This window comes from Amborella trichopoda, chromosome 12, assembly GCF_054954075.1.
Source record: "Amborella trichopoda isolate Santa Cruz 75 chromosome 12, AtrichopodaSantaCruz75HAP2 v2.0, whole genome shotgun sequence".
Taxonomy (NCBI): domain Eukaryota; kingdom Viridiplantae; phylum Streptophyta; class Magnoliopsida; order Amborellales; family Amborellaceae; genus Amborella; species Amborella trichopoda.
In genome coordinates, this window is record NC_142347.1 from 892793 (window position 1) to 1036745 (window position 143953).

The 143953-nt window shown below is 33.5% G+C and overlaps 4 protein-coding genes, 1 long non-coding RNA gene, 1 other non-coding gene and 4 pseudogenes across 10 annotated transcripts; 3 read left to right on the plus strand and 7 right to left on the minus strand.

Moving 5' to 3' along the window:
* The first annotated feature begins 5238 nt into the window (after positions 1 to 5238).
* On the plus strand, positions 5239 to 15717 carry LOC18427461 (triacylglycerol lipase OBL1). Of its 2 annotated transcripts, none has more exons than XM_020663172.2 (5): positions 5239 to 5591; positions 7178 to 7407; positions 9545 to 9578; positions 12530 to 13158; positions 15276 to 15717. In XM_020663172.2, the coding sequence occupies exons 1-5, from the start codon at positions 5285 to 5287 to the stop codon at positions 15603 to 15605; spliced, it is 1530 nt and encodes a 509-aa protein (XP_020518831.1). In that variant the 5' UTR covers positions 5239 to 5284; the 3' UTR covers positions 15606 to 15717. The 2 variants fall into 2 exon arrangements, with proteins under 2 accessions (XP_020518831.1, XP_088710740.1); XM_088854614.1 differs by having other exon boundaries at positions 7178 to 7398.
* A 9024-nt stretch (positions 15718 to 24741) lies between these two features.
* Positions 24742 to 27995, minus strand: LOC18427462 (serine/threonine-protein kinase STY13 pseudogene; annotated as a pseudogene). The gene has a single exon (XR_016046522.1). The product of XR_016046522.1 is annotated as a serine/threonine-protein kinase STY13 pseudogene (transcript).
* Positions 24742 to 34728, minus strand: LOC148779346 (uncharacterized). Its single transcript, XR_016046524.1, has 3 exons — positions 34683 to 34728; positions 32504 to 32647; positions 24742 to 25249 (listed from the first exon to the last, which is right to left on the minus strand). It is a non-coding gene; the product is annotated as an uncharacterized LOC148779346 (long non-coding RNA).
* Positions 34729 to 35496: 768 nt separating this feature from the next.
* Positions 35497 to 51191, minus strand: LOC18427466 (serine/threonine-protein kinase STY13-like; annotated as a pseudogene). The gene is made up of 2 exons (XR_016046523.1): positions 48392 to 51191; positions 35497 to 36205 (listed from the first exon to the last, which is right to left on the minus strand). The product of XR_016046523.1 is annotated as a serine/threonine-protein kinase STY13-like (transcript).
* On the minus strand, positions 35497 to 53794 carry LOC148779347 (uncharacterized). Of its 2 annotated transcripts, XR_016046521.1 has the most exons (3): positions 53484 to 53794; positions 43119 to 48096; positions 35497 to 43027 (listed from the first exon to the last, which is right to left on the minus strand). XR_016046521.1 is itself a non-coding variant. In XM_088854615.1 (2 exons), exon 2 carries the CDS (start codon positions 44826 to 44828, stop codon positions 43890 to 43892), a length of 939 nt encoding a protein of 312 aa, XP_088710741.1. In that variant the 5' UTR covers positions 44829 to 48096; positions 53484 to 53794; the 3' UTR covers positions 35497 to 43889. The 2 variants fall into 2 exon arrangements, 1 of the variants encoding a protein (XP_088710741.1); XM_088854615.1 differs by having other exon boundaries at positions 35497 to 48096.
* Positions 53795 to 59541: 5747 nt separating this feature from the next.
* On the minus strand, positions 59542 to 64001 carry LOC110006696 (serine/threonine-protein kinase STY13 pseudogene; annotated as a pseudogene).
* LOC18427467 (uncharacterized) lies at positions 59542 to 65004 on the minus strand. Its single transcript, XR_016045171.1, has 3 exons — positions 64713 to 65004; positions 64542 to 64604; positions 59542 to 60021 (listed from the first exon to the last, which is right to left on the minus strand). It is a non-coding gene; the product is annotated as an uncharacterized LOC18427467 (transcript).
* LOC110006695 (serine/threonine-protein kinase STY13 pseudogene) lies at positions 60905 to 61668 on the plus strand (annotated as a pseudogene).
* Positions 65005 to 109914: 44910 nt separating the features above from the next.
* On the plus strand, positions 109915 to 124000 carry LOC18427469 (protein STRUBBELIG-RECEPTOR FAMILY 6). The gene is made up of 16 exons (XM_006836518.4): positions 109915 to 110205; positions 111591 to 111723; positions 111863 to 111934; positions 112090 to 112155; positions 112246 to 112317; positions 112555 to 112626; positions 113786 to 113857; positions 113944 to 114009; positions 114142 to 114207; positions 114423 to 114730; positions 119532 to 119818; positions 120391 to 120662; positions 121206 to 121341; positions 121898 to 122034; positions 122263 to 122419; positions 123383 to 124000. The coding sequence occupies exons 1-16, from the start codon at positions 110109 to 110111 to the stop codon at positions 123533 to 123535; spliced, it is 2166 nt and encodes a 721-aa protein (XP_006836581.1). The 5' UTR covers positions 109915 to 110108; the 3' UTR covers positions 123536 to 124000.
* Positions 124001 to 126177: 2177 nt separating this feature from the next.
* On the minus strand, positions 126178 to 138984 carry LOC18427470 (26S proteasome regulatory subunit 7). Its single transcript, XM_011622561.3, has 10 exons — positions 138810 to 138984; positions 137667 to 137748; positions 136079 to 136170; positions 135854 to 135931; positions 135693 to 135754; positions 132806 to 132950; positions 131609 to 131827; positions 131326 to 131507; positions 129049 to 129224; positions 126178 to 126530 (listed from the first exon to the last, which is right to left on the minus strand). The coding sequence occupies exons 1-10, from the start codon at positions 138891 to 138893 to the stop codon at positions 126373 to 126375; spliced, it is 1278 nt and encodes a 425-aa protein (XP_011620863.1). The 5' UTR covers positions 138894 to 138984; the 3' UTR covers positions 126178 to 126372.
* Between the last annotated feature and the right edge of the window lie 4969 nt (positions 138985 to 143953).

Below are 143953 nucleotides of genomic sequence, written 5' to 3' on the forward strand. Positions count from 1 at the left end.
TGATACACGTTCTCTTAAACGTTAGAAACCCAAAGCAGGAGTACTCTTTTCCTTTTGGGAGAATTTTTAAAGCTATGATATTTCATTTTCCTTGGTACCACTTATGCAGTTAATTATCTCGTGATGCTTCATTTCCCATGGTTCAGTGGCCCTGGGCCACCCCTCTAGATAACTGGTCCGGGTTTGTAGAAGGGTGGTTCGGATTAACGATACAGCTTAGTAAACTGGTGAATAATATATTTTTTTTAAAAAATAAAGAATAAAATTGACAAATATTAAAAAATAAAATGAGACTGGTTTTCTTACATAATTGGCTAGAAAACCAGCTAGAACCCACTGGTTCCTGATATTCAGCGAAATCTAAATCGGCCTGACTAGTTCCAATATGGATCATAGGTTTTTAAAACCTTGGATGAACCCAATACTTTCTCTTACTTTTATTTTTTTTTGAAAATATTTAATGGACCAAAAACCCTCAAATCATGTCTATAGCACAACCAAATCTGGGTTGTCAGATCGGCCCAGATTCAATCTAAGCCGTAGGCATTTACTGTAGCAATACGCGTATGAGCGTATAGGAATGAATGCTATCAACCCACGGGCTGACTGCTACAGTGTCAGTCAATGGCCCAGATTAAATCTTGGCGGATCTGGCGGTCAGGACCTTATTTCGTATTTTAATTTTAATTTTTTTTCTATAAATCCAAATCACTTGAAAATTTAGGTGTACATTCTACTCATCAAAGGCGCCTAATAAAAACAAATAAAAAAAATTCATACAATATAAATTGACCAAAATACTTTCAAAATGTTTCAGGGGTATTTTGGCTAATTTATATTTTTTGAATTATTATTGTTAATATTTTTATTAGATTCTACTATTTTTTAAGAATATACCCTCAAAATTTCAAATAATTTGAATTTGTATAAAAAAAAACTTAAAGTTCAAATACGAAATGAAGTCGTGACTATTGGATTAGATCCAGATTCAATCTGTGTCGTTGGCTGACAGGATATTTTATATATATATACACACACACACACACGAATGTATACTATGAGTCTATTTATCTTTATTGTAAGGAGATCACAATTACTGCTATCCATTAGATGCTTTATTGGATGGCTTGGGGTGTGATACAAAATTCAAAATTTCGTATTTGAACTTTAACTCTAATCCTTACAAACACCCGATGTGAAATCCACTTACCAGTGATTGTGGCTTCTATGTATTATCTATAAGAGAGAGAGAGGGGGAAAAGGGAGAGGGAGAGAGAGTATGTACCCACCCAACCATCTCCAAACATAGGATTAATGAGAGAGAAATATGAACCAAGGATGCAAGCATGTAACCCCCTTCACTTTTTATATCGACAACTGGAAATTTATGAAAAATATACGTAAGAGATTAATTATTGGATGAGGTTTCTATAAGGCCTAGGCTTTAAGAAAACAAAATAAAGCCTCACCTCAAATCGTCATCGGGAAAATACTTTCCACTATGAAAATCTTTATGATGGTTCTAAAATTAATTTTCAACACCGACAATAAAATTTGAAACTAAAAAAATGACACAGATCTAGCAGATATGTGAACATTTGTTTTTAAAGCAAAATGGATGGTCTAGATAACTTTTTTATAATATACACTATTTTTAGAGCTTGAAATTGTAATTTTTGAAAAAAGTTTATATAGAGCCAAGGCTCTAAAACATCAAAGTAGAGCCCACTTCAAAAATTTAACTAGAAGAGATTGTTTTGATGCCCAAATATCTCCAAATTGATCATCTTGATATCGAGATGTATAAATATGAGAGTAAAAAAAAAAGATTTCAAGTTTTGAAAATAGTAATGCATTTTTTGGACAATCAATTTTCAAGTTTTCATATAAATGCTTGATCTATACTATTTTTGAAGCTTTAAATTTTATAATTAAAGATGAAAATATATTGTAAGGCTATCACAAATATTTCCAGCATTGAAACCACATTTCTCGACACTATTTGAAGGTGCACTTTACTTTGATTGTTTAGAGTCTCGGCTCTAATGTCCAAGTCGAGATGAGCGATGTAAAGGTTTTTCAATGCTTGACTTGCAATTTTCGTGAGTTATGAGGTAAGGATTTACTTATTTTGATAGTGTTGCAACCCTATCAAACCATTTTTCATAATGATTGAACATTCAATCCATATCTTTTGCTTCGTTTTCAAAATACCCATCAAGATGCACATGACCATGTGTTGAAATGGTTGAAAATGAGTGATCTGTTGAATTGTTGAAAAGTTAGGTATATTCTTGAAATAATTTCTTCCTATTCGTATCGATAATGTCATGTCTTCCTAACTTGATAATTTTTGGAAGCATAATGCATCATTTCTGGATGTTGTGATATCATTTTTTGGAAGCATAATGCATTATTTCTCGATGTTGTCATAAGCATGTCTTCGAGCATGTAAATTCAAAACTTGAATTAAAGACTGTCATGCACAAGCCTTGAAGTGTATTTTTGGATACTCATCGTCTTTATTGATTTTATTGGTTTAAGTACTAATTATATTTTTGAGCTTTTTACGTACGGACACATTTTGTGTCTTTTTATTATCATTTGGTGTTATTTTTTTAAAAAACTACGAAGAACACACATTCCTTCGTGGCATTGTTGTTACTAAATTTCTCTATTATTCAACAATAATGATACGGATAGGTAATAAACCCCACACACTCCTTAAATGCTTCGCGGTTAAATTAAAGAGGGAGACTTACCTGATGAAATTTAGTATAAGTTTACTCCCTTGGTAGAAAAACTACTTGGGAGGGTTTTTTTTAATTTAAAATTTTAGACCCACCTAATTATCACTAGATGATTATTTTCAAATGTTAAATTTTGAGTTTTCTAACACTTAGATTTTACCTTTTAAAAATTGAACAGTCTTCGTTCAATCTTGAGATATTATTTTTTCAAGTGTATAGAGGGTTCGATTAGAAAATTTTCATTGAGACTAATCTATGGGTTAAAAAGTTTCTATCCTTAAAAAATTGGGTTCCTTAAATCAATCCTAGGTGTGGTGGTTTTGCCTGAGGGAGTAAATGAACAATATATTCCTGAAGGACTATAAATTTCTTTGGTAAATTAAAAAAAAGCACCCTGGAACTGTCACCCTCTTTGTCTTTAGCGATCTCTTCTTTTTAGATGGCCCCCTTTGATTGCCCGTTCTTTCTTTTAAAGACCCATGTGCAGCCTGATCAAAAGATATTATTCTGTTCATTTACTCCCTCAAATAAAACTACATAATTTAAAAAAACCCTTGAATAAAAAAACTTTTCTAATTACACCCTCTTCACAATTGAAAAAAATAATTTGTCTCAAGATTGAATAGAGACCATTCAATATTTAGAGGGTCAGATCCAAGTATTAGAAAACACAAATATCAAAATTTAATTTTTGAAAGTAATTATCTAAAAATTATTAAATGCTTCCCAAAATTTTAAATTAAAAAAAATCCTCCCAAATAGGATTTTTTACCAAGGGAGTAAACTTATACCATACTCCCCCAAAAGTACATCCCCATCTTTATCACCAGTGTTGTTATTGCAAGACACGAAGACAACTTTAGAGACAAAAAAAAGGTGTTAGTGGGGATACATAAAATAGTAATAAAAAGATACAAAAGGTGTCCATAAATAAATAAATAAATAAAACTTTATATTTTTTCATCTCCTTTAGTCCTTTATAACCTTGGCTCCCTGTTTAATTGTACGTATGGCAAGTAACCTCGGCGAATTATGATCTCATTCTTTCTCTTCTTCAACCGCAGCCCAATTTGGACTTCCAGTGAAACCCAATAGCCAAGATAAAGGAAAAGAAAAAAAAAAATCTAATATTTCTTCCTATTCCTAAGTAAAGTTGGGTATCTTTTTTTTCATATATTGACCTAACCCTAATTTGAAAAGAGAAGAAAAGAAAATCTTCCTATTTCCACGTATCATTGGGTATATTTCTGTATTGATTGCCATAAATGAGTGATAAGACAAGAAGAGATAGAATTCGAAATGAATCCATTCGAGAGAATTTAGATGTGATACCACTAAGCGATAAAATGAGAGAAAGTAGACTTAGGTGGGCTGGCGCCGACCAAGTACAACACCTTTTAGGAGGTACGAGTTAGTTCAAATGAAATGACTTAAAAAAGTAAGTGGTATGCCTTAAAGGACGTGGTTGAAATTAGTTCGGAAAGATATGAGACTTACAGGTTTACAGAGACTATGGCCTTTAATAGAACAGAATGGTGGACCATAATTCATGCAGATGACCTTAGTTAATTGAAAAAAACACTATGAAAATGATGATGATTTCTTTTATGTATTTTGATAATTTTTTTTTAAAATCCATTTAAATTCCATGGAGTTACTAGTGGCTTCGAAATACGCCTTTTAAAACATCACATCAAAAGCTTAAAAGGCAATGATTTCATACAACGGTTGTATCATAGTATAGTACAACCACACATCTAGAAAATCATGTTTGTGGCATTTGTATGATCCAAAGTTTTGCACACGCACTTTCTTCATCTTAATACTCAATCCCAAAAAAAAAGTTTGATTTGAATTCTAGATGTGGTCAAAATGAGTGCCTTCCAACAACGAATCTAAACCATTCATTTGGTGAATTTCAAGATCTTAGCCTTTACAAATTCAAAATCTTTTTTTTTTTTTTTTTTAACATTGTTCATCTAATAATAATAGAGTCATCTAAAAAAAATTGAAAAGAATAAATACTTATAAGGCCTTAATCTAAGCATTTATCAAAATTGACAGCTTTTGTTAATTGAGCTAAAAAATTATTTTTGAAGTTACGTTATCAAATTTTCCTTTTTTGTGATTGTTTATTAGAATGAAAAAAATGTATATTTTAAAATTTGAATCAAACAAATAGCCCTTACATGATTTTTTGAAAATTATATATTCTCATACCATCATTGCATGAAATCACTGCCCAAACTCAAAAAAAAAAGGGTGAATTAGGACAGTAAAATGCAAATAAAACGTTAATCACATGGTCCTTTTCTTTTGTTTCTTATGGAGTATATTAGGGTTAAATGGGACCCACTACATCAAAAGTAAAAGTTAATAAGTCTTTTCTTGAAGAAAAGTAAAAAGTCAATGAGTCTCTTTAAAAAAAAAAAAAATCTAAAAAAAACCAATTTTGGCTATATAAGCAGCTTCAATGGAGGAATTCAGCATCCCCATTGGCTTTCTCTCTTATCAATCAGCTTTCTTTCTCATCAATGGCAGCTGCAAAGCCCATTCCTTCTCTCATTTATCACCCAGAAAGAATAGGGTTTTTGGAGCTAGTCCTCCTCCTCTTCTCTAGATCTAATGCAAACCTAAGCTTTGTTGATCCTGAGTATGAATGGCTCTTCAAAGATGAAAGTGGTGACAATACATTCTTAGTTATTCTCGCTCTAATATTGAGAAAAATCCTTGCTTTTATCAGTCAACCCTTGAAGATCTTTGGTGGTGCCATTGAGTATGGGCTTAATCTTTTGTCCATTAATGGTGGTATCCTAGGCTTGATCACAAACATAATTGAAGGTTTCATCACCACTTCTTAACCATTTATTCTCTTGGATTGTCTTCTCCTTGTCATGAAACTTGCTTGTATGGTTGAGATTGATTATCCTTTCTCTCTCACACGCCCACAACATGCACAAACTCCCACAAGCACGTGCGCACACACACACATACACACGCACAACCGCGCACACAATCTCTCTCTCTCCCTAACACACACACACATGTACACACACACAAAAACTACCTCCCTACACAAACTACACACACTCACAAGCGCGCACACACATCTATACAGTCTCTCACATCCACATACAGTCTCTCTCTCAAGCACACACACGCGCACACACAAAAACTATCTCCCTACACAAACTGCACACACACAGAGGCACACACACTCACAAGCGCGCGTGCACACACAGTCTCTCTTTCTCTCGAGTACACACCCAGGCACACACAAAAATGATCTCCCTACAAAAACTACACACACATGCGCGCACACAGATCACACACACACTCTCTTATACAATAATTGCACACATATACTATTTCACACAGGTAGTACACATGCTTTCTCTTTCTAATAGACACTGCACTCTCTCTCTCTCTCTCTATCATATTGCAGGAAATACAGTAGACATGGATAAGCACTCTTTTTCTCACAAATTCTCTCTCTCTCTCTCTCTCTCTCTCTCTCTCTTATATAATCACGGTCACACACAAAAACACGGATACTCTCTCACACACATAATACACGCGCTTTCTCTTCTCTCTTTCTCTCTCATATTGCTGGAACCACAGTACGCACTTAACAAACACTCTGTTCTTCTCACAAATTCATTTATTCACGAGTAATTTATGTAAGGACCAAAAAATAGAAAAATATGGGTTTTGGACAAAAATTACACTGTAAGTCTTGTCAACCTTTATTTTTTTTTTCTCTTGGTTCCGTGCATGCCATCTTTGGACCTATTTTTAATTATTTGTTTTTTAGTTCTTTCATTAGTAGGGCTCATCTGGTTCTGTCTAACGAGCAGTCGAGGTCCCAATCCTCCGACCGCTCTTTTCGTCAAAAAATCGGGAACATAGAGCGGTTCGAGAATGGGGACTTTATACCGATTTAGAGCTTTAGGGCTCAGAGCTCAACTCTAGAGTAGTCGCCAGACCGCTCTTTTTTTCAGCAAAAAACAAACAAAGAATTGTCCATGATTAGGGACCTCAGACTGCTTGAGAACTAAGGGTTAGAGCTCAGATCTAAAGCAGTGAATTGATTCAGGCTCAGAGCTCATTTCTAGAGAAATCGGAGATCTCCATCCCCACACAGTTCTGGAACCGAGCCCTGTTAACAAAAAAAATTAAAAATAAAAAGTGGTCCACCTTCAAACCAAGAGACAATTTTAGAGAAAAAAAAAAACAAACAAGTTGACCTACTTTCTTTATAATTTTCGCTCAAAATTAACCCACCCATTTCATTTGTTACCCGTATGTGAATTACTCTTTATTCATTCTCTCTCTCTAAAGACAGCATACCTAAATAAACACTTTTTATCACAAAATGTCTCTCTCTCTCTCTCTGTCTCTAAACTGAACTGTGTGTGATACTGTAGGAAAGACAGTATTGCCGGTTCCTGAATCGGGTGATTATCGGTCGATCATTTCTCTTGTTGACGGAAGGGAGGAATTGTACAAAGACTCTCTCTACTCTCCCCTCCCTTCCCTTGAAGGAAACGATGCCATTTTCAGCGAGAGACGTCTCGTGGATCTTTGCATGAAGGCTTCAAAGGTCGCCTACGAAAACAAAAACTACATCCAACGAGTCGTCATCAACGTGTGGAACGTAACACTCGTTTCTCCATCTCTCTCTCTCTCTCTCTACAAAGATAGCTATTGCATCACCCCACCTCTCTCTCTCTCTCTCTCTCCCAAAAAATAGATTTTGCATTAGACAAGAATACGAACGTCATATATCCGTATATAGGATTTGGATCTGAATCCGGACTAGTGTTCGTAAAACCGATCGATCTAACTAGTAATCGCCCGGTTAGATCGGAACTGTCGGTTCCGGTTTTCGGCAGTTTTGATGACCAACCGATATTTTGAGCTTTAGATACAATACTACTTCAAATTTATAGCAGATATGTTAGAATGTTAGCGTTGACGGTTAAATTGCATGTGAACTTGAAACAAATCTTTTTGAATTCAAAATCATTTCGTAGTTGATTCAAAAAAATTTCGAATTCATTTCGTTGTTGACTCAAAAAATTTACTGCCCACAGGAGTTGAACTTGAAACAAGTATTTTGTTGTTGATTCAAAAAAATTTACTGCCCACGGGAATCCAACTTGAAACTAATCTTTTGTCATTGATTCAAAAAATTTACTGCCTACATAAATTAAACTTAAAACAAGTCTTTTTTTTTATTAGACCCACTAACCAATACACCATTTATTAATTGGTTGACAAAAAGAAGGGCCTATATTATATATAACTTAAGTTTTTCTTCATTTTTTTTTAAAAAAAAGAGTTGGTCAAATCGATTTTTTAAACACTATTTTAATATTCTTTAAACTTAAAACAAGTCTTTTTTTTTATTAGACCCACTAACCAATACACCATTTATTAATTGGTTGACAAAAAGAAGGGCCTATATTATATATAACTTAAGTTTTTCTTCATTTTTTTTTAAAAAAAAGAGTTGGTCAAATCGATTTTTTAAACACTATTTTAATATTCTTTACATTATGGTAAAGAATAAAATTTTTTTTGGTCAATGATACTTTTAGATTTTCCCATCTTTTTCATAAAATTTTAAAAATACCCCTAAGTACAAATCGATTCGTTAAAATCCATTTTTTTCATTAATTTTCAACTTCATTTGAGTGTGTTTTGTTTTAATAATATTCTTTATATGCTTTTCATATTTTAATAGATTTTTTTTTTTGTATTTTTTTTATTTTTTAACACTTTTTTTTATCTTACGGGACTTGCCCGGTTAGAGCGGTTGAATCGGCCGGTTTACCGGTTAGGCCGGTTAAATCGCTTCCCGACCCATGTCGTGTTAACCGTTCCGGTTCGATTTTGCTAACACTGATCCGAACCCAATCAAATCTAAGAAGTATTTATATTTATAAAATAATATATAATAAAAAATACTATTATATATATATATATATATATATATATATATATAATATTTTAATAACTGGGTTGGATCCTAATCAGATCTACTTGTACTCAGATTCAATCTAAATTACTATTTGGACCCAGATCCTCATTTTGGAAAGGAGTTGAGTCATGGTGGTAGTCCTAGGTCACCACATTATTGTTTTCATTCTAACTTACACCACTCTATTAGCACCTTCAAAAAGCTAAAGGGTGCGGTTTGTATAGAGCCTAAACGATCGAATTAGAGCCTACCTTCAAATAGTATCGAGAAATGTGGTTTCAATATTGGAAATCTTATTGATAGCCTTAAAATATATTTTCATATTTATTTATAAACTTTAAAGCTTTAAAAATAGTATAGATCGCCATATCTATGCAAACTTGAAAATCTTGAAAATTAACTGTCTAAAAATGCGTCACAAAATACACAATTTCCAAAACTTGCGTTCCATTTTTTTTCTCATGTCCATGCATCTTGATGATCAATTTGAAGATATTCTAGGCATCAAAACAACCTCTTCTAGTGATATTTTTGAGGTAGGCTCAAATTTGATTAGAGCCTCGGCTCTACATAAACTTTTTCTCATAAAATATTTAAAAAAAATGGGTAGATGCGTGTCCTCCCTAGTGAATTACATAGAAAAAGAAACGAAAAAAAAAGGGTGTCTCTCTCACTATCATTCCACATAAACTATTTAAAAAAAATGGGTAGATGCGTGTCCTCCCTAGTGAATTACCTAAAAAAAGAAACGCAAAAAAAAAGGGTGTCTCTCTCAGTATCAGTTAATAGTGTTTTTTGTGGAATGCAGATGCACCTGGTCGGGGCTTTTGACTTCTGGAATGGTAAGAAAGAGATAGAGATGACATTCTTTTCTCTCTTCACGACACAATAAAATATATGGTAAAGGTTTTTATAAGGATGCAATCTTATAATGTAGAACTACGGATGCACCTCAAAAATCCATCGAAAAAGATAGTTTTAATGTTGAAAAACCTTTTGATGGATCATCTCGACATCAATATGTATAACCATGAAAAATAAAAAGATTTTAAATCACAGAAATAAATTTTATACTTAGATATAAAAATAGATTTTGAAATAATTCTAAGCAAATTTTACGTCAAAATTACATACTATGATAAAATTTGAATTTGCACCTTACCTATACAGCTACGGATGCATCTATAAGCCAACTGCACCCAATATATATATATATATATATATATATGAAAAAAGTCTTTCCATAAGTTTTGTCCTCATTTATAATAGGAAAAATTACTAAAACCCCGTTTGGCTCAGCTTTTCAACATCCTTCCCCAACAACTTTAAAAAAATTAAAAAACCATCAAAAATGTTTTCGTTTGCAACTAACCCCAACGACCCCATGTGACCTATGTTACAACACCCGTTTTTCTTTCTCTCTTTTTTTTTTTTTTTTTGTTTGTGGCGGGCTAAAAAATGAATCCGTATTGGTCCGGCAAAATAAATGTGCCAGACGGAGGCAAAAAAATGTATCGTACCGGTCTGGCACATTGATTTAATAGTGCCGCTCTGGCAACCAGACCGAAAAATGAGTATGATTCGAAACAAAAAATATGTTGGACCGGTCCGATACATTGATTTCATAGTGCCGGTTCGTCAGTGTTTCATTCCGAACCGGCACTATGAAAATATGGGTATAAAGCATAGATGGGAAAAGTTTATATACTTTCCCTACAGCATAGAAGATCTATGCTTCCCCTACCATCCAGCCGTCCAATTTTGATCAAGAGATCCACTCACTGTTGGATCTTAGATCCGATGTCTCAAAGTATTTTATTTTTAGTTTTTTTTTAAAAAATTTGTATGAATGTAAAATTTGGTACGTGCCATCTTGTCATTGGGGCGCACCTATAAAAAATATTAAAAATAATTTTTTGATAACATATAATGGCCAAAATACATCTTGAAAATTTCATACGTATTTTGGTTATTTTATTTTATTGAAAATATTTTTTTAATATTTTTAGCTAGTGCGAGTTTAACAGAGGATTGGACGTTCAAAATTTGGTGTCAAAATCGTTTATAAAAAAAATTAAAAATAAAAATAGTGTAGAGACGTGACATTGTTAATTAATTGATGTTTTTTTTTTTTAATTGAAAGAGAGAAATTTTTTAAGTTATTAACTATTAGAGAATTTACGGGGAACCAAATACCGGATAAGTGGGTTTTTTATGTTTAAACGAAAAGTAGTTGGACAACATTTTAAGTTTTTTTTTTTTTTATTCCAGGAATTTCTTCCGAGATCTCCTTTCTGCCTGCAACCCTCTCTCCCACTCTCTCTTTGATATTTTCTCTCTCTAACTCAGGAACCCCTCGCTTGCATACCGGGAAATCTCTTCCTTCTCGCTCTTAAGTCCCCTTCGTTCTTTCTCTCTCTAGGGTTTAGATTTTGCTGCAAGTTATTTGTTGTGGTCAATTGGGGGTTAGATACCAACGGATAATTCAGAGGATTAGGTTTAGGGTTTCAAGGTGGTTTCATAAAGAACGTTCGGCGGGCACATTAACCATCTTTCGAAACCTTTGCTTTTCTCTCTCCTTCCTCTCTCTATAAGGTAAAACCAGAAAGCAAGAATATTATCTTCCAAATGATAAAAAAGAACTATGGAAAAATCAAAAGCCAACAAGGTTTTTCCTTCTCACTCTAGGGGCGCGTTTGTTTTTTTGAAAGATATATTATGGAAAGTTGAATGTTTTTAAATCTTTTGGAAAGTTAAATGTTAGGTTCTGGAAGGTTTAAATAAGTTATGAGTACTGTGTTTGATAACCTACTCGTATGTTAAAAAAGTCCTAGGTATTGTGTTTGATAACATATGCATATTAACAATATAAATATAAATATATAACATAATAAAATCTATAAAATATATTTTATTAATGTATATTTATATCATATATAGCATATAATATAATAATTATTAAAATATAATAGAAGATATTTATATATTATATGTAATATATAGTATAATATAAGATATTATGTATATAATATTTATATTTTTATAAATATAAATATTAATAACATATAAATATTTTAATATATTTTAGAATATTTATATCCTCTAGTATCCAACCCCCAATTGACCACAACAAATAAATTGGAGCAAAATCTAGACCCTAGAGAGAGAGAACGCAGGGGACTTAAATAATGAACAACAAGAGATTCCCCATTCTGCAAGCGAGGGGTTCCTGAGTTAGGGGGACAATATATTGAAGAGAGAGAATGTTGCAAGCATAAGGGATGTGTCGGAAAAAATTCTTTTATTTAAAAAAAAAAAAAAAAAACCCTTAAAAGAGTTGTCTCGTAATTTGAACACCGGACATCTGCTTTTCGTTTAAATGCAAAAAATTTGAACACCGGACATCTGCTTTTCGTTTAAATGCAAAAAACTTACTTAGCTCGTGTTTGATTTACCAAAGAAGAGGGGTAATTTGGAAAAAAAAAAATCGAGACCGGAATGTTTTACCCGTACGTTAAAACACAAAGAAGGTAGATAACAAATGAAAGACACAACTTGACGTGATTAAAAGCTGTCGTTCTAACTCAAGAATCAACTGAGTTGGACCCGATTGGGAGCCAAAACCCGAGAATCTCTCGATTCACCAGCTTTTTCTCTCTCATTTCCTTTGTTAAATCTCCTGCGATGTGATTCGGACTTGGTCCGAGTCACACTGGTTCCTCGAGGCTTAGGCAAGTCCTAGCTCGAGTCGAGTCGACTTTTGAAACACTTCTAACTCCATCTTATTTTGCAGCTTTTCAGAAGGAAAAGAACACCCAGGCCTTCATGTTTTGTGACAAGGCAAAAGACATAGAGGCCATTGTTGTGGCCTTTAGAGGGACTGAGGCTTTCAGTGCTAAGGATTGGGACACAGATTTGGACCTCTCCTATATACAGCTCGGTTCACTGGGCCGCGCCCATGTCGGCTTCCTGAAGGGCCTGGGTCTCACCGACGAAAACGATTACGTGAAAGGATTGCCCATAGATGATGAGAGAATAGATAAAGCACTGAACCCTTTTGCCTATTACACCATTAGAGAGAAGCTTAGGACGCTTCTTAAAGAGAACCCTAAAGCAAAGTTTGTGGTCACAGGGCACAGTTTGGGTGGTGCACTTGCAGTGCTCATGACCACAATATTGCTATTGCATAAGGAGGATGAAATCATGGAGAGATGTTTGGGTGTTTTCACTTTTGGGCAACCAAGAGTTGGGGATGAAGATTTGAGTGAGTTCATGGACAAGAAGCTGAATGAGCCAACAAAGAGGTATTATAGGGTTGTTTATAGGTATGATTTGGTCCCAAGGGTGCCATTTAGTGAACTCATCTCCAACTTCCAACACTCAGGAGAGTGCCTATATTACAGGAATTGGTACAACGGAAAAGTAGGTTTCTTTATCTTTTTCTTGTCTTTCCCTTATTTTATTTTTTATTTTATTTTTATTTTTTTTTTTCTTTTTCGAGTATGGATGGGAATGGAACCCGGAGCCGACCTGGCACCCGAGAGGTAGATCCGATCGAAGTCTGGGTATGGGTCCAGAAATTGGACCCAATGGGTCGGCTCCGGATCCAAATCTTGGAGTGAGTGAGAGAGGGCATGTTTTTTTCTATTTTTCTCTCATTTTGGAGGGAGTGAGAGAGGGAGGGTACTAAAATTTATGCAATTCACAAGATTTTGATTCTATTTCTATCTTCCTCTGTATTTATCTGCATACAGAGAGAGAAAGAGAGAGAGAGAGAGAGATCCATCTTTGTGATTATTTAAATCATCAAACAAACGCAGGAAAGACGGGGACTAATATCTTAAACTAGACAGAATCAGGTCGATTATTGATTCGATTAAGGCGAATCAGCCCTATTAACCTCTTATAGTGATCCAGATGGGCAATTTGTGAACTGGATTGGTGATTCTTAAAACCCCTATTTTAATTAATAAAACAAGTAAAATTACTGTCACTTAGAAGTAGGGGAGGGAATCGGTCTGGTCCGGCCAAACCCGGACCCGGACCCACGGCCGAAAAATTGATATGGGACCCAGATCCAGATCTTGTTGGAAATGTGGTTTATCAAACTCTTTTATTCCGGGAGTTTATTTTTCAATAATAGTACAAAAGCTATATTGTATAGTATATATGAAATCCATACGGTTGACATGAAGCAATGCCATATACTAAGATCCATTTTGGAGCCTTTATAAGATGTTGTACTGGAGTAAAAACCCAATATCATTGGACGGAAAACTCAATGATGTGTTTAGATTTTTTGTAAGAATTGTTTTTCTATATTATAAATGTACAAAATTATTTAATTTTTAAATATCTTTTATCAAACGGTAGGAATGTTTGGATGACATCCTATTATGTGAGTCATTATTGCACTAATGGCAGATTTAACACATTGTATAGAATTAATAGTTTGGTGACAACTTGTTAATCCTAAGTAGCTGCACTTAAGGGAATTAAGGTAAGAGTTATACTTGTATCTCAACTCCTATAGACCATGAATGTGAGAGTTACAAACTAAATGATTTTCTATAAAGAGAGATTAACTCTCAAGTAAAGATAAGAAAAGAGAATGATGAAAATGAGACATCCACGGTGAATGTGATTCACCAGAGAAGATTCTCAAGGTAGCCTGTCACCAGATGGCTTGGTTTATGGGTTTTGATATGAAATCTTAAGTCTTTCGTTGTGATTTAAGGATAGATTCAAGTAAGTTGTTTATCAATTTTATTTATTTGTTTGTTGATTTTTTATTGAGACTAACAGCTCTGGACCCGAAAAAATGATAATGGACTCAGATCCGGACCCAACCCAAAAATTAAAGGGAAAAGTTTATATAGAGCAGAAGCTCTAAACAATCTAATTTGAGCCTATCTCAAGAATTTCACTAGAAGAAATTGTTTTGATGTTCAAATATCTTCAAATTGATCTTCTCGACATCAAGCATGGACACGAAAAAAAAATAGGTTCAAGTTTTAAAAATAGTGTATTTTGTAATGCATTTTTTGACTGTCAATTTTCAAGGTTTTCAAGTTTTCATAGATCTGTCAATATACACTATTTTTGAAGCTTTAAATTGTATAAATAAATATAAAAATATATTTTAAGGCTATCACAAAGAGTTCCAATATTGAAACCACATTTTTCGATACTATTTGATGGTAGGCTCTAATTTGATTGTTTAGAGCCTAGGCTCTATACAAACCGCACTCAAAATTAAAATATCCATGTGTTTAATTATATTTAAATATATTTTATATATTTGAATCCAAAAAATATTATCGAATCAAGACCCAAATAGTATTCGGGTCTAAGATTTGAATCCAGATCCAATCTACCAGGTCCAATTTTTTGACAAATACCCAAACCCAGATTGGGTCTACCCCATGGGTCCCGGGTTGGGTCCTGGTCCATTGCCACCCATACTGAGTAGAACAGGAAAATAAGAATGTTTTGTCTCTATATCTCATTAACAACCCGTTTTTGTTTGTGTGGAGCAGATAATGGATAAAATGCCCAATGCAAACTACTTTTCCTTGAAATACTTGGTGTCTCACTATTTCAATGCATGGCTGGATTTCTTTTGGAGCTTTGTACTATGGCACTTTGAAGGCGAGGACTACAAAGAAGGCATTGCATCCACAGTCTTTAGAGCGTTTGGGTTCCTTATACCAGGAATTGCATCTCATAGTCCTAGGGACTATGTTAACTATGCCAGGTTGGCTAAGCGAAAGAAGTGGCAGTTATTGGACTATTTTACCCCTGCTTCTTCAATTGAGGGGACCAAGTTAAGTGAGGAGGTCAAAAGCATGGTTGATTATGTTTTTTAGAATATTTGGGTGCAAATTCAGGGTTTAGTTGAAAGCTGTCATTGTAAGGGTAAAGTTGGTATTTGAAGTTTTTAGTGTGGGGTGAAATAAAGCTTTTGAATAATTTTAGAGATATGTGAGAGCTTGGTAATTGATCTTTAAGGGAAAAGGTTTTTATATTTCCTCTAATATATATTTTCCTATTTATCCAGTTGTCCAATTTAGATCAAGTCAGCCACTGATCGTTTGATTTAAGATTCGATGTCTCAGAGTATTTTATTTTATTTTATTTTTTGCTACAACTTATATGAATATGAAATTTGGTACGTGCCATTATCTCAATGGAGCGCAACAAAAATAAATATTAAAATAATAATATCTATAAAATACGATAACCAAAATACCTCTAAAACTTTCATAGGCATTTCAGTTATTTATTTTATTAGAAATACTTGTTTTATATTTTTAACGGGTGTGACTTTAAGAGAGGAGTAGATGCCCAAAATTTGATGTCAAAATATTTTAAAAAATGATTTGGGCCATCTCAGCAGTCCATTCCGAATGGATGGTTGGATACGGGGAAGTATAAAAGTTTTATACAATAGAAGAAATATGGAAAACCTCCAAGTCAATTAATCCAATGGTTTATGTGCATGTGTATGATTCAAGTGATTGTTTGTCTAATTCATGTATCAGTGTTGGTTCTTGTATGTTGTTTTAGAGGGTTTGAGGACTTTAGGTTTTAAATTATAGAATACTCACTTCTGCCATATCTAAGGAGGGGTAGCTAAAAACTAACTCAGACATGGTGATCTTTGAAAATTTGAAATGGATGGTCCAAAAAAAGGGTCAGTTTTAAAGTTTAACTTTATGGAGAACATAACACTTTTGTATTTACTTTGGTTATGTACTCTTCGTATCGAATTTTATTATATATGGTACTCTTACTGAACAATATTTTTTGTAAAAACTAACTTCAACATGACTCGGAACTAAGAATATCGAAGTAATAGGTATTTTGGGAAAACATAGATGTGAAACTGGTGAAGAGACATGTAAACAGATTAATGTCGACAAAACAAAAAGGACTTTGATTTATAAATGGAAAAAGTTTATATACAGCCGAGGCTCTAAACAAACAAATTAGAGTCCACCTAAAAAATTTCACTAGAAGAGGTTGTTTTGATGTTCAAATATTCTCAACTTGATCTTCTCGACATCAAGATGCATGGACATGAGAAAAAGATGGATTTCAAGTTTTGAAAATATTGCACATCTTGAAATGCATTTTTTGATGGTCAATTTTCAAGTTTTTTAAGTTTTTATAGATCAGCTCGATCTACAATATTTTTTTAAGATTTAAATTTATAATTAAAGTTAATAATATATTATAAGACAATCACAAATATTTCCAATATTGAAACCATTTTTCTCCACACTAATTGAAAGTGGGCTCTAATTTGATTATTTAGAGCCTCGTCCCTATTCAAACCGCACTCTTTATAAATATATGAACTCCATATAATTTTTTACCAAGATATGTGATCTTCACGTTCCTCCCTTATTAACATATTCTCACTCTATCCAAAAGAGACCTTCCTTGATGTCTCAATATCCTCCATGACCTCACCAATCTTTGCTCCATAAACTTTTTCATTCTTTGCCCTGTGATGGAGAAATACAAAAGACAGCACCAAAAGAACTAGCTCTGCTCAACCTTCATTTACATGCTGATTGAGTGAGAGAGAGAGAGAGAGAGAGAGACTGTCTATAAGAAATCAAAACAAAATGATCAATGAAGATGCCCAATGCCATGATATCAAGCTCCTGAGAGCTTATAAATATGTGTGTGTATGTAACAGAGACAGAATCAGTCAACTGTTGATGGTTGAGTGATGCAGCTCTGATAGCGAGCTCTCCTCACGTCGGTGAGGATCTCATCCTGAGCATCCTAAACCTTCCAAAGCACATAGGAGTGGGGCAGGATGGTGTCCGGGTTCCGACAGCAGGTCCTTATCTGTGACAGACATGGCAGGCAGAATCAGGGTACTGCCGGGCGTACCCACCACAGCAAACATGGCTCACCGTATAGAGATGTTCTCAAAGTGGAGCATCCCAGTTATCTCATAGAACAATCCTAAAGCTGTAGATGCCCACCTTCTTATCGTAGGGCTTGTGTTGGACCATCTTCTTGCACCATAAACACACACACAAATAGCCTTCAGTCTATGCACACACCACAACAATATGTGTGTGTGTATTGTTGTATATTGAGAAAACTAATGATGCCCTGCACTGTGAAGGGCACAATGGAATTCAAGGCAGCAAAAAATGAATACAAAGTAAATCTAAAAGTGAAAAAAAAAAGGTGACAAGACTGAGAAGAAGATTGTTTAACTCAGAGTAAGTGAGAAGTCATTACTTATCAAAGAGCAAAAGAAGTAAATATGGACTTAAGGGCCTCTTTGGGTGGATTGTGGTTTGGATCACAACGTAGTTGCCCAACCACTATATGTGAATGTCTAAAAATTGGGATCTTTGGATGTGAAGAACATGTTCTTATAGTTAATTATCGATAAATTGCATTAGCGATCTTCATGGGAGATAAATTGTGACACATTATTGATACCCCAGTTTTTATGCATCTAGACCTAGTAAAAGAAACTAATGGCTATCCTCAGAGTCATAAAAACTAGAAATTTGGAGAATTCTTCCTTAATGATACCCTAGGGGATGCCCTAATCAACAATAGTTACCCTGCAAGAAGTGGATTATCGAACTAAGATAGGCAATGGCCTATGCCTAAGGACCTTTTGATCAACTGTATAAGACCAGTTAAATGCAGAGGAGGTAGCAATTAAGATACTAGAGAGGCTAGAAAAACACCGAGAAGTAGGAATTAGTGAAGAATCATGATTTTGCTCAAGAGCTTATAATGCTTGTCACCCTTAAGAACCCAATTGTGTTTAGATTGATTGGAGTATGTGGAAAGCCTATGATTGTTGTATCAGTGCAGAAGATGGAAATGGAAGTCGACTCAGGCAGGCCACGATGAAGAGGCACAATAAGGCACCAGTCTGACATGCCCTCGATATAGAAAGTGGGATCAATTATCTCCATAGTCTAAGGGTTGTGCACAGGGATTAGTGGTATGAAAATTCATCATTTCAAGTAATACTACGATTGAGATTGTGGATTTCGCGAATCCGGCATTGAATTTTAAAGAATCTAAATACACACAAAGAAGAAAACTATTAGATATTTTCAATAAAATAGCATCGAAAATTTTATGGAAGTGCCAAAAATGTGGTTACATAGAGAATATCAATATGATAAGCTTAAAATATCTCACATTTGCGATGAAATCAGCCATTTGTAAGCCTGATACATGGTGCAGATAAAGCATCCATTATTTTCCATCATTACTTACTTTGTAAAAGCCGAAGTGGATATAATCCCTTTCACAAACATGCAAACATTTAGGATTTAACAGTATACAAATCAAATTCTGCAAATATGTGTGTGTGTGAACAGACACATTTAAAACAGAGAAATAAAATGGGCCCACAGAAGCAAAAAGATCTAGAAAAATGTTTAGATAAAGATGCATTAAGTAAGGGAAGCAATGAAAAATCTCCTAAAGCCAATGCAGAAAACTTACTATTTAAACACAAAGAAGCATGAATACATTAATTTTACCAATATAAATATTTCCCAAGTCACACTTTTTATGCACTTGAGAAAAATGTCTCAAAGTTGAACAATATCTGTCCAATTTTTTGGACGATGAGATCTGAGAATTAGAAAACCCATAAATTAAATTTTTTTTTTTCAATAATCATATAGTAATTCTTAGATGGTACCCAAGTATTTAAAATGAAAAAACATAAAAATAAAAATAAAATAAAATAAAATAATAAATCTGCCATATATGTGTTTTGATTGAAGGAGTAGATGTACAATATGCTCCCGTGGGAGCATAATATGTACACCAGCAAATAAAAACAACTTAAAAATAATCCAGGTTAATGAATTAAAAGATCTGAAAAAATAAAACAAAATCGTCAAGAAATAAGCAAAGCTAATGAAAAGGAAGATCTCGAAATAAATAACAAAATAAGAAAATATTTCCAAACTAGTCGTACGTTGCTTTTGACAAGTTTTGCTATATTGTCAATCATGGGCAAACACCATAGCAATAATTTAATGGCGTAGAATTTTTCACAGCCCATATTTTGTAGCAGTGTTTCAAAATCCGGATCAATGGGATGGATTGTCAAATAGCTAAATCAGCGATTTTGATCAGTCTAGATCAATGATCTAGAAAATATTAAAAAACAAATAAAATAAAGTTAAAACTAAAATAGGGGGTTTAAGGGATCAAAGAAAATATTAGATAACTTTAAAAATATAAAAATAATAAAATATAAAAAAAGATGTTTTAGGGGGGGAACTACTTTGGGGGCCACAAATCCTAAAACCAGTTCGGTTCAGAATGATTCCCATCCACATCGGCGATCTAGATTGGGAATCATCGGGTTTTAAAACATTACAAAAGTAATGAACATTAAAACCTACTAAACAAAACCTTTAGAAATAAAAATAAGAATAAAGAATACAAAACAAAGTTGGTTCTTTACCCCTCTCTTCATCAAGAAATGTTGCTGCTTTCTCCGAGTGAAAGAAAGACGAAAAAATATAACTATAAGAATGAGAGTGATAACAAGAGAGCCTCTCTGTATAAGAGATAAAAAAAACAAAGAAAATAGCCTGAAAGTGTGCATGTAAATAAAAATAAAAAAAAACAAGAAATAAAAGAGGCAAGTACTATGGTCTCGCTCAATGTATTTATACATGTGTGTTCACGTATGCTACACATGCATGTACTTAATTAAATTGCTTGAAAAAAACCCAAAACCCTGATAAAATTTCATAATATGAACACTGGATATGGGCAGGGATTTCGCGGTTTTTCAAAACTCAAAATTAAATCTTATTTGGAGATAATAAATTGGGACCCTTTGAAGTTTTTTCTTAAGTCCCTATCACATGTCGAAATGGTCTCAAATGAGTGGAAATTTGTTGACAATAAGCAAACTTGATAGCCCATTGATTTTTCATACGAGTGTTGCTTGTATAAGGTCGCAATCAAATTAAGGCTTCCAAATTTTATCATAAATATAATTTTGGTGTAAAAAATTCTTAGAATGGCTTGAAAATCTATTTTCATCTCTAATTATAAAATTTTAAACTCTAAAAATGGTTCGAATCAAGTAGATCACTTGAAAATGGATGGTCCAGATAATGTGTGCAAGATACACTATTTTTAGGACTCGAAATCTTTTTTTCTTTTCATATTCATACATCTCGATGTTGTAACGATCAATTAGAGGATTTCCAACATAAAAACAACCTTTTATGATGGAATTTTGAGGTGAACCCTAATTCTACATTTTAAGGTTGCTAACTTTATATAAACTTTTTCCTATTGTTTTTATAAAATTAAAAATATGCATTAAATTTCATGAAACATTGACCTCTCACATTTAAATATATTTATGATATTTAGAATAGTCCACTTATTATGTGTTTCAAGTGACTGTGTCTGATTCATGTGTCTGCGTACTTGTATCTTATTTTCAAGGGTTTGAGGACTCCTTTAGGTTTTAAATTATAGCAAACTCAGTTCTGCCATAGGTCTAAGGACTGGTAGCTAAAAAAGTAATTCAGATATGGTGATCTTTGAAAATATGAAAATGGATGGTTCAAAAAAAGGGTCATTTTTAAAGCTTAACTTTATTTTTATTTTTATTTTTATTTTTTCTAGATATGCTATTATTGTAGTCGAAAGGATAAGCTATGAAGAATTAGATCCAAAATTTATCCCTGAAATGGATTGTTGAACCATCTCAGCACCGACCTATTGTCCTTTTTCTATGCTCGATACTAAGAGGACTAATACTTAATGTCTTTATTTTTGTTATGTACTCTTAGTGTTGACTTTTATTAAACGCATCAAGATATGTGGTACTCTCAGTACTGAACGATATTTTTTGTAAAAATTGACTTCAACGCAGATTGGAACCAAGAGTACTGAACTAATATGTATTTTGGGGAAAAATATATATGGAAAAAGGGACATAAATGTTAAACTTAAATTTTTCAAAACATTGTTAATGTCTCTCTCGAAAAAAGAGAGATTTGCATTAATTTCCTCAATTAAACACTCAAATACCACAAAAAAAAAAAAAAAAAAATGAAATCAGTGGAGAGACATTTAAACAAATTAATCTAGACAAGACAAAAAAGAACTTGATTTATTAATACATGAACTCCATACAATTTTTTATCAAGATTTGTGATCCACACCTTCCTCCCTTATTAACATAATCTCACTCTATCCAAAAGTGGGGAGACCTTCCTTGATGTCTCAATGTCCTCTATGACCTCACCAATCTCTGCTCCATAAACTTTTTCATTCTTTGTCCTGTGATGGAGAAATACAAAAGACAACACAAAAAGAACTAGCTCTATTGAACCTTCATCTGCATGCTTGATTGATTGTGTGTGAGAGAGAGAGACGACATCTATAAGAAATCACAATAGAACTATCAATGAAGTGTAGAAACAAAAAGCAATCTATGAAAACAAGAAAGAAGAAACAAACACAAAAGAAAGAGATAACCAACCACAATGTAAAGATATACGTGGTTTCACAACGTGCTTACGTCCATGAGAGCTTCTTTATTGGCAATGAACAATAGGGTTACGATAGCTCTCTTCTTCGCGCCTATTTGTTCTCTCTGATTACAAAGAAATCAGTTTTTTTTCCTTAACCCTAAATGAACCCCCCATCGCAACTATATATTGAATCGCAACAATGTATATCGAGTCGCAACAATGTATATCGAGTCCCATATACTGAAATACCTCAAGTACATATATATATATATATCAAATCTCAGATATATCAAATCCCCATATACGGATATCCAAAATTTTCCTCCCCCGAACCCTCGACAATTAGCATGAGTAACAATAATACATACCTGAAATATAGTGAACACAAAAATGTAATTGAAATGTAGAATCCAGCTTACCTTAACACTCATATTTCAAAAGTAAAAACTCTGGGTAAACTTGAAAATAAGAACATCTTCATGCTGATGGGGAAAAACACAACTCAAAAGTGAAAATCAGAAATAGTCAAATAATTTAAAGAGTAAAATCCTAAAATATATTATTATATAATGAGAAAACTAATTATGCCCACGCACTGTGAAGGGCACAATGTAATTCAAGGCAGCAAAAAAATAATACAAAGTAAAACTAAAAGTGAAAGAAAAATGTTACGAGATTGAGAAGAATATCGTTTAACTCAGAGTAAGTGACACAGTTAATACTTATCAAAGAGAAAAAGAAGTAGATTTGGAGTTAAGTGCCTGTTTGAGTGGATACAATATCAATGTAGTGGCCCAACCACTAGATGTGAATGCCCCAAAAACTGGGATCTTTGGATGTGAAGAACACATTCCTATAGTTAATTATCGAGAAATTCTGTTATGATTTTGTGGCAGAGAAATTGTGACACATTATTGTTACCATAGTTTTGATGCATCCAAACCTAGTAACAGGAACTAATGGTTATCCTCAGTGTCCTAAAAACTAGAATTCTAAGAATTCTTTTTGAATAATACCCCAGGGCATGGCCCAATCGTCGATAGTTACCCTCCGAGGGCTAAACCACTACAAGGAGAGAACTATCGATCTAAGATAGGCAATGGCCTATGCTTAAGGATAAGACCACCTGAATGCAGAGGAGGTAGCAATTAAGATGGTAAAGAAGCTAGAAAAACACCGAGAAGTAGGAATATTAGTGGAGAATCATGATTTTGCTCAGGAGCTTATAATGCTTGTCACCTTTAAGAATCCAAATGTGGTCAGGTTTATTGAAGTATGCAGAAAGCTTATGGTTGTTGTATCAGTGCAGCAGATGCAAATGGCAGCAGACTTAGGCAGGCCACGATGAAGTGGCACTATAAGGTACAGCCACTAAAGGCGGCAGTTCGACAAGCCCTTGATATTGCAAGTAGGATCAATTACCTCTATAGTCTAGGGGTTGTGCACAGGGATTAGTGGTATGAAAAATTCCTCACTTCAAGTAATACTACGATTGAGATTGTGGATTTTGGGAATCCAGCACTTAATTTTAAAGACTCTAAATACACGAAAAGAAGAAGACTATCAAATATTTTCAATAGAATAGTAACAAAAAATTTATGGCAGTACCAAAAATGTAGTTACAAAGAGAATATCAACATGATAAGCTCAAAATATCTCACATTTGCTATGAAATTAGCCATTTGTAAGCTTGATACAAGGTGCAGATGAATCATCCATTATTTTCCATGTTGACTTACTCTGTAAAAGCTGAAGTGGATATAATTCCTTCTACAAACATGCAAACATTTAGGATTTAACCGTCTACAAATCATATTTTGTAAATATGTGTGGGTGTGAACAAGCACATTTAAAACAGAGAAATAAAATGGGCCCATCAGATGCAAAAAGGACTAGAAAAATACTTCGATGAAGATGCATTAACTAAGGGAAGAAATGAAAAATCTCCTAAGATCAATGTAGAAAACTCATTATTTAAACACAAAGAAGCATGAATACACACAGTAATTTTACCAATGTAACATAGTAAGCATTGCAAATGAAATTATAAATACGACAATTTCTAAAGCAAACAACCTTCTAAACATGTAGCTAAATGAGCAAATATGCAGCCCAATACTTGACCGAAAATTTAAGAAAAAAGGTGAAGTTTGCATGAGTATGCAACCTTAAACAATCAAACTAAGGCGCAGCGCACCACCAAACTTTGTCATGACCATGAGTGGTTTGTCTGCCTTTCTAATTTGACCACAAGGGTACAAATCTCTCTCTCGCTCTCTCTCTTTCCAAACTAGATAATATCGAAAACATTAAATATTTCTTAATTCCAAGAAATAAGTTGAGTCCTCAACATATCAAACCCTAGATTCAAAAATTAACAAAAGACTTTGGTAAACCCGAATGGTCTGTAAGAAAATTTGAAGTTGCTTGACACTAGTCTAAAGGAATCCAAGGATGGAATAAGTTGTAGAAAATATTGATCACAATTTTAATTTATTTTATTTTTGTTGGCCCATGAAATTGCACATTCATCGTCTCTTTCTCTCTCTCTCTCAGAGTCTATAAAAAACAACAACAGAATCATCAACTAAGCTAACAAATACTATGATATCAAGCTCTATGGAGCTTGAGACAGACAATTTTTATCAGCCACAGGTTGAAGGTTGAATGATGCAGCATCAAAAGAGAACTCTTCTTGCATTGTTGAAGATCTCATTTTGAGCTTCCTCAAGCATCTGAACCACAACGGAGAAGTGGGGACGGGTGACAGCGTTTGTATCCCAACACTGGTTTATTATGCGCACAAGGGACGGCAGGTAATCATGGGGCATTACCAGATGTTCCCCATGGTTTACCACAGTGAACGTGGCTTGCACTGTTGACATGTTCTCGAAGGGATCTTCCCTGTTATCAGCTCCCATAGAACGATACCGATGCTGTAGACGTCCACCTTGTTGTCATAGGGCCTGTGCTGGATCATCTCCCTACACAATTATCACACGCACAAACACTCTTCAGTCCACATGCACACAATCTCTCTCCCTCTCATACACATGCACTTTAGCAAAGCATATAAGAAGATTCTGAGCTCCAAAACCCTTTGTTCTAACCATGAACATGAGTAAGAGTAATGCTAACCAGAAACAGAGTGAACGTCAGAATCTAATCCATAAGCTGCAAATTCAATATTAGCAAAAAATGCAATATATCCTCTGTTAGAGAGAAGACCTTAAGGCAGAATCTGGGTAAGAATGAGCTAGTTCCACTATACTGAAAGTGGAATCTGGTTTTACCTAAACCCATATTTTAAAAGAAAAAGATTTGGAAAATCTATAAAGGCAGCAGAATTTCTTGAGGGAAAATATTGAAAACTCAAAAGTAATACTCGTAAAACTTCAAACTATTTAAAATTTCAATTCCAATAATATAGTGTCGTATAATGATAAACTAGTGAGGCCTATGATGAAATTCAAAGCAGGAAAAATAAGTAAACTTAAGAGTAAAAGCAAAATGTGAAAAGATCAAGAATCAGTGTATGTTTGAGAAAGCAATCACTCAAAAAAAAAAGAAGTAAAAAGCAATAAATATAAAGCAGAGATTGAAGCTTTTGTTTTTTGAAGAACATACTGATCTTCATAGGGGAGAGAGATGTTGACACAGCTCCATACCCCCACTCCAATGCACCGGGATACAGTAGCAGTCACAGAGTTTTAGTAAAATAGCAATGGAATTTTCCAAAAATGCCAAGAAATCAATTTAGAGAATTTAATTGTAAGCTATTGGAGATAAAACTTCTAAAAAGTCTACATTTTAAATGTGCTACTAAAAAAACAACTATGACAGAGATGTTTACATAACAAAATAAATCATGTCATAAACTAAATTTAACAACCCGCCATTAATGCAACAAAAATTAAAAAAATTGCAATATAGTTAATGAAATTTAAAGAAAATGGACTATAAACAAACCACTCACGATGCCAGCCACCAATAGGTTCCTATCTCAGGGGTCATCCCTTCTGTTTGTACCTCGATCCTCGCTACCCCAAAATCCGCAATCTTTATCACTTTTTCAGTTGCAACGATTATCCGACTTCAAGCCCCTCTGGATGAACCCCATACTATGGAGATAAGTCATTTCCCTGGCTATATCGAGGCCTTGACATACTACTATCTTAAGTGGCGGTATGCCTCCTCCTCAAAAACTCCCTAAGTGACCCACCTTTCGCGTACTCGATCACGATGCACCAAACCAAAGGTTTCCTACATGCTCCAATAAGCTTCACAATATTGGGGTGCCTCAATGTGGCTAGCGTTGTTACCTCATAAGCGAATTGATTCTCCATCAATTACTCCTTTCTCGGTCATCATTAGGCCTTTCAATTATCTTTACGACCACTTCTTCACCATTGTAAGTAGCTCTATATAGGTGCCCAAACGCGCCTCGGGCAAAGGGAATACACATTTGGAGGTTTCTTAAATCAAGTGTCCACTCCTTGAAATGTCTTAGCCCCTCTACAGGGTGATTGTCATCCATTAGAGCACTAGCCAAGTTGTCACTTGACGAGGAATGGCCATGATCCCTAGCTTGTACAATATTATGTCCTTGAGTGTTGCTAGGGTTTCCACTTATGTGCTCATGGGCCATAAACATGGTAACTCTAAAAGTATTTGAGCCAATGATATTATCCACACCTGTCGTTACTATGGGCGCTGCCCTATCGTTCGTTTGCAAGCTCATGGCGTTGTTGGCAGACATGTGTGAGGACTGCCCAAGCTGACGGTAGAAAGCCTCAGTGAAATTAGTGGAGGAGTTCGGGTCATAGGCGGCCATTCCTCTAAAGTCTAAACTTTTCTCACTTTTCAAGTGAGAGACTAGTGAATTTGACAGTAGTAAGCTATAAGCTATAATAAGCGAAAGAAAAAGAAGGAAAGATCTTATCTCGCTTTCGCAGGTTTTAAAGATGAGAGGTTGATTAAAGACTTGTTTAAGTTATGCTCCCTTATCAAGTCCAGAAATAAGGGAAGGTTCCTAAAAGGTTTGAGCCAAAAAGATAGAAAAGTTTAGAAGGTGAAATTCAAGGATGAATGAAAGCGCATTTCTCATAAATCAATGAACATAGTAGTAAGTCGTAGCATTTTATCTTCCTAGAATTACCCACTATTTCTCTAGTCTAAATAGAGAAACCTTCCAAGATTTACAGTGCAACTGATTTTAGAGGCCCATCTCAGTGCGGAAAGAATCAAGCGCTCTTCGTAACATGAGAACTGCAGAGCTCAATCTAAGACCAAATCGAAAACTAGGAGAAGCACAAGTCTCTCTCGATCACTCCACTTCCATTCGATTTCTCTCTAATTGCTCTCCTTTTTTCACTCTAATTGTACTTTTCAATCACAAAAATCTATTTTACTCACTAAAGTCACCCTTTTCTCGCTCTAACTGAAGGTTTTTCACAGTAGTAAGTAACCACAGAAGTAACAAAGGTGGCACTCTCTACTCTTTCTTGCAGTATAATGTACCATAGCTAATTAAATCAAAATGACAACCTATAATGTATCACCAATTAATATAAATTATACTATAAACCCAAAATTTAACCATGGAAAATGAATGGGCTAAACAAAATCACTAGATTAATTTATCATTAATTAGAGAGTATCAACAAGAATAAAAAACTATATCCATTGGTTCATTCAATATGGATTAATTTCATGAATGCACTATTTCAAAAAATTTATCATTAATTAGAGAGTATCAACAAGAATAAAAAATTGTATCCATTGGTTCATTCAATGTGGATTAACTTCATGAACATAATATTTCAAAAAAAATTATCATTAATTAGAGAGTACCAACAAGAATAAAAAATTGTATATGTTGGTTCATTCAATATGGATTAACTTCATTAACACAATATTTCTAAAAAAATATCATTAATTAGCGACTATCAACAAGAATAAAAAACTGTATCCGTTGGTTCATTCAATATGGATTAACTTCATGAATGCAATATTTCAAAAAATTTATCATTAACTAGAGAGTATCAATAAGAATAAGAAATTGTATCCATTGGTTCATTCCAGTATTTTAAAAATCGGCGAGCCCGAATCGACTCGGGAACCGGCACAACCCGTGCCGGTTCCGATACAAAACCGGGAACCGCCTGGTTCTAGAGAAGAACCGCAGGTTCCAATCCGGTTATGTCCTGTTCTACCCGGTTCAGCCCGGTTCCCTGCCTACACGCGTGCGACACCCACGTGCACGAGTGTGACACGTGTGAGGTTACCCTGATATTTCTACACAAACATTTTAATATATGTTACATAGGTATTTATACACCAAAGTGGAATACCCATCTTTCGATGTGGGATAATTCCCAAACATCATTAAATGAAAAAGGAATTTAAATATATTATATTAATCATCAAGTTATAACCACATATGGTGAGGTGGCGTGGTGGTTAAGACTTTTATTTCTTCATGTGACCTCTCAAGGTCGAGTCCCCCCGTAGGTGTTATTTTTTTGAGTTGTATATATTGTATAAATATTTTTGTAAATAATATAAAAAGCATAAAAAAATAAAAAATAAAAAAGTTAATTTTTTGTATAACAGTTAATTTTTGTTGTATATAGTGGTATAATTATTTTTTTAAATAATATGGAAGGCTTAAAAAAATAAAACATAAAAAGTTTATTCTATTTGAAATTTCCATCTTTCTACTAACAATCTCTTTCACTAAATTTATTATAGAAACCTAAAAAAATAAATTTTTGAAAAAGTTAAGTGTTATTTTCAAAATTTGTACGCATTTTATTAATTTTTAAGTTGATAACCAAATATTTTATTTGATTGATTAATTTTTACATTACAAATCATGTAATGTACTATTTTTCTTACAGTCGTCAATAATACATTTTAAATTAGATAATATTATAAAATATTTTTAATTTCTTATTATTTGTCGAATAAAATAATTATAAAATGTAAACTAATAATTATAATTTCAGTATATAATATTATAATTAGTTAGGTTTTAATAATTTTGGATTATAGTTAGTTAGGTTGTAATAATTTGGATTTTTTTAGCGGATTAGGGTCTTTTTGCCAAAACGAGATTTTAATGGCCATTCTTTTATTGATTAGTCTACTCTTTATAATAGTCCATGTATAATTATATATTTTATCTATGATAATTCTATGATTTTTCTTTTATGTGATACAAATTTAATGATTAACATAAGTTTATACAGGGAAATAGAATCTCAATATTTACAAAATGATGAAAAAAATGAAAGTTAATAATGTAGTACCTTCATTTCTTATTGGATTCCTAAAAAATAATATTTAAAATGAATTTTAATATTTTTTCGGATTTATTTGAAGCTTTAATCCTACCGATTCAGCCGATTCTCAATCTGGATCGTCGATTCACCGATCCGGATTGATTTTTTAGATGCCCGATCCGGATCACCGATCCGCTTTTTAAACCATTGGTTCATTCAATATGGATTAACGTCATAAATGCAATATTTCAAAAAAATTATCATTAATTAGAGAGTATCAGCAAGAATAAAAAATTGTATCAGTCAGTTCCTTCAATATGGATTAACTTCATTAATGCAATATTTCAAAAAAAACTATCATTAATTAGAGAGTATCAACAAGAATAAAAAACTGTATCCGTTGGTTCATTTAATATGGATTAACTTCATGAAAGCAATATTTCAAAAAATTTATCATTAATTAAAGAGTATCAACAAGAATAAAAAACTATATCCATTGGTTCATTCACTATGGATTAACTTCGTGAATACAATATTCCAAAAAAAATTATCATTAATTAAAGAGTATCAACAAGAATAAAAAATTGTATTGATTAGTTCATTCAATATGGATTAACTTCATGAATGCAATATTTCAAAAATATTATCATTAACTAGAGAGTATCAACAAGAATAAAACATTGTATCCGTTGGTTCATTCAATATGGATTAACCTCATTAATGCAATATTTCAAAAAATATATCATTAATTAGAGAGTATCAACAAGAATAAAAAACTATATCCATTCGCTCATTATATATGGATTAACTCCATGAATGCAATATTTCAAAAAAAATTATCATTAACTAGAGAGTATCAACAAGAATAAAAAACTGTATCCATTCGTTCATTCACTATGGATTAACTTCATGAATGCAATATTTCAAAAAAATTATCATTAATTAGAGAGTATCAACAAGAATAAAAAACTGTATCCATTGGTTCATTCAATATGGATTAACTTCATGAATGCAATATTTCAAAAAAAATTATCATTAATTAGAGAGTATCAACAAGAATAAAAAATTATATCCATTTGTTCATTCAATATGGATTAACTCCAAGAATGCAATATTTCAAAAAAATTATCATTAATTAGAGAGAATCAACAAGAACAAAAAATTTTATCCATTGGTTCATCCAATACGGATTAAATTCATGAATGAAAGTATCCATTGGTTCATTCAATATAGATTAACTTCATGAATGCAAACTCTCTAAAAAATTTATCATTAATTAGAGAGTATCAACAAGAATAAGAAATTGTATCCATGGGTTCATTCAATATGGATTAAGTTTATGAATGTAATATTTCAAAATATTTATCATTAATTAAATAATATCAACATGAATCAACATTGTATCCATTGGTTCATTCAATATAAATAACTTCATGAATGTAATATTTCCAAAATATTATCATTAATTAAAGAGTATCAACATGAATAAAAAACGGTATCCATTGGTTCATTCAATACGGATTAAAATCATGAATGTAACCTTTCAAAAAGATTATCATTAATTAAAGAATACCAACAAGAATAAAAAACTGTATCCATTAGTTCATTCAAAAAATATAAATACATGAATGAGATTTTTCCTAAATTTTAAAAATAAGATTTCCTAATATTGGTTGATCTTCTTATAAATTTGTAACAAATTCTATCAACTAGTGTTGTAAAATTTCTGCAGTTTTTAATCTTGTTGATTATCGCTAAGTCATATTCAATGTATTAGTGTTGTATTTTATCATGAATGAATTCATAAATGTAACATGCAAAAAATCTAACTATACCTTATGTGAAAATATTGTACCCACAAATAAGTATATACTTTCCTTTCGCACATTAAACTTATTTGTGTTATCACCACTTAATACAAATTATACTATGAACCCAAAATTTAACCAAAGAAAATGAATCGGCTAAACAAAATTACTAGATTAATTTATCATTAATTAAAAAGTATCGACAAGAATAAAAATTGTATACATTGGTTCATTCAATATGGATGAACTTCATGAATGTAACATTTCAAAAAATCTAAATACATGTATGAGATTTTTTTAAACTTTAAAAGTTGGATTTCCTAATATTGGTTTATCTTGTTATAAATTTGTAATAAATTATATTTATTAGTGTTATAAAAGTTTTTTTGGTTTTTTAAAATCCTAAATTTCAGAAACCCAAATTTCAATTTCAGTTTTTGAAAAACCCCTACAAAGAGAGAAAACTTTTCGGGCTTTAGAGAACAACTTCAATGGCTTGGAGAAACATTTCTCTCTCTAAACCTCCATCACTCAACATTCTATTGCTTCCATCAACGATATTTGACCAGAAAAAAATAAAAAAATACGAGAGTGCAGAAGCTTGGAGAGAAAGAGAGAGCAATTGTGGAGATATAGAAATAGTGCAAAATCCTATTGATCGGAGAGAAGAAAGAGAATCAATGACAAAAACTAATGAATGGAAAAAGATACTAGAGAAAGTAGAATCAATGGATAAAGCCACAGAGGAAATAAGGGAAAGATGTAGATGTACAGAGCAAATGGGCCTTCGGCCCTCCGGACTTTTAACGGCCCTCCGAAGTCGTCCTTTTGACTCTACCTTTACAGATCTATTTCCTCAGAATACAAGACATCAATCCTCAACATGAAGATGCCCAATACCATGATATCACGCTCTTGGGAGGTTATCAATATGTATATGTATGTAAGAGAGAGTCTGTTGACGGTTGAGTGATGCAGTTTCGAAAACGAGCTCTCCTCACATTGGTGAGGATCTCATTTTGAGCTTCCTCAACCATCCAAACCACTTAAGAGAAGGACGGGCAAGTGTCAAGGCTTGTGTCCTAACAGAAGATCCTTATCTGTGTTAGACATGCAGACATAATCAGGGCACTGCCGGATATACCTCCCATTGTTTACCACTGTAAACATGGCTCACCCTACGGACATGGTCTCAGAGTGAAGCTTCCCCATTATCCCATAAGAGCGATTGCAAAGCTGTAGGTGCCACCTTCTTGTCGTAGCACCTATGTTGGATCATCTTCCTACACTATAAACACACATACAAACGTTCTTCAGTCTATGCACACACACAACTAAAAATTGTCTGTGGATAAAGGGGCTTGAAGGGCAAGGTATAAAAGCTCTAAAGTCTAAACAAAATGTATCCAAAAGATATTACATTTTAATAAAGCAGTTAAGAAGATTCGAAGCTCCAAAGTCAATATTCCAGCCATGAACAAGCCAACAATGAGCATGAGTAACAATAATGCATACCTTTACCTGAGACATAGTGAACATAAAAATGTAATTGAAATGTAGAATCCAGCTTACCTTAACACTCATATTTCAAAAGTAAAAACTCTAGGTAAACTTGAAAAGAAGAACATTTTCATGCGGATGGGGAAAAAAACAACTCAAAAGTGGAAATAAAAAATAGTTAAAGAGTAAAATCCTAAAATATATTGTTATATAATGAGAAAACTAATTATGCCCATGCACTGTGTAGGGCACAATGGACTTCAAGGCAGCAAAAAAATAATACAAAATAAAACTAGAAGTGAAAGAAAAATGTTACAAGATTGAGAAGAAGATGGTTTAATCAAAATAAGTGACACGGTCAATACATATCGAATAGCAAAAGAAGTAGATATGGAGTTAAGGGCCTGTTTGAGTGGATACAATATGAATGTAGTAGCCCAACCACTAGATGTGAATGGCCTAAAAAATTAGATCTTTGGATGTGAAGAACACATTCCTATAGTTAATTATCGAGAAATTCCATTATGATTTTGTGAGAAAGAAATTGTGACATATTATTGATACCATAGTTTTGATGCATCCAGACCTAGTGACAGGAACTAATGATTATCCTCAATGTCCTAAAAACTAGAATTCTGAGAATTCTTCCTGAATAATACCCCAGGGCATGCCCCAATCGACGATAGTTACCCTCCGAGGGCTAAACCACTACAAGGAGTGAACTGTCGATCTAAGATAGGCAATGGCCTATGCTTAAGAACAGTTTGATCAATTCTATAAGGCCACCTGAATGCAGAGGAGGTAGCAATTAAGATAGTAAAGAGGCCAGAAAAACACCGAGAAGTATGAATATTAGTGGAGAATCATGATTTTGTTCAGGAACTTATAATGCTTGTCACCTTTAAGAACCCAAATGTGGTTAGATTTATTGGAGTATGCGGAAAGCCTATGGTTGTTGTATCAGTGCAGAAGATGCATATGGCAGTCAACTTAGGCAGGCCAGTGGCACAACAAGGCACAGCCATTAAAGGCGGCAGTTCGACAAGCCCTTGACATTGCAAGTAGGATCGATTACCTCCATAGTCTAGGGGTTGTGCACGGGGATTAGTGGTATGAAAAATTCCTCATTTCAAGTAACACTACGATTGAGATTGTGGATTTTGGGAATCCGGCATTGAATTTTAAAGACTCTAAATACACGCAAAGAAGAAGACTATCAATGATTTTCAATAGAATAGTAACAAAAACTTTATAGAAGTACCAAAAATGTGGTTGCACAGACAATATCAAGATGATAAGCTCAAAATATCTCACATTTGCTATGAAATCAGTCATTTGTAAGCTTGATACAAAGTGCAGATGAATCATCCATTATTTTCCATGATGACTTACTCTGTAAAAGCTGAAGTGGATATAATTCCTTCCACAAACATGCAAACATTTAGGATTTAACCGTTGACAAATCATATTTTGCAAATATGTGTGTGTGTATGAACAAGCACATTTAAAATAGAGAAATAAAATGGAACCATCAGATGCAAAAATGAATAGAAAAATACTCCGATGAAGATGCATTAACTAAGGGAAGCAATGAAAAATCTCCTAAAATCAATGCAGAAAACCCATTATTTAAACACAAAGAAGCATGAATACACACAGTAATTTAACCAATGTAGCATAGTAAGCATTGCAAATGAAATTATAAATACGACAATTTCTAAAGCAAACAACCTTCTAAACATGTAGCTAAATGAGCAAATGTGACAGCCCAATACTTGACCAAAAATTTAAAAAAAAGGGTGAAGTTTGCATGAGGATGTAACCTTAAACAATCAAACTAAGGCACACCACCAAATTTGTCAACCCCCCCCCTCCCCCCCTCTTCAAAAAGAAACTATTTTTACCATGAGTGGTTTGTCTGCCTCCCTAATTTGACCACAAGTGTACAAATCTCTCTCTCTCTCTCTCTCTCTCTCTCTCTCCGAACTAGGTAATACAGAAAACATTAAATATTTCTTAATTCAAAAAAATAAGTTGAGTCCTCAACAAATCAAACCCTAGACTCAAAACATAACAAAAGACTTTGGTAAATGCGAATGGTTTGTAAAAAAATTTGAAGTTGACACAAATCTAAAGGAAGCCAAAAATGGAGTTAGTTATAGAACAAAATATTGATCAAAATTTTAATTTATTTTATTTTTGTTGGCCCATGAAATTGCACATTCATCGTCTCTTTCTCTCTCTCTCTCTTATTACTTGGTTTAGGTTGCAATTTTCTCTCTCTCCCTCTATCTCTCTATTAAAAAGGTGAAGTAAATGCAAAAGATGATTCCAAAAAAGACATTGTGGGCTGACGTATAATGTGACTATTTACTTTTAATACAATAAGGTCACAATCATCATTAACCGTTAGATTTGAAATGGAGGGATTGAAGATTTGTCATTGTTTGGGCACAAACCCAAAACAAAATTTTTTAAATATTGTGGCACACTTTCATCTATTGGATTTCATATCTAATAACAAAAAATTGATTGTGACCTCCTTATATTAAAAATAATTTGTCTCATAGTATACAGTCCCCTGAAAACATATTAAAACAAAATACGCTAGCAAGAAACCAATTAATATAATTAATATAGACAAGACAGAAAAGGAGATTTGATTTGAAAATAAATGAACCCCATACAATTTTTATCAAGGATATGGGATTTCAACCCTCCTTATTACAAAAATTCCGACGGCAAACATTGCTCATAATAATAGCATAACTATCCCAAACCTACTGCAAGTGTGGGAAATAAAAAGTGGGTATTACATTCCAAGTATTGCATATGACCTCACCATTATTTTCTCTCTATAAAGTTTTCATTCATTGGCCTGTGATTGAAAATTAAGAGAGAGAGAGAGAGAGAGAGAGAGAGAGTCTATAAAAAACAACAACAGAATCATCAACTAAGCTAACAAATACTATGATATCGAGCTCTATGGAGCTTGAGACAGACAATTTTTATCAGCCACAGGTTGAAGGTTGAATGATGCAGCATCAAAAGAGAACTCTTCTTGCATTGTTGAAGATCTCATTTTGAGCTTCCTCAAGCATCTGAACCACAACGGAGAAGTGGGGACGGGTGACAGCGTTTGTATCCCAACACTGGTTTATTATGCGCACAAGGGACGGCAGGTAATCATGGGGCATTACCAGATGTTCCCCATGGTTTACCACAGTGAACGTGGCTTGCACTGTTGACATGTTCTCGAAGGGATCTTCCCTGTTATCAGCTCCCATAGAACGATACCGATGCTGTAGACGTCCACCTTGTTGTCATAGGGCCTGTGCTGGATCATCTTTCTACACAATTATCACACGCACAAACACTCTTCAGTCAATAGACACACAATCTCTCTCTCCCACTCATACACATGCATTTTAGCAAAGCATATAAGAAGATTTTGAGCTCCAAAAACCATTGTTCTAACCAGCGTTTTAAAAAACGCCGAGTCGAACTGGACTCGCCCGGTTCGACTCGGAAATTGCAAAAAGGGGATCGTATCGGCTAAAAAATCGGAAGTTGTCCGGTTCTAGAGAAAACCGGACGATTCTGCATAGTGACCGAGTCCGTGAAGAACATGAGTTGCACAGTATTCTTCACGGGATTATTTGAAATTTATCATTTTTTGATCATTTTTCTTGTTTTTTTGGCATGTGATCTAATTTGCAGGCTGTAAACAACTTTATTCAACTTTTTCAAGGATTAAATGGTTGAAAATTTTGGTGTTTTTGGATCACGAAACTTGCTTTTTTAGGGTTTCTGCCTTTTTTGAAAGTTTCATGCCAAATAGGGCATGAATCTTTCAAAATTTGTAGGCATTTTGATCGTAAAGCTGTGAATCAAAACCTTTTATTGCTAATTTGTGATAATTGTTGAGAAAAACAGAGTTTTTGGAGATTGAAGGCTTCGGTTCACAAAATCAGGTAAGAAGTTTGGGTTTTTTTTTTTTCCGCCATTTGATTTATTTCACGGCATATTTTGAACATAATGAGTTCAATAATTAGGGTTTTTAATCTTTATTATGTCTAGTATGATTTAAAATTTTCAATTTTACGTAATCTGATCAATTACAGCATGAAATTTGAGATAAACACTGAGATGTCTGCGGAACCAAAATTCCGCTGTTTTTTTTTTTTTTTTTCCACCTTTTGATTTTGTTTTCATGATATATTAGAAATAATGTGTTAAAAATTTAGGGTTTTGATTCCTTCTATTGTTGTTTATCAGAAAATATACTCAATTGGATGTAATTTATTCACTTAGAGGTAGATTTTTTAGTTAAAATCGCTTATGTAAAATGGCTCTGTGAAAAACAGAATTTTTTTTTTTTTTCTTTTTTTTTTTTTTTTTTTTGTAATCCATGATCGAATGTTTTGTAATACTTGATCGATTTTTTTGTAATCCATGATCGAATTGCTTTTTTTTTTTTTTTTGTAATCCATGATCGAATTTTTTGTTCTTTTTTTTTCTTTGTAACCCATGATAGAATTTTTTGTAATCCATGATCGAATTTTTTGTAATCCATGATCAAAATGTTTGTTTTTTTTTCTTGTAATCCATGATCGAATTTTATTTTTTATTTTTTATTTTTGTAACCCATGATAGAATTTTTTGTAATCCATGATCGAATGTTTTGTAATCCATGATCGAAATGTTTGTTTTTTTTTTTTGTAATCCACGATCAAAATGTTTGCTTTTTTTTTTGCAATCCATGATCGAATTTTTTGTTTTTTGTTTTTTATGTAACCCATGATAGAGTTTTTTGTAATCCATGATTTAATTTTTTGTAATCCATGATCTAATTGTTTTTTTCTTCTTTAGTAATCCATGATCGAATTTTTTGGTTTTTTTTGTTTTTTTTTTTTGTAATCCATGATCGAATTTTATGTAATCCATGATCGATTTTTTTGTAATCCATGATAGAATTTTCTGTAATCCATGATCGACTTTTTTGTAATCCATGATCGAAATGTTTGTTTTTTTTTCTTGTAATCCATGATCGAATTTCTTGTTTTTTTTTTTTTTTTGTAACCCATGATTGAATTTTTTGTAATCCATGATCGAATTGTTTTTTTCTGTTCTTGTAATCCACGATCAAATTTTTTGTTTTTTTATGTTTTTTTTTTTTTGTGATCCATGATCGAATTTTATGTAATCCATGATCGAATTTTATGTAATCCATGATCGAATTTTTTGTAATTTGTATTCCATGATTGAATTTTTTGAAAATTTGTGATTTTTTTTTTTAATCCACGATCGAATTTTTTTTTGTAATCCATAATCGAATTTTTTGAAAATTTGTGATTTTTTTTTTTTAATCCATGATCGAACTTTTTGGAAATTTGTTAATTTTTTTTTTTAATCCATGATCGAATTTTTTGAAAATTTGCTGTACTTTTTTTTTTAATTTCTTTTTATCCATGATCGAATTTTTTGAAAAATGAAGATTTTTCGAAAAGATGTGAAAATCGTGATAAAGTTTTGATTATCATGATGTATTAAACCCAATTTTTAATTTTTATTGTATGAGTTTGCTGTAATTTTTTTTTGTTTTTTTTCATGATCGAATTTTTTGAAAAATGATGATTTTTCGAAAAGATGTGAAAATCGTGACAAGGTTTTAATTATCATGAGGTATTAAACCATATTTTAAATTTTTATTGTTAAAGTTTTTGTTGAAAACATTGTATGTTGATGGATTATTTATGCAAAAAAATGCATGTTATTATATTTTTAATGCAAAACTGTATTTTTTTTATCTGTTGTTCATGGATTTTTTAATTGGAATGACTGATGTTAGCTGGCTCTTTGAAGAATTGTTTTTATTATTAATTTTTTAATGCAAAAAATGTATGTTCTTGATAATTGAGTTGTAGCCATGTTGGGAGCTTGCATTTTGTATTATATTATTCTGAATGTTTGTAATTGATATGTACGAAAATATTATTGTCAAAAAAGGTATTTTGCAATAACAAATAACAACGAATATGATTACATGAACAACCGCAACATGTTATCACTAAACATGGTAATTATTTTTCTTTTTGAACTGTCAGATTAATTTTATACTTTTTACATCTTAAAACAGTTGAATCATGTCAAGATCTGCAAAAGCCCCCGCATGGCAACATGGGGTCAGACTTGATCCCAATAAGAAAGACAAAATTATTTGTAATTACTGTCAAAGAGTGATAAGTAGTGGGGTACATAGGTTCAAGCAACACTTGGCAGGGGTTAAGGGAGAAGTTTCTGCATGCACTAGTGTCCCTAGTAATGTAAAAAAACAGATGGTGGCAATTCTTAATGCTAACAAAGGTAAAAAAATTGCCAAACATAGGATGAATGAGAAGATAGCTAGTTTATATACACCATCAAGCAGGAATGATACAAAAGAGCAATATAATAATGGCCTAAAAGAGCAATATAATAATGAGCTGGACATGGCCACAAGATTGAGTTTACATGAACAATATCAGGGGGAACGTGGGTTTAAAATGCTCAGTGGGTCTAGCTCAGACATGCATGGTGGGCCTAGCTCAGTTATGCATGGTGGGCCTAGCTCAGATATGCATGGCGGGGCCTAGCTCAGATATGCATGGCGGGCTCAGCTCAAATATGTATGGAGGGGTTGGTGGCAATATGTATCAAGGCGAATCAGTTGTTGAAGAAATTGTTTCTAAGTTACCTAAGAGTACCAGTATTACAAGTCATGGTCGTAAGGACCCATTTCTCTCAAAGCCTAAGTCACAACAGATAACCCTAAAAGGCATGGTTAAAGGTACAAAAAACATGTTAGGGAGATATGTTGATAAATGGTTCTACGATAAAGGGATTCCCTTTGATGCAACCAATAGCCCATATTTTCCACCTATGGTCAATGCAATCCAGAGAGTCGGGCCCGAGGTAAAACCCCTGACGGCATATGAGCTCAGTGGGCCAATATTAGATGAAGAGGTGGAGGAAGTTAAAAAGTTGATTGAAGAATATAAACAGAGTTGGCCAAAGACAGGCATTACTCTCATGAGTGATGGTTGGTTGAATAAAGTTAGCAAAAAGGAGTTTTTAAACTTCTTGGCCTATTCCCCAAAAGGTACAGCTTTTTTGTCTAGCAAAGACGTATCAGGGACGAAGAAGGATGCAAACTTCTACGTACGACTATATGATCAGATAGTGGAGGAGGTGGGAGATAAGCATATAGTCCAGTTTATTACGGACAATGGGCGTGCATGTGTTTCTGCGGGCAGCAAGTTGATGGATAAGAGGAAGCATCTAGTATGGACCCCGTGTGCTGCACACAGCATCGATCTTATGTTAGAGGAGATCGGTGAGATCAAAATTGTAAAAGAGACTCTAGATGAAGCAAGGTTGGTGTCGAGATTTATATACAACCACTCTAAAATTTTATTTCTATTTAGAGAACACTCTAAGAAAAAAGAGATAATCAGGCCTGCCATAACCCGCTTTGCGATCGATTACTTAGCTGTGGACTCCATTCGAGAATCTGAAGGTGCATTAAAGAGATTGTTTACTTGTGAATAGTGGTTAAATGACCGCCTCTCGAAGTCAAGTACCAGTATAAAAGTGGACAACATAATCTCAAATAGGCTATTCTGGTCTCGATGTTCCACTGTTGTAGAGGCCACTGCCCCTTTGGTCACGTTGTTAAGAATAATGGATGTTGACAAGAAAGCTACCATGAGTATCCTTTATGAAGGTATTGAGAGGACGAAATCAGCTATTGGGGAGAAGTGTAATTTTGCTAGCAAAGTGATCGACATTATAGAAAAGAGGTGGAACACCAAATTTGGACGTCCAATTCATTATGCTGGTAAATATATATTTATATCATTACAATGTTTCAGTTTAAATCATTTTTTTATGAAATTGTAAATGACATTTTTCTACCTATATATTTTTTAGGTTACTACTTCAACCCAAAATTTTTCTATTTGACACCTGAACAACCCCACAAGATTATGGAAGGGGTCAGATACATTATTGCAAGGTTGGAGAGAAGCCATCGAAACCAAGTAGCAACAATACAAGAGGTATTATTTAATGTTTGGGTAAGAACTTCATTGAGTTGTTATATTTGTGAGGAATAATGCACTAAAACGTAATATATTTGTTTTAGCTTGCTATGTATAGGGATGCTATAGGATCTTTCGAAACTAGACTTGCCAGAAATTCTCGAACTATGATGGATCCAAGTTATCCCCTCGCTAATATTTTGTTCATTCATATATTTAATCTTATGAATTGTTCTTGCCCTTACAATGCTTTTTACATTTTAATCCAGCTGAATGGTGGGAGATATATGGTACTTATGTACCTCACCTAAAGAGAATAGCAATCAAGGTGCTCTCCCAGACATGTTCTGTTACTGGCTGTGAGCGCAACTGGAGTACGTTCCAATGGTTGCACACTACTAGGAGGAATCGACTCGCTTCTAAGAAGCTTCATAAACTAGTCTACGTTTCTCAGAGAGCGACAAATAAGAAGGAAGCTTGAAGACTATGGGCCGATAGACTTAGACACAATATTTGTCACAGACACAGCAGACCAATGGGTAGTAGAAGAGGAGGAGCCAGTGTTGCACAAGAGAGCGTTCCTTGAGGCCCCCGGATTGGGCTCTCAAAAAACCGATCAGGATCGGCGAATCGGCGATCCGGATCAGGAATCGCGTGAATCGATCAGAATAAAGCTTCAAAAAAATTTGAAAAAATTATTAAAATACATTATAAATATTATTTTTTAAGAATTCAATAAGAAATGAGGGTACTCCATTAAGAATTTTCATGTTTTTGAATGAATATGTGAATATTGATATGTTATTTCCCTACATGAACCGTCATTCAGCATTTAATTTACATCACACAAAAGGATAAACATAGAATTATCATAGAATAAGTATATCAACATACATGGACTACAATAAAGCATAAAATTAGTAACATACGATCTAAAAATAAAATGATAGACGACGTTGTTGTTCTTCTTGGTCACGCTGGTGCCATTGATTGAATTCGTTTGACAATTCATTGATTCGATCTAAAAACGAATCATCGATATTAACAGGCGTCTGACTATTTTCAAATCCCTGAGTGTTAGTGTTTTGTTGTGTTCCCAATCCAAAATCCCCGAAGCTTGTCCATCCTTCATGCTCACCTGCACTGTCGTGCTCATCCCTACACTGTTGCTGTTGAGACTCGATATGTGAATAATATGGCTGGGATATGGTGGCCTCAGAATCATCATCTCTCTCATTTTCTCTTAGACCCCTTTCCCACTCACCCTCATTAGGTGCAATATCACCGATATCTCCGACGAATTGTGGATACGTTGGCTGGTTGCTTCCTCTTTCATGCTGCTTATCACTTTCTTCAAGATCTTCATCACTGATAGCCTCAAGGAACGCTCTCTTGTGCAACACTGGCTCCTCCTCTTCTATTACCCATTGGTCTGCTGTGTTTGTGACAAATATTGTGTCTAAGTCTATCGGCCCATAATCTTCAAGCTTCCTTCTTATTTATCGCTCTCTGAGGTTTAAATTATAATGAACGTAGACTAGTTTATGAAGCTTCTCAGAAGAGAGTCGATTCCTCCTAGTAGTGTGCAACCATTGGAACGTACTCCAGTTGCGCTCACAGCCAGTAGCAGAACATGTCTGGGAGAGCACCTTGATTGCTATCCTCTTTAGGTGAGGTGCATCAGTACCATATATCTCCCACCATTCAGCTGGATTAAAATGTAAAAAACATTGTAAGGGCAAGAACAATTCATAAGATTAAATATATGAATGAACAAAATATTAGCGAGGAGATAACCTGGATCCATCATAGTTCGAGAATTTCTAGCAAGTCTAGTTTCGAAAGATCCTATAGCATCCCTATACATAGCAAGCTAAAACAAATATATTACGTTTTAGTGCATTATTCCTCACAAATATAACAACTCAATGAAGTTCTTACCCAAACATTAAATAATACCTCTTTTATTGTTGCTACTTGGTTTCGATGGCTTCTCTCCAACCTTGCAATAATGTATCTGACCCCTTCCATAATCTTGTGGGGTTGTTCAGGTGTCAAATAGAAAAATTTTGGGTTGAAGTAGTAACCTAAAAAATATATCGGTAGAAAAATATCATTTACAATTTCATAAAAAATGATTTAAACTGAAACATTGTAATGATATAAATATATATTTACCAGCATAATGAATTGGACGTCCAAATTTGGTGTTCCACCTCCCTTCTATAATCTCGATCACTTTGCTAGCAAAATTACACTTCTCCCCAATAGCTGATTTCGCCCTCTCAATACCTTTATAAAGGATACCCATGGTAGCTTTCTTGTCAACATCCACCATTCTTAACGCCGTGACCAAAGGGGCAGTGGCCTCTACAACACTGGAACATCGAGACCAGAACTGCCTATGTGAGACTATGTTGTCCACTTTTATACTGGTACTAGACTTCGAGAGGCGGTCATTTAACCACTCTTCATAAGTAAACAATCTCACCTTCAGATTCTCAATTGAAGTCCACAACTAAGTAATCGGTCGCAAAGCGGGTTATGGCAGGCCTGATTATCTCTTTTTTCTTAGAGTGTTCTCTAAATAGAAATAAAATTTTAGAGTGGTTGTATATAAATCTCGACACGAACCTTGCTTCCTCTAGAGTCTCCTTCACAATTTTGATCTCACCGATCTCCTCTAACATAAAATCGATTCTGTGTACAGCACATGGGGTCCATACTAGATGCTTCTTCTTATCCATCAACTAGCTGCCCGCAGAAACACATGCACGCGCATTGTTCGTAATAAACTGGACTACATGCTTATCTCCCACCGCCTCCACTATCTGATCATATAGTCGTATGTAGAAGTTTGCATCCTTCTTCGTCCCTGATACGCCTTTGCTAGACAAAAAAGCCGTACCTTTTGGGGAATAGGCCAAGAAATTTAAAAACTCATTTTTGCTAACCATCACTCATGAGAGTAATGCCTGTCTTTGGCCAACTCTGTTTATATTCTTCAATCCACTTTTTAACTTCCTCCACCTTTTCATCTAATATTGACTCACTGAGCTCATATGCCGTCAGGGGTTTTACCCCGGGCCCGACTCTCTGGATTGCACTGACCATAGGTGGAAAATATGAGCTATTGGCTGCATCAAAGGGAATCTCTTTATCGTAGAACCATTTACCAACACATCTCCCTAACATGTTTCTTGTACCTTTAATCATGCCTTTTAGGGTCATCTGTTGTGACTTAGGCTTTGAGAGAAATGGGTCTTTACGACCATGACTTGCAATACTGGTACTCCTAGGTAATTTAGAAACAATTTCTTCAACAACTGATTCTCCTTGATACATATTGCCACCAACTCCTCCATACATATTTGAGCTGGGCCCGCCATACATGCTCCAGCTGGACCCGCCATGCATATCTGAGTTAAGCCCACCATGCATAACTGAGCTAGGCCCACCATGTATGTCTGAGCTAGACCCACCGGGCATCCTAAACCCACGTTCCCTCTGATATTGTTCATGTAAATTCAATCTTGTGGCCATGTCTAGCTCATTATTATATGGCTCTTCTAGGTCATTATTATATTGCTCTTCTGTATCATTCCTGTTTGATGGTGTAAATAAACTAATTATCTCCTCCTTCATCCTATGTTTGGCAATTTTTTTACCTTTGTTAACATTAAGAATTGCCACCATCTGTTTTTTTACATTACTAGGGACACTAGTGCATGTAGAAACTTCTCCCTTAACCCCTGCCAAGTGTTGCTTGAACCTATGTACCCCACTACTTATCACTCTTTGACAGTAATTACAAATAATTTTGTCTTTCTTGTTGGGATCAAGTCTGACCCCATGTTGCCATGCAGGGTCTTCTGCAGATCTTGACATGATTCAACTGTTTTAAGATGTAAAAAGTATAAAATTAACCTGACAGTTCAAAAAGAAAAATAATCACCATGTGTAGTGATAATATGTTGCGGTAGTTCATGTAGTCATATTTGTTGTTAGTTGTTATTGCAAATACCTTTATTGACAATAATATTTCCGTACATATCAATTACAAACATTCAGCATAATATAATAAAAAATGCAAGCTCCAAACATGGCTACAACTCAATTATCAAGAACATACATTTTTTGCATTAAAAAATTAATAATAAAAACAATTCTTCACAAAGCCAGCTAACATCAGTCATTCCAACTAAAAAATCCATGAACAACAGATAAAAAAAATACAGTTTTGCATTAAAAATATAATAACATGCATTTTTTTGCATAAATAATCTATCAACATACAATTTTTTCAACAAAAACTATAACAATAAAAATTTAAAATATGGTTTAATACTTCATGATAATTAAAACCTTGTCACGATTTTCACATCTTTTTAGAAAATCAACATTTTTCAAAACATTCGATCATGGAAAAAAAAAAGTACAACAAACTCAAACAATAAAAATTAAAAATTGGGTTTAATGCATCATGATAATCAAAACCTTATCACGATTTTCACATCTTTTCGGAAAATCATCATTTTTCAAAAAATTCGATCATGGATAAAAAGAAATATAAAAAAAAAAGTACAGCAAATTTTCAAAAAATTCGATCATGGACTACAAAAAAAAATTCGATCATGGATTAAAAAAAAAAATTAACAAATTTTCAAAAAGTTCGATCATGGATTAAAAAAAAAATCACAAATTTTCTAAAAATTCGATCATGGATTACAAAAAAAAATTCGATCATGGATTAAAAAAAAAAAATCACAAATTTTCAAAAAATTCAATTATGGATTACAAAAAATTCGATCATGGATTACAAAAAATTTGATCATGGATTACATAAAATTCGATCATGGATTACATAAAATTCGATCATGGATTACAAAAAAAAAAAAAACATAAAAAAACAAAAAATTCGATCGTGGATTACAAAAACAGAAAAAAAACAATTCGATCATGGATTACAAAAATTCAATCATGGGTTACAAAAAAAACAAAAAAAAACAAAAAATTCGATCATGGATTACAAGAAAAAAAAACAAACATTTCGATTCGGGATTACAAAAAATTCGATCATGGATTACAGAAAATTCTATCATGGATTACAAAAAATTCGATCATGGATTTCGTAAAATTCGATCATGGATTACAAAAAACAAAAAAACAAAAAATTCGATCGTGGATTACAAAAAAAAGAAAAAAACAATTCGATCATGGATCACAAAAAATTCAATCATGGATTACAAAAAACTCTATCATGGTTTACAAAAAAAACAAAAAACAAAAAATTCGATCATGGATTACAAAAAAAAAACAAACATTTCGATCATGGATTACCAAAAAAAAAACAAACATTTCGATCATGGATTACAAAACATTCGATCATGGATTACAAAAAATCTATCATGGGTTACAAAAAAAAAAAAAAATTTGATCATGGATTACAAGAAAAAAAACAAACATTTCGATCATGGATTACAAAAAATTCGATCATGGATTACAAAAAATTCTATCATGGGTTACAAAAAAAAAAAAAAAGAACAAAAAATTCGATCATGGATTACAAAAGAAAAAAATTCGATCAGGGATTACAAAAAAATTGATCAAGTATTACAAAACATTCGATCATGGATTACAAAAAAAAAAAAAAACTGTTCTTTACATAGGCATTTTACATAAGCCATTTTAACTCAAAAATCCACCACTAAGCGAATAAATTACATCCAATTGAGTACATTTTCTGATAAACAACAATATAAGGAATCAAAACCCTAAATTTTTAATACATTATTTCTAATATATCATGAAAAAAAAATCAAAAGGCGGAAAAAAATAAAAAAATAAAAACAACAGAATTTTGGTTCCGCAGACATCTCTGTGTTCATCTCAAATTTCATGCTGTAATTTACCAAATTACATAAAATTGAAAATTTTAAATCATAATAAACACAATAAAGATTAAAAACCCTAATTATTGAACTCATTATCTTCAAAAAATGTCGTGAAATAAATCATATGGCGGAAAAAAAAAAAAAAACCCAAACTTTTTACCTGATTTTGTGAACCGAAGCCTTCAATCTCCAAAAAACTCTGTTTTTCTCAACAATTATCACAAATTAATAATAAAAGGTTTTGATGCACAGCTTTACGATCAAAATGCCTACAAATTTTGAAAGATTCATGCCCTATTTGGCATGAAACACAAGGAATGGCGGAAACCCTAAAAATGCAAGTTTCGTGATCCAAAAACACCAAATTTTTCAACCATTTAATCCTTGTAAAAGCTTAATAAAGCTGTTTACAGCCTGCAAATTAGATCACATGCCAAAAAAACAAGAAAAATGATCAAAAAATGACAAATTTCGAAGAATCCGTGAAGAACACTGTGCAACCCGTGTTCTTCACTGACTCGCCGATTCCATACAGTGAATCGGCGAGTCATTGTGCAGAATTGTTCGGTTCTCTCTAGAACCGGACGATTCCCATTTTTTAACCGATTCGATCCCCCCATGGCGATTTTCGAGTCGAACCGGGCGAGTCCGGCTCGACTCGGCGTTTTTTTAAACACCGGTTCTAACCATGAATTATGAATAAGAGTAATGCGTACCGGAAACAAAGTGAACGTAAGAATCTAATCCATAAGCTGCAAATTCAATATTATCAAAAAATGCAATATATCCTCTGTTAGAGAGAAGACCTTAAGGCAAAATCTGGGTAAGAATGAGCTAGTTCCACTATACTGAAAGTGGAATCTGGTTTTACCTAAACTTATATTTTATAAGAAAAAGATTTGGAAAACTTTTAAAGCAGCAGAATATCTTGAGGGAAAAAATTGAAAACTCAAAGTAATACTTGTAAAACTTCAAACTATTTAAAATTTCAACTCCAATAATATAGTGTCGTATAATGATAAAACTAGTGAGGCCTATGATGAAATTCAAAGCAGGAAAAATAAGTAAACTTGAGAGTAAAAGCAAAATGTGAAAAGATCAAGAATCAGTGTATGTTTGAGAAAGCAATCACTCAAAAAAAAAAAAGAAGTAAAAATCAATAAATATAAAGCAGAGATTGAAGCTTCTTTTTTGAATAACATAGTGATCTTCATAGGGGACAGAGATGTTGACACAGCTCCCATACCGCCATTACAATGCACCTGGATACAGTAGCAGTCACAGAGTTTTAGTAAAATAGCAGTGGAATTTTCCAAAAAATGCCAAGAAATCAATTCAGAGAATTTAATTGTAAGCTATTGGAGATAAAACTTCTAAAAAGTCTACATTTTAAATCTGCTACTAAAAAAACAAATATGACAGAGATGTTTACATAACAAAATAAATCAAGTCATAAACTAAATTTAACAACCTGCCATTAATTTTCAATGCAACAAAAATTAAAAAAATTGCAATATAGTTAATGAAATTAAAAAAAATGAAATATAGAGAAATCACTCGCGGTGCCATCCACCGATAAGTTCCTATCTCAGGGGTCATCCCTTCTGTCTGCACCTCGATCCTCGCCACCCCAAAATCTGCAATCTTTATCACTTTTTCAGCTGCAATGAGGAGATTATCCGACTTCAAATCCCTGTGGATGAACCCCATACTATGGAGATAAGCCATTCCCCTGACTATATCGAGGCCTTGACGTACCACCACCTTAAGTGGCGGTGTCCTATTATGCCTCATCCTCAAAACTCCCTAAGTGACCCACCTTTCGCATACTCGGTCACGATGCACCAAACCAAAAGTTTCCTACATGCGCCAATAAGCCTCACAATATTGGGGTGCCTCAATGTGGCTAGCGTTGTTACCTCATGAGCGAATTGATTCTCCATCAATTGCTCCTTTTCTGGGTCATCATTAGGCCTTTCAATTATCTTTACGGCCACTTCTTCACCATTGTAAGTAGCTATATATACGTGCCCGAACACGCCTCGGGCAAGGACATACCCATTTGCAGGTTTCTTAAATCGAGTGTCCATTCCTCGAAATGTCTTAGCCCCTCTGCAGGGTGACTGTCATCCATTAGAGCACCAGCCAAGTGGTCACTTGAAGAGGAATGGACACGATCCCTAGCTTGTACAACACTATGCCGGTGTTACTAGGGTTTCCACTTATGTGCTCATATGCTATAAACATGGTAACTCTAGAAGTATTTGAGCCAATGCTGCTATCCACACCTGTCGTTACTATGGGCGCTACCCTATCGCTCGTTTGCAAGCTCATCGTGCTGTTGGCAGACATGTGTGAGGACTGCCCAAGCCGACGATAGAAAGCACCAATGAAATTAGTGGCGGAGTTCGGGTCATGGGCAGCCATTCTTCTAAAAGTCTAGACTTTCCTCACTTTTCAAGTGAGAGAGTGGTGAATTTGAGAGCAGTAAGCTGTATAAAGTGAAAGCAAAAGGTGGAAAGATCTTATCTCGCTTTCGCAGGTTTTAAAGAGGATAAGTTGAGTAAAGACTTGTTTAAGTTATGCTTCCTTATCAGGTCCAGAAAGAAGAGAAGGCTCCTAAAAGGCTTGAGCCTAAAAGATAGAAAAGTTTAGAAGGTGAAATTCAAGGATGAATAACAACACATTTCTCATAAATCAATGAACATAGTAGGAAGTCCTAGCCTTTTCTCTCCCTAGAATTTCCCACTATTTCTCTAGTCTAAAGAGAGAAACCTTCCCATATTTGCAATGCAACTGATTTTAGAGGCCCATCTAGGTGCGAAAAGAATCATGCGCTCTTCGTAACGTGAGAATGCAGAGCTCAATCTAGAACCAAATTGCAAACTAGGAGAAGCACAAGTCTTCTCTATCACTCCACTTCCATTCAATTGCTCTCCTTTTTTCACTCTAATTGTGCTTTTCTATCACAAAAATCTATTTCCCTCACTAAAGTCACCCTTTTCTCACTCTAACTAAAGGTTTTTCACTGTAGTAAGTAACCACAGAAGTAACAAAGGTGGCAGGCACTCTCTACTCTTTCTTGCACTATAAATACTCTATCTCACTCTAAATCCCCTCTCTCTCTCTCTCTCTCTCTCTCTCTCTCTCTCATCAATATTAAATCACAAAGAGCACACACCATAACTAGTTAAAACAAAATTTACCAATTAATATAAATTATACTATAAACCCAAAATTTAACCAGGGAAAATGAATGGGCTAAACAAAATCACTAGAATAATTTATCAATAATTAGATCGTATCAACAAGAATAAAAAACTATATCCATTGGTTCATTCAATATGGATTAACTTCATGAATGCAATATTTCAAAAAAAATTATCATTAATTAGAGAGTATCAACAAGAATAAAAAACTGTATTCATTGGTTCATTCAATATGGATTAACTTCATAAATGTAATATTTCAAAAAAATTATCATCAATTAGAGAGTACCAACAAGAATAAAAAATTGTATATGTTCGTTCACTCAATATGGATTAACTTCATTGATGCAATATTTCCAAAAAAATATCATTAGTTAGAGAGAATCAACAAGAATCAAAATTGTATCCGTTGGTTCATTGAATATAGATTAACTTCATGAATGTAGTATTCCAAAAAATTTATCATTAAATAGAGTATCAATAAGAATAAAAAATTGTATCCATTGGTTCATTCAATATGGATTAACTTCATGAATGCAATATTTCAAAAAAATTATCATTAATTAGAGAGTATCAACAAGAATAAAAAGTTGTATCCTTGGTTCATTCAATATGGATTAACTTCATTAATGCAATATTTCAAAAAAATTATCCTTAATTAGAGAGTATCTACAAGAATCAAAAAGTGTATCCGCTAGTTCATTCAATATGGATTAACTTCATGAATGCAATATTTAAAAAAATTTATCATTAATTAGAGAGTATCAACAAGAATAAAAATTTGCATCCAAATGTTCATTCACCATGGATTAACTTCATGAATGTAATATTTAAAAAAAATTATCATTAATTAGAGAGTATCAACAAGAATAAAAAATTGTATACATTGGTTCATTCACTATGGATTAACTTCATGAATGCAATATTTCAAAAAATTTATCATTAATTAGAGAGTATCAACAAGAATAACAAATTGTATCCATTAGTTCATTCAATATGGATTAACTTCATGAATGCAATATTTCAAAAAATTATCATTAATTAGAGAGTATCAACAAGAATAAAAAATTGCATCCGTTGGTTCATTCAATATGGATTAACTTCATTAATGCAATATTTCAAAAAAAATAACATTAATTAGAGAGTATCAACAAGAATAAAACATTGTATCTGTTGGTTCATTCAATATGGATTAACTTCATGAATGCAACATTTCAAAAAATTTATCATTAATTAGAGAGTATCAACAAGAATAAAAAATTATATCTATTGGTTCATTCACTATGGATTAACTTCATGAATGCCATATTTCAAAAAAATTATCATTAATTACAGAGTATCAACAAGAATAAAAAACTGTATCAACTTCATGAATGTAATATTTCAAAAAAAATTATCATTAATTAGAGAGTATCAACAACAATCAAAAACTGTATTCATTGGTTCATTCAATATGAATTAACTTCATGAATGCAAGATTTCAAAAAATTTGTCAATAATTATAAAGCATCAACAAAAATAAAAAACAATATCCATTGGTTCATTCAATGTGGATTAACTTCATGAATGCAATATTTCAAAAAAAATATCATTAATTAGAGAGTATCAACAAGAATAAAAAATTGTATCCATTGGTTCATCCAATACGGATTAAATTCATGAAGATAAGTATCCATTGGTTCATTCAATATGGATTAACTTCATGAATGCAAACTCTCTAAAAAATTTATCATTAATTAGAGAGTATCAACAAGAATAAGAAATTGTATCCATTGGTTCATTCAATATGGATTAAGTTTATGAATGTAGTATTTCAAAAAATTTATCATTAATTAAAGAATATCAACATGAATCAAACATTGTATCCATTGGTTCATTCAATATGAATTAACTTCATGAATGTAATATTTCAAAAAATTTATCATTAATTAGAGAGTATCAACAACAATAAAAAACGGTATCCATTGGTTCATTTAATACTGATTAAATTCATGAATGTAACATTTCAAATAAATTATCATTAATTAAAGAATATCAACAAGAATAAAAAACTGTATCCATTAGTTCATTCAAAAAATATAAATACATGAATGAGATTTCTTCTAAATTTTAAAAATAAGATTTCCTAATATTGGTTGATCTTGTTTTAAATTTGTAATAAATTCTATCTATTAGTGTTCTAAAATTTCTTCATTTTTTAACCTTGTTAATTATCGCTAAGTCATATTCAACGTATTAGTGTTGTATTTTATCATGAATGAATTCATAAATGTAACATGCAAAAAATCTAACTATACATTATGTGAAAATATTGCACCCACAAATAAGTATATACTTTCCTTTCGCACATTAAACTTATTTGTGTTATCACCACTTAATACAAATTATATTATGAACCCAAAATTTAACCAAGGAAAATGAATGGGCTAAACAAAATTGCTAGATTAATTTATCATTAATTAAAAAGCATCAACAATAATAAAAATTGTATTCATTGGTTCATTCAATATGGATGAACTTCATGAATGTAACATTTCAAAAAATCTTAATACATGAATGAGATTTTTTCAAACTTTTAAAAGTTGGATTTCCTAATATTGGTTGATCTTGTTATAAATTTGTAATAAATTATATTTATTAGTGTTATAAAAGTATTTTTGGTTTTTCAAAATCCTAGATTTCAAAAACCCAAATTTCAATTTCGGTTTTGAAAAACCCACTACAGAGAGAGAACTTCTCGGGGTTTCGAGAACAACTTCAATGACTTGGAAAAACAGTTGTCTCTCTAAACCTCCATCACTCAACATTCTACTGCTTCCATGAATGATATTTGACCAAAAAAAAAAATTGCTACCATCAATGATATTTGACCAGAAAAAGAAAATAAAAAGAAAATAAAAAGAGAGTGTAGAAGATCGGAGAGAAAGAGAGAGCAATTATGGAGATATAGAAATAATGCAAAATCCTATCGATGGGAGAGAAGAAAGAGAATCAATGACAAAAACTAATGAACGAAAAAAGATAGTAGAGAAAGTAAAATCAATGGATAAAGCCACAGAGGAAACAGGGGAAAGACGTCGACGTACAGAGCAAATGCTGGAAAGTAAAACTTGATGGCTGAATCATATGAATAAAAGAGATATCAAAACATAATAGGACCAAACATAAGAAACCAAGAAGAAGGAGATCGAGTTAGAGAGAGAAAGAGAGACAAAGTCAGAGAGAGAATGGGGAAGTGATTGATAGGTCGAGAGGCAAATGGGGGAAAATCTAATTAATGCAAAAAATCAAATGAATCAAAGAGATGATTGGGCAATCAATGAAAAAACCATCACAGAGAGAACAAAATCTACAGTGGTAGAAATGGAGAGAAGGAAAACAAAATCAAGAGAGCGTGTCTGTGTGTATGTTTTAGAGAGAGAAAGTAAAGAAAAACGTACTTCTTTGGAGGGGGAGCTCGAACCGGTAAGGCAGGACGAGGTTGACAGTGAACTTGGATGGAATGGGGGAAGAAGTGGGAGGGTGAGCGGTTGAGACCTTCTGCCATGCCTGCACGAAGCTCGAGTCCTGAGCGGGAGTTGCCGAGATGGTGTGTGCCTCAACATAGTATAGTGCTTTCTCTCACTAAAATCAACTCTCTCTCTCATCCCTCACTTTCTACCAAAACAGAATACACATGAGGAGAGAGAGATCCACATATCGCTTTCTTACCATCCATCCTCACAATTGACGGTGATATAACGGCTGAAATGGAAAAAGCTCCCTCATGAATGTACACCAGATATACTCCCTTTCGGCAAAATAAAATCTAAAACTAATTTAATTACCCAAATAAAAAAAAAATCTAAGACTAATTTTACGAATCAAGCTTTCTATACCTCTCTTACAACATAAAACTTATATACTTCCCCAATCACAATACTACATCACTACACTATTTTATTTTTAATTTTTTTTTATAAAATATTTTTACACGAAATTTTGGGCGTCCATTTCTCTCATAAACCCGCACTTGTAAAAAATATAAAAGAAATATTCTCCATAAAATAAAATGGGCCAAAATACCTTTTGAAAAATTTTAAGGGTATTTTGGTCATTTTATTTTATCAAAAAATTCTTTTTAATATTTTTTTTAGGTGTACCCCAATGATAAGATGACACGTACCAAATTTTATATCCATGAAATTTGTATAAAAACAATTTAAAATAAATTACCATGAGGCATCGGATTTAGATCAAACTGTAATTGATTGATCAAAATTGGACGGCTGGATAGGAGGGGAAGCACAAATCTTCTTTACTGTAGGGGAAGTATAGAAACCTTTCCCTTAAATTTTTGGATTTAACCACTACAAATCATAGACTAACCTTAATAAAAAATATTTCCCCAATCACACTTTCTATGCACCTAGAAAAATGTCACAAGGTTGAATAATGTCCATCCAATTTTTGGAGAATAAGATTTAACTATTAGAAAACTTAAAATTCAAATATTTTCTTTTAAAATAATTATATAGTGATTCTAAGATGCTACCCAAATGTTTAGAATAAAAACAAATATCTTCCCATATATGTCTTTTGATCGAGGGAGTAGATATGTATAATAATGCTCCCACAAGAGCATAGTATACACACTAGCAAACAAAAAAGAATTAAAAATCGGCCATGTAAATGAATAGAAAGATATGGAGAAAAAAAAACATACAAAAAAACAAAATATCGAGAAATAAATAAATCTAATGAATAGGAAAATCTCAAAAAAAAACTATCAAAATAAATAAATAAATAAATAAAGTATTTCCAAATTATGGAGTATAATTTTTTATAACCCATAGTTTGTAGTAGAGTTTCAAAACCCAGATCGATGGGGTGGATTGTCAGATAGCTAGATCAGCAATTTGGATCAAATCTACATCAATATGAATTAGACTTGATCCAGAAAGTATTAATAAAACAAACAAAATAAAGTAAAAATTAAAATACAGATTTTGGAGGACCTAAAAAAATATTAGATAACTTTAAAAAAGATAAAATTAATAAAATATAAAATAGGGTTTTAATGGGGAACTGGTTCAAGAGCCACACTATCCCAAAACCAATTCGGTTCAGACTGATTCCCATCCAAATCAGCAATCTGGATTGGGAATCGTCGGGTTTTAAAACACTATATTATAATAATGAACATTAAAGCCAACTAAGCAAACTTGTTAGAAATAAAATAAAAATAAAAATACAAAGCAAAGTTGGTTCTCTCATGGCAAGTCCTTTGCTCAAAGGGCATTTTTACCCCTATCTGCATCAAGAAAAGGAAGAAATGTTGCTTTCTCCTCCGAGCAAAAGAGAGATAAATAAATATATCCATAAAAATGAGAATGATAAAAAGAGAGCCTCTCTGATTATGAGACAAAAACAAAACAAAACAAAAAAAAAGTATGAAAGTGAGTATGTAAGTGTGCATGTAAACAAAACAAAGATAAACAAAAAATTAAAGAGTCAAGTACTATGATAGGGGGAAATAAAGGATAATGCACATTTATGTATGTAAAAAAAAAAAGAAGTAACGAGTCAACAAATGTAAAATGAATGAGAAAAGAGCTTCTCTGTTGTAAGGGAATGAGCCTCAACTAAAGAGGCAAAGCTCTCTCTCTTTGTGTGTATGTGTGTGGAAGTATATAAAGAGAGGCGAAGCTAATATTAGTTTAGTATAAATACGTGGTACACGTTGTTGACTTCTCGATATTGAATTATTTTTCTATATTAGGTCGCTATAATGCCGAAAAGTCAACTTTTCGACCTCGGCCATGTATCGGCAAATTATGAATGATTCGAATCCTAGGTAATCTCGCTCAATATATTTATATGTGTGTACATGTGTGTGCACCTAAATTGCTTAAAACCAACAAAAAAATCCCGTTAAAATTTCATAACATGAATATTGGATATGGCCAGGATGGGGGGAGGGAGATTTTGAGGTTCTTCAAAAGTCCAAATTAAAACTTATTTGGAAAATAATAAATTGGGACTCTTTAAAGGTTTTTCTTGAGTCCCTTGCATGTGTCAAAATGGGCTCAATAGGTGGGGAAACACATATACTTGTGCTTTGCAGCACGGCAGCACAACATCTTTGCTTCAAATGAGTGGAAATTTGTTGAAAATAAGCAAAACTTGTTAGCACATTAGTTGTTTATACGGGTGGGTTCGTATAAGGTTGCCGCCTCTAAATTTTATTGTAAATATAATTTTGGTATAAAAATTTTTTAAGAGGGCTTGAGAATCATCTCTAATTATAAAATCTTAAACTCCAAAAATAGTTCAAATCAAGTAGATCTAAAACCACTTGAAAATATTGAAAATAGATGGTTCAGATAATGTGTTGAAAGATGTACTATTTTAAGACTCAAAATCCTTTTTCTTTTTTTTCATATTAATACATCTCGATGTCGAGATGATCAATTACATGGTTTTCTAACTTAAAAACAACCTTTTATGATGGATTTTTGCGGTGCACCTTAGTTCTACATTTTAAGGTTGCAACTTTATATAAACTTTTTCCTATTGTTTTTGTATAATTAAAAATGTGCATTTTAATTTCATGAATATTCTAAATTTGAACTTTGACCTCATACAATTAAATATATTTATAATATTTAGAAAATAGCTTGTAATTTTATTTGCCAGGCGTGTGCATCACACGAGCTACGGACTAGAATTATCATTTTATGTTAAGATTTTTTTTTATTGAGAACCAATTCTAGTACACACAAGTGAAGGCACAAACACGTGTGTGCTCATTCATACACACGTAATGCGGTGTTCACTTCTATATATTTTGAAAGTTGTTTCATTATATTATTGTACAACTTATGCATAAAATCATTTCCTGTATATAGGGGAGCGATAATGTTTCTATGTAGAAAATCTTGATGCATAAAATCATTTCCTGTATATAGGGGTGTATATAGGGGAGCGATAATGTTTCTATGTAGAAAATCATGACTAGGGCTTGGTTTCCGACATTGGACTGGGCTGAGTAACTTGTATCATGAGTAAGAAGGTACCGGCTAGCCCAAAAAGAGTTTAGAAAATTAAAAAAGAAAATCCCAAAGAATATGAAAAATATGTTTAAAATAAAATTAAACAAAATACATTTAAATGAGGTTAAAAAAGTAGTAAAAATAGGTTTCGAAATATTTTAGAACCAATCCAAAAAAGAAGGGAAAATGTAAAGTGTAAAGTTGAGTATTCATGGCCAAAACATTTTCCAATCTTTGCGGTTGTGATAGAAAACACAAAAAGATAAATTAGAAATAACTTTTTTAGTTTTTTGAATTTTTTATAACTTTTAGTTATTTACTTATTTTTAAGATCTTGAGCTTCACCACCAATATCGGGTTTAACCAGACCATCCCAATAATCATATCTGAATGACTCGGGCGGGTCTGGGTCGACCTGCCCATTTTGTGAACAATGAAATCATAACAAACGGTGAGATCCTAATGCCTTTCTACCCTATGGCTTCCCAAATCTTTTGATTAAATCCACCTAAATACGAACTTGGTAAAACCTACATGAACTGCGTCTTTGACCCAACAAGAGATAAGGATGTCCATACCTACCTTGGGTCCTTTGGGACCCTAGGATATGCCAATCATTTTTTTTTTTTTTTTTTTTTTTTTTTTTTTTTTTTTTTTTTGGCATGTACAGGTTTTGATGGCCTAAGGTCGTTTGGGTGATATTTTTAGATAGCATATTCAGGATATCCATATCCTCAAAACCTCTGATATCCAACACTTTCTCATTCCAAAACAAACTTAGAATGAGCAAATCCAAAGTTTTGAAAAAGCTAGCTTTTGAAATGTAGAATCCATCTTACCTTAATACCCATATTCAAAAGTAAAAACTCTGGGTAAACTTGAAAGGAGGAACATCTTCATGCTGATGGGGGAAACACAACTCAAAAGTAGAAAGCAGAAATAGTCAAATAACTTAAAGAGTAAAATCCCAAAATATATTGTTATATAATGAGAAAACTAATGATGCCCTGCACTGTGAAGGGCACAATGGAATTCAGTGCAGCAAAAAAAGAATACAAAGTAAATTAAAAGTGAAAGAAAAATGTGACAAGATTGATAAGAAGATTGATAAGTAACAAAGTCATGACTTATCGGAGAGAAAAAAAAAGTAAATGTGGAGTTAAGGACCTCTTTGGGTGGATACAATATTGTGGTTTGGATCACAATGTAGTAGCCCAGCCATTAGATGTAAATGCTCTAAAAATTGTGATCATTGGATGTGAAGAACACATTTTTATAGTTAATTACTAAGAAATTCCATTAGTGATCTTCATGGGAGAGAAATTGTGACACATTATTGATACCACCGTTTCGATGCCTTCCAACCTTGTAACAGGAACTAATGGCTATCCACCGTGTCTTAAAAACTAGAAATTCAGAGAATTCTTCCTGAATGATACCCCAGGGTATGCCTTAATCGACGATAGTTACCCTTCGAGGGGTTAAACCACTACAAGGAGTGGACTATCGATCTAAGATAGCAATGGCCTATGCTTAAGGACCTTTTGATCAACTGTATACGACCACCTAAATGCAGAGGAGGTAGCAATTAAGATACTAGAGACGGCGGAAAAACACTGAGAAGTAGGAATTAGAGGAGAATCATGATTTTGGTCAAGAACTTATAATGTTTGTCACCCTTATGAACCCAAATGTGATTAGATTTATTGGAGCATGTGGAAGCCTATGGTTGTTGTATCAATGTAGAAGATGCAAATGGTGGTCGACTTAGACAGCCCATGATGAAGTGGCACAATAAGGCGCAGCCACTAAAGGCTGCAGTTCGACAAGCCCTTGATATAGCAAGTGGGATCAGTTAACATCCATAGTCCACAGGGATTCGAGGTATGAAAAATTCTTCAGTTGAAGTAATATTACGATTGAGATTGTAGATTAGAGGTATGAAAAATTCCTTAGTTCAAGTAATAATACGATTAGAGGTATGAAAAATTTCTCAGTTCAAGTAATAATACAATCTCAAAGAAGAAGAGTATCAAAGATTTCCACTAGAATAGCATGAAAGTTCCAAAAATGCCGTTACAAAGAGAATATCAATATGATAAGTTCAAAATATCTCACATTTGCGATGAAATCAGCCATTTGTAAGCATGATAGATGGTGCAGATGAATCATCCATTGTTTTCCATCATGACTCACTCCGTAAAAGCTGAAGTGGATATAATCGTTTTGACAAGCATGCAAACATTTAGGATTTAACTGTCTACAAATCAAATTTTGCAAATATCTATGTGTGTGTGAACTAGCACATTTAAAATAGAGAAATAAAATGGGCCCATCTGATGCAAAAAGGTCTAGAAAAATGCTCTGATAGAGATGCATTAACTAAGGGAAGCAATGAAAAATTTCTTATAATCAATGCAGAAAACCTACTATTTAAACACAAAGAAGCATGAATACACAGTAATTTTATCAATGTAATATAGTAAGCATTGCAGATGAAAGAGAGAGAGAGAGAGAGAGAGTCTATAAGAGACAACAACAGAACCATCAATGGCGCTCTCAAATACAATGATATCAAGCTCCATGGAGCTTGAGAGAGAGTTTATATCAGTCACTGGTTTAAGGTTGAATGATACGCATCGAAAGAGAGCTCGCCTTGCATTTTGAAGATCTCATTTTGAGCTTCCTCAAGCATCTGAACTACAACAGAGAAATGGGGGCGGGCATTTGAGTTTGCATCCCAACACTGGGTTATTATGCACGCAAGGGTTGCCAGGCAGTTACGGGGCATTGTCGGACATTCCCCACGGTTTACCACAGCGAATGCTGCTTGCACTGCTGACATGTTCTCGGAGGGGATCTTCCCTGTTATCAGCTCCCATAGAACAATACCAAAGTTGTAGATGTCCACCTTATTTCCTAGGGCCTGTCCTGGATCATCTCCCTGCACCATTATCACACACACAAACACCGTTCAGTCCACAGGCACACAAAGTACTCTCTCTCTCTCTCTCTCTCTCTCTCTCTCTCTCTCTCTCTCATACACACAAACACATGCATTTTAGCAAAGCATATAAGAAGATTTTGAACTCCAAAACCATTGTTCCAACCATAAATATGAATAAGAGTAATGCGTACCTGAAACAGAGTGAACATAAGATTCCAATCTATAAACTGCAAATTCAATGTTAGCAAAAAATGCAATATATCCTCTGATAGAGAGAGGTCCTTAAGGCAGAATTTGGGTAATAATGAGCTACTCCCACTACACTAAAAATGGAATCTGGCTTCACCTAAGCCCATATTTTAAATGTAAAAGGTCTGGATAAACTTGGCAGGATAAATTCTTGAGGAGGGAAAAAATTGAAAACTATAAATGTGGTACTCATAAAATTTCAAACTATTTAAAGATTCAATTGCAAAATTATAGTGTTGTATAATGAGAAAACTAGTGAGGCCATTGATAAAATTCAAAGCAAGAAAAATAATTAAACTCAAAATTAAAAACAAAATGTGACAAGATCAGGAATCAATATATTTCTTTGAAAGCAATCATTTAAACAAAAAAACAAAAACAAAAAAAGTAAAAAGTAACAAATATAGAGCAGAGATTGAAGCTTCCATTGTGTAGAAGACATTCCTATAGTTTATTACCAAAAACTTCCATTAGTGATCTTCCTGGGAGAGAGATCTTGTCACAAGTCCCATATCGCTGTAGCAATGCACCCAGATACAGTAGCAGGAATTAATGGCTAGCCTATGAGAAATAATGTCCTACAAGCTAGAAATCCAAGGAATTTTCTCGAAAAATCCCCTACCATGCCCTTATGGACCATATGAACCGAACAGAGGGGATAAATCACTATGAGGAGTGGATATTGATCAAAGGAAGCTCAGCACAAGCAATGGCTTATGCTCGACGGCCATATTATGAGTTGTATAAGGAGGCTTCTATGATGAGTGACATAATAAGGAGGCACCACTGTAATGAGGTAGATTGTGTACATCCATAGTGTAGGCTAAGTTGTCTTGCGGAGGACCTAAGACACTTCGAGGACTGGACACTTGATTTAAAAAGCCTTCACATGGGTACGCCATTTGCCCGAGGCGCATTCGGGCGCATACATAGAGCTACTTACAATGGTGAGAAAGTGGCCGTAAAGATAATTGAAAAGCCTAATGATGACCCAAAAAAGAAACAATTGATGGAGAATCAATTCGCTCATGAGGTAACAACGCTAGCCACCTTGAGGTTCCCCAACATTGTGAGGCTTATTGGGGCATGTAGGAAACATTTGGTTTGGTGCCTCGTTACTGAGTATGCAAAAGGTGGGTCACTTAGGGGGTTTCTAAGAAGGAGGTACAATAGGGCGCTGCCACTAAAAGTGGTAGTACGTCAAACACTCGATATCACCCGGAGAATGGCTTATTTCCATAGTGTGGGATTCATTCATAGCGACTTGAAGTTGGATAATCTCCTCATTGTAACCGATAAAGTGATAAAGATTGTGGATTTTGGGTAGTGAGGATCGAGGTACAGACGAAAGGGATAACCCTTGAGATAAGAACTTATCGGTGGATAGCACTGTGAGTGGTTGCTCTGTTTGCCATTTTTTTATTTCATTAACTATACTATAATTTTTTTAGTTTTAGTTGCATTGAAAATTAATGGTGAGTTATTTAAGTTTATGACATGTTTCTACTTATTATTTTTTTGTCCTGTAAACAACTCTGTCATGTTGTTTTAGTAGCACATTTAAAGTGTGGATTTTTTAGAATGTTTTATCGTCACATTTTCATCTCCAATAGCTTACAATTAAATTCTCTAAATTGATTTCTTGGCATTTTTTGGAAAGTTCCACTGCTATGCTATTTTACTAGAACTTTGTGAATTCTTCTTTTCTGTATCTAGATTACTTTTTCATGCAAAAAGAGGATTTTATACTAACTTATCAAGTCTCTCAATGTGCTACGAAAAAAAACAAACATGACAGAGTTGTTTACCGGATAAAAGAAATATAAGTAGAAACATGTCATAAACTAAATTGAACAACCCACCATTAATTTTCAATGCAACTAAAACTAAAAAAAATTAAGTATAGTTAATGAAATAAAAAAATGTGCTATCCACTGATAAGTTCTTGTCTCAAGGGTCATTCCCTGTCTGTACGTCGTTCCTCACTACCCCAAAATCCATGATCTTTATCGTCTTATCAGTTACAATGAGGAGATTATCCGACTTCAAGTCCCTATGAATGATCCCATACTATGGAAATAAGCCATTCCCCTAGCGATATCAAGGGCTTGACGTACCACCACCTTTAGTGGCAGGACCCTATTCTGCCTCTTCCTCAGAAACCCCCTAAGTGACCCACCTTTGCATACTCAATAACGAGTCACCAAACCAAAGGTTTCCTACATGCTCCAATAAGCCTCACAATGTTGGGGTGCCTCAATGTGGCTTGCATTGTTACCTCATGAGCGAATTGATTCTCCATCGATTGGTTCGTTTTAAGTTCATCATCAAGCCCCTTAATTATCTTTACAGCCACTTTCTCACTATTGTAAGTAGCTCTTTGTATCTACCCCAATGCGCCTCGGGCAAGGGGCATAACCATTTGGAGGTTTTTAAAATCAAGTATCCAATCCTCGAACTGTCATCCATTAGAGCATCAGCCAGGTCATTACTTGACGAGGAATGGCCACATTCCCTAGCTTGTATAACACACTGTCCTTGAGTGTTGCTAGGGGTTCCACTTCTGTGCTCATGGGCCATAAACATGGTAACTTAACTCTAGAGGTATTTGAACCAATGTTGTTATCCACATATGTCGGTACTATTGGCACTACAATAAGTTATATAAGCGTAAGCAAAAGGAGGAAGCATCTTCTCTCTTTTTTTGCAGGTTTTAAAGAGGAGAAACTGAGTAAAGATTTGTTTAAGTTATGCTTCCTTATCAGGTCTAGAAAGAAGAGAAAGCTCAGGATTGAGCTTAAAAGAAAGAAAAGTTCTAAAGGTGAAATTCAGGGAGGAATGACAAGGCTTTTCTAATAAACCAATGAACAGAGTAGGAAGTAGCAATCCTTTCTCTTCCTAGAATTTTCCACTCTTTCTTAAGTCTAGAGAGAAACATTCCTAGAATTGCATAGTGCAAGTGATTTTAGAAGCCAATCTAAGTGCAAAAACAATCAAACACTTTTCGTAACGCAAGAACTGTAGAGCTCAAACTAAGACCAAATCACTAGGAGAAGCAGAAGTCTCTCTCTAAAGTCTCCATAACTTTTCACTCTAAATGTTACAATACTCTCTTTCTCTCCCTAAAGGCACCCTGTTTCTCAATCTAACCAGAGGTTTTTCAATGTAGTGAGTAATCACAGAAGTAACAAAAGTGGCACTCTCTAATCTTTCTTTTAGTATAAAATTATACTCTCTATCTCACTCCAAATCCCTCTTTCTCTCTCATCAAAACTAAATAACAAAACAACGCACACCATAACTAATTAAATCAAAGTGACAACCTAGAATGTGTCACCAATTAATACAAATTATACTATGAATTCAAAATTTAACCAAGGAAAATGAATGGGCTAAACAAAATCACTATAATAATTTAACATTAATTAGAACATATCAACAAGAATCCAAAAATGTATCCATCGGTTCATTGAATATTGATTAAATTGATGAATGAAACATTTCAAAAAGTCTAAATACATGAATGAGCTTTTTCTTGAACTTTTAAAACTCCAAATTCCTAATATTGGTCAATTCTGTTATAAATTTGTAATAAATCCTATCCAGTAGCATTATAAAAATGTTGTTTTTTTTGACCCTATTGATAAGCTCTAGTTGATATTGAAATTATTAGTGTTATATTTAACCTCGAACGAATTCATGAATGTAACCTTGCAAGAAAATCTATATATACATAAATTCATTCAAGATGAAATATAACACAAATACGTTGAATATGACTTGGAGCTAATCAATAAGGTTAAAAAAGTAGCACTTTTATAGCACTAATAAATAGGATTTATTATAAATTTATATGAAGATCAACCAATATTAGAAAATCCTATTTTTAAAAGTTTGAATGAAGTTCATTCATGTATTTCGATTTTTTAAAAGGTTACATTCATGAATTTAATCAACATTGAATGAACCAATTGATACCTTTTTAAATTCTTGTTGATACGCTTTAATTAACGTTAAACTAATCTAGTGACTTGTTTCATGTTATTTACTGATGTTATAAAAATGGTAATTTTTATCCTTGATAAACTCTAATTTATATTAAACTTATTAGTGTTATATTTAGCAAATGCATTTTTCTTAATTAAACTTTAATGAGGAATTAATTGTGAATATTTGACTGAAAAGGGATTTACTTTTTTATGACAAAGAAAATTTGCTACTGAGCCCTTGGAGCAAAGGCAATGTAGAGAGAGAAAGACAACACTTACTGTTAGAAAAAGGGGTGGAAAATCTACCTCTTATCACTGTACTCCTTCCTGTGAAATGAATTGCTGCTTAGAGTGAGCAAAAGGAGAGTTTAGAGAGAGAAAGAAAGGAAAACATTACTGCTAAGAATGAGAAAAGGGAATTGAAAAGACAATCAGTGATGCTTTGCTTACTTCTCTATGAGAAAAGGATGTCATTTTTCTCTGAATTCAACCTTCTAAAAGTCTCTCTCTCTCTCTCTCTCTCTCTCTCTCTCTCTCTCTCTCTCCAATTTGCTTACTCTTTATGTGATTTCATGCACTAAAATTAACCTTTTCTCTCTCATCAACTCACTCTCTACTAAAACAGAGGACTAGTTTTTTGGGTAATTAAACGGATGATAGTGTTTTTTGGGTGAGTAAACAGAGGACAGTTGAGGAGAGAGAGATCCACATATGGCTTTATTACCGTTCATCCTCACAATTGTTGGTGATGGTTGGAGTTGCAGGTAGTCTTAAACTAAGCGGCTGAAATGGAAAAAGCCAAAATATCGTATGCTCCATCAGGACTATACTGCAGATTTACTCCCTTTGGCAAAATAGAATCTGAGAACAAGTTTAGGACCTCAAATTTTTTGGATTTAACCACCTCAAATCATAGACTAACATTAATCAAAATATTTCCCAGATTACACTTTCCATGCGCACTTGAGAAAAATCTCTCAATGTTGACCCGTGTCTGTCCAATTTTTGGAGGATGAGATCTTAGAAAACTCAAAAGTCAAATCTTTTCTTTTAAAATAATCATATAGTGATTCTTAGATGGTACCGAAATATTGAGAATGAAAAAAAGAAAAAAATCCTCCAAATATATGTCTCTTGATTGAGGGAGTAGATGTGCAATATGCTCACATGAGAGCATAGTATACACACTAGTAAACAAAAAAACTTAAAAGATAAACAAAAAGATCTGAAAAAAGAAAACAAAATCATCAAGAAATAAGCAAAGCTAATGAATAGGAAGATCTCCCAAAAATATCAAAAAAAAAAAAAAATTTACTTCCAAACTAGTCATAGCTTTTGACGAGTTTTGCTTGATGATCACGGGCAAAACATTGTATCAAGAATTGAAAGTTTGTAGCAGTGTTTCAAAACCCAGATCGGTGGGGTGGATTGTTAGATAGCTAGATCAACGATTTGGATCAGTTTCAAGCAGTGATCTAGAAAATATTAAAAAAAAAAAAAACACAATAAAATTAAAATAGGGGATTTGGAGGACCTAAAATTATTAGATAAATTTAAAAATGTTAAAAATAATAAATATAAAAGGGGATTTTAGTGGGGAACTGGTTTGGGAGCCACACTACCCCAAAACCGGTTCGGTTTAGACTGATTCCCATCCACATCGACGATCTGAATTGGAAATAGTCAGGTTTTATAACATTAGCTTATTGCAATGAACATTAAAGCCAACTAAACAAACTTGTTAAAAATCAAAATAAAAAAAACGACACAAAGTTGGTTCTCTTATGGCAAGTCCTTTGCTCAAAGAGCATCGTTACCCGTCTGTTCATCAAGAAAAGGAAGAAATGTTGCTTTCTCCCAGCAAAAGAAAGACAAATAAATATAACTATAAAATTGAGAGTGCTAATAAGAGAGCCTATCTGTATAAGACATAAAAACAAAAGAATATAGTGTTAAAGTGGGAGTATAAGTGTACATATAAATAAAACAAAAAGGAAACAAGAAATAAAAGGGACAAGTACTATGATCAAGAGGTTATGCATGTGAAAAACAGAAAACGAAAAAAAAACTCAAACTAGCTAACAAATGTAAAATGAATGAGAAAAGAACTTCTCTGCTGTAAGAGAATGAGCCTCAACTAGAGAGGCAAAGCTATCTCACCAAACCTCACAAGAGGGGCAAAGCTCTCTATCTCTCTCTCTTTGTATGTGTGTATGTCTGTGTGGGTGGAGAGGGGATGTATATATAGAGAGAGGCAGAGCTAATATTAGTTCAGTCTAGACGCATGGCACATCATGTTGACTTTTAAATATTTAATTACTTTTGTTGTTGCTAAAAGGACAACCTTTCGACCTCAGCCATGTATCAACATACCAATAATGATTCAAATCCTAGGTAATCTACCTTAATATATTTAGATATACGTGTACACGCTTGCACGCATGCTACATGTGTGTGTAGCAGGGGGGTTGTGGGACTCTCTCTCTCTCTTTTTCTCTCTGTATGTGTATCTGTTTGTGTGTGGGGTGGGGGGGATGTATATATAGAGAGAGGCGAAGCTCATATTAGTTCAGTCTAGACCAGCGTTTTAAAAATCGCCGAGTCGAACCGGACTCGTCCGGTTCGACTCGGAATTCACGAAAAGGGTACCGGATCGGTTCAAAAATCGGGAATCGTCCGGTTCTAGAGAGAACCGGACGATTCCGCACAGTGACTCGCCGATTCACTGTGCAGAATCGGCGAGTCCGTGAAGAACACGGGTTGCACAGTGTTCTTCACTGATTTTTTCAAATTTGTCATTTTTTGATCATTTTTTTTGTTTTTTTTTGCATGTGATCTGTTTTGCAGGCTGTAAATAGCTTTATTCAGCTTTTTCAAGGATTAAATGGTGGAAAAATTGGTTGTTTTTGGATCAAGAAAAATTCGGGGTTTGGGTTTCCGCCATTTCTGAAATTTCATGCCAAATAGGGCATGAATCTTTCAAAATTTGTAGGCATATTGATCTTAAAGCTGTGAATCAAAAGCTTTTGTTACTAATTTGTGATAATCGTTGAGAAAAACAGAGTTTTTTGGAGATTGAAGGCTTCAGTTCACAAAAACAGATAAGAACTTTGGGTTTTTTTTTTTTTCCGCCATTTGATTTATTTCACGGCATATTTTGAACAAAATGAGTTCAATAATTAGGGTTTTTAATCTTTATTGTGTCTAGTATGATTCAAAATTTTCAATTTTACGTAATCTGGTCAATTACAGCAAGAAATTTGATATGAACAGTGAGATGTCTGCGGAACCAAATTCCGCTGTTTTTTTTTTTTTTTCCGCCTTTTGATTTTGTTTTCATGATATATTAGAAATAATGTGTTAAAAATTTAGGTTTTTGATTCCTTATATTGTTGTTTATCAGAAAATATAGTCAATTGGATGTAATTTATTCACTTGGAGGTGAATTTTTGAGTTAAAATCGCTTATGTAAAACGACTCTGTGAAGAACAAATTTTTTTTTTTTTTTTTTTTTTTTTTTTTTTTTTTTGTGTAGCCCATGATAGAATTTTTTGTAATCTATGATCGAATTTTTTGTAATCCATGATCAAAATGTTTGTTTTTTTTTCTTGTAATCCATGATCGAATTTTATTTTTTATTTTTTATTTTTGTAACCCATGATAGAATTTTTTGTAATCCATGATCGAATGTTTTGTAATCCATGATCGAAATGTTTGTTTTTTTTTGTAATCCATGATCGAATTTTTTATTTTTTGTTTTTTATGTAACCCATGATAGAGTTTTTTGTAATCTATGATTGAATTTTTTGTTATCCATGATGTAATTGTTTTTTTCTTTTTTTGTAATCCACGATCGAATTTTTTGTTTTTTTTTGTTTTTTTTTTTTGTAATGCATGATCGAATTTTATGTAATCCATGAACGAATTTTTTGTAATCCATGATAGAATTTTCTGTAATCCATGATCGACTTTTTTGTAATCCATGATCGAATTTTATGTAATCCATGATCGAATTTTTTGTAATCCATGATAGAATTTTCTGTAATCCATGATCGACTATTTTGTAATCTATGATCGAAATGTTTGTTTTTTTTACTTGTAATCCATGATCGAATTTTTTGTGTTTTTTTTTTTTTTGTAACCCATGATTGAATTTTTTGTAATCCATGATCGAATTGTTTTTTTCTGTTCTTGTAATCCACGATCGAATTTTTTGTTTTTTTATGTTTTTTTTTTTTTTTGTAATCCATGATCGAATTTTATGTAATCCATGATCGAATTTTATGTAATCCATGATCGAATTCTTTGTAATCCATGATCGAATTTTTAGAAAATGTATGATTTTTTTTTTTTAATCCATGATCGAACTTTTTGAAAATTTGTTAATTTTTTTTTTTAATCCATGATCGAATTTTTTGAAAATTTGCTGTACTTTTTTTTTTTTATTTCTTTTTATCCATGATCGAATTTTTTGAAAAATGATGATTTTTCGAAAAGATGTGAAAATTGTGATAAAGTTTTGATTATCATGATGTATTAAACATTTAAACCCAATTTTTAATTTTTATTGTTTGAGTTTGCTGTAATTTTTTTTTTTTTTTTTTCAAGATCGAATTTTTTGAAAATTGATGATTTTCCGAAAAGATGTGAAAATCGTGACAAGGTTTTAATTATCATGAGGTATTAAACCATATTTTAAATTTTTATTGTTAAAGTTTTTGTTGAAAAAATTGTATGTTGATGGATTATTTATGCAAAAAAATGCATGTTATTATATTTTCAATACAAAACTGTATTTTTTTTATCTGTTGTTCATGGATTTTTTAGTTGGAATGACTGATGTTAGCCGGTTCTTTGAAGAATTGTTTTTATTATTAATTTTTTAATGCAAAAAATGTATGTTCTTGATAATTGAGTTGTAGCCATGTTTGGAGCTTGCATTTTGTATTATTCTAAATGTTTGTAATTGATATGTACGAAAATATTATTGTCAAAAAAGGTATTTTGCAATAACAAATAACAACGAATATGACTACATGAACTACCGCAACATATTATCACTACATATGGTGATTATTTTTCTTTTTGAACTGTCAGGTTAATTTAAACTTTTTACATCTTAAAACAGTTGAATCATGTCAAGATCTACAGAAGACCCTGCATGGCAACATGGGGTCAGACTTGATCCCAACAAGAAATACAAAATTATTTGCAATTACTGTCAAAGAGTGATAAGTAGTGGGGTACATAGGTTCAAGCAACACTTGGCAGGGGTTAAAGGAGAAGTTTATGCATGCACTAGTGTCCCTAGTAATGTAAAAAAACAGATGGTGGCAATTCTTAATGCTAGCAAAGGCAAAAAAATTGCCAAACATAGGATGAATGAGGAGATAGCTAGTTTATATACACCATCAAGCAGGAATGATACAGAAGAGCAATATAATTATGACCTAGAAGAGCAATATAATACGGAGCTGGACATGGCCACAAGATTGAGTTTACATGAACAATATCAGAGGGAATGTGGGTTTAGAATGTCTAGTGGGTCTAGCTCAGACATGCATGGTGGGCCTAGCTCCGATATGCATGGTGGGCCTAGTTCAGATATGCATGGCGGGTCCAGCTCGAGCATGTATGGTGGGCCCAGCTCAAATATGTATGGAGGGGTTGGTGGCAATATGTATCAAGAAGAATCAGTTGTTGAAGAAATTGTTTCTAAGTTACCTAAGAGTGCCAGTATTGCAGGTCATGGTCGTAAAGACCCATTTCTCTCAAAGCCTAAGTCACAACAGATGACCCTAAAAGGCATGGTTAAGGGTACAAGAAACATGTTAGGGAGATATGTTGGTAAATGGTTCTACGATAAAGAGATTCCCTTTGATGCAGCCAATAGCCCATATTTTCCACCTATGGTTAGTGCAATCCAGAGAGCCGGGCCCGGGGTAAAACCCCCGACGGCATATGAGCTCAGTGGGCCAATATTAGAGGAAGTTAAAAAGTGGATTGAAGAATATAAACAGAGTTGGCCAAGGACAGGAATTACTCTCATGAGTGATGGTTGGTTGAATAAAGTTAGCAAAAAGGAGTTTTTAAACTTCTTGGCCTATTCCCCAAAAGGTACAGCTTTTTTGTCTAGCAAAGACGTATCAGGGACGAAGAAGGATGCAAACTTCTACGTACGACTATATGATCAGATAGTGGAGGAGGTGGAGGATAAGCATGTAGTCCAGTTTATTACGGACAATGCGCGTGCATGTGTTTCTGCGGGCAGCAAGTTGGTGGATAAGAGGAAGCATCTAGTATGGACCCCGTGTGCTGCACACAGCATCGATCTTATGTTAGAGGAAATCGATGAGATCAAAATTGTGAAGGAGACTCTAGATGAAGCAAGGTTGGTGTCGAGATTTATATACAATCACTCAAAAATATTATTTCTGTTTAGAGAACACTCTAAGAAAAAAGAGATAATCAGGCCTGCCATAACCCGCTTTGCGACCGATTACTTAGCTGTGGACTCCATTCGACAATCTGAAGGTGCATTAAAGAGATTGTTTACTTGTGAAGAGTGGTTAAATGACCGCCTCTCGAAGTCCAGTACCGGTATAAAAGTGGACAACATAATCTCAAATAGGCTGTTCTTGTCTCGATGTTCCAATGTTGTAGAGGCCACTGCCCCTTTGGTCACGGTGTTAAGAATGGTGGATGCTGATAAGAAAGCTACCATGGGTATCCTTTATGAAGGTATTGAGAGGGCGAAATCAGCTATTGGGGAGAAGTGTAATTTTGCTAGCAAAGTGATCGAGATTATAGAAAAGAGGTGGAACACCAAATTCGGACGTCCAATTCATTATGCTGGTAAATATATATTTATATCATTACAATGTTTCAGTTTAAATCATTTTTTTATGAAATTGTAAATGACATTTTTCTACCTATATATTTTTTAGGTTACTACTTCAACCCAAAATTTTTCTATTTGACACCTGAACAACCCCACAAGATTATGGAAGGGGTCAGATACATTATTGCAAGGTTGGAGAGAAGCCATCGAAACCAAGTAGCAGCAATACAAGAGGTATTATTTAATGTTTGGGTAAGAACTTCATTGAGTTGTTATATTTGTGAGGAATAATGCACTAAAACGTAATATATTTGTTTTAGTTTGCTATGTATAGGGATGCTATAGGATCCTTCGGAACTAGACTTGCCAGAAATTCTCGAACTATGATGGATCCAGGTTATCCTCTCGCTAATATTTTGTTTATTCATACATTTAATCTTATGAATTGTTCTTGCCCTTACAATACTTTTTACATTTTAATCCAGATGAATGGTGGGAGATATATGGTACTGATGCACCTCACCTAAAAAGGATAGCAATCAAGGTGCTCTCCCAGACATGTTCTGCTACTGGCTGTGAGCGCAACTGGAGTACGTTCCAATGGTTGCACACTACTAGGAGGAATCGACTCGCTTCTGAGAAGCTTCATAAACTATTATACGTTCATTATAATTTAAACCTTAGAGAGCGATAAATAAGAAGGAAGCTTGAAGACTATGGGCCGATAGACTTAGACACAATATTTATCACAGACACAGCAGACCGATGGGTAGTAGAAGAGGAGGAGTCAGTGTTGCACAAGAGAGCGTTCCTTGAGGCTATCGGTGATGAAGATATTGAAGAAAGTGATGAGCGGCATGAAAGAGGAAGCAGCCAGCCAATGTATCCACAATATGTCGGTGATATTGCACCTAATGAGGGAGAGTGGGAAGGGGGTCTAAGAGAAAATGAGAGAGATGATGATTTTGAGGCCACCCTATCCCAGCCATATTATTCACATATCGAGTCCCAACAACAACAGTGTAGGGATGAGCACGACAGTGCAGGTGAGCATGAAGGATGGACAAGCTTCGGGGATTTTGGATTGGGAACACAACAAAACATTAACACTCAAGGATTTGAAAATAGTCAGACGCCCGCTAATATCGATGATTCATTTTTAGATCGAATCAATGAATTGTCAAACGAATTCAATCAATGGCACCAGCGTGACCAAGAAGAACAACAACGTCGTCTATCATTTTATTTTTAGATCGTATGTTACTAATTTTATGCTTTATTGTAGTCCATGTATGTTGATATACTTATTCCATGATAATTCTATGTTTATCCTTTTGTGTGATGTAAATTAAATGTTGAATAGCGGTTCATGCAGGGGAAGAACATATCAATATTCGCATATTCATTCAAAAACATGAAAATTCTTAATGGAGTACCCTCATTTTTTATTGAATTCCTAAAAAAAAATATTTATAATGAATTTTAATAATTTTTTCGGATTTTTTTGAAGCTTTATTCTGACCGATTCACCCGATTCCGATCCGGATCGCCGATTCGCCGATCCGGATTGGTTTTTGGAAAGCCCGATCTGGGTCACCGATCCGATTTTTAAACCATTGGTCTAGACACATGTGTTGACTTCTTAATATTTAATTATTCTTGTTGCTGCTAAAAGGACAACTTTTCGGCCTCGAACATGTATCAACAAACCATAAATGATTCGAATCCTAAGTAATCCACCTCAACATATCTAGATATGCATGTACACGCTTGCACGCATGCTACGTGTGTGTAGGAGGGGGGTTGTGGGTTTTGTGTGTGTGGGATTTTTCTAATAGCACTATATGTATATGGGAAAGATCTTGTCAACCCATGGGCTAACAACTACAGTATCAGCCGATGGTCCAGATTGAATATGCCTCCAATCCAATGGTCACGACCTCATTTTGTATTTTTTTTTTTTTTTACACAAATCCATATCACTTGAAATTTTGAGCTTCTATTTATAATAATATATTAAAATCTAATAAATATATTTAAAAAATAATTCAAAAATATAAATTGATCAAATTACTCTTAAAATGTTTTGGAGGTATTTTAGTCAATTTATATTTTACGAATTATTTTTTTATATTTTTATTAGGTGCTCCTTAATGAGTAGAATGTACACCTAAATTTTCAAGTGATGTGAACTTTTATAAAAAAATTAAAATTCAAATACGAAATAAGGTCGTGACCATCAGATCGACCCAGAATCAATCTGGGCCATTAGCTGACACTGTAGCAGTCAGCCCGTGGGCTGACATCATCTAGTCCATATATATATATATATATATATATATATATATATAGGAAAAAAATAGGATTAGCCCACTAACTCATATGAGCCCAACGTCCCAGATTGAATCTGGGTCGATCTGACGATCACGGATGTCTGATAGCATTTGAATTTTAGTTTTTTTTTTTTCTACTAATCTAAATCACTTTAAATTTTAGGTGTGTTCATAAAATAGATGAATCTTCGAAAAATATCAAAAAAATATTTTGCATGAAATAAATTGACCAAAATACCTTTAAAATGTTTTAGGGGGTATTTTGGTCATTTATTTCTCGCTAATAATTTTTTTATATTTTTATTAGGTGCGCCTTGATGAGAAAAACACACACCTAAAATTTTAAGTGATTTAGATTTGCAAACAAATAAATAAAATTCAAGTACTATCGGACATTCGTGATCGTCAGATCGGCCCTAGATTCAATCTGGGCCGTTGGGCTCATATGTTCATATGAGCTATTGAGCTAATCCTATATTATGTAAGAAAATATGGGATTAGCCTACTAGCCCAGATGTGGGAAAAAATGGGATTAGCCCACTAGGTCATATGAACATATGAGCCCAACTTCCCATATTGAATCTGGGCCGATCTGATGATCACGGATGTCCAGTAAAACATAAAATTTATTTATTTTTATACAAATCTCAATCACTTGAAATTTTAGTTGTATGTTCATAAAAAATAGATGAATCTTCGAAAAATATCAAAAAAATATTTTGCATTAAATAAATTTATCAAAATACCTCTGAAATGTTTCAAGAGGTATTTAGTCATATGTTTTCTCTCTAATAATTTTTTTTATATTTTATTAGGTACGCCTTGATTAGAAGAACACACACCTAAAATTTTAAGTGATTTAGATTTGTAGAAAAATAAATAAAATTTTAAGTACTACCAGACATTCGTGATCGTCAGATCGGTCTAGATTCAATCTGGACCGTTGGGCTCATATGTTCATATGAGCTAGTGGGCTAATCCCATATTATATGGGAAAATATGGGATTAGCCCACTAGCCCATATGTGGGAAAAGATGGCATTAGCCAACTAGGTCATATGAACACATGAGCCCAACGTCCCAGATTGAATCTGGGCTGATCTGACGATCACGGAAGTCCAATACTACTTGAATTTTATTTATTCTTATACAAATCCAAATCACTTGAAATTTTAGTCGTATGTTCATAAAAAATAGATGAATCTTTAAAAAATATCAAAAAAATATTTTGCATAAAATAAATTGATCAAAATACCCCTGAAAAGTTTTAGAGGGTATTTTGGTCACTTTTTCTTACTAATAATGTTTTTTATATTTTTATTACGTGTGCCTTAATGATAAGAACACACACCTAAAATTTCAAGTGATTTAGATTTGTAGAAAAATAAATAAAACTCAAGCACTACTGGACATTCGTGATCGTCAAATCGGCTCAGATTCAATCAGGGACGTTGGGCTCATATGTTCATATGAGCTAATAGGTTGATCCCATCTTTTCCCATATCCAAGTGATAACTTTTCAAGAGATCTGTACCAAATTTAATGATGATCCTTTGGGATCCTACACACATGGGTGTGGGACGGTCTCATAGGATCATTACTTATATATATAAATTCTACCCAACGCCTATAGGTGAAAATGAGTAGTGATTTTGCTTACGCTCATCACCGTCAAAAGTTCATCGCACGATCACGATTATCCAGTAGTATTTTGTTTTTTATTTTTTTTCTACAAATCAGAATGATTTGAAATTTGGAACATGTGTACATCTTAGTGAGGCATATCTAATAAAAATATAAAAATAACAATTTGTGAAAAAACATTTGACCAAAATATCTCTAAAAAATTTCAGAGGTATTTTGATCAATTTATTTTATGTAAAATATTTTTTTATTTTTTTCGTAGATTAACATGTTTTTTATGAACATACACTCTAAATTTCATATCATTCCAATTTGTAGAAAAAATAATGAAAAATAAAAACTATCGGACAAGCGTGACCGTGCAATGAACTTTGGACGGTGATGAGGGTAAGCGAAATCACTGTTCATTTTCGCCTATAAGCGTTTTGTAGTATCTTTTATATATATATATATATATATATATATATAGGGAAATGTTTCTATACTTCCTTCTATCCTCCCCCCACCATCTAGCCGTCCGATTTTGATCAAGAGAGCCACTTACCATTTGATATTAAATTTGACGTCTCAAAGTATTTTATTTTTTATTTTTTTTATACAAATTGTATGAATATTAAATTTTGTATGTGCCATCTTCTCATTGGGGCGCACCTATAAAAAATATTAAAAACAATTTTTTAATAAAATATAATGATCAAAATACCCCTTGAAACTTTTAGGGGTATTTTGATCATTTTATTTTATTAAAAATATTTTTTATATATTTTTCTCTAGTGCAAGTTTAATAGAGGAATGAATATACAAAATTTGGTATCAAAATAGTTTATAAAAAAAAAAAAATTAAAAATAAAATAGTGTAGAGACGTGACATTATAATTGGGGCAATCTTAGCCTTCCATTCAGAATGGACGGTTGGATAAGGGGAAGTATATAAGTTTTATGTTGTAGATGAAGCATAGAAAGCTTGCCCATATATATATATATATATATATATATATATATATATATATATATATATATGGAGTCACTGTTGTACACCCATGCGCGAATGGCCCAGATTGAATATGGGTCATTCCGATGCTCATGGATGTCCGATAGTGTTTGAATTTTAATTTTTTTCTATAAATGCAAATCACTTGAAATTTTAAGCATGTATTTTTCTCATCAAGGTGTACCTAATAGAAATATAAAAAAAAAAAATTCGTGAAAAACAATAACCAAAATACCCCCCAAAACTTTTAGAAGATATTTTGATCAATTTATTTCATGTAATTTATATATATATATATATATATATATATATATTTTTTTTTTTTTTTTTTTTTTTTTTTTTTTTCTTAGATTCGTCTATTTTTTAAGAACGCACGTCTAAAATTTGAAGTGATTTGGATTTGTAGAAAAAACATTAAAATTTAAGCACTATCGAACATTCGTAATCGTCAGATCTGCTTAAATTCAATCTGGGCTATGGGCGCTTATTGTAGCAGTATGCACCTGGGCATACATGATCTTTTTCCATATATATATATATATATATATATATATATATATATATATATATATATATAATATGGGAAAAGTTTATATAAGGTTGCAACCTTAAACTATAGAATCACGGACGCACCTCAAAAATCTATCGGAAAGGTGATTTTGATGTTGAAAAACCCTCTAATTGATCATCTCGATATCGAGATGTATGAATATTAAACAAAAAAAAAAAAATGCAATTTGCAACACATTATCTAAACCGTCCATTTTTAAGATTTTCATATGTTTATAGATCTACTTGATTTTAACCATTTTTGGAGTTTAAAATTTTCTAATTAGATATGAAAATAGGTTTTAACATAATCATAAGAATTTTTTACAAAAAAATTATATGTTATAATAAAATTTGGAGGTGTGCCTTAATTGGATTGTTTAAGGTTGCGACCTTATAGAAACTGCACCCTATATATATATATATATATATATATATATATATATATATATATATATATATATATATATATATATATATATATATATATGTGTGTGTGTGTGTGTGTGTGTGTGTGTGTGTGTGTGTGTGTGATGACCCTAAATTTAAAAAAAAAATGAATAATAATAATAATAATAGTGTTAATAGAATAAATACAATAAAAATAAATAAATAAATAAAATAAACTAAAATCCATAATGAAATATTTAGAACAATAATTCATGGTGACGAAATGCACCATAAGGACCATCTTTTCTCTTATGTAAAATTACCCCTCAATTTAAATATGGACCCACGCTTCTTGGATATTTGATTAATAATTCTAAGCTACTGTTTTTTCAAAAATTTTGACGCTAGTCCATTTCTTTAAGGTGCACCTTTGGTCCATCAGCTCTTTTACCATAATTGAATGTAAAGCTTCTAAACATTTCTTCTTGGAAGTGTATTGGGCATGATAGGGCTGACGTGCCTCCATAAGATGTTGCATTAATTGTCAAATTGCAGAAGCATTACCATATGTTTCAATTAATCCTCTATTGATATATTTTAAATGATGTAACACGTTTTGCATCATGCGTGTTAACCCATGGATGCTTTATAGAGAAGTTTTCTTTTTATCTAAGGAGTTTCATTGAAAGTCTTTCTTTGGTACTGTATTCTCTCTCTTTCTTTAACCTCTTTTTTCCATCAGTATGTTCTCTCTCTACAATTGTTCCTTCTACCTACCCATTATCCCTTGCCATGGCTAAAATGTTCAGGTTTTCCATTAAAAACCTCGTACGTCACCGGCCACCTCTATCTGTTCAAGATTTCTTGAGACAGCCTAACTATCTCTCATATGCGATAAACAGTTGAAAACCTCATGTGCTACAACCCATGCCACTCTTTCGAATCCAAAGCTTTGCTTCCTCTCAGGATCTTATCCATGGTGCTCTCACCGCCTTCTCTCTCTAGTCGAATTTTATCAAAGTTCCTTCTCAAATATTATATGTAAGTGATCGCATTTTTCTCAAAAATAGTCAGTTTGTAATAAATAGTGATATTTCCGTCCAGTATCTTTATTTTATAAGCTTTGTATGTAAGTGACTTCATTATCTTGAAAAATAATCCGTTCTTTCTAAAAATGAAATGAAATAATTATTTCTGCTTATTATCAAGAATTTTAGGGCTAATAAATTTTATGCGCAAGTGACCTCATTATTTTGAAAAATAATATTTTTAATAAAATTATATATTAGAAATTTTAAATGCTGAAAATTCTTAGAAATAAATTTATTTATTTATTTTGTTAGAAAATTTTAGAAATAAAATTATTAGAAATAAATGTGATATTTCTGCTGTTAGTAAAATTGTGAGATTTCTTTCTATTGTTTTTGAATATTTAGACATTGTAAATTTCATGTGCAATGACTGCCTTATTATCTGAAAATTGATATTTTTGTAATTGATTATAGCATTGTTGTGAAATGTTTAATTGCGAATTGACATCTCATAAATTGTGATAATTCTGTATTCTTGAAATTATATAAGAGTTTTTCTATACATATGAAATTGGCAATTATGCTAGAATGTCTTTACGAACTGCTACCTTTCTAAATTTGAACCCAAAATATTTGATTGGTTATTTTTGAAATGTTATTGAAAGTGACTGTTATTAATGGTTTCAGTAAAATTCATATTAATGATTTCAGTGGTATGTTGAGTACATGATATTGCTGCTTTCGAATGTTTAAAGAGATTTAGAAATACTTTAAGTATGCAAGTGGACTCATCCAGTTCGCCGGTGAGGTTTAAGTGGACCTATCCGGGATGCCGATAGGGATTAAGTTGACTCATCCGATACGTCGGTGAGGTATAAGTGGACCTGCAGGGATTAAGTGGACCTATCTGGGACGTCGATAGGGATTAAGTGGACCCATCAGGACGCTGATGGGGTATATAGGTGACCTACTTGGGACGCCAGTAGAATAATTTTGTGGAATTTTTTGAATTATGCACTGCCGTTAAAATGTTATATACATTTCAATCATTTGGATTATGTTTAATTGTGCATTTCTAAAAGTGAAATTGTTATCTATAAATGCTTGTGCTCGCATTGTTTTTAATTGACCTCCATTTTGAAAGTTTGTTTATATCTTTCGTCGATGATTATTTTTAGAATTATGATGATCACTTACTGAGTAGCCAAACTCATCAAACTATGGTAAACATTTTTCAGGATAACTGCGGTTTCATTTTGAGTGCTTGTCAGGATCAACTTTGGAAGATATTGTAGTTGTGCCTAAGCTTTCTTTTGTTATTTTGTAAGAATTCACCACTGTAAATTTGTCCTATTAAGAGATGTATATATGTTTTGACTGTCACATCTCAAGAATAACAGTATTGTAAATTCTTGGGGTGTGACAATATATATATATATATATATGGAAAAAGATGGGATTAGCCCACTAGCTCATATGAACATATGAGCCCAACGTCCCAGATTGAATCTGGGCCGATTTGACGATCACGGATGTCAGATAGTTTTTGAATTTTAATTTTTTTTTTCTACTAATTCAAATTACTTGAAATTTTAGACGTGTGTTTTTCTCTTCAAGATGAACCTAATAAAAATATAAAAAAAAATATTAGCTAGAAAAACTATGACCAAAATACCCACTAAATCGTTTCAGGGGTATTTTGGCAAATTTATTTCATGCAAAATAGTTTTTTGATATTGTTGAAATATTCATGTATTTTTTATAAACACAAGCTTAAAATTTCAAGTGATTTGAATTTGTAAAAAAAAACTAAAATTCAAACACTATCGGACATTTGTGATCATCTGATCGGCATAGATTCAATCTGAGCCGTTGGGCTCATATGTTCATATGAGCTAGTAGGTTAATCTTATCTTTTCTCCATAATTTCCCATATATATATAGAAAATGCTGGGGTGATCCCACTAGCTTATGGAATAGTATAAGCCTAATGGCCCAGATTGAATCTGGGCAGATCTGACGGTCAAGATTGTATATCGGTAATATAATTTTAATATTTTTATATAAATCTAAATAGTATGAAATTTGGAGTATAAACTCTTCTCATCAAGGCTCACCTAATAAAAAAAATTTAAAAAATAATTCACATAAATAAATAGACCAAAATAACCCCAGAATATTTCAAGGGTATTTTGATCAATTCAATTTATGAATATTATTTTTTGATACTTTTATTAGATTCTACTTTTCTTGAAGAATAGACGCTCTAAATTTCAAATAATTTGAATTTGTAGAAAAAAATTAAAATTCAATTACAAAATACAATTGTGATCATTGGATCGGTCCAAATTCAATCCGGGCCGTTGGGCTTACAATGTTCCATGAGCCTATAGGCTTACAGGAGATTTTTCCTATATATATATATAGTGAATGATTTCATGCAACGGTTGTATAGTAATATAATACAACCACGTTTTTAAAAACCATGTTTGTAACATTTGTATCACTCCAAAAATTGCACATACCCTCACGTCATATATATATATATATATATATATATATATGGAAAAGTCTTTCCAACGCCTATAGGCAAAAATAAATAGTGATTTCGTGTACCTTCATCACCGTCCAAATTTCATCGTGCTGTCACAATTGTTTGATACTATTTTATTTTTCACTTGTTTTTTACAAATTGGAATGACCTGAAATTTGGAGGGTATGTACATCTTATTGAGGCGCATCTAATAAAAATATAAAAAAAACTATCCGTGAAAAATAAAGTGAGCAAAATATCTTAAAAACTTTTCAGAGGTATTTTGATCAATGGTTTCATGTAGAATATTATTTTTATAATTTTTTAAGATTCTCCTATTTTTTATGAATACACGCTTCAAATTTCAGGTCATTTTGATTTATAGAAAAAAAATGAAAAATAAAAAACTACTAGATAATCGTGATCGTACGATGAACTTTGAACGGTGATGGGGATAATTGAAATCACTGTTCATTTTCATCTATAGGCGTTGCGTAGTGTTTTCCTCTCTATATATATATATGAACGTGCTAACGTGTGTACCTAAATTGCTTATAAAAACTAAAAGGCCTACTAAAATTTCATAATATGAACATTGGATATGCCAGGGTGGGGGAAGGGGGATTTTTAGGATTTTCAAATCTCCAAATTAAATCTTATTTGGAGGATAATAAGTAAAAATTACGCATTTAATTTCATGAACATTCTAAAGGGTGCAGTTGGCATAGAGATGCATCCGTAGCTGTAGAAGTAAGGTGCACTTTCAAATTTTATCATGGTATATAATTTTGATATAAAATGTACTTAGGATTATCAAAATCTATTTTTATGTCTAATTATAAAATTTTAAATTTCAAAAATGATTAAAATCCAGTAGATCTATAAACATATGAAAATCTTGAAAATGGACAGTGTAGATAAATATGTTATAAAATGCACTATTTCTGAGACTTAAAATCTTTTTAGTTTTCATGGTCATACATCTCGATGTTGAGATGATCAATCAAAGGGTTTTTCAACATTAAAACTACTTTTTTCAATGGATTTTTGAGGTGCATCTATAGTTCTACATTATAAGGTTGCATCCTCCTAAAAACTTTTTCCCATTCTAAATTTGAACCTGGACCTCTCACATTTAAATATATTTACGATATTTAGGAAAGGAAAATCATTCCATGCATCAAGGGACGTATTTCTACATTTGCATCCCCCGAGGTATAAAGCATCCATCTTTAAGATGGATGCAAATGGATGGTCCATCTAACAACACTCGAAATTAACGCTCCAAATGTTTTCTTCATAAAATTGTCATTTTTAATTTTTCAATTTTTATTTATTTATTTATTCATATTCATGATTTCCATGTTAAAGATTATATATCCTTAAAAATTAGGTTAAAAAATCAATCTCAAAAATATTTTTTAAGAGGAGACTCATTTCTACATGGACTCATAAAAACTGTATCCTTTATAAAATAGTTTGTAAAAACTGTATCCTTTATAAAATAGTTTGTAATTTTATTCGTCATACAGGTTGCTTTCCCTGCAATGATGGCACAAACAAGCGTCAACGCTCATTATTGAATAAGCGAAACAATTCAACGACAAGAACATGCACCAGACTTTATCTCTCTCTATACATATGCGCCGATAAGAGGAATGGAAAATCACATAGATACATTAAAGCACAAATACATCATTATCATCATCATCATCATCATGATCGTCTTTTTTCAATAATGAGACTAGACCATCTATTCGTTATAAGCATGAAAAGAACTCGTAGATACTCTATTTTTTATCTCCCTCACTCAACTCTAAAAGTTTTACAGATTCATCATCTACATCATTAAGATAATAAATCAGTAAAAACAAAATAAAGCTTAAGACTAAAAATTGTTGTTTATATTATTTTTAAAAAAATATTTGTTTCATTTATTAAAGAATCATCAGATCTGAATTTATTTTGAAACTCCTAAATTTTGGATCAGATAGAAAAATAGATTGATATGAAATGTGTTGTACGGTCAATTCTTCAAAAACTGGACAAATTTATCAGGAGATCTAAATCCTTCAAAGACCAAGATGGACACATGTATCAGCTGACTTCCCAAATACTCTTGAAGCATTATGGAAAGGGTACATTTTCTAGCCACTTTTTTATGGGGTAGTTTTATATATGCCACTAGTATAGGGAATTTTTAAACCACAACATGGTTTGCATAAGGTTGCAACCTTAAACAATTAGATTAAGGTGAACCTCCATACTTTGTCATCAATTTTGGAGTCAAATTTTTTAGAATAGTGCGATAATCTATTTTTATCTTTAATTATAAAATGTTAAACTCCAAAAGTGGTTTAAATCAAGTAGATCTATAATACATGAAAAATTTGAAAATAAAAGGTCCAGATAATGTGTTGCAAGAGTATTATTTTCAGGACTTAAAATCTTTGTTTTCCTCCGTATCTACATATCTTGATGTCGAGATAATCAATTAGATATTTTTCTAAAATCAAGACAACTTTTTTCGAAAAATTTTAAAGATGCACCTTAAGTCGTAAATTAGCCTTAAACTTTCAAATAAACCATAACAAGTCAATCACTAGATTCATATAATAACAAATGCTTGGGTTTCTTTTATTCATGAGCTCTCTCTCTCTCTGGATGGGTGGCAATGGACCTGAACCCGGCTTGGGACTCGACCTAGGTCTGGGTATGAATCCAAAAATTGGATCCAGCAAGTCTAGTCTGGGTTCAAATCTGTAGACCCGACCCAATAGTGTTAATATTTAAATAATACTTAACATACACTATTTATGTAATATTTAAATGAATATAACTATATATTTTTAGTTATAATATTTAAAGGGCAAACTTTGTATGCTTTCCCTACAACATAAAACTTATATACTTCCCCTTATCCAACCGTCTATCTTGAATGGAGGGCTAAGATTACCCCAATCACAATGTCATGTCTCTATACTATTTTATTTTTAATTTTTTTCTATAAACTATTTTGACACCATATTTTGTACGTCCAATCCTCTATTAAATTCCCACTAGCGAAAAATATAAAAACATATTTCCAATAAACCCCTGAAGTTTCAAGTTGTATTTTGGTCATTATATTTTATCGAAAATTTATTTTTAATATTTTTATAGGTGCGACCCAACGAGAATATGGCATGTACCAATTTTCATATTCATACAGTTTGTATAAAAAAACTAAAAATAAACTACTTTGAGCTGTCGGATCTAAGATCAAACGATGAGTAGCTCTCTTGATCAAAATTGGACGGCTGGATGGTAAGGGAAACATAGATCTTCTATGCTATAGTAGAAGTATAAAAATCCTTCCCATATTTAAATAATACATTTATATATTTAACATAATGTTTAAATACTTCTTCTTCCTTTTTTGGTTGGGTCTGGTAGGATTTGGGTCCGGGTTGGGGTCTACGTCCCATAAATTTTTTTCAGGTCTGGGTCCAGGTTAGGCCGGACCCGGACCAGACCTATTCCCACCCCTCTCTATTGTTGGGGCTCTTGTATTGGCCCCTTCCTCTCTCTCTCCCTCTCAATTTTCCTTTACATGGTAGGTTGTAGTTCTTGTATTCATTTCTCCTCTCTCTAATTACTTGGTATAGGTTGCAGTTCTTGCTCTCTCTCTCTCTCTCTCAAAACAGCAAAGTGACATAAAGGAAGATTCCATAAATGACATTGTGGGATGAAAAAATAACTAACAAAAATACACTGGTTAAAAGTTGGTGTCTTATTCCTCACCATCTTCTGCTCTCTATAAAATCTCTCAGATTGACAAATACAAAAGATTAGCAGAAAAAGCTGGAGAGAAAGGCAGAGAATATATAACAAACCACAAAAGAGCCATCAATGCCAAACATTATGATAGCAAGCTCCAAGGAGCTTACAAATGAGGGGGATGAATTGGGTATAAAATACATATGTCTAGAAGAGAGATCAAAAGAAGCAATAAGAAACAACCAGCCATGTTCATGAGCTCCATTACAAAATGACTCCAAAAGATATTGATTCTAAGGTCTGAAAAAAACAATGTTCCAATCATAAACATGAGTGAGGGTAATATAAACATGACTGAAACAGAGTGAATGTAAGAATCTAATGCAATAAACTGTAAATTAAAAGTTAACAAAAAAATGCAACCTATCCTCTGTTAAAGAGAGAACCTCAAGATAGAATCTTAGTAACAATGAGCTACTTCCACAACACTGAAAAGTGCAATCTAGCTTACCTAAACCCATAATTTAAAAGAAAAAAAAACTCTGGATAAACTTGAAGATTGAATTCCAAAAGGATCCATAGTATCTAAAGATTCAAAAGCAATACTCATAAATCATTAAGTATTTAAAGATTCAATTCCAAAAATATAGTGCTGTATAATTAGAAACTGGTGTTGCTTACAATGATATTCAAAGTACAAAAGACGAGTAAAACTAAAAGGAAAAGCCAAAATGGTTCAAGATAGAGCGTTGAGAAAGTAATTACTCAAAAAAATAATTAAGAAGTTGCAAATATCAAGTAGAGAGAGAAGCTTCTTTTTTGAAGAACAAATTTCTATAGTCAATTACTTTTAACTTCCATTAGTGATCTTCATGGGAGAGAAAGATCTTGGCCATAATTACAAGGAACCAGAGCAAGAATGACTTCGAGATCAGGAACAAGATCGTCGGATTGACATGGGCTAAAAAAGAAGGTAGTCCAGGATTGCAATTCGTAAAACATATCGAGGCCAGAGCTGGATCGCATATAAAAAGAACCTTGGTCACAACACTCACAGGATCTAGGTCCCGTTTCTCAAGGGCTACCTTTGCCACATCTCATGGGATCTCGACCACAAATACCTTGGGACCTTGATCCCTAAATATAGAGGATCACAATCGAAATGCTCACAGAAACCGGATCCCATTGTGCAATGGATCCTCTTCCCCTTGTGCTAAATGCTTTAACTATTTGAACTCTTGATATGGTTTATACATTTTGCAGCCCTTGTATAATACTCTATAAATCCACAATCTATATATGACACTCTAATATTCTAATTTTTTGAGATCTACAAATGTGGAAATTGAGATCCATGAATTGGGGGATCGAGATTCCGACATGAAGGGGATCAAGATCCACAAATAGAGGGATCAAACTAGCTCATTAGCGGATCCAGATCCGTATGAATAAGGGATTGAGATTCCTAGAAAAAGGAGTGAGCTCCCTCTGAAAAGAAAAAAAAAAAGGAATTTCTATTGAGATCCCTAATTTGAAACACGAGAGGTGGATCCTGAAGCCGAAACTATGCCCTTTAAGGGCAATCCCAGTAACTAAGATCTTGTCACAATTCCTATACAGCCGTTCCAATGCACCAGGATACAGGAATGGAAATGTATGGCTAAAATAGTGTTCTACGAGCTAAAAGTTCAGGGAATTCTTCCCGAACAATGCCCTAAATCGCTCCCTTATGGATTATCGAAAACCAATAGAGGGGTTAAATCCCTACTGGGAGTGGACTATAGATCCAAGGAAGCTCCGAATATGCAATGCCTATGCTCCAAGGCCAAAGCTACAGTAACCCAACTAAAATAGAGAGGGTGTAGTGGTTGAGATACTAGTTAGGCCAGAAAACAACCCTAAAAATGAGGACTTGATGCAGAATTAAACTTCCTCTGGAGATTATGATGGTTGCTGCTCTTAAGAACCCAAATATGATTCGGGTTTACAAAAGCATGTAGAAAGCCTATGATTTGTTATAACTATATAGAGGACGCAAATGGTGGTTGACTTAAGTAGTTTGTGATCATGAGGCACAATGGGGAAGGGCAGCTAAAGATGGCAATTCGACAAGCCCTAGATCTAGCGATGAGGATTGTGTACCTCCATAGTGGGGTTTGTTCATAGGGATTAGAAGTCAGAAAATTTCCTCATTGCAACTTGATAGCCGATTGAGATCTGGGATTTTGAGTGTTGAGCAATGAGATGCAAACCTATGGGATCATATCGAAGTTGGAGCATACCCAAGAATGGCATAGAAGGTATAATTTCAGATTTTTTTCCTCAAAACTAAAGCTTCCAAATGTAGTTGAGTTCTAAAAAATGACAACTAAGTGTGATAAATTCAAATCTAGTAAGTCCCTGAAGTACAAATATGATAAAGAATCTTTATGCGTTGTTTTTTATTTATTTATTTGGAATTTGAAGAATCTAATCGCATGCAAAGAAGTCCAAGAGTCAGTAAGATGGAATACAATCCTAATGCTGCATGAGAAACAAATCTATAAATATGTAAAGAGGAAGTCACAGAGTTTCAGCAAAATAGCAGTGCAAGTTTTTCGAAGTGCTTAAAAAATTAATTGATAAACATAATTGTGAGCTAGTGCAAATGACAACGTATTGATAAAACATTCTTAAAAATGTAAGCTAGTAGAGATTGCAGAGAGAATGCAGACAAGAAGTGATTCTAGAGGCTACTCTAGGTGCCAAAGAATCACAGCACTCTCTCTTGGTGAGGAGAAGAATTGACGAGCTCAAACTCAAAACAAAATCACAAAATGAGAGAAACAAAATTTGTTTCCCTATCACTCCAATTCCACTATGTTTTCCCCTCTGAATGCTCCTTGATTCTTCACTCTAAATGCAATCTGTTTTTCACAAGACTCCTTCTTCTTTTTTTTGTGCCTAAATTCACTATGCTTCTCACTCAAAGCAGTGGATTTTTACAATATTCAGTAAACAACAGAAGAAACAGAGATGCCACTCTCTGCCCTGTTTTTCACTCTAAATCATTTTCTTTCTCTTTCATCAAAATCAAATTATGTGCATAGACAGCACACTCCATAACTAATTAAAGCAAATTAATAACCTAAAATGTACAACTAATTAATCATCATCATCATGATAGCTATTTTCAAATTAATTGGTCAGCTGTACCACTAATTAATATAAAATTATAAAGTATACAATGAACCCAAAAAACAATTAATGCCTCAGCAAAATTAACCAAGGAAAATGAATAGGATAAATATATCACTAGATTAATTAATATTAATTTGAGCTTATCAACAAGAGTTGGAAAAAATGTATGCATTGGTTGATTGAATCTTGATTAAATTCATTTATGCACCATGCAAAAAATCTAAATATACATGAATGAGTTTTTTTCAAATTTTTAAAAATAGTATTTCCTATTATTGCTTAACCCTATTATAAATTTGTAATAAAACCCCTTTCTTTAACTTTGTTGATAAGCTCTAGTTGATATTAAACTTATTAGTGTCATATTTAGCAAGTTTATTTTCTTTAATTAAACTTTAATGAGGGACTAATAGTGTATATTTGACTTATTTGCATTAATTGCTTATGTATTCACCCTGATTTTCACTCCAAGGGTTTTGCACCACAATGAGTGAGTACAGGAAGAAATAGAGGTGCTACTCTCTACTTTTTCTTTCGAAATACTCTCATTCTCACTCTAAATCACTCTTTTTCTCTTTCATTGAAATTGAATTATTACTTAGATAGCATATTTCATAACTAATTGAAGCAAATTAACAACCTAAAATATATCACAAATTAATATAAATTATACAATGACCCCAAATACACAATTAATACTTATCATCAAGGGTCGAAAAATGAACAGGCTAAATGAATCACTAGATTAATTTAACATATTTTTAAGCTTTTCATCCAAGGTAAAAAACATGTAGCCATTAGTTAATTTAATATTGATTAATTCTAAGAATGCAACATGTAGAAAAATCTAAATATACATGAATGAGTTTTTTTCAAACTTTTACAAATAGGATTTCCTATGATTGATTAAGCCTAAATAAATTTATAATAAATCCTATTTATTAGAGTTATAAAAATGCACATTTTTTAACTTGTTGAAAAGCCCTAATTGATATTAGATTTACTAGAGACATTTTTAATAAATTTATTTTCTACAATTTAATTTAATTTAAATTAATCTAGTGATAGATTTAGCCTGTTCATTTTCCTTACTTAAATTTTGTGAGACATTAATTGTGCATTTGGGCTCATTGTGTAATTTGTATTAATAAATTTAGGTTGTTAAGTTACGCTAATTAGATGTGGCCTTTTTGCCTGAGTAGTAATTCAATTCCAGTGAGAGAGAAAGAGATAAGGATTTAATGTAAGAAAAAGAGTGTGTGCAATGATAAAAAGAAGAAAGAGTGACACCTCTATTTTTTCACTTATTATTGTCTTTTTTTCTCACATATTCAATCTGTTTCACATCTAAGTATAGGTTTTTCACAATAGTGAAGAAGCAAATAAATTAACGTGTCACTCCTTTTTTCATTGCAAATATTCTCTTTTTCACACAAAATCATTCTCTTTTTCTCCCATTGAAATTGAGTGACTTCTCAGACAATACGCATCGTAACTAATTAAAACAACTACTTAAATATATCACAAATTAATATATATTATATAATGAACCCAAATACACAGTTAATGGCTCACAAAAATTTAACAAAGGAAAATGAATAAGCTAAATAAATCCCTACATTAATTTAGCATTAATTTAAATTAAGAAAGATAAATTTGCTAGATATAATACTAATAAGTTTAATATCAATTAGAGCTTATCAACAAGGTTAAAAAAGCAATATTTTTATAACATTCATAAATAGGACTTTATTACAAATTTATAATAGGATTAACCAAAAATACGAAATCCTATTTTTCAAACTTTGAAAACAGCTCATTGATTTGTATTTAGATTTTCTCCAATGTTACATTCATAAATTTAATCCAGATCAAATTAACCAATGGCTACATTTTCAGCCCTTGATTATAAGCTCTATTTGATATTAAATTAATCTAAGTTAACATTCAAAAAATGTTAAATTAGAGGTATTTAATTTTTGTGAGAGAAAAAATAGATGAGCCTACTAAACCATTGAGCAAAGCAACTAATACAATAAGACCATTTACTTTTAATACAAGAATGTCGTAATTGTTATTAGGAATTGGATATGAAATTCAATATATTTAAATGTATCATTATTTTTGAGAAATTTTATTTTAAACTTTGTACCCAATTAGTGACACCACCGATAACCTAATTTCACATTAAATAATCAATAGTGATTATGACTTTGTATAAAAAACTAAATAGACATACACATTTCCTTGAGCAAATGGTAATGCAGAGGGAGAAAGATATAGACAGAGCAAGAAATCACTTACGATGACAGAAAGGATAGCAAACCTACTTCTTGTATGTTTATTCTTTACTATGGGACACATGGCTACTTAGAGTGAGAAATATAGAGAGTAGAGAGAGAGAGGGGAAAATATTGTTGTTAAGAGTGAGAAATAGAGAGCATTTAGAGAGAGAAGCAAAGGGAATTGGAGAGACAGTAATTGACTCCTACTTTTCTCATTGTCTGATTTTTACCTTTGAGCTCCTTATTTCCTCTTCTCACCAACTAAGTCCTTTGGCTCCTAAATTGACCTCTTGAATACACTACTTACAACCCCTGGAAATGCTTTTCTCTCTAAAACTGAGAAAGTGAGTTCTAGAAAGAGAAACGAATTATACTTCTGTTTTCTACGAAAGACCGGTCATTTTTCCCCAATAGAAAGATCTGAAAAAATATCAAAATATAAAATAAAATATTGTCCAAATGCGTAATGATCCTATGAGACCCTCCCACATCTATGTATGTAGAACCCTAAAGAATCACCGTTAAATTTGGCACAGATCTCTAAAAAAATTATCACATGGTATAAGACTTGACTTATCTAGAGATCTGTGTAAAATTTAATGGTGATCATTTGGAGTCCTATACACATGGGTGTGGGAGGGTCACAAGGTCATTTCCCTCTCCAAATTGGTCATAGATTGGCTTTGACTGGTTTTGCTGGATTATCAATCATCGAACGTATAATTATGGCAAATATTTAATGGACATACGCCCGTTTCGACTCGAAAATACGCGCACCCGTGCCGGTTCCAACCGAAAACCAGGAACCGCCCGGTTCTAGAGTGGAACCGCCGGTTCAGCCCGGTTCTAGAGTGGAACCGCCGGTTCCCATTCGGTTCAACCCGGTTCTAGAGTGGTACCGCCGGTTCCCATCCGGTTCAACCCGTTTCCACAGTGGAACCGCCGATTCCCATACAGTTCAGCCCGGTTCACACATGACACGCTCGTGCAAGCGTGCCCCACGCACACTCACATGCGCACACAGGTATCCGAGAGCACGTGCGAGCGTGCCCCACGCACACTCACACGCACACATGTGTGTCCGAGCGCACGTGCGAGAGTGCCCCACGCACACTCACACGCGCACACGTGTGTCCACACGCACATGCGAAGTTGCCCCAATATTTTTATATACATTTTATAATTCATATTGCATAGGTATTTATATACCAAATTTGAATACCCATCTTTCGATGTGGGATAATTCCCAAACATCATTAAATGAAAACGAAATATAAATATAGTCTATTAATCAGAAGTTTATAATCACATGTAGTTAGATGGCTTGATGGTTATGAGTTTGAATTTTTTACGTCGAATCCCCTTGGGTACCCCCTTGGGCATGTGTTGCATTTTTGTTGTGTATATAGTGGTTGGTATAAATATTTTTGTTGTTTTCGAATCCCTTGGGCATGTGTTGCATTTTTGTTGCATATATAGTAGTTGGCATAAATATAAATATTTTTGTTGTGTATATAGTGGTTGATATAAATATAAATATTTTTGTAAATAATATAAAAGACATAAAAAAATGAAAAATAAAAAAATTAATTTTTTATATAACCGTTAATTTTTGTTATATATAATGGTATAATTATTTTTGTAAATAATATGAAAGGTATAAAAAAATAAAAATAAAGATTTTAATCTATTTGAATCTCCATCTTTCTGCTAACAATCTTTTTTACTAAATTTATTATAGAAACCTAAAAAAATAAATTTTTTAAAAATTGAAGTGTTATTTCCAAAATTAGTACGCATTTTATTAAGTTTTACATTGATAACCAAATCTTTTATTTTATTTATGAATTTTTACATTATAAATCATGTAATGTATTATTTTTTTTACAGTTGTCAATAATACATTTTAAATTAGATAATATTATAAAATATTTTTAATTTGTTATATTTGTCTAATAAAACAATTATAAAATGTAAACGAATAATTATAATTTCAGTATATAATATTATAATTAGTGAGGTTGTAATAATTTTGGATTATAGTTAGTTAGGCTATAACAGTTTGGGTTTTTTTAGCGGGTTAGGGTTTTTCGTCAAAACGAGATTTTAATGGCCATTCTTTCATTGATTAGTCTACTCTTTATAATAGTCCATATATAATTATATATTTTATCCATGATAATTCTATGATTTTTCTTTTATGTGATGCAAATTTAATAGTTAAAATAAGTTTATACAGGGCAAGAACATCTCAATATTCACAAATTGATAAAAAAAAATGAAAGTTAATAATGTAGTACCCTCATTTTTTATTGGATTCCTAAAAAACAATATTTATAATGAATTTTAATAATTTTTTTGGATTTTTTTTAAGCTTTAATCTGACCGATTCAGCCGATTCCCGATCCGGATCGCCGATTCATCGATCCGGATCGATTTTTGAGGTGCTCGATTCGGGTCACCGTTCTGTTTTTTAAATCATTGGACATAGGAATGGGCTTTAAGTGTAGGTGGCAAGACATCATAATGTGATATCGTGAGTCACATTCCTACAACAGATAAAGGACTTCTTCCCCAATGAAATACCCAAAAAACGGGATTTGATGACATATATTTTGCATAGTCTCTTATAGCCATGGACATTAAAGCCAACTAAGCAAACTTGTCAAAAAAATTTAAAAATAAAAAAATATAGAAGAGAGAGGGTTTTACTGTGGTATGTCCTTTGCTCACAGAGCACCATTAACCCCTCTCTTCATCAATAGAAAGAACAAAATGTAAAAAAAATGTCAAAAATTATTTCAATAATTAATAGAAAATTATATAACACCTCAAGAATTTACTGTCTCCAGAAGCAAAAGACAGTGGCTAGGTCTCTCTTTAAGAAAGAATGACAAAAATAAGTGATAGAGGATTAGCTTACTCGATGGTTCACACTCTCATTCCCTTTTCTAAGCATAAACAAAAATGAGAGTGAATGAAAGAGAGCTTCTCTGTCCACAAACACAAAAACAAAACAGAACAAAAAAAAATGTGGACAAATGTAAAGCAAAAAAGGAAAAAAAAAATTGACAAAGACAATAATATGTGCATGTAAATAAGTAAAACAAAGAAACAAGTAAAAGTGACAAATGCTATGATCAATAGATAAAGGAAGGAACTATGCTTATTGTATGTGCATAATAGAGCTGGGGTTGTGATGGCAGTATCACCTAAGCCTAATTAAAGGCCAGGGCCTCCATTCTCATTAACATTAGAAAAAAAAAAAAAACCAAGCAACGAACTAAAAAAATTAGTAGAGAAATAAAAAATGTATGAGAATAGAAATTCTTAGTTGTAAGGGAATGAACCGCCTCAACAAAATATTGCTGGACGGGCAAATCTCACTAAGATTTCATTGAGGAAATGAAAGAAGTACAAAGCACTTGGCCTAAAAAGCCAAGGAAAAAACCCCTTATCATTCAAATTCGTAGCATATTCCTCATTTTGGCTGATTGTGTGAAATTCTTTTATGCTCCAAATCATTATTTTTTAAAAATACCATATTTGGAGCAATTAAAATGGATTTTTAGGCTCATTTTCGTGCCTTGCCCACCTAAGAGTGATTTTTGCTTAAGGAGTACACAAATAGTTTTCCATTGGGGGCAATACAATGACATATTACTTGTTGAAGCTTTGGGATTGTATAATATGAGACCATTTGTAGAAGTCTCTAAAGAAGCAAGCGAAAGACCCAAAAGAACATAGATGGAAATAGTAAAAAGAGACATGATGACTTAAGGTTTGACTGAGGGTATGACTTTGATAAAGACGGAACAAGATTCATATAGCTAACTCTAAAAAGTTGGGATAATGCTCAAATGGTGATGATGTTGATACTATGAGACCATTTGCTTTTAGAACAAGGAGGTCATAATTACTCTAAGCTATTGGATGTGAAATCCTGCATATTAAAATGTGTCATAACATTCGAGAAATTTTATTTGGAGCTTTGTGCCCAATCAATAGCATATCATTATCCATTCAATTTCATATCTCAATAATGATTGTAACTTTTTTGTACCAATAATAAGTGGTATCATTATATATATTTCTTGAAGCTTTTTTATACTTTCATCTAATAGCTTCTACGATCCAACCGCAAAATCCTGATTTGTTCAAAGAGTAATGTGACAATTGGAACATTCAAATAAAAGTTTTCTTGATCTCGCTTGAAAAAAAATGGTAAGACATGAGGATTTGAGTAACAAAGACATAGGCCTGGCGTAGGTGATACAGACTTTAAGAAAATTTTTGAAGCTGTCTTTCAAGCAAGCTTGGGAAATCTTGCAATAAAAAGAGTGGAAAGGGCCAAAAAGGTAACTCCAAGCCTTGGTACCTTAATTTAAATCTACCCGCATGATTACAAAAAATGTGCTTTCAAATTAATTTTTTTTCAAACCTTGGTTATAGGAAAATAAATGGAAATAAATATATAGAAAATATAATGAACATGTAAGTGAGAAAACTTTAGTGCGTGTTTGGTTGGTGGAGGATGTGGCTGTCAAAGTCGCATCTTCTTCGAGCTTCCGAAGTGGCCCATAGAAGCTGCCACTTCGCTATTTTTGTACTATTTTTGGAGCTGCAGGAAGTGGTGGCCTCCAATATAGTGTGGCACTTCCCTTTATCAAATATGGGAAAGCTATAGTGATGAGGAAACTGTAGTTTTCCATCACCAAACAAGCCCTAATGATCCATGGCTCTACAATATCATTCTAGAAATTGAGTAATCAAAAGATTTATCTTCACCAACTATTGGTGGTCTCAGAGGCATTCGAGCCTACACTGCTATCAACACCCAACACTACTATGGGGGCACTGACATTGTTTTAATTCTACCATCGCTCTCTAAGTCATCATGCATGTCCATACGCAGGATCGAACTTCTTGATTGATCGACCAAGAGCTTGTGAACGACATATAATACGTTGCCACGATAGCAATGTCGGGTGTCAATAGCAAGTTAGGCTCAAACAACTCTAGGCCACCATGTGAATGCATAATGAACACTGATCAGAACTCATAGTTACACCATTGCCACAACATCATTCAAGCTAGTTTTGCAATTCTTTGTTGACTGCAACCCTCGTTCAAGCTCTACTAAATGGCAGCTACCCCATCCACAACCTTCAAATAGGCATGACCTTTGCCTAAGGTGTGTTCATCACTTGTATCAAGGGCTTGAAATGGTGAGCAAACAGCGGGAAAGTAGTTTTTACTGACTTATTTTTTATCTATATATTAGGTAAATAATATTTATTGATTTTATTTATTTATTCCTTTCTCTCACTAAATAGTCGGAGTAAGCTTTTTTATGTGGTGGCACCACAATATCTATAAAAGACGTTATAATTGGTGTTCAGCCATCTGATTTTGATCAGATGGTTGAGTGTAATACTGTTAAAATGTTATTAAGATATTATAATTAGATGAAGATGAAATTTTTTGGGGCATGTGCAACTTATTAAAACACATTAGAAAAATATTAAAAATTTGATAAAAATAAAATGACCTAAATACCCCTAACGTTTTATTAGTGTTTCGATCATTTTATTTAACTTTTAGGGGTTTGATCATTTTATTAGATTTAGCAGATTTTCGACAAGTGTATACTTTAAATTTCCTAATATATATGATCTAAAGTCTATAAAACCCATTTTCATATTGAAAAAATAAATTTCGAATCAAAGAAGCAGACTGCCTCTATGAGGTTTGGTCACACATACCTGAAAGACCTCGATTCCTTAGTCATTTATCGATCAATTTTTTGAGATATTTGATTTTAAATTCTTTAAAATTCAGTCCTAACATTTCGAACCAAAAGGCAAACCAGATTTAGCCTTTGTATTCCCCTGAAGATTCTTGAGAACCTACAACTTGGAGAATCTTTCCCCACAAATGTTTCCCTCAGTTCCACTGACGACTCATGGCCCATTCAAACTAGCAAATCAAGTTCGGTAGTTTCACATCGGCTTTTGGAAAATCATGCTCTCACCATGTAAGCAGGGCAAGATGATCTTTCACCATGTTACTCCATTTCCAGCAAATCTGACCTTGAGTAAGAATGTTTTGCAGAGAAGTAAGTATGTAATTTGGTGTTTTTAAGGATTTAAGGACCCTAGAGACAACATATGATCTGTCTCAACTGCCACCATAACCATGATGCTTATGGATAGATTTTTGTGGACAGCAATTTACATAGTTTGGTTGTCATCAATTTGAAGCAGTGTTCGAAAAATTGAATCGGACCCAGAAACCAGCCAAGGGCCGGGTCTGAATAACCGTTAAATGGCCCTTTCAACCGGTCTAACCAGGTAGGTCTCGGTTGGTCCAAAAAGTGTTAAAAATAAAATAAATATAAAAAATCTAAAAAAATACAAAAAGTATATTTAAAATATGATTAAACAAAGCACATCCAAATGAAGTTAAAAATTAGCGAAAAAATGGATTTTAAATAATCGATTTGTGCCCAATGGTATTTTTTAAATATTCTAAAAAAAATGGAAAAAGATAAAAATAAGCACTTTCCAATATTTTCTTAAAATGATGAAAAAATATCAAAGACTCATTACAAATAAATCTCTTATTTTTTTGGGATTTTAATAATTTTTTAAATTTTTTTTGGAAAATACTCGATCCGATCACCAAAACCGGCAATTTGACTAGTTAAGCATGTAAAGGATAAGGGTTTAAGTTCGTGCACGGAGGCCCTTGTTAGAACGATCTACCCTCTCAAAATCCTCTTGGTGATTAATATTGGCTCTATACATTTTACAGGTTTATCATCTCGACCACTATGATCATGAATTTGAAAAAAAAAAAAAAAAAAAAAATTTGAGACCTAAAAAAAAAACAAGGTTTACATAGAGTCGAGGCTCTAAACAATCAAATTAGAGCCCACCTCAAAAATTTCACTAGAAGAGGTTTTTTTAATGCCCAAATATCCTCAAATTGATCATCTCAACATTAAGATGCATGGACATGAGAAAAAAATAGATTTCAAGTTTTGAAAACAGTGCATCTTGTAACGTATTTTTGGACCGTCAATTTTCAAGATATTCAAGTTTTCATATATCTACTCGATCTACACTATTTTTTAAGCTTTAAATTTTACAATTAAGGATAAAAATATATTTTAAGGCTATCACAAATATTTCGAGTATTGAAACCACATTTCTCGACACTATTTGAAGGTGCGCTTTACTTTGATTGTTTGGAGCCTCGGCTCTATACAATTAAATTAGAGCCTACCTTCAAATAGTGGCCAGAAATATGGTTTTAATACTGGAAAGTTTTGTATAGCCTTAAATTATATTTATATCTTTAGCTATAAAATTTAAAGCTTCAAAAATAATATAGATCGAGCAGATCTATGAAAACTTGAAAATTGACAGTCCAAAAATGCATTACAAGATGCACTATTTTCAAAACTTGAAATGCATTCTTTTTCATGTCCATGCATTTTGGGGTCGAGCTGATTAATTTGATGATATTTGGGTATCAAAACAACCTTTTCTAGTGAAAGTTTTGAGGTAGGCTCTAGTTTGATTGTTTAGATCTTAGGTTCTATATAAACTTTTCCCAAAAAAGATTTATTATAGCCGTCTCATCTGAATGGGCAAAAGGCTTTTTATACTTCCCATAGTATGTAGTAGTTATATACTACCCTTTATAGAGCCGTCTGATCTGAATGAACGACTGAGATAGATTCAATTACAATGTCATGCATCTACACTATTTTATTTTCTGTTTTTTTTTACGAAATATTTTGACACCAAATTTTGGGTATCTACTTTTCTCTTAAACTTGCATCCACAAAAAAATATAAACAAATTTTCTCAATAAAATAAAAGGATAAAAATATCTTTGAAAATTTTAGGGGTATTTTGGTTATTTTATTGAAAATATTTTTTGTATTTGTTTTAGGTGGGGTGATAGCACATACCAAATTTCATATTCATATAATTTGTAGAATAATTAAATATAAAATACTTTGAAACATCAGATCTAGATCAAACGGCCAGTGACTCACTTGAAACATTTCCCTAATGTAAATATGCTATATGTTGGAAATTGCTAATACTCTCTCTCTCTCTATTTGACTATAGCTCCCATTTTGGTTTGGATGATTTTACTGGCTTTTCTCTCAGGGAAAAATGACTAAGCTAAGCTCTTCTTTTATCTCTAGTAAGATCACCTTGAGGGTTGAGAAGCTCCCAAGCACCTCAATTTTAACAGACTACAAATTTTATGTCTAAAAGAGAAGTTAAAAAACTTGGTTTGGTTATTTCCATTATGCCCTTAGTCATCTAAATATGACTTTATGGTCCTCAAGTAAGAGTGGAAATGGGTATCTCACAAGCAAGGCATCCATGGAATTGAAGCAAACCTTTCTAAAACCCTTTTTTTTTCTCTCCAAAAAGCACTCATTTCCATAATTTGTCATTGACAGATTCCTTCATCAAACCCAACTTTTTCAAATGAAGCAATCATTCTACTATTTTAGGTCACTAGGGGACTACACATTAATAATTTGTCAAAAGAATCAATGGCCACCCATTAAGGAAAAAGTTTCTTGATGCCCTAACCCTAATTTCATTGATTTGGACAACCATAAAGAAAAAGTTTCATGATGCCCTAACCCTAATTTTATATCAAGTATAGCTTAATTGATTATGGGTCCAGGCCATAAGGGAAGGGAGGTCATCCCTATCCATAGGGATTTTGTGGTTGAATGTTTCCAATTGATAAATATTGGTAGGTGAACCCTAATTTTCTAAGACAATAAGAACCTTGCTTGCACTGTTGTGGCCACCACTCAATATTTATTTATTTTATTTTTCCAACTTTGTTTCATTGTGTTCATGAGCCTCCCCAACTACTTCGACTTATACTAAGATGTAATTTTAGTTAATCATTGAAACCCAAAACCTCTAAAGGCCATTTGATCTATGTTTTTATATGACATGGCAATGAGAAATCACCAATATTGACAAATATGAAAATGGAGGTTTCAACTTAAGCATAGAAAATATTAATATCATCCGAGCCTCATCCCAACTATTTGGAGTCGGCTAAATAGAGAAAATATATCAAGTAAAATTTCTTTCCTACTTGAATTAACTTTTCTTTTTTGTTACATGTAAGCAGGTGTTTGTGCGGGTGCCCCACCGATTGTAGTTAAATGGATGAAATTTTTACAAGAGGTTTTCTCAACCTGTGTATTATCCCTGCACATGAGAAAAAATAAATTAAAAAGTGGGAATAGAATGTCCATAAAAAGAATTGTCTAATTGTACGCTCTATGCGCTTCAAAAAAATAAGGTTTCGAGATTGAATAGAAACCATCTAATTTTAATGTGATGAGATCTAAGTGTTAGAAAACTCAAATTTCAATTTTTTTTTTAAATAATCATATAGTACTTCTTAATGGTTCTTAAAATTTAGATTGAAAATATCAAACACTAAGAGTGAATTGGATTCACAAAGCAGATTTATTATGACTTGCACTAAATAAAACTGAAAGCAAAACAAATTTATTTTGTTGACGTTAAGTTAAACGGATTTAGATGCTTATTTACGGTTTTGTTTGAACAAATGGGTTAAAAAGTGGATAGGGACAAATGCGTTACAAAATAATTCCTGCATTAATGTGTTATGAAACTCGAATTAATTGCAGCTAGTGGTCCATCCAAACAGCAGCTAAGTGACTTCACTCTTTCACTCAAAACAGTCTCGAGTGGGATATTATTTTTGGAAAAAGTTTATCTAAAGATGCAACCTTATAATGCAGACCCCTCAAAAATCCATCAGAAAAGGTGGTTTTAATGTTAAAAAACCCTTTGATTGATCATCTTGATGGCCATGAAAAATAAAAAGATTTTAAGTCTTAGAAATAGTGCATTTTGAAACATATTATCTTCACTATCCATTTCAAGATTTTCATAGATCTATTTGGTTTTAACTATTTTTGAAATTTAACATTTTATAATTAGATATAAAAATAGATTTTGAGATAATCCTAATAACATTTTACATCAAAATTATGTATCATGATAAAAGTTGAAGGTGCACCAGCTACGGATGCAGCCGTATGCCAACTGCACCATCATTTTTTTACCCATACAATTGAAATAATATACCATGATAAAAGTTGAAGGTGCACCTACAGCTACAAATGCATCCGTATGCCAACTGCACCATCATTTTTTCACCCATACAATTGAAATATACCATTTGAGTACTAGCTAACAGCCATACATGAACAAGGTTTGCATGAAAAATTTTGAACCGTTAAATTTTATTCATTTAGGAGCAACCACAATTTTACGTCCATCTTAAATATGGATGTTTTATATATCGGGGGATGCAAATGTAAAAATGCGTCCCCCAACTCATACAACTACTTTTCGTATATTTAATGCCTCATCTATAAAATGTTATAGAACCTCTTAAAACTAGACATTTCTTAGGATTTCCATTCTATCTTTGACAAATAATATCCTAACAAATGTGTTAACAAATCAAATCAACCGAAGCAATCTTCTACATAAAATGACATTAGTAGTTGGTGTAATATGTAGGCTAATCTCAAATCGTAAGACACAAGTAAGCATTTGAATTATGTAATAAACTTAAATATCATTTTCTCTTAAGCCACCCAACATTAAACATGTGAAGGTGATTTAATCGTTGCACTTTTAGCTTGTTTATGCATACTTTCTATAAAGAAAACATATGAAATTGATGGCTTGTCTCCTTTCAAATCCACATGCAAAACCTGTTAATCGAATTTTATTGGACAAGGTTTTGGTGAGTCCTCAGACTCATCGATTTCCATGAGTCAAGATAGATTTTGGATCCAAATCTTTGGGAGTTAAAAATCTCCATCATGGTTGAATATGAATATATATAAAAAAGATAATAAATTTTAAAAATAGAAAATAGTATTTTTTTAGTGGGATTTTACTACTGCTTATTTTAGATTTTGGGGAAATACTTGCAATGGGTAAGTTGTTAATTAGTACATCACCCATAGGCATTTTTATAAATTTCCCATATTTCGATTCTCCTTATCATTCTCATTTCTAATTATTTCAAGGAAACTATACTTGGTCCAGTCCTATAAAAACATTAACCAAAATGTAATATTTAAGGTGAAGAAAGAGGTTGGGTTTTCAACCTTCCACATTAGACCATTCACATAAAAACATCTATTTCACAAACATGATTCGATACTATAAGACCATTTATTTTTTGATACAAGGAAATCATAATCATTTTTAGCCACAAGATGGGCAATCTAATAGATAAAAGTATGGCGCAACAGTAAAAAAAACTTTTATTTTGAACTTTATGCCCAAAGATACATTCTCAACGACCTGATTTCAAATCTAACGGTCAATAATGATTACGACCTATTTATATCAAAGGTAAATAATAATGATTACGACCTATTTATGTCAAAAGTAAATAATAATAATTACGACCTATTTATATCAAAAGTAAATAATCTATGTATTTGCTTCAAAGAAAAGAGCTAAGTTGTCCCTTGTAGTACAATTGAATTTTCCCTTCATCTCTATCAAGAAGCAAAAATTCCTTCTATTGAGTTTTGATGATAAATGCAAATGTGTGGGCATTTTCTAAAAAGTATTTATTTATTCTGAACACCATTAGTGGTGAACTTAAAAAGTGAGCTTGCATCATGCTCCCCATATGTGAGATAGGAACATCTCATTATTTATGAACTAAAAAACTATTCTCTTTTAATTCTTTTTCATTTCAATTTGCGAGACGTAATGATGGAACAATCATATGAACAATGGTGAATAATCACAGAAAAGCAAAAGTTCGATACGAAACCATTATTAAGATTATGGACAATTGTAACAATTTTAAACTTTCAAAAAAAAAAATATAAATATAAATAAATAAATAATTCTTTATAATATGATGGTCCATATAAGTATTATGGTCTTTAAGGACCATCACCACTTTTGTTAACTTTTCCTTTCATTACCACATCCATTAGTGGATGTATCAGGTGTAATATCATTGTCACACCTCATATATGAGGTGTAACTTAATAAAATAATATAATAAGGTATCTTAAGAATTTAAATAGGAGAGACGAGGACACCCACCCTAGAAAATTTTGAGATATTTCTCTCTCTAGTCGAAACGCAGTGAGATCTTTCTCTCTCTAGCCGAATTTTTATCGGAAGCTCCCTCTGAAATATTTTAGGTAAGTGACTTCATTATCTTGAAAAATAATCCGTTCTTTTTAAAATGAAATGTAATAATTACTTCTGCTTATTATCTTGAATTTTAGGCGCGATAAATTTTATGCGCAAGCGACCTCATTATTTTAAAAAATAATCTTTTTAATAAAATTGTGATATTTTATCTATGTTAGAAATATTAAATGCTGTAAATTCTTAGAAAAATAAATTTATTTATTTTTCTTGTCTATTGTTAGAAAATTTTAGATACTGTAAATTTATTAAAAATAAATGTGATATTTCTGCTTTTAGTAAAATTGTGAGATTTCTTTCTATTGTTTTTTAATATTTAGACATTGTAAATTTCATATGCAAATGACTGCTTTATTATTTGAAAACTGATATTTTTGCAATTCATTATAGCATTGTCCGTGAAACGTTTATTTGCGAATTAACATCCCATAAATTGTGATAATTCCGTATTCTTGAATTTCTATAAGAGTTTTTATATACATATTAGATTGGCAATTATGCTAGAATGTCTTTACGAACTGCTACCTTTCTAAATTTGAGCCCAAAATATTTGACTGGCTATTTTCGAAATGTTACTGAAAGTGACTGTTATTAATGGTTTCAGTGAAATTCATATTAATAATTTCAGTGATATGTTGAGTATATGATATTGCTGCTTTCGAATGTTTAAAGAGATTTAAAAATACTTTAAGTATGCAAGTGGACTCATCCGGTTCGCCGATGAGGTATAAGTGGACCTATCCGGTACACCGGTAGGGATTAAGTGGACTCATCCAGTACACCGGTGAGGTGTAAGTGGACTTGCAGGGATTAAGTGGACCTATATGGGACGCCGATAGGGTTTAAGTGGACCTATCTGGGACACCGATAGGGATTAAGTGGACTCATCAGGACGCTGATGAGATATATAAGTGACCTACTTGGGATGCCAGTAAGGTAATTTGTGAAATCCTTTGAATTATGCACTGTCGTTGAAATGTTATATGTATTTCAATTATTCGGATTATACTTAATTATGCATTTTTTGAAGTGAAACTGTTAATGCATTTCTGTTAATAGATCTCCTTTTTGAAAATATTGATATCTTTCAACCATGATTATTTTTAAAATTATGATGATCACTTACTGAGTAGCCAAACTCATCAAATTATGGTAAACATTTCTTCAGGATAACTGCGGTTTCATTTTGAGTGCTCGTTAGGATCAACCCTGAAAGATATTGTAGTTGTGCTTAAATTTTAGTTTGTTACTTTATAAGAATTCGCCACTGTAAATTTGTCCTATCAAGAGATGTATATATGTTTTGACTGTCACATCTCAGGAATATCAGTATTGTAAATTATTGGGGCTTGACAACAATGACAATAAATGTTTCATTAACTAAATTAAATTCTAAACTAATCATATTGTTTGTAGGGCATATGTATTATACTCTTATGGAGTATACTATACACTTAACTCCTTGGGTAGAAGAGGATGATTTTTCTATCTAAAAATTTTGGAATCTACTTAAGAGTATTTTTAGAAGAAAGAGATTGGGTTTTTAGTTCCTAATCACTTAGATATCATCCTAAAATTAAATTGTTCTATTTAATATGAGGACATTATTGTTGTCAAACACAAACAAAAAGCATATAATTTCGCCCAAAACTTGAGTTCCTGGTTATGGGGGTTCTACCACCACGGCCCACCCCTTTCCTGTTCATTGATAGAGTACTATGCAAAAGAGTGAAGGGACAATATGCTCCTCCAGGACCATAAATTCTTTTGGGTTATTTTTCTTCCATATCAAACTTTGTGTCTGCGAGACTTCCCCCGTAAACTAGAAAAGGAAACAAAGTATATTATAAGCGAAGGGACCATCCCTTAAAAAGATGGGGTTCTCATGGGAAGAGAGAAAGGACTCACCTAAATTGTAGCAAGAAGGGGCCCCAATAGTGTGTCCCACTATCCCCCAAAGCTACCATCCATATATTATATGCACAATTATGATCCCATAGACTTTGGATTCCCATGATCTCTTATGTGGAATATTTTTTTGTGAAATTTATCGAAATACATTTAAGAGATGAATTGCTTAACATTGTACCAATTTTTCTAATTTAATTTCAAAATACATGATTCTCTCGTAGACCCATCCACGTCTCTAATAGAACTGGGTGAGTCTGCCAAAGACAGATCGATCATGTGCATTCTTCTATTTCTTTCTCTACCTTTGCACCTTTGTTTCTTATATCAACGAAAGCAACTTTGGATATTAAAAAAAAAAAAAAAGTTAGATCGGTCCCCACTTCCAACATCGAACTAGATCATTCTTATGAATTTTCATTCCAAATTGATTAATTTTCATTCCAAATTGATGATTCTCGATCCATAACAACGAAGAGCATAACATATATACATCACCAAAAGAGGAGATGTTCTAGAATATACATAGGTGTATAAAATGATGAGGGTAGCAATAATATGGTCACCTTGGATCAAAAATGATGAGGGCAATATAGTAATTTAAGCATGATAGTCAAAAGGCCAAGAAAATGTGACCTGGGCAGGTATGGACGAAACAAAGAAGTAGGACCCACGGGCTTGTCGGTGTGAAGGCCGGCCCGGACAGTTGGCACGATGACGTGGTACGCGTTATGAGACTACAGCAAGTGCAAGGGCTCCTACCCCGTCTCCTCACCGACACGTGGCGGTTTTCCCCTTCATTGTAGCGAATCTCACCGTCATAGGTTTTTGATACCCTCGCTAAATCTCGTAATCCTACTTACGACCTTGTAACTGATTTTGAAAAGGGTGACCGCAAGTAGGGATGGCAAACGGTGGGATCGGACTAGACCTGAACCCGAATAGTATTTGAATACTTGAATTTTTATCCAGACCCGTCCGGCCCCGAGCTTATTGACTGGGTTCGTATTTGGTCAGATCCATTGCCATCCTATAATTATGAACTTTTTTTATTTTTAGCCTTATTTAGTATCATATAACCTATGATTATGAGCTCTTTTTTTTTGTTTTTTTTCCAAGAATACTGTAAATATCGTCAATATTGTGATAATATGAACACCTAGCATGCACTTAAAGATACATAATTGTCATTATATACCCTATGACTACAGGTATGAGTCGGATCTAGTTGGATCTAAACCCATATCCAAATAATATTCGGGTCCAAAATTTGGATCTATATCCAAATCTAAAGTTTGGTGGGCTCGTCAGGTCTTGGGTCTAGTTGAGTCCATTACTATTCCTAATAAAAATTAAAAAAATAAAAGGTGACATAGGGCCAACATTGGAAAAATGAACGAAAAAAAAACAAACCCGATAAAATAAGCGGGTCGGGGCGAGCCAGGCTGGCATTCAACCTTTGCAAGTCAGGAGGCTCTTGCGTCCGCTAGCTCAAATAAAACCTTCCCGTTATATTTTGTTCCCGCAGGCGTTATAGTCATTTTAAGTAATTGGTGGTTCGCCTTCTCCTTTTGCTTCCTCGTTTGCTAACAAGGGTGTCAGAAAATAAATAAATAAATAAACAAACCCTTTTTCACCATCAATCGAAAATATGGGCGGCCCAAAAGTAATATCTGTATCCTTATTGCGTGGATCCCAGTTCGGAGACATCATCTGATCCGTCAATCCATCATCAGCATACCAATCTAAGGGTTGGGAGTTCCCCATTATGCTATTTATCCATGGGCTTCCTGGCCGTTGGCTTCAGAAATCAAACGGTCAACGTATTGTAACGGTTTCACGGCTGTGATGGTACGGCTTGCCCTAGTGTCACGTGAACCGTTGGTCAGATCCATTGGAAAGGCAACACCATTTACTGTTGGGAAATGACTACTGGACCCTGAATGTTTTTGAATAATTTCAAATTTGCCATTTTCCTTCCACCATGACCGTTCTAGCTCTTTAGGAAACTAATTTGATTTTTTGGAATAATTTTTACACGGTGAAAATATTTTATAAAATTAAGGGAAATTAGCTTATATTTCCCTTTCATCTTTCGTAATTAAAAGCAATCCTCATTTCTTCAAATTTTTTCTTTTTTTGTGCTCTTTTTTTTCTTCTTTTTTTTTTATGTTTGCTTAAAATAAACTTGATGCGGTACTTAAAGAGCTGGACCAACTCGAATGATAAAAATATGTGCTCTGGTGCTAGAAGACCGACCAGACTATTTGGTATTTTTAATAAAAATATAGTCCGGTACATGAAGTACCAGACCCATTTGGGGCAAAAAGGTTGGCAAAGGTTAGTACAGTACTAGAAGTTCTAAATATCAGTAATTTAGTGGCATTTTAATACTTCAAGTACGAAATCAAGTTTTAAAATTTTCTTTGAAAAAATAAGGATGTGATTGATCCCAAATTATACATATAACATATCATAAAAATTGATAAATATGTTTAATCCCAACCCTTCAATCAATTTAGCGAAAAGCCGGAGTGTAGAAAACCTAACCATTTAAAAAAGCATGTATTCCCGACTTAATTACCAAAGTAAAAGGGTGTGGTTCGTATAGAGCCAAGGCTCTAAACAATCAGAGTAAAATGCACCTTCAAATAGTGTCAAAAAATGTGGTTTCAATACTGAAAATCTTTGTGATAGCCTTCAAATATATTTTTATCTTTAATTATAAAATTTAAAGCTTTAAAAATAGTGTAGATCGAGCAGATGTATGAAAACTTGAAAAATCTTGAAAATTGACAGTCCGAAAATGCATTATAAGATGCACCATTTCGAAAACTTAAAATCCATTTTTTTCTCATGTCCATACATCTTGATGTCGAGATGATCAATTTGAGCATCAAAATGACCTCTTCTAGTGAAATTTTTGAGGTAGACTCTAATTTTATTGTTTAGAGCCTCGGCTCCAAATAATTTTTTTCCAAAAATAAAGGGAGGTCGGCACTTGGTTTATTACTCATTCTTTGACCATATATGCAGCCATATAAGTCATTTTGCAAAAAAATAAAAAATATAACTCCTCCAACTATGTGACATACTTTAAGCTATCGGATTTAATTTATAACGACCAATACTTAGGGCCTCTTTATACCAAAAGTAAATCCCATCTATTATACACTTAATCTTTTAGTAAAAAAAACATACTACTATCATTTTTCTATATGAATTTTTGGGATTTCTCTCTCTCTTCATTGTTAAGATCATTATATGACTATTTTCAAAACATCAAAATTTACTTTTGGGCTCTTAAATACCTGCACTGTCCAAAAATTATAACATTTTATTTAATTAATCTTTGGATGTTATTCTTTTAGTTAGGTATAAAGCGTGAATGAATCCCCTTTCTTTTATAGGTTGGCTGCACAGCCGTAGACCTTGTATCTCCCAAATCTGGAGATCCAAGACATGATTTTAACCGATTAAATGTTTTTAACAATAAATACATGGAAAATCTTTCTATATTTCCATGATTGTATGAAAATAATATACATCGCCGAACCCATCTAGCCGTCTTGATCATTTGATCTGGTTTAGAGTATTTTATTTTTATTTTTTTTTATAAAATCATATGAATATGGAATTTGGTACATGGTATCATCTCAATGGAGCACACCAAAAAAATTATTAAAAAAATATTCTCGATAAAATAAAATAACCAAAATACCCCTGAAAAAATAAAATAACCAAAATATTTTTGAAACTTTCAAAGGTATTTTGGTTATTTTATTTTATCTAAAATACTTTTAGTATTTTTGCAGATGTGAGTTTAAAAGAGTAGATGACCAAAATTTGGTGTAAGAAGTTTCTATTAAAAAATAAATAAAAATAAAATAATAAGGAAGTATGACATTGTGATTGGATCCATTTCAACCGTCCATTAAAATTGGACAGTTGGCTAGGGAGAAGTATAAAGTTCTATATAGTAGAGGAAATATCAAAAACTTTATCTTAATGTATTGCATGCTTCCACAGAGTTAGATGCTTTTTTGGCAGATAATTCAAAGGACTCTTGTTTTCGCCTTGTTTCTTCTCTTCTTAAAATGAAAGGTGTTTCGGTCAAAAAGTTGAAACTTGTTTAGAAATTAGACCAGTAAACAAGAACATTTGCATGAAATCTTACAAATTCTTTTATGCTTTATTATTGGGTGTGGTTTGTATAAGGCTCAAACCCTAAACAATCAGATTAAAGTGTATCTTCAAATAATGCTGAAATATTTTGTTTCAGTATCATCAATCTTTATGATGGTCTGAAAATTCATTTTCATCTCTAATTATAAAAGGGAAAAAGTTTATATACAGCTAAGGCTCTAAACAATCACATTCGAACGTATCTCAAAAATTTTGCTAGATGATAATGTTTTGATACCTAAAAGTCCTCAAATTGATCATCTCGATCTCAAGATGTATGGACATAAGAAAACAGTTGATTTTAAGCTTTGAAAATAATGTATTTTTTGACCATCAATTTTTAAGATTTTTAAGTTTTCAAAGATCTATAGATCTACACCATTTTTAAAGCTTTAAAATTTATAAATAAAAATAAAAATATATCTTAAGGCTATTACAAAGATTTCTAGTGTTGAAACCACATTTCTCGATACTATCTAAAGGTAGGCTCTAATTTGATTGTTTAGAGCCTAGGCTCTATACAAAATGCACCCATTATCTTATCGGACAACTTTCAACCATATCTTTTTAGGTTTATCTTTTGCCATTTTCAGTCCTTCAACTTGAATTAATTCATACCTCATAATATGTGATGTACTTAGTTGGCACCACATATGGCTAGCCCACCTAAGTCTACTCTATCTCATTATAATCTTTAATTATAAAATCAAAAATTTTAAAAATAGCGTAGATCGAGCAAATCTACAAATACTTGAAAATCTTGAAATTTGATGGTCTAAATAATATGTTACAAAATGCATTATTTTTTATACTTGAAATATTTTTTTTTTATGTCCATACCTCTTGAAATTGAGATGATCGAATTCGAGGATTTTTCATCATTGAAATAACTTATTCTAGAAAACTTTTGAGGTGCACCTTAATTTGATTGTTTAGGGCTCCACCCTTATATAAATTTATTCGTTTATTATTTCACCAAAAGTATAGGGGTATTGTAATTAAGAAAAGCTTTTTATTCTTCCCCTACAACATAAAACTTATATGCTTCTTCTTATCCAACCGTTTATTCTGATTGGAGGGCTAAGATTTGCCACAATCACAATGTCACGTCTCTATACTATTTTATTTTTAATTTTTTTACATAAAACATTTTGACACCAAATTTTAGACGTCTAATCCTCTATTAAACTCGCACTTATAAATGATATAAAAAAATATTATCAATAAAATAAAGTGATCAAAATACTTTTGAAAAAATATTTTGGCCATTATATTTTATCAAAAAATTATTTTTAGTATTTTTATAGATGCACACCAACAAGAAGATAACAAGTACCAAATTTCATGTTCATAAAATTCATATTATAAAAATTAAAAATAAAATAATATGAGGGGTCGGATCGGATTAAAGTTGAAGAGACCCACGACACACCTGCTGCCGCGGTTATATCACTTCTCCCCGAAAAATAATCAGGAGTATTTCGATGATTTGCAAATAGGGGCATTTTAGTCATTTTTACTAATGACTGACTTAAGGGGATCTACCGAAAAGTTTACGTGCTCTCATCTTTTTGGTCATTCTCTCTCTAAAAAGCTCTCTCTCTCTCTCTCCTCTTTTTTTGTCTACTCCCTCTCTAAATCTATCTTTCTCTCTCCTCTTTTTTTTTTGTATTTTTTGTCCGTGCTTAAAAGGCAGAGACAGTAAAAAGCTTGAGGACACTGTTGAGACTTGCAGAGAGAGCTTTTCTCAATCTCATTCATTTACAACTTCACATTTTCCCCCTTTTCTCCATTTTATATTGCCTTTTTTTCATGCATTTTTCTGAATCGTATATATGTATATATATAATGTGGAAATAGAAGAAGAGAGGAGCTTAAATAGCCGTTAATTCATCTCTGGTTTCTTTTGAGGTGGTAAGAAGATGGGCAGGAAAGGTCAGTTTTTGATCTTCTTCTCCTTATTCTGCAACTGGGTTTTGAATCTGAGCTCTGTTAATGGCGCCACGGATGCAGCGGATGGTGAGTGGTGACCATTCCAATGGCTTTTCTTTGCATTTTTGCTCCTGCATTTTGATGGGTGATAATGTTACGTATCAACCAGCCATTTAAGACTGCATTTGTTGTATATCTTAAGCATTTGGTGGGTATTTATTCCTGTTCATTGATGCTCTGTTTTGTTGCAAACGTTTAAAACAGAAAAAAAAGAAAAAAAGAAAAAAAAAATAGCTCTCTTTGGTTATGATTTATTGGATTTTTTGCCCCTTCTCCCCCTTTTATTTACGCTAATATTGGGATTTTTTTTTTCAATGAATCGTATTGGTTTTTTCTCTGTGGATGTTATGAAATGTTGAATGGATTTCCTTCTTTTTTCCCGTCTGTGTTTTTTTCCCTTCAATTTTATTTGGTTTTCTCAGAACATTGATCATATCATGTTAAAATTATTTTTTTCATTATTTTTCTTGTTCTGCATTTTAAGCAGTGGAGTGGAAGAATGCCGGATTTGTAATTTCATTTGACTATAATTATGGGAATTTCTAATTTAGGGCTTCAGAAATTTGAGAAAATGTAGATCACGGTATTGTGTTATTAGCTGAAATTTGCCCACATGATGGGGACTGTGAGATGGATCCTTGATTGGAAGTAGATGTAATCACCAAATCCTGAGTTTGAATATAACCCCATTTACTTGACGCGGAGAAAACGCGGAGAATTTCTTTAGAATCCTACTCTAAGGATGATTTTTCTTCTTCTTCTTAGGAATTTTTGGAAATCTCTGTTTCAATTATTGCAGAACTCTATGGTGATTTAGTGCATGGTAAATGTGAATATATTAATATGTCAATTTGATATGAAAAATGTTGGGCTTTCTTTTTCTATTTTGGGTTATTTTTTATTCCCTTTGTTTTAGTTGTTGCAAATACTAAAGGGGTACACATTATATGACGAGTTTAGGTTGATCATGTGGGTTTCTGCTTTAAAACAGAGAAGTACATACTCCTTGGGTAATGTTTTTGGTATGCTTTATATAACACTTGCTTCATTTTGGTTGTTTATTGCTGTCTCTGCATCGCTGTTGTATCTGTCAGCTAAAATTAGTTGCTCCGGAATCTCAGTCAAGAACATCCTATATTGCTTATACTTCATTATGTTGTTTTTCCGAATTTTCGGTTCTAAGACCCACCATTTTCTTACTCACATGAGATTGATTGTGTGCGTAAGGCCACTGAATATTCTCCTTACCCTTGATGAAAACATTTACTTGAGCTCAATTTCTGTATTGATCTAGTTTCTCTTATATCCCTCAACATGTTATTTATGCACCCACTTAAATCTACCTCTTTTTTGAGTCTCTTTTTTCTTCTTGTGCACCTCTTTTTTTGACCATCAATTTTCTTCTTTTGCAGTTTCTGCCCTTAATGTCATGTACAACAGCCTAAACTCTCCTGGTCAGCTCTCTGGTTGGACTTCTAATGGAGGCGATCCTTGTGGGCAGAATTGGAGAGGGGTCACATGCTCTGGTTCTTCAGTTACAGAACTGTAAGATATCTCTCCAATGTTTCATGTCACATAATTTCTCTCCATTACTGTACAAGATTTTCTACCCTTTCCTCATTTGGGTGGTAAGTTGAGTATAGTCATCTCTAATATGTTTTCCTTTTATGCATTTCTTGAGCAGCAAATTATCAGGTCTTGGACTGTCTGGTTCATTGGGCTATCAGCTTACCAGTCTGACTTCTCTAACTACCTTGTGAGTCTGTGTGTGTGTGTGTGTGTGTGTGTGTGTGTGTGAGAGAGAGAGAGAGAGAGAGAGAGAGAGAGAGCATTCAAATAGAGATATGCCTGCGTAATTTTTTCATCTTAAAGAGGTTTTGATATGAAATAATGGTTTGTTGAACTTTGTAGTGATGTGAGCAATAACAATTTTGGAAACGACATACCATATCAGCTTCCTCCAAATCTTTCAAGACTGTAAGTTATGAGCACTAGAGATGAGAACTACCTTTCTGTAGCCATTTGTATTTGCCACCTATAATCTGAAGAGAAAATATGAATGTGCAGAAATTTAGCAGAAAATTCTTTTACCGGGAACATCCAATATTCTATCGCGCAAATGTCTGCTCTTCAATATCTGTAAGTGGCATCTGAATGCTTTTATTTCTTCCTCAATTGTGAGTTTCTTGGCTGTCGTCCTCCTTTTTCTTTTCTTTATTATAATAAATGCATCCTTATTTTATGTTTTCTTCCAGTAACTAAGTGTTAAATATCCTAACCATCTTGGAAGCAATTCATGGACTTTCAATTTTTTATTTTATTTTATAACTATATCTAGGAACTGTCAATGAAGTGTGGAATTCTGTGGTTATGCAGAAATATTGGTCATAATCAACTCCAGGGTCAGTTGAGTGACATCTTTGGGCAGCTTTCTAGTCTCACCACTCTGTGAGATACTATCTCTCTTTTCTTGTTTAGGATATTATGATGATTGTGCTTTATGACTGCCACTAGGTATTGTGTTCATTTCATCTTTCATCCTATTGTTCTTCCAAATGTTGCTCGAAAGCATTGCATTGACAATGACATGGTTAAAACTACCTTAATGCAAAACTGAGACCCCAAGGTATACGTTGTATTGCGACAGGTTTTGGGGGCAAAAAAACCATTAAGAAAATGACAATTTACAGAAAAAATACAGAAAGAAGAGGAAATCTATGTAATGAAACATAAAAACTGTAGTGAAATAGGAGACAAGAGTTCAAGGCCAAAACAACTCAATGAGGATATGACTCTTTTCATAAAAAAGATTTTAAAAGCTGTGTGTGTGTGTGTGTGTGTGTGTGTGTGTGAGAGAGAGAGAGAGAGAGAGAGAGAGAGAGAGAGAGAGAGAGAGAGAGAGAGAGAGAGCAATTCCCAGTCAACCAAACATTACATCTAGTTTTGGCACTTCTCTTACTGCAAATAATCGTTATATTTTTAAAGAGTCTTGGCTGTTTAAATAGCTATGGGACAGTGAGTAAACTACACTAATGATCCTCATATTGGTGTCTCTCTTGTTGGAACTTATTGTGCCACACATATGTTCATAACATGCATTATTTTGACAGAAAGACATGACAACTCATGAATACATCATGTAAATTGTTGCTTCAGATTTTATGGCTGTTGTGTGAAAGCAATTTTTTGTGCTTATCTGTCTGGACTGCTCTTTTGGCTTTCTGGCTAGGTCGTATCACAACCTGAATGTGTCATTTGTGTCGAATGTGTCATTTGTGTCCCTACTCTAGAAACAATTCTTACGCAAAATCGAAAAGCACAGATGAAAACATGGCCTTTCTTGCTTGCATGCTCATTCTCACTTCTGGGGTGCTTCTGTTTTTATTTTAATACATTTCAAGAACTATACATATATGGTCTATAGGACTGGTTACTATTCCTAGCCAGTTTACAACTTTGGTAGGTTACATCAAACATTTTATGCTTCCATGCTATGGTTTTTGGGAGAAATTTCACTTGCATTGATGATGCAGATTGTCTGTTTAATTATTATATCAATCTTTCGAACTTTCTAAGGATGTCTCTGAAGCTCTCCTCCATATGTCAGGGATCTGTCCTCTAATCGTCTGAATGGTAATCTTCCTGAAAGCTTCAGCTCTCTCACAAGTCTGACCACTCTGTAAGAAAACTGTCAGAACCTCTGATGTTATCATCTTGAGATAGTTTCCATCTTTGGTTGATTGTTTATCAATTATCATTGTGCAGGTCTTTGCAAGACAACCAGTTTACTGGTCCCATTGATGTCCTTGCCAACCTTCCCCTTCAAAATCTGTGAGTGATCCATTTAATGGTGCTTCAAATGTGGTTGCTTTTTGCTTTTTCTTCTTGGTTAACTAATCTATTTGCATCAGTTATAATCGGAAAACTTCTCAGCTTTTCTTGTTTAATGTTCGTCAATACCAGGAATGTGGCAAATAACCATTTCAGTGGATGGATCCCTGGCTCATTAAACAACATACGAAATTTCCAGTAAGCATTTGCACCTCACTCATTTCAATCTTTCAGAGTTTGTTGATGATAGGTTTGATCACATTGTGTTATTTGGGTTCACCAAGTTCTTCTGCCAAATCTCAATGTAACTCATTAGTCATTTCTTGTTTAGTAACGCATCTTGCTTTTTTCTTTTATTTTTGTTATTAGCGTAATTGCTAAGTGATTCAAGACATTTCCTTATGTTCTTGCAGGAAGGATGGTAATTCGTGGACATCTGGACCTGCCCCACCTCCTCCTCCATACTCAACTCCACCTCCTGGGCGTCGGGCCAGCCCAGGCCATAAGTCAGGGGGTGGTAACAGTCCATCAAATTCTGGTGGAGGTAGCAATAAATCAGGTTTGAGTGGTGGAGGAATAGCTGGAATAGTGATAACGATTTTGGTTATTGGTGGGATTTTAGCATTCTTTTTAGTGAGGAAGAGATCAAAGAAAGGTGGACTTGTAGAGAAGCAAAGCCATGATCAGCCATTTACACCCCTTGTCTCCAATGATATTAAAGGTGATCGCTTTTTTCTTTTCTTTGCATGTGAATTGCTTTATTTAGTAGCTTTGTTTACAATTTGTCCCTTGTTTCAATGACTACTTTTATCTGTATAATTCACAGTGCGAGTGCGGTTGGCAACATCGGGGCTTGGGTATTTGTTTTGGCCATTACTGTCTTGCTTGTATATGTATTTGCTCTATGCCATGATCTAGGTGCAAAGGTGTTCGGTGCTTTATGATAACCTTTGCTTTGCAAGATTTGTAGTTTCTTCTTTCTATGTGCCTAGAATTTATTCATTCCTGAAATATAGCATGCAAGGACAACATAGACAAGGCAAAGATCGAGATGTTTGAGGACTTGGTGTTGTGACTCCACCAAGATGAATAGTTCTCTAGTCTAGTTTGAAGGCTTGTGACCCCAATTTTCGTTCCTTACCACTCGGCTCCATTCTAATTTGTGAATGCCAAATGATTATGGATTGTAGCATTGAAAGCCATGTCTGACGCATTTAGAGTTTGAAACAGACATGCTGACAAGGCATGCAACAGTGGGTTTACTAGTTTTAGGGCTGTTTTGGTATTTTTCTTCATGACCCAACACTCCAACATTGCATCTTTGTGAGACTGCTTGTCTCAGATGTACAATATAGATGTCTAAACCATTAGACATCAGTGTCACAGTTTCACGACACATGTCTTAGTAATTAAAATCGCATGTCTAAGTTGTGAGATCGCATGTCTTAGTCATGAGCAGTGTTTGCAAAATTGAACCGGAATGGTAACTGGACATGGGCCTGGGAGCGGTTAGAACCGGAACCGGACTAATCGGTGAAGTAGATTTTTTTTTTTTTAAAAAAAAAAGGGTCAAGAACCCCCAAAAAAATTTTAAAAAAATAAAAAATTAGGAAAGCTTAGATTACGTGTATATTATTACATACATTTATCTTACAAAAATAAAATTAAAACAACTTTTTATGTAAGTTAAATATTTGAATACTACGATCATGTACATGATCCCAAGCAAGTCACATAAATCGTTTTGTTTCCTAGAATGCAGTCTGATAATAAGTTTACAACACCTTACCACCAATGTATTACCCCAGTGTAAATATGCACTCTAGATGTTCAGGTGTTGCGGAAACATTACATTCGTCTATGCTTATTACTAAAAAATATAAGCACACATATATGTTTACGCACTCTAGTTTCAAGTTTTACAACACTTCAAGATACTGCTAATCACAATTAGAAACAATGGAAAAGAAATTGATCCACCAACTTTTACATGTCCATCTAGAATTTCATTTGTAAAAGACAAGATGTCACAAGATTGTCATATTAATTAAAACAATATATTTTTATCAAAATAAATAAATTTATCAAAAAATATTATTTTATTAAGAAAATAGAAAAACACTTTCCATATTCATAAAAAATAATAATTTTATTAAGAAAAATATTTTTTTTGGAAAAATTGATTTTGCAAGAACTTCTAAAATTGAGCAACATTTCAAGCAAGAAACGACAGTAAATGTTTGGATAATTGAACAAATCAACGCACAAGCCTTTAATTGAAAAATATTCAGTATTTTTTATTTAATTGAAAAATCGTGGAAAATTCATATCTGTGAAATCGAGCAAGAAAAAAATTCATATAAAAATATTTACTCAATAATAAATAAGCTTACCTATCTTATGTGATAGATGAAGCCTTGATGATCAAAATACACAAATCAATTTGATAAAAAAGGGCCAAAAAATCGTTCCAAAATCTGTTTTTTTTTATCGAACACAAGTTCTTCGAGCAGCAGCTTTTCTGGCGAAAATCAGCCCCCAATATTTTGTTTTTTGAACAAATTGAAGGAGGCATATGGTAGATGATTTGATTAGGATTAAAAGCCCTCAAATTTCAGCAAAAACCATTGGCTATTCGAATTTTCTTGTTTTATAGACAATAAATCGTGTTTTACAGCTACAAGTCATGAAAAATGGCAAGAAAATGAATAAAGAAAGCTTGAAAAAATCAACCCGTGAATTCCTGCATCAAATAATGGCCGTTATTTTAAGTATATTGTTATTTGTTCATAAAAGCTGTTATATCCGCTAACCGGTTCGGTTAGTAGCAAAATTGGTCAGTTTGACCAAAACATGGCTAGTTCGACCCCTAACCGCCCGGTTATGGGCCCGAAATTTTGTGGGGTTGTACCCTAGGCTAAGAGATGCCCAAAACCGCCCCTAACCGGACTCGGAACCCTAGCAGTTCCGAGCTAACCGGCCGGTTCCAGTTCTAACCGGCCTGTTTTTCCTACAATGGTCATGAGACATGCAATCCGTGAGGCATCTAGCTCTCAGATGTAAGCCACACTTGTCTGGATTAGTAATTGTAAATTTTCAAGTAGTAGTAGTTTATATGCTGAGTTCTCCTCTTTTCATATTGTTACTACTAGTATTAAACAATTCTTAGGAGTAATATGTAAGTGGTAATAAATTATAATAATTTTTTTTGTAATATACACGTATATCCTCCTAAAATCTTGTTATTTTAAAATACCAAAAATTTTATGTTATTACGTCTATCCCAATTTGTTCATAATTTTTCAAAAGTGACAATTTGCCCCCTACTTTGGATTTTGAGAATCCGAAGTTGAACATTTATACTGTAGGGAGGCTTAAGAATACTTTGGAATTTGAAAATCCGAAGTATTTTAGTTGAGCAAACACTTGGGAACTTGAAATCCGAAGTATTTTAGTTGGATAAATACTTTGGAATTGTTTAAATTTGATAAAGAAAACTTTGGAATTTCAAGTTCCGAAGTATTTGCTCAACTAAAATACTTTGGACTTGAGATCCCAAAGTTTTCTTACGCCTCCTTGTAGGCCTCATTGGTTGGGTATATATAAATCTTAAACTTCGGGTTCCCAAAATCCAAAGTAGGGGCAATATCATCATTTTTTAAAATGCAAACAAATTGAGTACAGACATAATAATATGACAATTTTGGTATTTTTTTGGTAATGGGACTTTAGGAGGATATATGTGTAAATTACTAGAATTATTTATAAGGAAAATATCAGTTAAAGGGTCAAATTACCTTACAAATCATTAAAGGTGTGAAATCATCTTATTTAATTTAAGAATGTTATTTTTTAAGTTTCATTTCACTCACGTACCTCTTGGAACAATAGAGTACAAAATGACTAAATTGCCTCTATTTAGGATTGGGAACCTGAACAAGCAAGGGAATTTTGGTAATTTGGTTCTCAATTGAGTGGCCAGAGAAAATGACAAAAATATCCTTTATTCTTTGGGTTTAGCATTTGCAACCAGGACTTTCAATTGAAAAAAGAAAAAAGAACACTAACCTTGAACAACTAGGGGTTTTTTTGTCATTTGGTTGTTGAACGTTGCTAATTCTGATGAACCATGGGAATTTTCATTATTTGACTCAGGTCACTTAACTGGGTTAAATTACCAGAAGCGCTTGCTTATTTAGGGCTTCCAATCCCGAACAAGGGCAATTTGGTCATTTTTTACTTTTTTTTAATAGGCACCTGAGTGAAATGGAACTTATAAAGCAATGCTCCTAATTTTAAATAGGATGGTTTGATACCTCTAATGATTTTCTATCGTAATTTGACCCTTTAATTGATATTTTCCTATTTTTATACTAATATGTATTATGTATTATGTACATAAAAACGAAAAAGGAAACTGGTGAGTGTCTACCATATGACACTCTGTCTCAATTTAAGACACACGTCTTACTGTTAGTCATGTGTCTTATTTGAGAATTCGGGATGTGTCACTCCCATACAGTATAGATCTGTATGAACATGTTGTGTCTCACACTCTTAATTTTTTTAAGACATTGTCTACAATACGTATCCATGTCAAAACTTGAGACCTGTGTCAGCTTCCTTGTAACATATGGGCGATTGTGTTTTGATTTGCACCAGCCATCCTTGTGGGAAGGCTAATCCGCAAACACACCTTTTGTCATAACGAATGTGATATAGTTGCAACACTATACATTTTAAATTGTGCATAAACTGTGCAAGGTTTGTTTTATCGTTTGGTTTTGAATGTGAAGGTTAATCGTATCTTATTAATGCAACAGCTCATTTAGTTGTTTAGGGAAAAAGGTGTAATTTCCTGTGCCTTATTCTGGTCAAGAGATATGCCATTGGATAGGTACACCGCTCCTAGAAATTTTCAAAAAGCTCTATCATAGTGATGATGTACCTGTTTGTGTGCCTCAAGATGTAAATTTAATTCTCTCTGGAGTGAGACTGCTCATATGGTTTAGCTATTTTCGCAGTCTTGTTACTTCCCTTGGACAAGGGATCGCATTACCTTTTTTTTTCTGGTACACAGTTTCTTACCTTTATGACCACATTCAAGTTTGTCACTACCCAGGGATGAGAAAATTTGTCACCCAGTCATTACAGTGAAGCTCTGCCTATTCTTCAAACATAATAAAAGTACTTATTTATCTTTTAATAATCCAAACTTTTCCTATTTTTGTTGTTCCCCAACCATAATTATCTCTCGTTGCACTTTTCATTTTCTCCTTTATTCCCAAAGTTGTCAATCTTTATCAAAATATCAAAAGTCTCAATTTTATATAGATTTGAGGTTTAGACTTTACAGGCTACAAAATACTTGGCGGAAATTCCATTTGTCCACTAGTTGTTTGAGTGCGATCTCATAATAATATTTGAGTATGGTATTTTTATCATCTTGATATAGGTTGTCTTCCAAGAAAAATGAATTCATCTTGGTATAGTCTATTCTCTAACCACTTTCTATTGGGCAGAAATGAAGTCTATACAACCATCTTCATCAATCGACACTGCCTCGATCCAACCAGCTTCTATTGCTCTTAAACCTCCTCCCATGGAGAGGCACAAATCATTTGATGAGGAAGAATTTGCTGCAAACAAAATCACTGTTAAGCCTAAAAGAGAGAAAAAAGCTCCAATAAGTGCCAACCCATATTCAATAGCAGACTTGCAGATAGCCACAGGCAGCTTTGGCATTGATAACCTTATTGGTGAGGGCTCCATTGGACGTGTTTATAGAGCACAATTTCCTGATGGAAAGGTAAGGCTTTATTCTCAATTGGATGACTAGTCAAAAAACTATATTCATGTTGCTTATTGAAAAAAGGAAAACCTAAACTTGATTCATGTTGGTTGATGGGTTTTGTTAATTGTTTATGCATATGGTCTCTTATATTCGTCAAAATGCCTTGGATCACTGACAGATTATTTGTCTCGTAACCTCGTCTAAGTTCCATCATGGATTAATTCACATGATCATCAGCATGCCTATGTAAAGTTGGCTAAATTATATGCCTAAGGAATTATTGTTGCAAATTGATCAGATCCTTTTGGTGTGCTGTAGAATCAGACAAGCCAAAAGCAGGGTTAGAATTTAATCTTCTGTTTAGAAGATATTGATATCTTTTCCTGTGTTTGCGGCATATATGATATGCAGTGTAACTGAACCATGCAGAATCTCGCTCTCTGTGGTTTCTCATTCATTCATGTTTGTTCTAATGTTTCAGCCTTATGTTCTTTGTATCTGGTACTTTTTTTTTACTCTCTTTTTTTCATCTGTTTTTCGGGATAAGTTTGATCTTTTTTATTTTTCTTGTATTTTTTGAGTATTAGGTTCTCGCTGTAAAGAAGATTGATTCTTCAGCGCTTCCAAACCAAGAACCTGAAGAATTTATGGAAGCAGTTTCTAATATTTCACAGCTACACCATCCAAACATAACAGAGTTGGTGGGATATTCTTCGGAGCATGGCCAGTATCTTCTTGTCTATGAATTCCTCAAGAATGGTTCACTACATGATTATCTTCACCTCTCTGATGAATTCAGTAGGCCACTCACATGGAACACCCGTGTTAAGATTGCTCTTGGCACAGCTCGGGCTCTAGAGTAAGTCCTTAACTTTTTATGCCTTTATTAGTAAGTCCGTAACTTTGTGCAAGGGCAATTTCATGATTCGCATTGGTTTCTCTAATTATATAGTGAATAACTCAATGAAAGAGCCAATATAATAAAATAGGGAGCTCAAAGTCATTCATTTCATACTGATACTTTTCTGGATATCTCACGTGTTTTATTCAAGGATTGTCAATCCTAACATGTTTCCACTTCAAAATAAACACATGTTATTGTCTTTTTTCTTTTTCAATTCACAACTTTAAATAGAGTTATCAGTGCGAAATATAATTTTAATTGGAGTTATCAGGGCTAAACCTCCTAGGTTATAATGGATGTTGATGGGGAGAGATACTGACCAACCATTCGGGTATGTGCCGCTTTCTGATGGGTTTCACTCTCTCTCCACTGCCATCCATTATATTGCACAATCATTACCCCAATGAACTATGGTTTTGAATAGCTCATTCGATTGTAGCATACTCAGGAATTCTTTGTTTTTTCAGCAATTTAAGAGTTCTATATCGTTACTTTCAGGTACTTACATGAAGTCTGCTCACCATCGGTTGTTCACAAGAACTTCAAGTCTGCCAACATTTTGCTGGACAATGAGTTCAATCCTCATCTATCCGACTGTGGACTGGGAGATTTTGTTGCTAACCCAGATAGTGAGGTAGACATTCCATGCTGTTATCATGACATGCACATTCAAGCTCATTCATAGCTACATGCATATATATGTAGAGTTTGTATACAATGAGACCATTACCTTTTCTGCACAAAGATCAAAAGCACCCCAAACTCTTGTATGTAACATCAGACAGGTGGGTTGTGTCATTCTCGGCACAAAGGTCAAGGGAAGTTTTCTCCCAACTTTTGAGTGTGCTGAATGTTGCACCCCTCCCAATTTCACAGTTGACGACTAGGGATCTTTGTGCTCTTTTTGTTCCAATAGTAAATGGTCTTATTGTACATTTTTCCATATAATGTGTGTATATTTTTCCATGCACACGCACACGCACATGTGCGCACGCACACACAGACAGATTATGTGTTTGCTTTCAGGAAAGTAAAAAACTAAAGCAATTGACATAAAAGACTGACCACAGGATCTATATTGTGTTAAACAAGCTTCTGAAAGGGAAGGGAAATCCCTGAATTATTGTTTATGAGAAACAAAAGTGTTCACAGAACTCATTATTATCATTATTTTTTTGGCTATGCAATAGGCCTCTAATCAGAACCAAGGCTCGGGATACAGTGCTCCTGAGGTTGCCATGTCTGGCGTGTATACTATGAAGAGTGATGTTTACAGCTTTGGTGTGGCCATGCTTGAGCTTCTAACAGGTCGTAAGCCATTTGACAGGTATGTGGAATTTCTTAAGCCCATTACTTGTTTGAACAATGTTGTCAATAATTTGATAAAAATGATCTCAACTTCTTGAGGAATGTTTTTCTTCTTTAAATGAAACATCCAACTAAGCACTGGCAATATTCTTTTTTAATTAAGCAAAATCCACAGAGAGAGAGAGAGAGAGAGAGAGAGAGAGATGTTGATTGCTATCATTTTATAACTATGAATTCGTTACATCAGTTCGAAAGCAAGGTCAGAGCAGTCTTTGGTGAGATGGGCAACACCCCAGCTCCACGACATTGATGCATTGTCAAAGATGGTGGATCCAGGGCTCAAGGAACTCTACCCTGTCAAATCACTTTCTCGGTTTGCTGATGTGGTTGCTCTTTGTGTCCAGGTAAACATTATTATCATGAGAGAATATTATTATTTGTGTCCAGTTTCTATGAAACTGCAGTTTTATTCCAGTGATGACTACCACAGAATCAGATGTTGAAATGGGGGGTCGGGTCAATATCCTGAAATGGATAGTCCACAACCGATGTTGAGACAGCAGTCAACATGGAGCATTTTTAGGGCTCCAAATGGATTTTTTATTGTTTTCAGATCCTTGATCTTTGAAGTAAAATAGCCGGATTTATGAAATTTTGGGACCTCAATCCATCTCCATGGTGGGTTTTGGAGGTGCATCATGGGTGGATTACACCTGCGATGTTACGAAAGCATTTCCCTTAATCTTTTTTTCATTTTAATATAACATGATTTACTACTTTTTTTGGGTGTTTAACTGCTATCAAAACATTTATTATACTATGCAATATGTGATTTTCATAAAATACCACAGTTTTCACTATTCTTCCTACAAAAAGATTCGATCGTTCTTGAAAAATTTCTGTACTTTCAAGTTGCCAATCATGCACCCAATTGACCAGTTAATGCAATAAAGCCAATTATCGGTAGTTTCATCTTTCAAGAATTATTAGTAATTATACAGGTATTGTTTCTTTTAGAGTTTTAGTTATACTGAACTTTTACTTCAGAATTCTTGTTCTTTGTTGGACTTTTTCTCTGCTCTCGTGAAACATCTAGGTAGTAACAAGTAGCGTGGAACAGTTGTCTTTTTTTTCTGTGTTTGTGTGTGTGTGTGTGAGAGAGAGAGAGCATAGTATGTGATGTCAAGAGAGACCTATCAAGAGAGAGAGTGAGAGCACAGTGTGTGATGTCGAGAGAGAACTATCAGAGAGATGTTGAGGGGGAGTGTGTAGAAGTGGTGTTTCAGAGAGAGAGATGTATAGGGCCCATTTCAATCCCCAACTCTCTGCTTACCGTAATGACACAAATAATACTGAATACGTGGCAGCCGGAGCCTGAATTCCGACCGCCCATGTCAGAGGTGGTGCAAGCACTAGTGAGGCTGGTGCAGCGCGCAAGTATGAGCAAGCGTACAAACAGCGAAGATTCAGGAGCTTCACGGAAGGCTGAGGAGCACGACAACCACGAATACTCACTTTAAAACAGCTAGAGAAGTAAGGTGAACGGATTCATATGCCAAAAGCTCTTCATTAGAAAAAAACCTATGGGTGCCGTTCGAAGAAACACAAGGGTTGATTTCAGGGAGGATGGTGTTGGAGAGGGAGGAGGGCTCTTGTTGTTTATTGAATGTATGTTAGTTTTTGTGCTCATTTATTTGAGAAAAGAAAACAAATGATATTTGGTAATGTTTGTAGGGAGAAGGAACATGGATCTCTTGTGGAGAGTGTCTATATTGTGATCCTTTTCTTTATTGCCTTGAACCTGTTAAAACTTTGTAGATGTTTTAAATCAGAAGTTAAAGGGGGGAGAGAGGGAGACTGAGGCATAGAAGATTGAAAGGTGCTGTCTATATAATTAGAATTGTATACTATTGTATTATGTAAGACCACCTACTTTTGGTACGAGAAGATAGAATCAATCAAAACTCTTGAAGTGTTTCATTTTTTTTTGCATTGTCCAAGGAAGTGTTTACTTTTTCTTGCATTATCAGGTATTAAATGCCCCTACTGGTGTTTTGGTTGTTTTCAAATATTCTGGAGTATCTTTATTGAAATTGAAATGTAATTGGATTAGCAAAGAGCTAACACTTGGCACCTATAATATAATGAGGTGGATTCTCAGCAGTTAGAAATATTTGGTTTCATTTATCGGGTGGCTCAAAATATATATCACTATTTGAATTTTAACATTTTTTCTAGAAATCAGATCGTGATGAAATTTTGAAAATATATTAAAAAAAAGCATGTACAATAAAAATATAAAATAATATTTTTAAAATATAAAACGATCAAAATATATCTGAAAAATGGAGGTAATTTGATTATTTTAAATTCTTGAAACTATGTTTTTTTATGGTTCACATTAGTGTCTAGCACCCAAACTTTCATCTCAATATGATTTATAAAAAAAATATTAAAATTTAAATAGTGATATGTATTTTTAACCATCTGATAAAGCTCTAACGGTTGAGATTTTGTCTATATTATTATTCATTATAACTGCAAAATGTTTGGTAGCTTTACTCATTGGATTAATATTATGATATATATAATACAAGAAATTTACACTCATACCTCTCTAGATATCTTTTCACAGTTCTCCCTCGAAAATTGATATTACATTCACATCTGCTTATATCCCTCTAAATATTTGTTATTATAGTCTTCCCTTAATTTATATTATGTTTTTTTTTTTTTCTATTTTTTATTTATTTTTGAAAATAAAGTGATGCTCACTTCTGATTGAAGTATCAATATTTTATTTTTTTTACAATTTGACTTTAGACATTCAAATTCTAACGTGTACTTTATTGTGACGGCAAACTTGAATAATAGAAGTTTTAAGACCTTTTAATACGTGAGGATCCAAAGGCAAGATTTTCATTACATGTTGACTTTGAAAATTTATTTTTTTTCCAAAATGTATCTTAAATATTAACTACTTAACATTCTACTCATTTCCAAGTATTCCAACTCTTAGGTTTTTTTTATGGGATTTTTGAAATCAAAAAACAGAAGTGGCAAATATTAAAGGGATTTTATCCTATTGAGAGGATGTATCTTGTGTACAAAAAGGATATAATTATCCGTAGCTATTAGATGCCAAATTTGATAGTGCCCAAATTCGAGAAACTTTTTTTCCAACCGTGTCCAGCCAATAACATACTTATAACCTCACAAATTTCACAGCAAATGAGTAATTGTAATCTCTTTATACCAATAATAATGGTCTCTTTGTATACTTCAATATTAAATAGCCAATAACATACAACTTTGCAAATTTCATGACAAATGAATAATTATGATCTCCTTGTACCAATAGTAATGGTCTTTTTGTATACTTCTTCAATATTAAATAGTTCATCACATAGGTACATTTTGATAAATTTCCCGACAATAAAAAGCATGACTTTAAGTTCAAATCTTTGAACTAAACTAACCAAAACACAAATTTTACAAACTGGAGGAACAGAAGCGTGAAAACATAGAAGTTGAATACCCAAAATCAAAATTTTAATCTACCCAATCTTAAAAACTTAATTTTTTTGGATAAAAATTGTGGATGCAACAAAAGGCATTTTTCAAAAGCACAAGGGAAAGGTTTCTATACTTCCCCTAATGTATATATATTTCTCCCCATCCAGCCTGTGTCCAATTTGATCAAGTGAATCACTCAACATTCAATCCGATTCTTCAAATTTTTTAATTTTTAATTTTTTTTACAAATTGTATGAATATGAAATTTGATACGTATCGCCATCTCAATGGGATGCACCCAAAAAAAAAATCCACAAAATTTTTTTTGATAAAATAAAATAACCAAAATACCTAAAACTTGTAAAGGAATTTTGATCATTCTCTTTTATTGAGTATTTTTTTATATTTCTTATAGGTGCTAATTTAAGAGACGGTTGGACGCCCAAATTTTGGTATCAAAATGTTTTGTAAAAAAATTAAAAATAAAATAGTGTAAAGACATGATTGGGACCATCTCCACAGCCCATAACGAATGGACTGTTGGATAGGGGGAAGTATATAAATTTTGTACATTAGGGAAAGTATAGAAAGCTTGCCCTAATCTCTCTCTCTCTCACTATGATATCACAACACTGACACATCAGTATAATAGGGTTCAAACAGGTTCCAAATTTCATCAATTAATGTAACAAAAATACCTTACAAGAAACAATAACCGCAGAAGCAAATTTGATCCTAATTATGGATATAACCAAGGATGAAAAAGAGTTAACAGGCCTTTTAGCGAATAGAAGCTATCTTCTTTCATCTCTCTCCATCCTGAATGAAAGTGGACTTCCTCTTAATTGTAAACCATATACTTGGGAGTAGCACTGAACTTCTGGTAGCCTTTAATTACTTTGTTGACTGCATCGAGAAAGTCTTTCTCAGTCACAGTTTTCCTTCGAGCTCTTATGGCATACATGCCTGCCTCAGTGCATACACTCCTTATATCCGCTCCTGAATAAACCCTCCGAATTAGTTTTGTTCGATTCCCTTTCTTTTTTATTACTGGTCAGTTCATTAAGTTCCAAAACTGTATATAAAAATATCAAGGCTCTCCTGACAATAATGGAAAAGATTAAAACATTGGAGGCAAACTTAACTTCATACAAATCAAATTAGCTAACAGAATAAGAAATTCAATCCAAAGTTTTGCGTTCAAGTTTGTTTTCTTTCAATTCACCAGCCAGAATGTAGATTCAGAAAATTTGATTCAGAAAATTTGTGAAGTGCCGTAGGTCACGACGTATGAATAGACTGAATGGGGAGCTTTTGAGAGCTTAACATATATCAAGCCAACTAGAAAACCAAATTATTGGGCATATTGGTGAACGATGAAGAACAGAGGAACCTGGCTAAAATTATTCAATTTGGGGTTGATAAATTCCAGGACAATACACCTTGGACTGCCACTGTTCAGGTAAGCCTCCAAAATCAGTATGAAGAAGCCAATAAGGTCATTGAGACATTTGAAAGGAATATAGACTCATGGAAAGCACAATTTTTTAATCACTTGGTGGGAGGATAACATGGATCAAATCCACCTTATCAAATTTGCCAAAAGAATTAGCCCTTATTTCCGTACTGACTGGTTAATCATTAAGATAAGTTAATGAGAATGTATCTGTGGAGTGGGGCCCTGGGAAAAAGGAAGCATCACATGGTTAATTGAAATCAGGTCTGTAACACAATGGGGTCTGGTATAAGGCCAAAAGAAACTAATCAAGCTCTGATGGGTAAGTGGTGGTGGAAGTTCAATCAGTCCGACAATAATTGCAGAAGAATGTCATTTTGGAAGGGAGATGAGTAGTATAAGGACCAAAGGAGCAGCTTCCTGTTCTCGAAAATTCATGGATTACAAGATTTCAGGCAGGTACTGGCGACAAAGAGGTCTTTGGACTCTGGGAGAGAGAGGCTTCTTGAAGAGGCAATAACTGCAGCCTACCCATCTATTTTTGCCTTGGCTATTGAACCAGAAGAAACACCATAGCACAAGTTGTTCAAGAGCTTTATGGGTCTGCTAAACACATTGCAGTCTTTGCTTCTACAGGCATGGGAGGCAAGCTTGATTGATTTGGATCCCAGGCGCCAAATTGGAATATAAGGTGCTTACATGGGACTCCAGCCAAGTATCCGTTACTCATAGAGCTTGGGCTATAACCACCCCACGCTTAGGAGGTTACCAACCCTTGACAAAGTACTAACAACTGACATCTCAAAACCTGGAGGGTTACTGTGATCAACAGATGTGGTATGTCCAAACCTGAAAGCCGAATCATAAGGCATTTCTTTCTATATTGCAATGTGGCACTCAAGATATGGTCCTGTATTCTGAAACTTTCTGACATTCAGTGAGTTGTACCTGAAAACATTGCATATTTATTTATGCAATGGCATACACTGCCAACTCCCGAACCTAGGATCATAGGCGAATGACTTGACAGGTATTATATAGTGCATATGAGTAGAGAGGAATGCTAGTCTCTTTAGATCAGAGGAACATCAAATTGAATGGTTAAATAGCAAGATAATGGCAAATACCATTTATTTGGCAAGGGAGGGAAAATAATTTTTGGTTTATTCTATATGGGCAAGTCAGTGGTTCTAAATATTGCAAAACCTAATGTCAAGGAGTGTGAGTTGGACCGACACCCAACCCCCCCCCCCCCCCCCTCCCAAAAAAAACATATGGATTAATTCAAATTTTGACGGAAGATCAATCAGGAATCTGGGCCAAGGGAGAAGTTTGAGATCATGAAGGTGGTGAAACACTAATCACATTTTCAGGGCCATTACTTTCCTGTGATTCAAGCTAGATAGAAGCATGAATTCAATTAGCAGGGTTGAGTACCAAATGACCAGGTTGGGTTTCAATTTGTAACAGGGGGATTAGGAGAATGTAATTAGATGAGCCAGTAAAGATGCAGAATATCCTCGGAGACTTGGGAATATGAGGAAATTTTTGACATTGTCAGTATAATCAGGATGTTTTTTATCATGCATGGAGAGAGGCCAATGAAGTGGCTGATAACTTGTGCAAGGGAAGGTGTAACCCAACCCTTGTTGCTAGTTACGCAGTTTTGATTGTTTGTATTAATCAATTGGAGCCACATTTGTGTAAAATAAATTAGACATGTAAATTCCCTTTTTTTTATTAAAGAAAATATAGTTACCAAGAAAAAACTCATCTCGACCATTAGAACAAAACAAACAGAAAGTTACAAACAATTTCAGTATTAAAATATGCACCTGCGAGAATTAAGTCCTTGAACTCACATCTCAAAACAATGTATGTACAGAAGGGATTCTAATTGGAGGTATCATCTTAATAAGAATAAAGAACAAAACAAAAAGAAACCAGGAGGTTTATTTAAGGAAATTTGCAATAATCCTGAACAAGTGCATTAGAACCACCATAAAATCAATTGGCAGTGTTATCAAACAAGCACATCAAGTGGGTGTGAGATCTACTTACCGGTGGAGTTGGGACAAAGGCGAGCAAGGAGTTCAAACCGGATATCCCTCTCACAGTTCATTGTTCTTGTGTGGATTTTGAAGATTTGGGTCCTGCTCTCCAAATCAGGCAACCCAAACTCAACCTTACGATCAAGTCGACCAGGACGTAATAGTGCTGGGTCCAACGTATCAGGCCTGCAAACAAAACCAACCAAAATCTTAATGGAGTGATTAATTTCAACATATTGAAAATATATTCATTTTGTGGATCCCTTCGAGAATGAGAGCATTTGTATCTCGTGGTACCAACTTATTAATCAAGTATTTTTCTATTCTAATAAAAAACTGTAATGGAATAATAAATATAAATCAACAGATCACGTAACATCTGAGAAGTAAACATAGAACTTCAAAAACCAATATTTTTATTTGGTGTAATTCCAATAAATCAAATCCTATTTAAGATTATCCTAAGAAGAACTAGAAGTAAAAAATTACATTCTACCTACACAAGTTTTAATAATTTAAGCAATTAAGTCCATCTTCAAATCCTCTCCATCATCTCCCTTCCAATGCCGAGCATCATGAACCATGTCCCGCTTGTCACATACATAGCCAAAATTTTAAAGATAACGACCAAGGGGTACAATATTTGTTCCTTATTGGATCACTCACTTCTCAATTAAAAGGAAAACTAAGGTATAAACCTCATTTTCTTTGATCTTTTACTACTTCATGATACATTGAGCCCTCCACATTCTCAAAACCCCAAGATCGCAACTCGTATGAGTCACAGGATCATGTTCCCCTTCCTGGCAAAAAGGACAAGTGCTATCACAGACCACCGTTGAAAAAAACTAAAAAAGAAAGTGACTGAAAGACATGTGTGTAGCTTCCTGTCAATCATAATCATAAACCAATAATCTTGGTTCATAGATGTTCTTTTTGTCAAGTCTATGAAATTCCATAATATAGTCTCACCTTTTGGTTTTGGAGAAGATCTATTGTAAGTTTGTAACTACTTGCTCCTGGAAGAAGTTCTAGTTTTGCACTATCCATTTTCTCATTCATCAGACCATTCATTCCTTCTTGTTAACAAGCAAGCATTCTCTCCAAAAAAAATAATAATAATGATAAACAAATAAAGTCAATCATGTCCCCTCCTCAATGAGGTTGCTTGGGCATTCTATATTTATTTTGCATCATAGTTAAGCCCAAGTGCATAGGTGAGAAAATTGGTAGACATACCTTTTGAGCTAAAAACCAATTTATCTTCTAAGATGGAACCCATTATTTTCAAACCCTTTAATTGGTAGTTAGACCAGCCTTCAAGTTTCTCAAGATATCTTTTATGTAGTCCACATGATTAAACAACGTTGAAATATCCTCGATGAACCATTCAATATGTTTGAATTTCTACCAAGATGCAGCCCATTATTTCCATCACTTCCCTCCCACTTTTAAAATATTCAAATTCGAGCATAACTACAATCTGCTTTCATACTTCTCTTCCTACATCTCTTATATTGCGAAGAGTGACAGCACCCACGATAAAATAGGGAACTGTTGTCAAGGTTGAGTATGATAGGTCGAATAGGCAGCTTGTACCACTAGTAACAAAATTAGGGTTCCGAAGGTTAATTGCCCAGAGTGTACAAATATTGGATTAGACCAACCATCCTGATCCCATTGAGCTCCTTTAGGATGAGTGTCCATGGGCCCAGTGAGTCTCTATGCTGTATCTTGACCACCTCACAATTGCATTACTTCTCGCTGAAATTCATGTGGTTACATTCTCTACTTATCACAGAGAAAGTAGCCACAGGGCAATCCCCCAAGCACAACCTATCTTAGTAAAAGGAATCAGGGACCACCATTCCATGCAATCCACTGCGATCAATGTCATCACCCAACATATGTAACCTGGATGAAAAAAGACTTGCCTCCCAACTCGATCTTTGTTGTTTCAACATGTGAGGTCTCCTTTTGTATTCTGCTGTATTCTTTTGTCAGGTTCCATTAGAGCAATTTTTGGTCTTTCTACAAAGTTTTATATGTTTTCCTCAGAGAAACTTTCACTTTTCATATTGCTTCAGGTGAAGGAATAAGGAATTTAAAATTTTAAGTTAAGATTGTTAATCCTCACATAACACACCTTTCTGGTAAAGCATCTAGATGCCAAAACAAAATCAGTAATCTATGCGGAGTAACGTAATTGTGGGGATGCATGGAAGCGTGCAGTATGATAAGATAAGAAAATCATATTACAGAGGACAAGGAAAGCAAATTGTCATACCTATTAGTTGCCATTAGAACTTTGATATTTCCTCGAGCATCAAATCCATCAAGCTGATTTACAATTTCAAGCATTGTGCGTTGAACTTCATTATCCCCCCCAACACCATCATCAAATCGAGCCCCTCCTATTGCATCCACTTCATCAAAGAAGACAATGCAAGCCTTTTTTGAGCGAGCCATCTATGAAGAAAATTAGATAAAAACTAGGTAAGCAAATGGATAAATACAAATATATATGCAGCAGATTTTTCTTGAAAAAGAGAAAATGCAAACTGGACAACCTGGAATAGTTCACGAACCATCCTCGCCCCCTCCCCCACATATTTCTGAACAAGCTCACTTCCAATAACACGAATAAAGCAAGCATCAGTTCTGTTGGCTACCGCTCTGGCCAAGAGTGTTTTTCCTGTTCCTGGGGGGCCATAGCAAAGCACCCCTTTTGGAGGATCAATGCCAAGCTTCACAAACTTCTCAGGGTGAAGCATGGGCAACTCGACAACCTGATGAGAGAATGACAAGTAAAAATCATCAAAATATAAACAAAAAAGGCTGGAACTTCAGACAATGCATTGGAATTCCTGTAAATCGCATTTTACCATCATCAACTCCCCCACCTCAACTAGTTTTGCATCTTACAACCAAAAAAATTAGTTTTTGATCTCCTTCCCCGATGATATCTAAAATTCTTGGATGGAATATTATAGTTCCAACTGCTTGTTTATTTTTTACAAAAGAATTAAAATGAACTCCATTTACACAAAAGGAATCAACATTTTAGATTGTCATACTTTTACAAAACATTAGTTTTTATCATAAATATGACTGGTCATTATGTAAATCCCAACCACTATATAATGGAGAACAAAAGTTATCAAACTTTGAATATAAGCACACTAATGGTTGCAAAAAGCTCCACTAAGAAAGTTCCAAAGCTGCTAGGATCACATGTCAGAGAGCCAAAATGATACTCCACAAGGAATTGAAAAGGTAAACAAAACCAACCCCAAAAATAAAAAACAAAATCTTGATACCTGAAATAAAAACTCTTGTCACCAAAAAAGCTCAAAGTGACTAGCACCCATGAGTATGCACGTGCATTAAATAATTCATTCTTTCATAGATAATATAATTCATTTTATTCTGTTGGTAATTGGAAAAACAAGGTGCAAATGTGCAATAAGAAAACTGTATAGAGTGCCCCATCAAATAAGATCTAGAAACTCTAACCTTGCAACATTTGTATTCCAGATGATGAATGTGGGACACATTAGCAGTCAAAACACCAACCATAACAGTATTATTTTAAGAAGTGCTAAACATAACAATATCATATGTCCAGATTCATGCATAAGATTACATAGATCATAGCATGCATCCAGTCACATATTGCATTTACAGAGATATTGGAGAAGTGTGATCTTTCTGCAATACTAGAAACCACAAAATGATAAAAAATGGAACTACAATACAAAACTCACCTCTCGCATCTTTTCAATCTGCTCCTTACAACCACCAACATCATTGTAAGTAACGTCAGGTTTCTCTTCAACTGTCATCATTGTAACACTTGGGTCAATCTTTGGAGGTAATGGAATCTGAATTTGATACTTATTTCGATCAACCCTGTAAGAGAAACAGATATTCTTCACAGACAGCTCAGCCAACATCATTTCCTAAATTATTAAGAAGATTCTACCAGCAATCATCTTACAGAAAGCAGCTAAAAAAACAAAAGCAAGTAATGTAACACTACGCTAAAAAAAAAAAAGGGTAACTCATTTGAGCACATTCACTGCTGATAATTCTCTAAAGAAAAGAGAGTATAACTACAAAGATATCAGCTTCTCTTAGACTCTTATATGATACATTCAAGCATGCGACCATAGTTATCAAACTGCAGTAAACCAGAGCCAAGATATTATAGAAGTAGTGACATGAGCAGATCTCATAGATACTTAAAGGACAAGAATCAGTAGCAAGGTTGCATTTTTCAGTGGCAAACTATCTAAAAAGTGAAAAAATTAGAATAAGAATATCATGGATGTGTATAAAATCTCCAGACTCATCATTCATCAAAATTCTCTTTTTTTCTAATTCGTAAGCGCCTATTTATTTCTAGCATAAATAAATTCCAGTGGAAGAACATCCCCCTTGTATCAATTACATTTACAAATAAATTCATTACAAGCAACCTGCGAATAGAACTGATGACTGACAATCTAAGATGGGCCAGGCAACAAAACAAACTACATTTAATACAAGAGGACAGCGAGATCATACTTGAAATATTTACCCCTGATAAAAATATTGGAAAAATCTCCAACAACAAAAAAACTCCACCAGAAAACCATTGAAGATATTAATCTCACAATTCAAAAGCAAACATGAGAAAGACACCTGTGAGCAGCTCATAAACTTGCAACAAAAAACTCCCACCTTTGCATCTCCCAAGCATAGAATGCTCAGATCCTATTGTTTGTAACAGGTCCTAGTATAGAGGAACTTAAAAGAACCTAATTAATTATAAGCAAGCTTCCACTAACAGGTCTAGGTAAGTACAAATGAACGTCGGAAAAAAAAGAGTCCTAGAGAAATTTCCTTTGGAGTTGCATGCAATGGACTGGACACTCATCCATTTGGAAAGAGTAACCACCAAAGAGCTTGGAGGGCTTCGTATTAGGAGGTTGAAGGAGGTGAGTAGTGTTTTGTAGGGGGACCAGTGTTGAAGGATCAATGAGAAGCCTAGGGACTCCTAATCAAGTTAGTACCAACTATTCACCAATAGAAATGGGCCCACTATATTGACGGTATGTGTTGGGCAATTTTACTGTTCTTCAGTAAATATAAGACACTTATATAAAAGTGTCATCCTATTTTTTCAATAGAAGTCCCAAGGTCCACAAGGGAGAGTGGACGTTGACATCCTGTGTAAGGCCTTTTTTAATATTTTCTTATATTAAAATTAACAATCAGGGCTAGGGTTGGAAGCTATGATGAGTTGAAAAAGAGTGGAGAGTTCTACCCACTGCTGGAAAACCCAGGCGATCTAACCGCTAACCGCCCGGTTAGATCGAAACCAGCCACTGGCCGGTTACGGTTTTGGGCAGCTTTGGTGATCGACCGGTATTTAAAAAAAAAAAAAAGTACATAAATTCCCAAAAATAAGGAATTTGGTTTATAATGCATTTTTTAATATTCTTTTCATTATGGTAAAGATTAAAAATTGTTTTGGTCATTAATACTCACTTTAATTAAAAAATTGATTCGTTAATTGTTTTTTTTATTAATTTTCAACTTCTTTTAAATGTAATTTATTTTAATCATTCTTTATATGCTTTTCACATTTTAGTAGATTTTTTTTTTTTGTATCTTTTATTATTTTTTCAACACTTTTTTGACCGCCTGGGACTTGCCCGGTTAGAACAGTTGAATCGGCCGGTTTACCGGTTAAGCCAGTTAAACCGCTTCTGGGCCCATGTCTGATTAACTGTTCCGGTTCGATTTTGCGAAGACTAGTTCTACCCCATGCGAAAATCTCTCGTGTGATTCAGGAATGGAGATAGTTACATTCTATAAAAGTGGTTATTTAACTAAAGAGTAATGATCCTATGAGACCCTCCCACACCCATGTGTATAGGACCCCAAAGGATCACCATTAAATTTGGCACAGATCTCTAGAAAAGTCAAATCTTACACCCATGTGATAATTTTTCTAGAGATCTGTGCCAAATTTAATAGTGATCCTTTGGGATCCTACACACATGGGTGTGGACGGGTCTCATAGGATCATTACTCTTAACTAAAAACATAAAGCTAGCCCCTTGAGGTTCGATTCCTGGTTTTATTCACAATAGCAGTTATGCGGTGCGAGTTACCATCACATTCCTGGTTTCATTCCAAAGGCAGTCATGCAGTGCCTGTAAGCGCTGTGGAAACAGCGAGTTGGTGTGAACAAACACAAAATATTGGCTTGCCATATTGGCTGTTTTAGATGAAGTACTAGACACTCCTGGTACAGAAAGACACCGACACGATTGTTGGTGTCTATGCAACATGGCTTAATATGCCCACTCCAAATAGGAATGTACTGAGCCCAAAAACAGGAACAGCATCAATTCCCAAAATATAGGAAACACATGGACACACAGACGCACCCACACACCAACGCATGCACACACACGCACGCGCGCGCACACAAACACAAGGGAAAAAAAACCAAAGAGAATGGAAGTTTATGAACTTCTATCTTTTCATGGAGAGAACTTGTTTCCTAAATTTGTACTTAATGAGCATCTTGTAACATTATTAGATTCAGCAAACAGAATCTCAATATCAAAAGAAAAATGGCTCAAAATAAATTCCTACCCTACGCGCATGCCTTCTTCAATGTCTGTGGGAGAAACCTTGTCACCTAATCCAACAACAAACTGCATTCACCAACAATGTTAGAGCCACAATCCACAGAATGTAAATCTATTTTGTCCATATTTAAGCATAATAGAAATACTCATGCTGAGAAATGATACCTTGGCAATTTGCTTTACATTTATAATATACTTGGCATCCTCAGAGTTCTGGTTAATAATTTTTGTGCATCTTGCGACCTACATGACCAGAATTGAATTCCTTTTAAGCAATTGATAACAACAAAGAAACTTAAACAGACCATCCACCTGGTTGGCTCTGTTCACTTCCCAATTAGATTGAACGAAATGTAAAAATATGACATGATCAATTTCTGCAAGAAAAACCTGGAGAGGTTGTTCCTCTTGCATCATTTGCTTGTCAGAAACAAGATCCCATTGACTTGGAGCAGCTAAACCAGTATCAGACTCTTTAATTCCTGCATTTGTAAAAATAGAAAATAATGAACTTCGAAGCACGTAAAGGTTACATATGATGCAAGACAAACACATGCCAACTGACATAAACAAGAATTCAATCATTTCAATATCAAAACCCAAAACTCAAACGTAATTATAATTGACAACCACACTTGTGAAACAAAGTTCACCAATTTTATATAAACCAAGTCTAAAGGATGGCAGCTATTACAAGGATAGCTGTGTGTGCGTATATATATATATATATATATATATATATATATATATATATCTGAAAAAAGCTGGGAGTAGCCCACTAGCTCATATGAACATATGAGCCCAACGGCCCAGATAAAATATGGGCCGATCTGACGATCACGACCTCATTTTGTGTTTGAATTTTGATTTTTTTCGTTCTACAAATCCAAATCACTTGAAATTTTGAACGTGTGTTTTTCTCATCAAGGCGCACCTAATAAAAATATAAAAGAAATTATTCGCGAAAATAAAAATGAAAAAAATACCCCCAAAACTTTTCGAGGGTATTTTGGTCAATTTATTTCATGTAAAATAGTTTTTTGATATTTTTCGAAGATTCAACTATTTTTTATGAACACACTCCTAAAATTTTAGGTGATATGGATTTGTAGAAAAAAAATTAAAATTCAAACACTACCGGACAACCGTGATCGTCAGATCGGCTCAGATTCAATCTGGGCCGTTGGGCTCATACGTTCATATGAGCTAGTGGGCTAATCCCAGCTTTTTCCTATTTTTATATATATATATATATATATACACACAACACATGCACACACTTGTTAACTGAAATGACCTCACTCCTAAAAGACGGAAGTAGGGAAAACACCCAAAAGAGAATTGGACAGAGAAATGACCTGATTGCTAATTTGTGGATGCCAAAATATTACTTCCAGACTACAAGAAATGGCACTGATCGAGCAAATAATAAACAACCAAGAAACTAATACCAAGGAATTCACAAATGATTTACATGCAGAAAGATGCCTTTGTATTTGGGAAGACAAGTAGCACATTAATGAAAAATATACCCTACCTAAACCCCATAGGTAAGATGAGCAACACACCTCTATTAATAAATATCAAAGCAAAAACCTATCAACCTCAAAAACAGCCATCGATAGAAAAATGCTTGTCTTGATCTCCAAAGTGAAATTCTCCAGATCATCACAAAGTGTCGCATTACATTAATATCCCCATTATAGAAGGTCAACAGATTGGTTGGCCATTGTATTTCGTGCTAGGTGAGATTAGAGATTCAGTTCTTTTGTTTCCATTTACTAGTGTCTCAGTACATAATCAATGTTACCTGTTAAGGAGGAAGATATGATTCTTCGTTTAAGTCTAAAAGCTTTGATCAACGGTTACTTCTAAAGCCTAGATGATAAATGTTTTCTCATTTCCTTGACACTGGAGTTTTTATTTGTATTTTCATCGAGTAAAAATTTGCATGTCCTCAATTAAGTAGTGATCTTACCACATAGATCATTAACTTTCTTGGCCATTTCTTTAATTTCCTTCTCCACCTTCTTTATGCTTGTAGAGTAAGGCCCTAAACCCTGCATCAAAGAGCTCCAAAATGTCAGCTACCAAAAGACCACCTCTCACATGAACATGCGGAGAAGATTCCTTCTTCTGCATACATCTAAAAATCCTAGAGATAAGAGAAACAATCAAAATACCATCACGAAGATAGAGAGAAGAGATCTGTAACTTCATTGAGAAGCCTTACATTTATTCAGAGACCCTAAAATATACATATACATATACATATGCATGTACCTTTGTTTTTTACGGGTAAAATATGCATTGTGCAGGTACAGGTTCTAGAGTAAATATGTGATTGAGAATAACAATTGCACATAAGAAAATGTCCATGACTTCTCTCCCTCCCTCCCTCATCCGGTCCCAGAAAATCCAAAATAAGGTCCAAGAAAATCCAAAATAGATGGAGAATAAGTTGGCACAACATTTACGCTCAAGTACAAAATCCTAAAAAGAAAACCTAGAATCTCTAGAAGGAAAATACCAAAAATATCAAAATTAACTCAATAAATATTTGAATTTGAATCGAATCCTCAGCACAAATCATAGGAATCTAAAGAAACAAATCTACATGAAAGAGAAATTAAATCGTTGATGTAAACTGAAGAAAATTAAAACCCAAACCACATGGGAAGGAAACATGCATGAACCAAGATTTCCATTAAAACCCTAAAGCCTGCTTTCTCTGTGCCTCCAACCAATCGTCAAATTATCAAAACAATATATCACTGAAATTCTATAAACGCAAGCCACAAATACAAACTTGCAATTTCTTTCCAAGAAAATCCAAAAGAATAAGCATTGAATTCTAAAATGAAACAACAATTACGACCACAAAAATCTCAAAACAAATCGAAAGTTCCTCAAAGTACCAATAACTATGCCCAAGGGAAAGACCAGTGCTCACAAACAAACCTATCGTCCTCACCGTAGAAATAAAAACATAACAGGAAACCTCACATCACAGAAACAAAAGATCTAGAAAATCGACCAGATCACAAAAAATCCTAAAATTCCTGTATAGGAGTGAATTGGAAGAGAAACCCTAGGAAAGTAAAGGGGAGAATGGGCGTACATAGGTCTTCAGTAGGGCGATGTCATCCTCGTCCAAAGGGCGAGGGTTCTTCTCGTTGATTTCCTCCTCTGGCTCAGGCGCCATTTTTCTTCTGCAACAAGTTCAGCCGCTATCTTCTCTCTCTAACTCTGAAAAACTCTCGCTTTACAGGCTCTCTGTTTCTCTCTCTATTTCCTCCTCTCTTCACTCTTTTTCCCACTTTGAAGCGCACCCCGTTTTATAAAACCCCACGAAATCTCTTTAATATGCACGGAATGACCTCACATTATACTTTTTAGAAGGAAAATAGAATGAAACTATACTTTTTAGAAGGAAAATAGTTTTAATAGAATGCGCCCCCCTCACCAAGTAAACACGTCCCAAGCATATTAGAAACCCTTTACATCTTGGCTTCAACATCATGATTGTGAAAAAATAAAAATTTAAGCTCTAAAACTAGTATATATTGTAATAAATTATCTAAAACCATTCGTTTCACCTTTAAAGTAAGCGTCTATAGATCCGCAATATCTGTATCATTTTTTAAGTTTCAATTTTCATTATTAATGTTAAAAATTGATTTTAGAGCCATGGAGATTTTTATTGCTGAAAGTGTTTTCTGGATGAGGATTTGAGGTGAGGCTTTATTTATTTTCATAAAACCTACGCCTTATAGATACCTCAACCAATAATTAAAAGAAAAAATTTATATAAGTTGGAGATTCTAAACAATCAAATTAGGGCGCTCTTCAAATATTTCTCTAGAAGAGGTTGTTATGATGCTAAATATCTTCAAATTGATCATCTCAACCTCAAGGTGTATGGATAGAAAAAAAATGAATTTCAAGTTTTGAAAATAGTGCATCTTGTAATGCATTTTTGGACCATCAATTTTCAAGATTTTCAAATTTTAATAAATTTGCTTGATCTATATTATTTTTGAAGCTTTAAATTTTATAATTTGAGATGAAAATATATTTTAAGACAATCACAAAGATTTCCAATATTGAAACCACATTTCTAGACACTATTTGAAGGTGTGATTTACTTTGATTGTTTAGAGTCTCAACTTTATATAAACCGCAATTAATTCACAATATAAAATTTTTCAAAAAATTGTACCCTAGATATATGCCTTTGTTTTTCTCTCTTTGAATCTAATTATTATATAGAACAAGATTTAAAAAACGGATCGGTGACTCGAGTCGGTCACACCCATACCCATGTTAGATCATAGAATTGGTGGATCGGATCGGATAATTGGTGGAATCGACAATTTTTGTCTCCAATTTTTTTTAAAAAATCACTATAAATCTCTAAAAATAGTGTTATTTCAGCTTCTAAACATAATTAGGAGTGATGCATTATGTACATTCATTACTTTGTAAAAATAGGTGAATACTGAGACACTGTTTTTTTGTCTGGATGTCTATATAATTATTAATTATAATGTGATATTATAATATTATATCAAAATAATTTAAAATATTAGAAAACACTTATATATTAAAAGATTAAAAAAAATCCCATATGAAGTAAAATTAATATCACATCAAAATATCAAATATTTATTAATTCTCTTTACTCATCCAAAATTTTCATGAGCTATAATATAATATTTTGTTCAAAATTTATCCTTCATGATATTTCAAAATGATCTATTAATATTTTATATATTTATTAAATTAGTCAAAATCACATTAAATTATAATTTTAAATATTTTGATGATGGTGTTATCATGGTTGTAAAGAAAAAAAAATCCTTGATAAACATTTGATTGGTAAAATGTATTTCCTCGCAACTTTGTAAGCCTTTTCTCTTTTTTTAAAACACTCTGCACATTCTAACCTTGCTTTTCACATTCTCCTACAAATAGATACGAAGCTGGATAAGAGAGAGATATGCACAAGGAAAACTAGTTACTAGGAAGGCTTTAACCAAGAGGTATTTGTTTCTAAGGAAATTATCGTTAATATACATATATTTTATTATAATCTGAAAAAAAAAAAAAACCTCAATTCTTCATAACCTCACTTGCATCCTTTATCATAAATTTTTTATTTTTTTGGACCAAAATAACATTCATGGTAGTATTTTTACTGTAATACATATTAAGCTTTACGATAATCAAAATACCATAATAAGTTGAAGGACTATTACGGTAATTAAAATACCGTAATACCTTGAAATAGTATTAAGATACTTTAATCACCGTAATATATAACTTATTCTTTACAACATTCTTAATGCCATAATGCTTTCCCACATGCTCTCCCTCTAAAACCCACCTCTCTCTATCTCTCTCTGGTTTTTTAGAAGTATATTAAACACTCTCTCTCTCTCTACTCGTCTATTGAGGAGGCCAGAGGTTGAGGTAGGTCTTAATGTTATACTTTGTAGAAGTCATGGCGGCTAAGAAATTGTCAAAGTCTTTTTCTATGGCATTGATTGAAGAAGTGCAGAGATGGAGCGAATGAAGCAAACATGGGTGAGTTTGGAGTATATGATAGATTTTGGGTCTAGACCAATACTGAGAAGCTTGCTTATTGCTGCTCAGATTCTTCCCAAGGAGCTTCCTATATGAATTGCTCACAGAGCTCAAGAATAGGATAAACTTCCTTACGATTTTCCTGAGAAACCAGCGATTTTGAAGGTGGGCTTTTTCGAAGCTTTTTTGTTTTGCTATAAGCTCTGGATGTGATTTTTGCTGCATGATGGCAGAATTCTTGTTTACACGTTTTATGTTTCTTTTTTTGGGTTCCTCTTTCATGGGTTTCCTTTTTGAAGCTCCAGTTGGCCTCAGGATGGAAACAAAGGATACCGCACAAAAAGAGGAGAAACAAGAACTTAATGGCTCCTTTAGAGAGAGAAAAGAGGGACTCACGGGTTCAAAAGAATGGGTTACGGTAATAAGATTACCGTAAAAAATAAGTTATATATTACGGTAATTAAAGTACCGTAATACTACTTCAAGGTATTACGGTATTTTAATTACCGTAATAATCCTTCAACTTATTACGGTATTTTAATTACCGGAAAGCTTATGTATTACAGTAAAAAGACTACCGTGAAAGTTATTTTGGTTAAAAAAAGCTGAAAATTATGAGAAAAAGTATAGGTGAGGTTTTGAAAAATTGGGTTTTTTTTTTTCAGTTATAGTAAAATATAGGTATATTAGTGATAATTTCCCTTGTTTCTACTAAAATAGGAATGAGCTCAAGATTAGGTGGTCAAGGTCATAAGGCATCACTATGTGCCATCTTGAGTTCCAATCCTACGACAGGTAGGTACCCTACGCATTACAATAGGTTGGCCTTGGGTTAGAAGCAAAGTGGGCCCTACCAATGCCCTAGTTTCTACAAGGCCTGCCTTGCCTGGCCCGACCCAATCGAGGCCCTAGCCTTGTCTCGGCAGAGCCAAATACAATCCAAAAAAAAAAGGAAAAAAAAAAAGAATAACGAAAAAAAGGCTAGGACGGGTCGCCTGTGTCATGGTCTTGGCCCTAGCTCAGCATGGCCCTTCCGTGGGCCGTGGTGGCCCAGCCCTAGCCTTGCCCTCGAGCCGCATCTTGTGGTCTAAGACCTTGTTGTTTAGGCCTTGGCCGATGAGGCCAGGCTAGCCAATTAGGCCAAGCTGGGCCGCTCGGCCCATTGCCACCCCTAAGTGACACTTTCCCCGCTAAAGTAGCCAAAAAAAACAAAACCTATTTGGAAGCCAAAAGATTGTAAGCTTATGTAGGAGCATAATAGGTGTCTACTCCCTCGGAAAAAAACATTGTCCAATAGTTTATAATGGGTCGGGCAGCGGGCTAGGCTGCCCGGCCATGGCCACCCCTAGGTGACCCTCTCCCCATTGAACTACCCAAAGAAAACTCTTATGGAAGGCAAAAGATTGTAAGCTCCTGCAAGAACATAATAAGCTTCTGCAGGAACATATAATAGGTGTTTAGCACGGTCTAACAGTAAAAGTAGTAACTCTAGATTCATTCTCATTTAATATGAAGCTAAAGAAATAGTCCAGATTTAATGATTTGGGAAGAACGAAATTGAATAGTCTAAAGACAAAGTTTAAAATAGACTCTGTTTAAGGCTTGAAATCCTTATTTTCACATTTGTGTTTATCGTAGGCATTGGTAACCCAGATCATCATGTAAAATTTTAAGACCAAAATCAATATATAAGATGGAGTTTTAAATAAGGCCACATTTGGATTGGTGTGTTGGTTGGCATTTGGATGGATTGATGAATAGAAATTTAGACTAATTGCTTGGGTTTTAGTTATGAGAACCAAGGTTCAATTTCATCCCAAATAAGTATCCTTTCTAGGAAATCTTCCTAAAATCATGAAAAAAATAATAGAATACCCTAATTGTGATTCATGCTTTTATAGGTTTTAGTCATGGAAACAAAATACTAGAAGTACCCTAATTACGCTTCATGTTTTTTTTTTTTTTGTCTTGTGTAGTTCATAGGGGAAGGGGTCCCCTAGATGTTACGTTGTGACATCTTGCCACTCTAACCATCTAGCCTTGAACCCATTTGAGAAATTTCATGCCTCCCCTTTTCTATTATTTCCCAATTCTTTTAGAATTTGCTCTCTTAAGGCTTCTCAATCATCCTCCTATGAATACACTTTCCCTTGTAATATATGGCGTATGTTAATGACCTTTCTTAATCCGCACATAAATTTATTGAGCATGTAATTGCAAAGTTTGCATAGTAATAGCACCACTTTAACCTTAGCTAACGGATTAAATATCCCTTCCTATTGATACATTCGAAAAACGGGGAAGAGAAAATAATCCCACTAATCTACCCCCCTTAAAAAAAAAAAAAAAAAAAAAAAAAAAAAAACGAAATTTTATGTTTGTCTTTATTTCATCCGTACATGTGCACACAACTTGGAAAACCTAATATACCCATTTATTTCTCTCGGCGTTACCATTTTGGAATTGTTTAAAGAAACCTTTTTTTTTAAGTCATTCGACGTGGTTCCTCTGGAGCATCCTATACACTTACTCCTATGGGTAGGATTTTTTAAATGCAAAATCTGAGATCTAACTGTAGAATCACTAGAGAGTATTTTGGACTCTCTAGGAGAAAAACCCATATCTCGAAAGTCATCCTTCCTTTTTCCTCTCTTTTGTTTTCAAGCTTACTATTTT

What these genes read in the sequence shown, in the direction of transcription:
- LOC18427470 (XM_011622561.3), bottom strand. Translation starts at nt 138,893, where the DNA reads ATGGCGCCTGAGCCAGAGGAGGAAATCAACGAGAAGAACCCTCGCCCT. An exon ending in GAAGAAGGCATGCGCGTAGG is followed by an intron (nt 132,951 to 135,692) that starts GTAGGAATTTAT and finishes TTTCTCTTACAG; the next exon opens with GGTTGATCGAAATAAGTATC. An exon ending in TGGTTCGTGAACTATTCCAG is followed by an intron (nt 131,508 to 131,608) that starts GTTGTCCAGTTT and finishes TTTTCTTCATAG; the next exon opens with ATGGCTCGCTCAAAAAAGGC.
- LOC18427469 (XM_006836518.4), top strand. Translation starts at nt 110,109, where the DNA reads ATGGGCAGGAAAGGTCAGTTTTTGATCTTCTTCTCCTTATTCTGCAAC. An exon ending in CACAATTTCCTGATGGAAAG is followed by an intron (nt 119,819 to 120,390) that starts GTAAGGCTTTAT and finishes TTTGAGTATTAG; the next exon opens with GTTCTCGCTGTAAAGAAGAT. An exon ending in TGGTTGCTCTTTGTGTCCAG is followed by an intron (nt 122,420 to 123,382) that starts GTAAACATTATT and finishes AATACGTGGCAG; the next exon opens with CCGGAGCCTGAATTCCGACC.
- LOC18427461 (XM_020663172.2), top strand. Translation starts at nt 5,285, where the DNA reads ATGGCAGCTGCAAAGCCCATTCCTTCTCTCATTTATCACCCAGAAAGA. An exon ending in GATCACAAACATAATTGAAG is followed by an intron (nt 5,592 to 7,177) that starts GTTTCATCACCA and finishes GTGATACTGTAG; the next exon opens with GAAAGACAGTATTGCCGGTT. An exon ending in GGAATTGGTACAACGGAAAA is followed by an intron (nt 13,159 to 15,275) that starts GTAGGTTTCTTT and finishes TGTGTGGAGCAG; the next exon opens with ATAATGGATAAAATGCCCAA.
- LOC148779347 (XM_088854615.1), bottom strand. Translation starts at nt 44,828, where the DNA reads ATGTCAAGATCTGCAGAAGACCCTGCATGGCAACATGGGGTCAGACTT.